At 44.2% G+C, this 112,293-nt stretch overlaps 1 protein-coding gene and 1 long non-coding RNA gene across 3 annotated transcripts; both read right to left on the reverse strand.

The window, feature by feature from the left end:
• Positions 1–2,839: 2,839 nt before the first annotated feature.
• FRAS1 (Fraser extracellular matrix complex subunit 1) lies at positions 2,840–63,893 on the reverse strand. The gene is made up of 46 exons (XM_032949775.2): positions 63,101–63,893; positions 55,261–55,420; positions 52,209–52,390; positions 51,319–51,441; positions 50,598–50,709; positions 48,956–49,093; positions 48,648–48,779; positions 45,730–45,858; positions 44,904–45,154; positions 44,647–44,798; positions 43,728–43,890; positions 42,232–42,364; positions 41,425–41,603; positions 40,406–40,559; positions 40,033–40,293; positions 35,807–36,022; positions 35,372–35,491; positions 34,837–35,016; positions 33,987–34,111; positions 31,756–31,896; positions 30,993–31,241; positions 30,131–30,244; positions 29,209–29,359; positions 28,761–28,920; positions 28,131–28,299; positions 26,990–27,236; positions 26,309–26,520; positions 25,686–25,818; positions 24,736–24,896; positions 24,195–24,342; positions 22,809–23,014; positions 22,285–22,441; positions 21,523–21,723; positions 20,661–20,848; positions 19,843–20,118; positions 19,252–19,484; positions 17,759–17,910; positions 15,480–15,694; positions 14,449–14,599; positions 14,222–14,329; positions 12,644–12,803; positions 11,619–11,735; positions 10,630–10,796; positions 7,770–7,975; positions 7,495–7,641; positions 2,840–7,113 (listed from the first exon to the last, which is right to left on the reverse strand). Exons 1-46 carry the CDS (start codon positions 63,161–63,163, stop codon positions 6,457–6,459), a joined length of 8,199 nt encoding a protein of 2,732 aa, XP_032805666.2. The 5' UTR covers positions 63,164–63,893; the 3' UTR covers positions 2,840–6,456.
• Positions 63,894–64,744: 851 nt separating this feature from the next.
• On the reverse strand, positions 64,745–83,504 carry LOC142924113 (uncharacterized). 2 transcript variants are annotated; one of them, XR_012941272.1, is made up of 4 exons: positions 82,814–83,504; positions 69,718–69,872; positions 69,556–69,616; positions 64,745–66,657 (listed from the first exon to the last, which is right to left on the reverse strand). It is a non-coding gene; the product is annotated as an uncharacterized LOC142924113 (long non-coding RNA). The 2 variants fall into 2 exon arrangements; XR_012941271.1 differs by having other exon boundaries at positions 64,745–69,616.
• Positions 83,505–112,293: the final 28,789 nt, after the last annotated feature.

A 112,293-nucleotide genomic window follows, 5' to 3' on the forward strand; every position in this document is an offset into this window, starting at 1 on the left:
TTGATTGTTCATGCTTACGGTGGCTTTCAGACCGCATCCATTATTTTCGTCTCCCCCCACCCCCCCCTCTTCTTTTCCGAACATAGATGGACTCGTCCATCTGAATAACTGCCAAATCGCTCTCCGTGGTGCTAACGTTAAAAAAACGCCACTTTCAAATTTTCTTGCTGTGGTTTTCACACCTGATGATGATTGCTTGTGGTTGCAGTCGAAACGTCGTGAGAATTGTATTGTTTTATATATTTTTTTATTTTATTGTTTCCCTTCTACGCGACTTTACCGAAAGAACCAATAATATGAATCCCTGCAGTTATGAAGGCTTTAAATCAAAATTGAAAGGTTCACTATATTTTATTGTGCACGCCCATATCTGTTGAGAGTTTGACAAATAAGACAAACGTTATTCTTCCATTATTTGCCAAACACGTGGACATGTTGTGGTAGTCGCAAAAGCCCATTTGTGGGATTTTTCAAATGTTCCTCCAATTGTGATGCCTTCCTCCTAGCAAGGCCGCCTGGATAGGCTTCATGTTCTCATCGAGCGCGATAAATCCGTGACCACCAGGTTGAGCGTGGGGGCCCAATAGGGCGAGCCCACGTTCGTTCGGGTTTTATTCTGAATCTATTTTTGACACTTGACCACAGGGCAAGTGTGAGGTCAGACCCTTGTGGTTGAAGAGACCGCGCTATTCAGAATTGACCTACACAATGGATGAGGTCCTCTATTGTTGGTAAGACCAGTGCAGGATGTCAGACCTCTAAATTTATTACTATATTTGAAACCTTTTCAATTGAACACTAAGTGCCATTTTTCAGTTTTTCTTTTCAGTCGGATAATTATTAGATCTTTATGAATTACGACCATGACCAAGTCACGTTCTACAGTGATGTTTTTCCAGCTTATGCACGTTTTAATGTTTTTAATAATACACGAAAATATATCGGTAGCTTTGAAATCTTGCTCTTGGGAGCTATCGTTTCAAAGCTTTGACACGATAGCAAGCTTTAAGTTGGCTTCACAATTGTCAATTGTTTCATGTTGATTCACTAATGTTGATTCACTGCTTTGCTACATCACCACCCGACCAGATTAATATCCTGTGGAAATATGGAGACCATTTGTTGTATGTGTCGCTGAGAACCTGGATTCAAATCCAGATAGCAGCCTAAAATTTTAATTGAGTTCTAAAGTGCAAGTTGGTGGTCTCGGGCCCCAGTCATCAACGTTTGCATAAAATAACATCACGTTTAAAATGTGGGCATTACTGAATTCCAGCACTGGGGGATAATTATTTCTTGACGATCTCTGCAGGCTGTTAAAAGTTGCCTCGAACATGGATTAATCGGCCTATTAAAGTGATTTCATATGCAATCTGATTTCATCTCCTGGTGCCCGTTCTTGGATGCAGAGTGACGGACTGCGAGCTTGACTTCATGCTTATGGAACAATGATAACATAATTGTGGAAACTTTTAAAAAGTAACACCAATCTCGATGCTGAGCTTAACTGATTTTATTGAACCAGAGGGATCGTTGACAGGAGGGATGTGTTCCAATGTTTCGATCACTCGTCGGTTTTCTGGTACAGTGTCGAAAATAAGTTAAACCGTAAATTGAAAAATCTTGGCCGAGTGGACATTATTTTGAAACATTGATGGAGTTCAAAATTAACAAATCAGGTGAAGGCGTAAAAGCAGACAACTACACGTTTAAGCATCTGTCAGTTTGCTTTTTCATGGCCTATATCGTCGAAATAATATCTAATATTGACAGGTGAGCACAAACTAATAGCGTGGCACCTGATACCTCTGGCTTAAAGCCATTAACATCAATCACCAGAGCTATTGCCTGTGTCACGTTTGAGTGGCAAAGCTTTCAAATAACATCTCGCCGATTTGCAGCTCTATGATTTACAACTTTTAGAAGTTCTGCTAAGGTGTATGCATTCCATGTACATACACCAACTCCAGTTGGTTAAGAATTCCTGGGTTTTTGCCAGAATCCACCCTCAAGGGATTCACCCTCTCTACGCATTCCATAACAGCTTCTCACTAAATGAGCAAAAGCGCATCCTACGAAACATTTTTTGTCGTAAAAGCATAGTTGATTTTTCATATTCGCAACCACGTGTATAATCATGTTATACACCGATTATAAAATGGCACGGAGGATAATGAGAAATAAATCAAAAGGGAGCCCAATTTGAAGGCCTCATGGGTGCCAAATGGATTTGTGGCTGCCTTGCTTATTCACGCTTTCCCGCACACCAGGAATTACACGAGGACAAAACGATAAAAAATGACCGCACAATTTGGTGACATGTTAATGTCTCTCCGTGTTCACGTGTGGGCTGGAGTTGCCTCAAAGCAAGACGTGGCGGCATCTCCGTTGTAAAGACTTGCGCCGTCTGTAGCTGTTACTGTGCATTGCCCATAATAGAAGCTTTGTGAGAATAGGAAAAAAAACTGAGGTGCAAATGTCACCTGTGTCAGTAAAATAAAAAAAGATTTAGAAAGCATTTTAAAGCCAACGCATTCCTGTTAACTGTAAATAATGTAGCTATATATCTAACACCATTTTTAATCCAAATTAAAACTGCAGGCACGAATTGGTTAATGTATTGTATTGAGATTCAGCAGCTGACACCGGTCTAAAATAACGTGAACAAACTCGAGCGTTGAATCGACCGTCATTCTACAATATGCAAATCTTTGCCATTGTGGCAGAAGGCATTTAAATTGTTATTAAAGCAAAACAGCAACCTTAGAAAACTATGCACCATCGTTATATGAAAGCCACAATTAAAAGTTGTTTTAAAAGCAATGCCAAACACCAGGGAGAAACCCACAACATATTCCTTTAATGTATAAATGCATCTACATGTGCCACAACAAAATAATACCACAACTGAAGTGACACAATTTGTATTGTAACACGTGTGAGTATTAGAACTTGTTGAAAAGGAGCCCAGGTCAATGATGAGCGGGGATAACTGAACGTTGAGCATGAGAATAACTTCATTTCATATGAAGAGTTCGCAGAAGCAACATTTCACACATGCCCGCACAATGTATGAACCAGTAAACCAAAATATTGCAAAACATTTTATTCAGTACAAATTAAATGATGGTTTACCCATGTTTATGGAGGTGGGTACATAATATACAAAGTTAGAAACTTAGCACCATCTTGAAATCCATTATTAGTAACACTCCTTTTTAGTGTATATGCCTGATTAGTTTGTCTCACATTTGACAAATATATAGAAGCCCTGCACTACTTTGTAATGAGCAGTAGCATACAAGGGCATATGGAATTTTCTGGATGGCATATCCATCACCAGGATATGGGGCAGTGAGAGACAATGGTGCAAGCGGTGCTAACACAATTTCCCTTGTTACCCCAGGTAATGAGGGCAAGATATTTCTGTCTTGAGATTGCTTTCAGCTGCTCTTCTAAAACTGTTCTCTCTCCATCTCGGAGCATATCCACTTTGGTACTTCCCACCCCCAATTGTATGACCAGACTTGTCTCAATGGTTGCTTAGACTTTAGAGTAATAATTCAGGCTATTAATTAGTGGTTAAAACACAATATTACATACAACATTTATGGCTGCAGTCAATATAAATTAAAAATAAACAACATGAACAAAAAAATCTGCAAGGAGTAAAATATCGAGAACATTTTAAGTGGCTTCAATTCAGGAGGGTTAGTTGTTTTGCATGGAATTCTTCCGCTAAATATCTGGCTACCTTACTATTATCGCATGGAAATGGTTGAAATTAATCTTGGTAGGATTTGCCAATGTTAATATCCAAAGTCCTCAAGATTGTACACGCAGCAGTGCACATCAAAGCTAACCAGCATGGTGTTGCTGTACCAAATGCCTCGAGCTTTTATGTTTTTGTTGGTGGTGTAATTGAAAAAAAAATCTTTGAACAAAGGTATCATGTAATTTTTGATGCGTTAGGAAATGTTATTACCATCAAAATTACATGAACCAATCTTTAGCATGGCTTATGTAATCATTCAAAGGAAAATACAGGACTGCATGTAACACATTAGTAGACACTTAGAAGTTATTTTAGCACCGAAAGTATAATGTTTTATACAAAGCCATCTGGTGAGTGACATTATAATTAAATGCACAAACATGTACTATTACACAACTGGATTATGCATAAGATGTTAAAATCAACGACAGTTCATGAGAGACGTAATTTTAATCCCGCAATAAAAGGCAACATTAGCTTGGCATTACTCGCATTAAAACCAGTTGGCAAGCACAATCAACGTGTTTAAAAAAACACACAATGTGACATTATTTCAGTACACTATAGGTGTGCATGGCCGGGCACATTGTACACACCAAACCAATGTTAAAGGGTCTGAGGTGAACCGCTAACTCGGATGCCAGGGCACCCAGTCCAGTAACATTGAGATCATTGTTTTGAATGCAGGCAGCTGCCCGCTTTAACCGGTTTTACAAGTGTAGAAAAAAATATCGTTGACATTTCTAATTTCGTTGATATTTCTGCTATTTATTTGAATTAGCAACATTCCAAAAATATATATTGTTTTCAATCGTTAGACAACTTCTTAGCAGTGTATGTGGAAGTACAACCCCGGTTGTAAAAGAAGATAAAAAGGCCACTTGAAGGAGTTTTCAGGAGACGCCATGTGAAATCTCATCCCCAGGCACTCTGACACAGAGTAATGCTGATCTGTGAAATTTCCAAATAGCTGCCTTATCTCGTGACATGATACTGATAGCACACAATTGGAATAATTTGTGCAAAGAAACACATTTTGTTTTATTAAAAGGGTCCGCAAACATCAACACTTGTCCCTCATTACATTTTGAGCTTTGTTCACGTGTAGAATTGGTAGATAGATTGAGCAACACTAACTGCAGCCTACATGGAGCAAAATTTGGTGCAGATCTGTACTTTCATAGCCCCCCAAAGACATCCTCCATTTTGAGAAAAGCTCAAAGGGACACAGCTTTCAATTCTAGAGTTATTCATGTTTTTATTACATTTGACTCACTAATTTTAGCTGAAGGAAATTCTGCGATGGCTAACCTTGATTTACCGAGTGCTTATTAGCTTGAGGCAAACTCACCAAACTGAAGTACAATACATCCTGAAGCGGCACAATAATTATCACTGAATTGAATAGATATTCTGTTGGAGTAAAGGTGATTGGGTTCTCAGTATGATGGGGCTTTACATGTGCCATACCCACTCATGAATCCCCGAGTCTACTTTTGTACCTTGCTTTATGCATCATTGGTCAAAAGGGGGTGTGGGCACAGTATAACGTCAGTGGCCCGACAGATGGGGATTTTTTCCCCCCTTGCTCTAAACCTTGAGCGGGCCTGAAAAAATAAACACAGTTTAGTGCGGTATGGGTGGTTGTGCAGGTGCAATCGTGTTGATGTTTTCAAAGGCCCGATCGGAACTGGGGTGGATCTGCATGGGTCTACCAATGGTAAACAGCCATCACCTGGCCCCATGGAACCATGAAATGTTTGTCATGCTCTTCCTTCAAAAATACTAACTTGCTCATTGATTGTACATTATTTGCGCATTCATTTGTGGAAAGACCAGGTGTGTTTTTTGTTAAACCATACCAAATAAAAATGTACAAATTTGAATGGAAAACTTTTCGTAGTTTTAAATACACAGCCATGTTTTATTTAAAAGCCTTTTTTATCCAGAAATTAGGTTGAAAAGCTATTGATAACAACAAACTTTTAAAATAATATAAACTCAAAGTAATAGTTATCAAGGCTCACGTAAACGCTACCGAGCTGGTTAACAGATTACATTTTTTGCGACTTGGCACAAATTCGCTTTTTTTGTGTCGCGCAGGAGTTTAACAATTGCCAAGATGCGTTGACTACAGCGTACCTTAACTGTTTGGTTATTGGTAATTGTCAGCATTGTCTCCATGCCACTTCGGAGCAGAAAAAGGCCATTGTGAAGCAGCAAGCTATTTACTTCTCCAAGTGCATCATTTGTATTCTTCCTCTGAAATTGTGGCATAAAACTTAACTTTTAAAAGTATTTTTCTCAAAGCTCCAGATGGACAAGTTCATCCTGGTTGAATAAGTACCATCTATTTTACACTTTATAAAGGGTCAGAGAAGCCCTTTTGTTTTAATACAACTAATACAAAGTTAACATTGATATGCAATAGGATACAATAAAGCATTTAAGGTTCATGTCCTGAAATTGGTCAAAGCACTTATTTTCAATTGTTGACATTGATACCAATCAATGCTACGTTATTCGCGACTTCAGAATTGCCCAGAATTGCCAAATTCTGAAGTCAAATCAGGGTGGAGACCGGTGTCTGTGAACAAAGACTACTGCTCGCACAAGACATTGGCCTTTTAGCACAACAACAAGCACACCTGAAAGAGGGGAAAAAAATATATATATATAATTCACACCTCTGTGCCATCATGCAAGTTGTTCTGAACTTTGACCTCTAGGTTGACCCTTTTGACCTTGACTCCCTTGACTCGAGCGAGCTCCACGTCGTCGTTCTTGTTCAGGAGGTTGACGTTCTTCACCAGGGCGCTCGTGCGTGCGGGGTTGAGCGGGCGCTCCGACTCATCCACCCGCTTGGCGTCCGCCGTCGCCGCCGCGGTGTTGAGCGGGTAGTCGACAGGCGCCTTCGCGCGCCTGCCCGCGAAGGCGCCTTCCTTGGCCCTGGCGCGCCTGCGCCTCGCCGCCACGCACGCCAGGCACGTCGCGACCGCCGCGGCGACGGCCAGGGCCGAGACGGCGGCGGCGGCGGCGGTGGCCGCGGCCGTCGCGCCGCCCGAGCCGGGCCCCAGGGAGGCGGCCGCGCCGCTCTGCTGCAGCTGCAGCGTCTTCATGTTGGTGCCGTTGCGGACGTCGGCGTCGCCGGCGCCCAGGCTCTCGTCCTCGTCGTAGATAACCGAGTCGTGGAGCGCCAGCTTGCCGTCGCGGTCCAGCAGGTCGCGGCGGCGGCGGCTGGGAAGGCCGATCGACGCCGAGCGGCGTAGGCGGGGGCCGTGCGACTCTGGCCCGATCAGGTAAATTACCTGCAGGTACCACTGGTGTCCGGCGGCGACCTGCAATGCCAGGGAGAGCACCGGAAGACCAATGGGAACCGGTTGGTAAAACCCAAATGCTTGCCAGAATGAACTTGCAGATTCACAATGATGGAGTGAAACGTGCACTCATTAGGAGAAGGTACATGACCAATCATGGCATAAGTAATCGCAGTATTCACAAAATAGCACAGTCAAAGATACGGAAAAATGAATCCAATAACTCCAGAGGCAACATTGTGCGTGCGTACATACTTACATACACGTATGTAAAAAAAAAAATTCTCAAGAATCTGCTGAAGATAATGCAAGAATGCACTAGAGACCAGCAAGCCCTATGACCCGGGTAACATCGCAGTGTGTTCGTGTGAGTGCGTGCATCCCCTCGCCGTGTTCTCACACCTTGTAGAGGGCGTCCACCTTCATGCTGAATCCATCCACTCCGGGCATGTCCCACAGCGCCTGGAACTCGGGCACGTCGGACGCGAAGCCCGCCTCAAAGGGCACGTCGTGAAAGTAACGGTCCACTGCCTCGGGGTGGTTCCGGTCCTGCGAGCGAGCATTACGAGGACGCGAGGAGGAAGAAGTTTAACGATGAGCCTATGACGGCATCGCAGTTTACGAAAGGCATTCAGAGGAGTGCCACGGCGGTGATCATTGCAATGCGCTGCAGGTACCAGCAGCAGGAAGCGGTGCTTCAGGTGCTTGTTGGGCTGAATGCAGCCATACTGCGGCCCCTCGTTGTAGATGGTTCCCGTCGGGTCAAAGAACGGGACGTATCCGTCGCGCCCCGTGCACAGGTACACCTTCTCCAGCTGCAGCTTGTAGGCCGACTTGAGGTTTTGGTCGGGGTTCCAGAGCACACGGCCATACAGCGTTTGACCTGCAGCAGGAATGTGTGAAAACAAGAGGTCATTGTCTATTTTGCAGCTTGAATGATGATCCGGTGTTTCTGGTGTGACTTGAAACATTTGTGATTGTTTTCTTTCTATTTTGGGTCGTTACTATACACTTGGATTTACAAAGAACCATAACAAGTTACGGACCATTTATTTATTACCACTACGTTCTTGACGTGAATTTTATTTGGAGACGTAGAAATGGTCACTGTTTTTGTATGCAATCCTGTTGGTTTTTTTTACTTGACAAAGGTATTCTTAAGTATAAATTGCATGGCTGTTGTACAGAATAAGAGGTATTGTTAGCTTGTATAGTGTAGTTGCAATAGAAATAACAGTTGTAACATTGTAATTTTTGCCGTATACTATAATTATATTCATATTTCGATTTAAAGCTTTCGTGACTGCAAGGATTCATCTTCTTTGGTTCTTTCGGTAAAGTCACGTAGAATGAGAATAAAATAAGATAAAACAATAAAAATTCTCACGACGTTTCGACCATAACACAAACGGTCATCATCAGGTGTGTCGGTTTGCATTTACTTATTTATTTTTAGATGGTGTATTTATTTATTTATTTAAAAAAAACTTCAGCGTCAGGCGCAGCGATTTGTCAGTTTATTTAGAAGGACGAGTCCATCTATGTGCTGAAAAGAGGAGGGGGGAGACGAAAAATTAATGTATGCTGTCTGAAAGCCACCGTAAGCGTGAACAATCAATTAAGACCTGAAATGGTTTATCAAATCCTTCCAATTATTGCTAAGCCAGAATCCATCTTCTCGGTTGAAATTGTCTCTGTGCTTGTATATGTGGATCGCCTCATGAACGAATCTCTCATGGTAGCCAGATGGCTTACAAAGAACCTCTGTCTTGGAGAAGTCAATGTCATGTGAGCCTACTGAATTATAACAATGATCTGCCACGGCCGAGGTGTTGGTCCTACCGTGTTTAAGGTCTGCTTTGTGTTCACGAATGTGGTCCGAGACATGGCGTTTGGTTTCTCCAATGTAACTACTACCACAGAGGCAACTTAGTTTGTAGACACCAGGGTACTGTATGTCCGGAATCACATCTTTTACAGACGGAACCAGATCACGGATTTTATGTAATGTGTTGAAACGGACCTGGATGTTTTTTTTCAGAGCATAGATGGACTAGTCCTTCTAAATAAACTGCCAAATCGCTGCGCGTGGCGCTAACGTTTTTTTATAAATAAATACATCGTTTAAAACTAAATAAATAAATGTAAACCGACACTTCGTTCAAATGTTTCTTGCCGTTGGTTTTTTCACACCTGATGACGACCGTTTGTGTTATGGTCGAAACGTCGTGATAATTTTTATTGTTATATATATATTTTATTATTTTATTGTTTCCCTTCAACGTGACTTTACCGAAAGAACTAAGAATATAAATTACTGCAGTCACGAAAGCTTTAAATCAAAATATAATTATATTATTTTAAATAACATACAAATTATGCTGGGATCACCTTTAGAGATGAGTACACATGACATGGTCATCTCACCCCTACTCACAGTGAAGGGCTTAAGTCCTGGGAGTTTAGCAGATCGGAGGAATTTGCAAAGGTGAAAAAAATCTGATTTGAACTGTGGTGGGATATTAGCCAGGACACTCGGGTTAACACCCATGCACTTTATCTAAGAGCATCACTGAACATTTAATGTCTGAAGCGTAGACAGTATATTGGCTTAACGTTTCATCTGAGAGATGGATTGACATTCTCTAAATGCTCGCCGGCATTCCTGATCTCTCTAACTATACCAGATGGTGTGGAGTGGAGGTGATTGTTGGGGTGTGAGGGGCCAGAATGGGTGGAATGAGAGAAGGCAGTCAGAAATACGGGTGGACTGTCCAATGATGTCATTCAAATTGCTCAGTCGTACGGTTTAAAATGCAACCCACGCAGCTGATGGAAAAAGCACAGTATTGTCACAAATATAAATAGCACTGCTCGACATATTAATAAGACCAGTGCAGTTAATTCTCAGCTCTCGCTGGCCTATCAAAATTCTATTTTTCATGCTTTTCATATCAACAAAATCTGTGTAAGGCACGTCACAAAGGGGGGTAAATTGGTAAATGTTGATCTTTGGGCGAGACAACGTCAGAGCCCATATTGTTATACGAGAACACCTGGCCATTATATAATCTCACAGCTGAAAGAAGGGATAACACAACTTGATTCAGACACATACATCATTTTAAATGGGGTTTTTTTAAGTTTAAAGGACAAATGCCATAACTCCCACCACCTGACCTTTTCAGAATAAAACAACACCTGAAAGCAGCTACTACTGCGTAGGTTTTCACGATCATGCTGCACAGCTCTGCAACGTGTTTGCGGCTTGTACCGAATGTTGTTTGGCCGCGATGTATGACAATCGGCTCCACGTGCCAAGAGGAGCTTTTTCACAAACTAAACCTCAATCCAGTTTGCGAGGAAGCTCCCTGTAACGCGAGTTGAAAACCTTCGGACGACGTGCCGAAGCAGCACGCGCTCACAACCCTGAAAACACATCGGGGGGGAGGGGGGGGAAGGCATCTGTAGCCGCAGGTCGACCTCGTCCGCTTGAGAGCCCCACCCCCCTCTTTGTTCCTCTCCGATGAGACTCACCCATGGAGAAGGCGCCCTTGTAGTCCATCTCGGGCAGGGCCACGTCTGACTTGCCGGGATCCAGCAGAAACACCTTGTCGTTGTTGCACAGGTGGAACTCGGTGTTGAGCGAGTACACAACGGGCACCGGGCGGTTTGTCTGCTGGAAGGAGATGGGCAGCAGGAACCTGCGTGCGGCACAGGCGTGGAAGAAACACCGGCGTTGACGTTACTGGTGAAACACCGTACTCGAATTGTAAATGTTGTGGGTTTACTCCCCAACACGCCGGTGTGCTGTACGAGTAACGAATTGGCATGTTTTGTTTACATGACAAACCTTACTAATTGGCTGTGTCGGGTGGTGGCGGGTTTAACGACACATTTACAGCTTTACTTCAAACATGCAAGGTGAATTCATGCACTGATGCACGTATGTATGTATGCATGTTGAGCTTCTTTCGCAGCGTACGTAGCCAACTGTGCTAATCGGAGGTGTGGGCAGCACAGCAGGTGACAATTACTGTTCGCCTTAGAACGACACGCAACCTAAGCTCAGCTGGTGGAATAGACACTCCCAAAGTTGAGGATTGCAGGTGCAAATCCAAGCCAGTGTCAATTTAGCTCGTCATCGCCATGGGACTAGAAAATAAGTTCCACCTGTTCAGCACAACTTTAATTGTCAACAGTGGTTTCCTTCCGGAGGAACTGGTCTCTGCCACCAGGCATGTGGAAATTACAGCACTGGCTCATCGCTGCCATTCTATGTGAGCATTGCCCAAAGCTCGCTTTAACAGACAATAACGTTTGTTAAATTAAGTATATTTATTACATGGCGACAGCTTGGGACAGCCTTCGTCCAGCTTTGGATTGATCGTGCCTGATGATGATGATGGTGATGATGCATCAAACGCATACCATAGGTTATCTGCATATATCCCGCGTAGGTTATTCATCTTCACATTTGTTTACATCGTCATTTGGCTGAACTCGATTTTGAGTGTCCAACTCACTTCTCTGGTGCCTGTGCCGTGCAGGACAGGGCCTTGCTGCCTGGGTCAAGCCACGGCTGTGTGGGCTGCACTGTGCATGGAATCAGATACACGGTGTACTCCCCTGAGTAGTCCTTCCTGCAGAGGATAACAAAACAATGCAATTTATTGATGACAACAAATAGGATAACAAAACCAACATTGCCGAACATAAACAGGAAAACACTTGTCTTTCTGCTCCTTATTCCTCGCACTGCTCAATTTAGAATTTCCTCTAATATTTTTGTTCCGAGTTTTTAGAAACTTTCTGAATTCAAGAAACCGATTAAAGCTTATCTCAGCTTTGGTGTTTTGGGCCTTTGGGCCTTTGCTTAGCAACTGTGATTTACAAAAAACATGTGCACTTTTGCAAATTGCTCCCTGAATATGCAGTTCACCCTTTTTAGGTTCACAGGGGTAAACGGTCATTATAATAATAAGGGTGGGAAAGCAGCCGAAATTATTGAAAACACTGCAGAAGAAAAGTAAAAGGTAATGGTGCAGTCCTACAATTACTCGCGAACGCCATTGCTGATGGAGGGCATCCGCCAGAGGGAGCTCAAGAGAAGCCCCCTATTGAGGGTATTTGACCTACTCTGCTACCATAGCCAGACGTCTTGGAAGAGGTGGGTGTACCCACACTTTACCCCACCGTGCACACAAGCTGCCGATCACGGTGCACCCGTTTACACTCCCACACCCCCGAGTTAGCACGGTTGGCCTACGTATGGTGGGAAAGAAGTTCTACATACGTAGGTATACAGACGCAGAAAATGTTAGGGTGACTTTTCATTGTTTCAACTGACGTGCCGGGAGAACACTTAGAAACCCGGCGACCTCCAGATGATTGCAAGGCCAGTGTGCTGACCATTACACCTCAGCAGCAAACGGTAGAGCCTGAAGCTAATCATCGCGTTTCTCTGCCTCTCCGCCAAAACTGCCGTGGAATGACCATGTGATGCTTGCTGCATTTCGTGCTGGCGTGAGGCACAGCCGGGCCGGGCCACCTGTTGTAGGAGCTGGTGGCACGCCACAGCTGGTAGGGCGAGTCGAAGGTCTGGGCACTCCACACCAACTCCAGCTCCAGCTCGATACCCCCCAGGTGATCGGGTGGAGCCAGGTGCGACTTCTGCGCCGGCAGAGTGTGGTGCTCCATGACGAACTGGCCTGCAAAGAGCACATACCAGGGTTGGACTGCCTGCCCCAAGCCACATCGGACTCCAAGGTATTGCATTTCAAACACCGTTATCACGTATGTGTACATTTGTATTTACTTTTATCCTCTTAAAACTGTAAAGAGATAACCTGTAATCGAAATGTAACGTCAAAAAATCAAGGTATATGCTGTTAAGGGTATTTGTGTTCCTAATTTATACCATTATTAGTAATAGATTAAACATTTCATTTGTGCATCTTATTTTAGGTTCCCTATTTAAATTTTTAATAAGTATTATTCTTCAAATTGGTTCAAATTTAGTGAAACTGGCTTCAATGATAGATAGAGAAAGGTCACTGCTAAACGAGGGGTGGCCTGGCAGGATTACGGCAAAGTGGAGACACTCGTGCTGAATGTGTTACACACAGCGCCTCCTGTTGGAGCGGTAAAGACACTAACACGCCTCCTCGCATGCCATTCAATATGCAACGCAACTCCAATTATGTATGGCCGTATTGCACGCGACTCCTATTATCTGCAGGGACCAAACAATCATTTTATCCGTGAAACAATCCTTTAATCCATGCCCCTAATTTGTCCATTATCTGTGGTTATCTGCAGTTATCTGCATTTGTATCTCTCGTATATTGTCAAATACACTTTCTATTATCCACACAATTTTCTTTAACGGGGCATGACCTAAGATGACAATCATGAGTGCATAGTTTTAATAATGAGTATAATTACAATAGTTTTTATTAATCAAAATAATTTCTGAATGTTACTTTGTATTTATTTTCTAGAGGTGCACGGTTCGGGACTGCTGGAACAGAGTAGCATGTTAAATTTTGATTTAAAGCTTTCGTGACTGCAGGGATTCATATTCTTGGTTCTTTCGGTAAAGTCACGTAGAAGGGAAACAATAAAATAATAAAAATATAAAACAATAAAATTCTCACGACGTTTCGACTGCAACACAAGCAATCATCATCAGGTGTGAAAACCACAGCAAGAAAATTTCTAGCAAGGAAATTTCTTGCTGTTGGTTTTCACACCTGATGATGATTGCTTGTGTTGCAGTCGAAACGTCGTGAGAATTGTATTGTTTTATAATTTGATTATTTTATTGTTTCCCCTCTACGTGACTTTACCGAAAGAGTAGCATGTTGCCGATGAGACCCAATCAAGATGGATCCAATGACGACTCAGATCTGATTCCAATCCGAATTGATCGTGCATCCCTCTTGTTATCATATCAAGTCCCGATTGCAAAGATACAAATGTTATCGTGTGTTACGTGGTCAATATTGATATTAACCCATCGATAGAATAGCATTTTCTTCTTGCAGTTGGTGATCAAAGGATTTCCCATCAATGTTGATTCTGCAACTGTCAATAGGCCAGAGCCCAGGGAAATTGAGAACCTGACCTCTGAACTTTGCGTGTGTCTTGAACTCAATCACGAGTCGCCCATCCTCGCGGATGTAGATGCGGATGACTTGGAGCCTTGCAGAGAGGACGCTGTCCGTCTGGATACCTGAAGCAAGCACAGCAAAGAATTTTACGCCTGCACATCTAAGCCACGGCACGGTACGTTATGCATGACATTTTTATTCAAAGTTCAATGTATGTATCTCACGAAGCCCAGATACGCACCGGTCCTCCAGAGCACAGTGTCGTAGAAGAATGAGAATTCCATCTCGGTGTGGTGCTCCAGCGAGGCCCAGCCGCGTGGAGCAGTTACGTAGATGTACGAGACGTAAAGAGGCACTGTGACCGTCAGGAAGGATTGCGCCGAGTCCCGCACCTGCAACAATAATTCAACGCATGGAAGCCTTAAATATTTTCCATCATTTTCATAGAACTCAGACCAGAGACTACAAATCAGTTACTTATACGAAGGGCTCAATAAATCAGATTGCCAAGATCAGGAGGTATAGACAAGTATGATCCGGTCAAATTTGGGAGGACGATGCCCCATTTTGGCATGTACGTCACCCCTAGAATTCCCGCACCGCTCAGCCGTGCAGCTCAAGAAAATAGTTTGTCGTCAACCGCTCAGAAACCGCGTTACACCGGGAACATCCAGAGCTGTAGCGGTGTGTTCCGCATTGCGCGAAAAGTGTTCCCTAAAAGAAGAATCCACCCGATTTTTTGCGAAAAGGCGTCGTGTGAAAATGCATTAAGCGAGGACTTGGTGTACTCCATGTACATGGGACACCTCGTGATGTGAGTTTTAAACTAAATCTCAATCGAGCATGGCCACATTCTGTAAAAGTTGTATTGCTTTGCCGTAGTATTTACCTTAAAAGTATTGTATTTCTAAAGCATTAGTTGGTGACAATTAACTGTTTATTAATCTGTTCCTTTACGTATTAACGTAAAACATCTCAATTATATATATCTATTTATATAGACGTTTCTGTATTAATCTATCATCTTATTTCTTTTCGTGCGATACACATCTATATTATGAACATCTCTACAATAATTAACGTGCGGATGTATTCATAGGACAGACTGCGTCTGAACAGCCTGTTAATCAAGGACCACAACAACACTGAGCAATGGACTCGATTCAAATCGGGGGGGGGGGGGGTTCCTCATCGTTGCCACGGCGCCACCGAAGACTCCGGGAAGTCGGCGCCGCGCTCCGGCCGTGGACTCCCCGGCGGCGAGCATCGTGCCTGAAAGTCGGCGGTGACGGAGCCCCCACACACGTCGATGAGCTCCGTCATGTGGTAGTAGGCGTCGAAGGTCCAGATGCAGCTCTTCAGATTCAGGTGACGGTAGAGCTGGATAGTGCGCGGTTCGCGCACGCTCCCGTCGAACTGGTACGGCCGGTCAAAGCCCGGCCCCAGCACCAGCGTCTCTGCCTTCTCTTCGTCCAGGAATCCAGCCTCTGTGGGGTCGGCGCACAGCATGGGGGGGGGGGGGGGGGGAGGGGTTGGCCACAAACGTGCAACGCGGTCAGCATCGCCAAGCCCATTGGCTCAACGGCCACGAAGGCAAGCCCGCTAACAGGCACTTAACGTGATGGGACGTACAAGTCCTTAGTAATACAAGTACAGCGAAGTGATGCGTACGAATAATGATAGTGTATACCACGAGTAATGTGGAAGAGTAGGCCTCCAGAACTCCCCTGTAGTGGGATGCCCTTCTACCAGCAAAGGTGTGAGCGAGCAATTGCAGGGCTGCACCTTTACCTATTGCACAATTACTGTACTGTTACTAGACATCACTAGAAAAAAAATAACATACCGTATAGCATCGTGTACAAACAGATAACCTTCCATGGACACATCATAAACAAGGATATAAAGTGAAAAGAATGACTGTCAATAATTTGTTACCATTCTAACCATTGAATAAGCTCCTGCTGTGTTTTTACAACATACGTAATACATATTCTTAGTTTTTTCGGTAAAGTCACGTTGAAGAGAAACAACAAAATAATAAAATATATATAAAACAATCAAAAATTCTCACGACGTTTCGACCATAACTCAAATGGTCATCTTCAGGTGTGTTGGTTTGCATAAATTTATTTTTAAACGGCGCATTTATTTATTTATAAAAAACGTTAGCGTCACGCGCAGCGATTTGGCAGTTTACCCAGGACTAGTCCATCTATATTTTGAAAAGAGGAGGGGGCAGACGAAATTTTTTTTTTAATAATGTATGCTGTCTGAAAGCCAATGTAAGCGTGAACAATCAATTAAGAACTAAAATGGTTTATCAAATCTTTCCAATGATTGCTAAGATAGAATCCATCTTCTCGGTTGAAATTGTCTCTGTGCTTGTATATGTGGATAGCCTCATGAACGAATCTCTCATGGAAGCCAGATGGCTTACAAAGAACCTCTGTCTTGGAAAAGTCAATGGCATGTGAGCCTACTGAATTAGAACAATGATCTGCTACGGCCGAGGTGTTGGTCCTACCGTGTTTAAGGTCTGCTTTGTGTTCACGAATGCGGTCCGAGACATGGCGTTTGATTTCTCCAATGTAACTACTACCACAGAGGCAACTTAGTTTGTAGACACCAGGGTATTGTATGTCCGGAATCACATCTTTTACAGACGGAACCAGATCACGGATTTTATGTAATGTGTTGAAACGGACCTGGATCTTGTGTTTATTCAAGATTTTGGAGATCTTTTTTGTGATCCCAGCAATGTAGGGTAAAGTGATGGTTTTAAAGGCTCCTGAAGAGGGTTCTTCTTCATGGTTTGAGTGATAGCTTTTCAAAATATAGATGGACTAGTCCTGGGTAAACTGCCAAATCGCTGCGCGTGACGCTAACGTTTTTTTATAAATAAATAAATGCGCCGTTTACAAATAAATTTATGCAAACCAACACACCTGAAGATGACCGTTTGAGTTATGGTCGAAACGTCGTGAGAATTTGTTATTGTTTTATATATATATTATTATTTTGTTGTTTCTCTTCAACGTGACTTTACCGAAAAAACTAAGAATATGAATTACTGCAGTCACGAAAGCTTTAAATCAAAATACGTAATACAGTCAATATTATTACCGTTGATAAAAAAAATAAGTGCCATAATAATATTTGGTCAGCCCTTTGGAAATCCATGACTGGATTAAGGCCCCCCCCACACTGATAAATACTGCGGGTGAAAAACCTGGAAAATATGCAGTCTGCTTCAGAGCGGATGGTAAAGATCCGGTGATGTTCATCCAAAACACGGTTGGCCGATGCGTGAGCCGGCGTTACGGTAAAACATGTACTTGTAAATGACCGAGTTGGGTGAAAGCCAACAAAGCAACAAAAACCCCCCTACTGTGAAACTACTGCGGGGCCATACTCGTCTGCCAAGCGGCGGCATCATGGTAGCCTTGTGCTATGAGAATATCACCGCTGGTTTGATTTTCAACAGGCGCGCGCCCTCCCCCTCCTGCGAGCCGCGCGGGGCTGTGCTGTGCGATGCGAATCCGTGACACCTCTGAGGTTACGCAGGGAGACGAGGTTGGAGCACACGTGCTGTTGCCGGTAGATGGACTCGGAGAGCAGCAGGTGCAGGTTGTGAATGGGCATGGTGGAGATGAGAGGCAGCATCCCGTCCTGGTGCGGGATCTGGATCGAGATGTGAATCCTGCGCGCGCGTGAAGGGCAGCATGAGCACGCTCGTCATCGCCGATGACTGATTTGCAGCACTTTTGTTGCCCGCCGCCGGATGAAGGCTTCACCCCCCGTGCCAGTCATAGGGGTTGTGTGACCATACTTCACCGCGCTGCTGTGTACTGTATATTGTCGCCGTTTATCGCTATTTGTACGACCTGTAGGATGCGGAAACAGGGATGTTTGGTTGTCAAGAACTGCGTGTGCCTCTTCTGTTAAGGAAGAACATTTCACTGCTTCCCAAAACTGCACCTCGTTGTGTTGGGGATATCGTCAGCCATGCTCTATCCACTGTTGGCTAAAGGCCTCCCCAAGTCAACACCATCGTTTCCTTGGTGTAACACAGAGCCTGCACGCCTCTATGCTTGTGCTCTAGCTGTCAAAGTGGGTGATATACAATGATAGAAACGGTCTTCTCTCGGCACATCGGTATGTCGCTTGTCATTATCGAATTCAACGATCCGAAAGCGCTTGTCTGCTCTTGATCGCTGCCTTTAAATTACCATTTTTGATCATGGCCAACCTTCAAAAGTAGCCCTCGATCTACATGTTGATGTGGCTTTTTTCCCCCCAATCGTGTCCGCACGGATGGCTGCGTACGGGTGCGAAAGAAGGTCTACATACGTACATTACGCGTATACAGCACATCACAACAATACATCTGTTTAACACGTAGGCTTTCACGACCAATATCATCCATAACAGGGTTTTTTTGGTTAGATAGCGTAAATGTAAATGTGTCGTTAAACCTGCCACCACCCGACACAGCCAATTAGTAAGGTTTGTCACGTAAACAGAACATGAGCACGACGTCTCGCCAGTAATTACAACCGGCATCATCTGGTTGTAATTGTGATGCTGGTTGTAATTACTGGCGAAACGTCATACTCAGATTGTGAATGTTATGGATTGACTCTCCAACACACCCGGTGTGCTGCACTAGTAACGAGTCGGCATTGCCTGCCTACGAGACAAACCTCACTAATTGGCTGTGTCGGGTGGTGGTGGGTTTAACGACACATTTTATATTTACACGATCTAACCCCAAAAACAGGTCCCTGCAGGGTGGGCTAGTAGGAACATTGGAATTTTGTGCAATTTTATTTTTACACCCCAACAGCACGAGATTTCACTTCGTTAAAGTATTGAAAGGGGACGGACGGACGGACACATTAATCTATTGCAGGCTGGTACACTCAGTTTACAACTTCGTTCCTACCAGTAAAAGACCCCTCTCTATTATGACCAATTAGATGTGGCGGCAGCTGCATTGACATCGTTTAAACACGAGGTGGCGGCGGCGGCGGCCCTGCACCTGTTGGGGTGCTCCTCGTGCTTGACGTCCAGGTACTCGAGGCTGGCGATGAAGGACTGCGCCTGCAGGGCGCGCGCCGAGCCGGCCGACACGGGCGTGTGGCAGATGCTGTTGTCCGTGCCGACGGTGACCGTGTTGCTGCGCAGAGGCGTGCCCGCCTGGCCCTTCCTGTCGCGCGCCTGTGCCACGCAGCGCACGTGGAAGCGGCGCCCGAAGTAGACGCTCTCCAGCACCTGCGCGGCCGCGCGGGACACGCAAGAGGACGACGACTGTAGGTTCCGTTTCACGGGGACGCCGTTCTGTGCGGGAGCTGCCGATTACATTTCAACAGGAATTTTACCGAGCAATGAAGCAGCGGTAATTGCCCATTGCCTCTGTCAACCCCCAGTGACCAGCGGTGTTTTGCATGGCCAAACAGCCCCGTGATCTCTGCACATCATGGGGAGGCCTTCATCCGGCAGTGGACTGCCAGTGCGTTGTACTGCTACTGCTAGGTGTTCAATTGTAACCAAAAGGCACGGGTTAAAAGCGTGCAGATTCACCCAGGGAGCGGCCCCTGCGTTGGGTATTCCACCCCCCCCCCTCGCCCACCTTGTGGTTGACGCTCGTGAACGGAGTGTGGTCGGTGACCGTCTCGAAGGGCGAGCGAGCTCCGTTGGCGTCCGTGGGGGACGACACCTCCCAGCTGAAGTACAGCGCCGACTGATTGATGCCCGCCTCCTCGCAGCGCTCGCGCGTGAGCGAGTACTTGGGGTAGTGCGAGTCGCACGGGGTGACGCACACCAGCGGGTAGCCCGGCGATGGGTCCTTCTTGGAGCCCTCCTTCATCACCTCCTCGACGCTGTCGTAGTCGGCGAGGGAAACCACCTAGGGTGGCGAGGGCGGGCAGGCGGGCGGGCAGGGAAGGTGTTACTCGGTGAAAGTTATATGGGGGCAGCAGCGCTTAGATCTGTAAGAGGATGTTCAATACGTAGCAATCTACGATTCGTGATAAAAACTAAAAACACAGGTATTTGTCATCGGGTGGATGCACGCCAATAACTGTGTTCTGCCTATCCAATGTGAATGTAAAGGTTTGTTCATGACAAAAACCAAACACTTTAAAATCAGTCGGATGCTCCATCATAGCATTGCAGATAGGTCACTGCATTGACAATGAAACGTAAGGGAGTGATATCTCAGTGCTCTAACCAATAATAATAATAATGGCAACTTCTACAGCGCCATAAAATGGCAAGCCGTGCGTTACAAGTGCCATTTCTGACGCGCTTGCCCGTGACTTAAAAGTCTCGTGCACGACCTAAAATGTTCAGCAAACGGGACAGAGCGCGCACCGCCTCTTAATTTCACTGCGATCCGTGACGGGTGTTGCACTAAGAGCAGGGAGGCCGCGGTCCACCATCACGTACGATCGGCGGGGCTGGCAGAATGAGGCTGCCTGTGGCCTCCTGGTCCAGGATGGTGACCGTGGCCGTGGTGACGTCTCCCAGCACGGCCTCCACGGGGTCGTCCGGCCCGAGCACCACGGAGAAGGACTCGTGCCACTCGCGGTCCTCATTGGCCAGGATCTCCACGGGGAACTCCATCTGCTCCACGCCTGCGTCACGCGGAGCGACGGCAAGCGAGGAGGATGAGGCTCTCTTCAGGATTGCAGTTTATATGGGTGGGCAGCAGCGGCGGTGTAGCGCTTTGGCCACGAACGATTCCCGCTCGTGGCCAACACCAGGTGACGATTATCTGTACCGGTCCTGGGCCTCCCCTGGGTCGACTCGGCCTCAAATGAGTACCCGGTGTGGTGTGTGAACATCGCCACTGGGAAAACGATGATGGCCATGTGTGGTATTGGCCACCCACCCCCTCAATGTGCAGGCCTTCATTAGGTGCTCGCTAACAGCACTTGCCCCAACAGTCTGTTAAGGCTATACAGGCGTCTTTGTGTTGGTGGTTTATATTTGACAGCTTCGTAAACTATAAAGGCTCATATGATACTTGTGTTGCATTTTGTGATTGTGTGTTCTTTGCTATGATTCCATTGCCGTGGATTTGACCATATCAACAAATGTTTGACATTGGAAAGAATTTGGCAGAGAAGAATCTTAAATAATTAAATACCAACCTTTGGGGAGCCTCTCACGCAACATAAACAATGAAGCCTTTGGCAAAACCACTTCGCACCCGCTACAGTCAAGCCGGCAGACGTAACTATTAAAGATCAACGAAGACCACCGACAGAGGCATCTGACACAAACTTGGCCACTCGTGAAGACCCACCGGGCAGGAACTTGAGGATGCGGCTCTTGGGGTTGTAGTCCATTCCGGACTGCGCCGATCCATCGCGGGTGCTGCAGCGCACCTTGGAGGTCTTGTTGCGGTCGCCCGAGCGGAGCACGAGGATGGTGAGGATGGCCATGCCGTCTGGGCCGGACGGCTCGCGCACCTGGTAGCTCGCCTCTTCAAACTGAATGGTGGGAGCTGCGTTGAAGAAAACAAGTTAACCGGGACTGTGGATTATTTCGAATTCGTGAACAGTCAGGAGATGCTATTGCACGTGATTATATAATGCACTTGGACCCCTTGGTGGCCTCTTTTTTTTGGAAACGTTTCTATTTTTCTTGATTTGTGAACGTTATGGATTTTTAAAGTTTCAATTTATGACACCACTGTTAGGCCAATCAAACCCGAAACGCAAACACTGCACGTGCATATGTATCTGCCAGCTGACGGCAAAAGCCAGTCATCTCTGCCATTAACTGTTTGTCAAATGCTGGTTTCATAGAAAGCGGCCAGGGTCAACTCAGTCCCATGGTCATCGTCAAGTGGTTCAGGAAAAAAAAGCACTGCTTGGTGAAAAATCAACAATGATTTTAACACTGAATAAAAAATGCACTCTGGATGCTAAACTCTCACAATTAGCAACAAATATTGAGTACCATAAAGTTACATTTTGCATGAAATTCAGACGTTTCCAAACAGGCTGAATATACAAAATCATAAGTGATAGATCCTTGGCAATCAAGCAAGTTTTCGTCTTACCATCTTCCTCGTTGGTGATGGTGATGATGGCGACGTCATTCTTGCCGATCTTGGCACCAGACGATTGTGAGCCAAGCGCCGAGCCCAGGTGCAAACGGAATTCCTCATCGCCCTCAAACTCCGTGTCGTCCACAATTCTCACAGTGCAATTTTTGGTCTTAAAAACCAACAGAAAGGTGAAAAGTGTTTTAGCTCACAGTCTCATGGGATCATCAAAGAACTCTCACGGGTATTTATAAACAGCACCTCCATAAAAAAAAGCATTTACATATAGCGACTGCAGATATCAAAGATCCAAAATGCCAGTTCTGCAGGCTGCACACGACAGTTCAACTTTGCGCACGAACCAGTCGTATTCCCACATCTATTTACTCACGAACGTTTTAATCAACCTTGCCGGTGGTGCTCTATTCACATGTTGCGTCCACATTGTACACACGTGGCAGTGCATTTGTTCGAGACTCAACAGGCCGCAGCAGCATGGCGGTTGCCTGCGGGGCGGCAGTGCCTGGCGAGTTACCCACCTTCTCGCCGGGCAGGAAGGTGATGCGGGAGGCATCCGTGTCTGGCCGCTCCGTGTAGTCGTGATCGACGCGCGCCGAGCCACGGCGTGTGAAGCAGCGCACGGACGACTGCGCGCTGAGATCGCCGCTGCGCAGCACGGGCACCGAGATGGAGCCCTCGCTCTCCTGCACCGCGTAGCCCTCCTTGCCAAACTGCACGCTGGGAACTAAATAGAATAAAATCAAATCGTTAACACATTTCGTATCGGTGCCATACTTAGGGCTCCCGCGGAGGCGCTAAGTGTCACGGAGGATGTCATAGTTCATAGTTCATAGTTTCATTTATTTTTGTATAGCCCTGTGAGCCATTCGGCTCTTGAATCGGGTGCAACCGCAACAAACAAAAAACATGAACAAGAAAACATCTTAAAGTGATTTTGTGACTGTGCAAACAGAAAATACAGGAAAAAAAATATCAAAATATTCCTGAAATAGCACCGTACACCAACCCTATGTGCAAAAATCCCAGTGGGATGCAAGTCAAACAACAACAACAACCACAAGACAACTAAGATTAAGGCCATCAGTCTAACTCCGTACTACAATAAACAAAAACATGGCCAAAACAAAAAAAACTTTTCGAAATCACCAAAATAAAAGCCATAAATGCAATGTAACAGTGATCATAGGGACTGTGACGGAATTTTTAACAATAAACTACATAAATAAATTATAACACCAAAATCTAGGGCCATAATTTAGGCCACTGAATAGCAGTGGCAGCTAGGGTTGTACAACTCCTCTAGAGCAGTTTTGAGTGAAGATCTCATAGGTAGTGATTCAAGTTGCAGTTTATTGGCAATAGCATTCCAGACCCTGGGGGCATCAATAGCAAAAGCTCTTCCTCCAGTTTTTGTACGGCAATAGGGAATGTGAAGCTGGTAAATGAGCGAAGACCTAAAGTAGTTGCACAGTAGGGGGCAATGTTGCTGCATGGTTTAATTTTTTTTTAACCAAATTAGGTCATTTGCATGCAAAACATTTTTTGGCAAAAAATTGGACCGTGACGCTGGCACATTTTTTCAAATAATGTCATGAGATCCTTAACGACCGCTGCAAAGCAAGACGGTTCGTACTTTTCGGAAAATACAGCCGCAGTATAAACCGGGGGGAGCCGCTTGGCTAGAACAGCAAACATCTCCAACAAGCGGCAAACGCCCCAGAGACACACAGGCGAAACGGAGGATGAGTGCAGGTGCTTTTGGAATGGGGTTGACACAGGCTGGATTGGGGATCTTGTGTGCATGTCCGTGTGCATGTCCGTGTGCATGTCCGTGTGCGTGCCCGTGTGCGTGCCTGTGTGCACAGAAGTGTGGTTGTGGGCCTCTCTCGAGGTAAGTTACTCACTGTCCTGATAGGTGTCATTGATCAGCACGGTAGCGTGGGACGGTTCTGTGAGCTGCACGCCCTGCGGCGAGCTCAGGAACACCACAAACGTCTCGCCGCCCTCGATCACCGGGTGCTGCGTGTCGTCCAGGATCGTGATTGTGCAGGTCTGAAGGAGCGTTAACATAATTCATTAGAGTTAAACAAAAGCAGCACACAGTCAAAGTTGAAATAACGATGGTAGTAAAACTGTTGATCATATCGTTTATTGTTTAACTATACTAAATGAATGAAACAGTTTCCATTTACGTAATAACAAAGCACATTAAAATGTCTTTTTGGAAAGGTTTCAAAAACATTTACATTGAACCGCAACTTCCGGTACAGTACAATGAAGCATTTTAAATCATTCCCACGCTAATGTTCTATCAACAAACAATGCACACACTAGATCTGCTGCGCGTCGCCAATGCGTTTCATCACTGGAAACATTCCCTTGCTGGTAACACGACCGAGACGCGTCTGGTTGCACACGACGGGGTGTGTAAATTGGGCACCTCACCCCGTCCCGCCTCCCGGGAGCGAAGAGGACCTGGCGTGAGGTGGCCACGTAGTCGATGGCCGGAGTGGCGGAGAGGGGCTCCGAGGGACGGGTGGCGCACCACACCGAGGCGGCCGCCGACAGATCCGATCCCTCCCGCACAACGGGAACGTCCACCGTGCCTGCGTGGTGGTGACACGCAGATCGCCGTCATCGTCGTCGTCGCCGCCGTCGTCGTTATTACGAGGGAGCCTCGCGTCGGCGAAACACGCGAAGTTCATCAACCGAGCGAGAAATAAAATTAACAAAAAGGGTCGGCGGGCGATGGGCGAGTGGGAGAATGGTCCAATCCTTGACGTGCAGGTTACGTCCGCAGGCACCACGAGTGAGTCACCAGTTGAGAAATACAAAACTGTTGTTATTAATTTTTAAAAAGAGCTTCGTCAAAGTTAAGTCAAGTTGAAGTGGATCCCTGCTCGTATGAGCAATGAAGTCGAACTTGTGTCCATTTGTAACCCTTCGCCACTTGCGGAATGTCCACACATCCATCTATTATGGGGACAAGTATTGCCAGAGTATTCACTGCTCATTTTCTATGAAGTGCTGCTCATTGTATTGAATGCGGACAGATGATGGGCTAAGTGGGAACCCTGCCCGATATTTAAACTCTTGTGCTTCTGTTTGGCTCTGATCACAGTGGCACCTCGTTGACAATCGAGGAAAAATGCGCATATAAAGTTCTGGGTAACTCTTCCAACAAAAAACCAACGTGTACTTCACGCAAACTGAATCGGAATCATATTAGTTGGGTACACCAACAACTCATTACGTTTTGTCACGCAACACAAATACTTATCGTCGGGGAACATTGTAAACAATTTTAAACATTTAATTTTGCCCGGTGTGAATCCCCTGAAATACGGTACTCAATTAGCAATCGGAGATGACCGGCCAACGTTGAATTGCCGCACCTGCGTCTTCGCTGACGCTGAAGGCCGAGTCTCCCAGGTGGACGAGGGAGGCGTCGTTGGGGCCGGCGATGACAACGCGAGCCGTCGTGCGCTCTCCCAGACGCGCGTTGGGAGACGGCTCCGCCAGAGCCACCTAGCAACAGAGGCAGCGGCGGTTGGCTACGTATGGTGCGGAAGAAGTTACACACGCGTACGTGCAAACAGTGAATGCACACAACAGAGGTAAAGAGAGGGGGGCCCCCCCCATGCATTTCTCATTTACACATGGACACCCCTTACACACACACGCGCGCAGCACTAGGTGGCACACACGCAATGAGAATTAACGCCTGGCTGCACAAATATATTCGACTCGTTCCAAGAACGCAATCCACTCTGTTGGACTGCACTCGTCAATGTCATAAGGTCCCGTGTTGGAGGAGATGTAACTCTCGCACACACAGACACACCGTGCTGTGTCGTGGCCCAGGAGCGGGTTCGTGAACACATGCGTGCGGACCATTCACTCCATCGCCTACCAATAGGCAAAAACGCGCGCGCCAATGTGACGTGCAGGGCCTTCCTGAATAAATGTGACCGCAGGGAGAGGCCGGAACCGGCGTGGGGGGCCACCCTCCCCGTACCTGGAAGTCCTCCTCGAGCTCGCTCTCGCTGTCGTCCACGACGGTGACGGCGCAGGAGGCGGCCGTGACGCCGGGCGCGAGCACGAGGCGCGACTCTTCGCCGAGCTGCCGCGACACGAAGTCGGAGCCGCTCGCCAGGAGCCCCGCGCCGCTGCCCCGCGCGGAGCCCGACAGAGTGTGGCACACGGCCGACACCGTGCTGCCCGCGTCTCCTGTGACAGGAGACGGAGGGCGGGGCCAGGCCGTGCGGTGCGCCACGAGGGTCAGGGTCTCGCGCAACTCGCTCCCCAAACTGCTTTGTGGTAAGTTTCTTCTTGTCCTTCCCCCCCCCCCCCCGACACCCCCCCCCCCGAACCTCCGATGAGCACAGTTGGCTACGTACGGTGCGAACGAAGCTCTACATACATACGTACTGTAGCCCGCCTTTCCTGGTTACCTTAACGTTCACGTACATGTACGTCCGTTCTGTAAATCCACTGCTGGATGAAGGCCTCCCCATACCACGTGATTCGCGAGAGGAGGTTGGGGGGGGGGTCATATAACCGAAATTCACCATGCCGGTCAGTGCGGGTTCATGAAGGTGGAAAGCGTAGACGTGGGAGCGCACAAGCGCAGCAACAACAACAACGACAACAACGACAACAACAACGACAACAACAACGACAACAACAAGGGGCGCACCCTTGCGGATGACGGTGGCCTGCAGGGTGCCGTCGCTCTCGTTGACGCGGTAGAGGCGCGTGTCGAACTGCAGCGTGGGCTCGTCCTCCGTGTCGTTGATGGCGACGGTGGCGCGTGTACGCTCGCCCAGCAGCGCGTACGCCGGCATGCTGAGCTCCACGCCGAAGCGCTCCTCCCCCTCGAACACGGCGTCGTCGTTCACGATGATGGTGCACGTCTTGGTGTCCTCGCGCTCCTCGAACTGCACCTGCGCTCGTCGAGGGGGGGGTGGGGGGGGGTGGGGGGGGGGTGGCAGGCGCACCCGTGTCAGGAATCTTCCCGTGTTCGCGTTTCAGGGATTATTCAGCTTTACGCGCCGGGCCAGGCGCCTCGTTGTGGATGCCAGCTCCGAGTCGGTGCTTTTCGTGTGGGAGCGATGCAATGATGGATCCCACAACCACTGCATGTACCAGCCTCAACGAACCCCAACTGACGCCACCTGTGACCCGCAGCCCGTGGTGATCCACCACGTACTGCTGGACCCGAGCGTAAACATGTGCAGTAAGCCTCGTGCGGCCAGCCGCAGTTTCAGGCACTCTGGCCCAAAGACCTGGAAATGGTCACTGGCAGATGTTTGGAATCCATCCTTAAGTCTGAGTAAGTTTTATCAATCGCCTTAAAGCAGTGTTATTCCAAAGAGCATACTATGTGTGATCGGCATGCATTCGTGATAAACTGGACCCCTAAGGTTGCATGATTAACCAGCGTTCAGACTTTGTGCGTGCGGGACCGGGAGGGGGGCTCATGTTGCCGTGTGCCGTGCTGCGGGGTCCTCGCCACGGTGGCGAGATGTAAACTACCTCGCCTAGTATACAGGAGGTCGTGGGTTCGATCCTGACCCTGACGCCTGCTGCTGTATATTTGGAGTTTGCATGTTCTCCCCATCATCACGTGGATTTTCCCCAGTCCTCCGGTTTCATCCCTCCACATTTAGAAACATGCATTCAGAGTATTTGGCTGCTATACATTTCTACGTGACAAGCCACGTCGTTGAGCTGTCATTTGTGGCCAGGTCACTTCTGCAAAAGAGCTGTACAGCTCAGTTGGCTTCACCTGGTAAAATAAATAAAAATTGGTAAAAAATGTTGTTTTGTTTCCTCACCTGCGCCGCGTACTCAACGTAGTCGTGAGCGCCGCGCCGTGAGCCGGCGCCGGAGGAGGACGTGGCCGTGCCGGGCTCGGTGCGGCACAGCACGATGGCGTACTGGTTGAGGTTCCCTCGCCGTTTCACCGTCACGCTGACCGTGCCCGCTGTCTCGCTCGCGTTGTACCTGGACGAGACGAAGACGGAGTCAGCGAGCAGCGATTAACATCTAACGTGGGAGACATCCAATTGACTTTAATGTCTCATTTAGAAGACGTTTTTTTCTTCTTCAAAGATCATGTAAATAATATTTAATTTTTTAAAAAAAATTTGCAGCACTTCTTTCGCTGGATGAAAGCCCTCTGACGTCATCATTCATGGGAGCTGTTTAACCATACTTTATATATATCACTATAGTCTATTTAAATACGGTATTCCAGTCGCATCAATTAAAATGTAGGCTTTGACCACCAATATTACAATTGGTAATTGATTTAGAGTTAACCCACATAATGACATGGCTACATTTCTGTAGAAAGAGCGCCTCCCACTGCCTTCACGGGTGCCCGTTAACAGCACTTGCCCCGACAGTCTGCTGAGGCTATGTAGGTGGGGGGAGGGGGCGATCTTTGTCTTTGTTTGTCAAACCTGCGGTGCTGGAAGCTGATGATGGACCACTGGATGTGGAACACGTTATCGCTGACCACGTTGGGCTTGCTGTCGCGCACCGAGAAACGGAACGAGTCCACGGTCTCCTCAACTTTGCCTTCCTCCAGCACGTAGCGCAGCACGCCCAGGTTCACCTCCTCTGTGTGGCCGAAAAAAACAGCTGGGGTTCAGGCAGGTGGCACCTCCAACTCGAGGGATGCATGCATTCGCTCGCCAAGTTCGCATGTACGTAGTGTAGTGTCCATATCAATTATAGCATATCAATTATAGCAGCATTGTACAACACGGGCTCACGCAAAGCGGCAGATACATTAACCCACATAGCGTAGGTATCCATCTATAAGAAAGTACATTTTGGGCTGTTTTTCTTTCAAGGATGCTCTCTGCACACTAAGCTTGTGTTGATGTTCAAGAGTAAGCATGACACCTTGGGTGAAGGCTTTCACGGGAACGCCGGGCTTCAGCTTGTTCTCTAGGTGTCCATGCTTGGGGTTAGAGGTCACTTCATACACCAGCTGGGTATCATCCGTGTCAGGGTCAAGGGTCAACAGCTCCTTTTTGGTGATGTGATTGGCTGCCTGTCAATGGGAAAAATATACACAGTATTTTAATAACGCCTCCATTAACTCCTGTCCACACTCCACACCCGCAAATGAGCTGGTAATGGAGATAATTTACAAGAGCACACAGTTTTGTTTTGACCCAAAAAGCTATAATTTTAAAATCACCTGCAATTACTAATTTATGCAATGTTGATAACGACCAAAATGCCTCTGTGTTACATTGAGATGCCTCCATGTTGAGCTGGCAGCATTACCCCTCCGTGAACTCAAAACAAGGAAAGCACTTGCATGTAAATTATGGGGTAATTGGTGCCTTCTGCTACATTTCCACAACTATTTTCCAGAGCCCACTTAGTGAATGGCCCACGTAGTGTTCCAAGATCAAAAGTGAAAAAGATAATTTAATGTCCCCTTCGCTCCACCAGTCTCTCCTCCGCTGGCTCGGGTGAGGTTTTGCTATCTCTCGCGAACATCTATAACTTTTGTAATTTTCCAGCGTGTGCTTTATTAATACAAAAACACAACCCTAAAGTTGATCTTAGCGAGGGATGCTACCGACTGTGCATCTCAGTTTTACATTGACCCTTTGGCATCACAACTGGTTCTGAGGGTGGCCCAGATAAAAGCCTGCTAATCCGTTTATCAGAGAGTCAGCCAGGTGAGGGCTACAGAGAAAATTTCTGATTAAGGCAGCCTGTGAACCTAGCCAGCACCCTTCATAGTGGTGGTCGACATGTGGCTTAAGAGCAGCCTCCACAAAAAGGTGGAAACCTTCAAGACCCTCACCTTGCCCTCGATGTACTCAAGCCACTGCAGGCCCAGGTTCGTCACGATACGGGGTGTGCCATCATCCACCGGGAGGATTTCAATCTGGAACTTCTGAGGCAAAGCCGTCACCACCTGGAACGACGGCGCACATGTTAACAACGAGCAGTCCCACTCAATCCTCTCCTCGCCAATAATTATCCAACGCACTAACGTCGGTACACCGAGTTATCGCTGGTCAATTGCATTGGTCTCTCCTCATCATATTTACCAGTGGCTGTGGGAGTTCAAAGCAGGACGGTGAGTTCACAAAACAAGGATTTGTAAATAATGTGCAAACAAAGAGATCATTACAATTGCTGCGAGTTTTTTTGTTGCATGTGTTTAAGTATTAAAAATTTTACTGTACAGAAAGCTACTAAAACTAAGGCCCAGGCCTTGTATATATATAATATATATAATACCTGCCTCCTGGGCCTCGCACTATGTCAGTTGGATTGCCACGCAACAAACACCCTAGCCAGGGCGTGCAGGAGGGTGCACCACCTAGTGAGGCCGACCCTTCCAAACAGGCTCGATGTCTTGGAAAAGGTCAGAGTAGCTACCCTTTACTTCACTGCACGAGACCTAGCGATCGACTGCGGTGTACCCATTTACGGTGCTGGGTGAACAGAGGCGGAAGGATTTAAGAAACTTTCCCAACTGTTTCAAGTGCTGCACCAGAAGATTGAACCGGCCACCTCTCGAGCGCAAGTCCAGTGTGCAAACCATTACACCAGGGCAGTATCCTGCGCCTCAACGGAACCCCTCAATAAACGGTCACGCTCAGTGGAAACGTAACGACGCGGCGAAGAGCGGCCCCCCGCCTGACCAATCCGCCCACCTCAGCACTGCCCTCCCTGAGCACGAACAAGGGGTTGGTGCCGTCGCCGACGGTGAACGCGAAGTTGTCGCGCAGCGTGTTGGAGCCGTCGTGGCTGTAGCTCACGCGGCCCTGGTACACGTCCTCCATGGTGAAGGTGGAGGCCGCCTGCCAGCCAGCGCCGGCCAGGCCCCCTGCCCCTCCTCCGGTCCCGCGCTCGATGGCGCCGTGTCGCGGTGGCTGCACCACCGTGAACGTGATGGAGTCCGGCTGTCGGATGGTTGATGCAACGCGGGTGTCCGTTAATAATGAACACAAAAAATCGTCACGTTTTAAATGTAGCATACAGATGTGGAAAATTTCACGCGGGTTACACCCGACTTCGAGCGTGTGCTGTGTTAGTTAAGTCACCGAAACGTGCAACCATCGTGTTAAAAAACCCTCTCGTGCGTAAATACAATAATAATTATTAGCAGTAGCGTAGCGTGGTTGGCATTGGCCCTGGTGCAAGTCATGAAAGGGGGGCCCACCTGTCAAAATACACCCCCCTCATCATAACCTGGTAACCTGGACCCCTCCGCCTCGTGAGCCCAAGCGCAATTGCACCTCCTGCACCCTTGATAGCTACGCCACTGCTTATTACCACTGGATAGCTCCGATTAGCATGGTTGGCAACGTACGGTGCAAAAGAAGTTCAACATACATACACACGGCAACAGCTCGTACTTTTCAATTCCACCACATTACCACAATTCGTAACTACTTGGAGGGCAGCGGGGCCAACCTGCGTGTCGGCGTCTGTGGCCTTGAGCTCGAACTCGGTGATGGGCTTGCGCACGCCCTCCTGCACGCGCATGCCGAGGCTCTGCACCACGGGCAGCGAATCGTCCACGGGCGCGATGCGGATCCGCATCGTCTGTCTCACCTGGCGCACGCACGCACACACAGTCAAAGATCTCCCCCCACATGAAAGCGTTTGCAGGCTTGATAGGGCAAACACTGTTAGCGAGAACCTATTAAAGCCAGCAATAGCACCGCACCATACCACATTGATATCAGGTAATAATTTTATGTCTGGGTCAGCCTGGAGGAGAACCCAGGACCGGTTCCGGTATTGTCAAACTCGGGTTTTGGAGCGCACTGCTCGTGTTGTTTTGGCGCTCGCCGTGTCTCTTGCCACTTTTGCAAGACACGTTTGGTTACGTTTCACTGTTGTTGTTGAATTTATTTGTTGACGCAGATAAGAAACATTCAGCCGTCGGCTCTTTAACAAGAATGACCCGCGGAGGACCTTGGTGAGAAAAAAAGTAATTCAGCACATAAATCATAACACTGCAGACACGGAGTCGCAAACGCATTTGAGGAAAACAACATTCCAGTAATGCGCCAATCAAGTAGCACACTGGCGGGTAATGCGCGTCAATACTGAAGCACAAAGTCGCAAAGAGTACGCCAATCACACGTGCAGCGATGTTTAGTGCATATCAGAAGTATAACACCACATTGCTGCGGGTGTTCGCTAACCACGCGTGCAAAGAGAAGGGATATCGTGAATTCACTGACTCCACTAGATGACATGATCACCTAGCAGCATGCATTCCATGACCACTTTCCAAACGGGGGCCCTGTGTAATTGCATTTGCGTGGCCCCACTCCACCAATAAGCGCAATTTGAAGCGCCTGAACGAATGTGTGAAAAACAAATCAGAAACCCCCCCACCACCCCAAGATACTATGACAGCTGCTTTCCTTTTAAAACAGTTAAGGATCGTGTGATAAAAATTCATTTAGAAATGTGGCCACCGATACGTTTGGCACATGCAGTTGGACATTAGCATCCTTACATGGGATTAAAGTCACAAGCAACATCACCCAGTGTGACTCCCAGTGCAATGCTGAAAATAGCCAAACCGGTGGGAAGACGGGAGTGATGTAAACAGACGTCGACGGAATAAACTCAAGGAAATGAAACTAAAAACTCAAGTGTTTAAGTAAGAGATGCAGGCCAAATTCCAAGTACTAAATAGCAAAAAAATTGCAACATTAGCCATTCAAAGCAAACGTGGTACACTATAAACGTGATATATATATCCTTTGATCCAGCATAAACAATTAGTTTAGTAAACGAAATTTGTGAGATTACTTGCATACCACCTGAAAGGACTGGATTGGTTTTAAGACACTGAGGTCATGGATCTGCTTGGGTTACCCATCCAGCTATTTCAGGCGGAGGTTTATTGGGAAAGGGTCTTGTGAAAAGGCAGCCCTAGCATCTCAAAAATCCTGGCCGCTGTACATTTTCCCACGTAGTGTAAATCAAAGGCTTTGCGCTGCAGGATATAAATACTACGGTGATGACTGTGGTGCACTTCGCTCACGTCATGTGTCACTCCTCAATGACCCTCTGGATAGTGCCAGCTGGTTATAAATGGAACAGCTTGGCAACACGCGCAAAAACAATTTACTTGAGCTGTATATTCATTTCATTTTGATTTTATCTGATGTCTACGTGCTACACCGATTTATGTAATGCAGTTTGTATTCATGGGACAACAAATATAAATGATATAATTATTATGATGTTAATATGTGCTTATATCTTAATATATTACATATGTTTACAATTGGTTTATACTTGTGAATAATAATAATACTCTGTAAATGATCAATTACACCGGTCCTGGGGTTATTTTAAACAGGGAGAGAAGGGTCAATTCGGTGCTGAAAGTCTCCTCGATGTTTTTGCTTTTTGCTACATCCGAGAGAAAAAAATCGCCCATCGTCCGAGCTTACACACTACTTGCGAGCGAACGTGTACAGAGTGGGTGGCGGTTTCGTGCCCAACGGCCCGCTCCCCGCTGTAGGCCACGGTGGGCCACGGTGGGCGGCGGTGGGCCACGGTGGGCCACGGTGGGCCACGGTGGGCGGCGGTGGGCCACGGTGGGCCACGGTGGGCCACGGTGGGCCATGGTGGGCCACGGTGGGGCGTGTTGTTTGCCGCGGCGGGCCGCTCGCCTCGTTGCTGCCGTCGGACACGGTGAAGGTGAAGTCGTCGTCGTGCTTCTCCTGCGAGCTCGTGTGCACGTACTGCACGCGCCGCGCAGCCAGGTCCGCCTGCGAGAACGCCGTGACCGCCCGGCCTGCGGACAGAGCCCGCACATGCACACAGTTAATTCACGTGTGCACACACACACTAAAAACACACAAGGATTGTCCCCCAACCCCCTCGCCCCCCTTACAGCCCAAACAAGCTGTTGGGGAAAGTGCTGTTAGCGACCACCCATGAAGTTCCGTAGAACGGGCACACGAGGGGGTGGGTGACCAACACCTCGCCCGGCCATCTTCATCTCCCCAGTGCTGATGTTTACACACCGCACCGGGCACTCGTTTTTTATGGCTGAGTCGACCTAGCGGAGGCCCAGCACCGGTTCAGATATTCATCACCGATATTTGCTGCGAGCGAGATTCAACCTCGTGTCGCCGGGTTGGTAGCGCAGTGCGCTATCCACCTCACGACTGCTCCACACAATGTGCACACTCACAGGTGCACAAACAAAGCCACACACGTGACCCCCCACAACCCTCCCATTTTGTCTTTCCTGAACACCCCCTCCAGTTGTAAACTGTTCTTCAGTGTTTCGCCAGGCTAGAATGTATTGCCACAACGTTTTGTCACCCGAGCAAGCGACTCTGTGTCTGTTGCTGAATGTATGTTTTAATTTAAGGTGTCAATTGCTAGTTGCTTTGTTTTATTGTGAGCGCGGCCACGTGAATCAACTGTCCATGTTAATTAACTGCTCATGCCTCTGTTGTTGTGCACAGCACAAGGCACCCCCCCACCCCCCCCGCCCGAGTGTCTCCATACCCGGATTGGCGAGCATCTCAAGGCGGCCGAGCGAAGGCCCCCGAGCGACGCGGTAGAGCAGCTGTCCCGGCTCCGTGTCCGCGTCAGTCACAGACAGCAACTCCGTGCCCAGCTTGGCCACGGAGTTCTCCTCCACCACCAGCTCCTTGTTCACCTCCACCACGGGCGGAAGCCGGTCCTCTGTGAGAACAGATCATTTAGTCGATTCGTATACGTTGTCCGCGATCGGTTCACGTGGACCCCCGGCAGCCGCCGGAGCTTTTACATTCACCCCAACCACAAAATAATAAAATTACAAGTCAAGACACCAAGAGGTGAACACCATCGTCAAATAAAATGGGGAGTGAATCGTTACGTAACTGAACTATACGTCTTTGAAAAATATGCAAAAAGTGGCTCATAAAAAAAGTACATTTACATAAAGAAAATGCAATTGCCGATACCATAGCTGTTCGTTGAAACATGGCGTGAATAGGCTGTAGTGCTGATTTGCAAGACCAAATAATCAGGGATTATGTGTATAAACATCTAAGACCTAGGATGGTGATGTGGAAGGACTGATCGATGAGCTTGTTTCCCTCTTGATCCACGATGTCAAACTTGAAGGCAAAGCTTCCACCATCCTCCCCCTTGTTGTGTCTGTACTCAAGCAGCCCTGCCAGAGAGGAGAAGCACAATTACCAGCAATGGCAATAACTGAGCAACGTGTCGCATAAACTGAGAGTAAATCGATTATACTGAAAAACGAATGTATACATAATCTGGCCAGAAGGTTCTCTAAATATGACCATTGCAATGGTGTTGCTGATGGTGATGATAGCAATGATAGAAACAACACAACTGCAAAACAAAAACAAGTCCACGACCGCAATTACAATGAATCAATAAGCGAACGACTCCACAGTTGTAATTGGGATAGATTGTGCATTTCAAAGAAATCACTGAGTCGCAAATGCCTTTCCGCCGGTACCTTTGTTGACATCGGCCTGCGTGAAGCTCTTGACGGGGCCCTTGACGGACACCTGCTGCTGCGTTTGCTGGCCCTTCGAGCCACCTTTGGGCCCGGCTTGGGCGAGCAGCAGACGGCCCACGGGCGCGTCGCGGACCACGAAGAACTTGAGCTGCAGAGTGTCCGAGTCGACGTCCATGGCTTGCAGCTGCTGGGCCGTGACTGTAGCGGCCGAGCCTGGGGAATGCAAGCAGCGGCAGCACTTACAGACGAGCACCAACATCAATCACGCCGCGTGGCACACGGGGGAGGGCGCAGGAGCTTTACTGGAGGTGTTCATTCTGGGAATGCTTTCGAGTTGACAAACGCAAGCTACTGCGAGGGCTCCAGTGAGGTAGTGGAGTAGCACCAGTCCCTATGAAGTATAATGATACACATTGCATAGTCCATTATCCGTGGTCCCAATCGATCTGTTAAAAAAAAATATACAAATGTCTGTCAAGGCTTCTTCCTATTATTCACATCTTCTGCGGAACAAAGAAAAGACCTGGAATTGATGGGAATTAATTATATTATTGGTTTCTAACCATGAATAACAGCTGCCCAGAAGAAGTGTGTCAGAAGTGATCAAATAAACCTATTATATAAGGTGTTTTGCAGATAAGACCCAGAAAATGCAGCAGATTAATCTTACTTTTCATGTTTATTTTTGGACACCTTTGTGGATATCAGGAGTTACTTTTATGGATATGATGCATCGCCAGCACCCCTCTATAGATGCAAATAAGCAGAGTATATTACAATTAATATTACACTTCGATTAAATACATAAACTAGGAAATAAGACCCATATGTCTTCTTGGTTATTTCAGTAAAGTCACGTAGAATGAGAATAAAACAATGAAACAAAATAAGACAATAAAATTCTCACGACACAAGGCTACTTGTGTTGTGGCCGAAACGTCGTGGGAATTTTATTGTCTTATTTTGTTTTATTATTTTATTCTCCTTCTACGTGACTTTACCGAAAGAACCAAGAGGATGAATCCTTGCAGTCACGAAAGCTTTAAATCGAAAAGACCCATATGAGTAATGTAATAGTCAATGCCAAGCAGACATCTGTTGCTTTAACATTAAAGTAGATTGAAGCAGTCATGCATTGGTATTAAATACGAATTCTCCATGAAACCAAATTCATATATACAAGGAAGACAGCACTTTTAAGCATAACAAACTGCAATGACAATATACATTTTTAGATTAAACATTCTGAATCTACGTCTACAAGTTTAGCTAACACAAAGATCCCGTATATAACCTACAGTGAGGGAAAAAAGTATTTGATCCCCTGCTGATTTTGTACGTTTGCCCACTGACAAAGAAATGATTAGTCTATAATTTTGATGGTATGTTTATTTGAACAGTGAGAGACAGAATAACAACAAAAATCCAGAAAAAGCATGTCAAAAATATTATAAATTGATTTGCATTTTAATGAGGGAAATAAGTATTTGACCACTCCTCAAAACATGACTTAGTACTTGGTGGCAAAACCCTTGTTGGCAATCACAGAGGTCAGACGTTTCTTGTAGTTGGCCACCAGGTTTGCACACATCTCAGGAGGGATTTTGTCCCACTCCGCTTTGCAGATCTTCTCCAAGTCATTAAGGTTTCGAGGCTGACGTTTGGCAACTCGAACCTTCAGCTCCCTCCACATATTTTCTATGGGATTAAGGTCTGGAGACTGGCTAGGCCACTCCAGGACCTTAATGTGCTTCTTCTTGAGCCACTCCTTTGTTGCCTTGGCCGTGTGTTTTGGGTCATTGTCATGCTGGAATACCCATCCACGACCCATTTTCAATGCCCTGGCTGAGGGAAGGAGGTTCTCACCCAAGATTTGACGGTACATGGCCCCGTCCATCGTCCCTTTGATGCGGTGAAGTTGTCCTGTCCCCTTAGCAGAAAAACACCCCCAAAGCATAATAATGTTTCCCCCTCCATGTTTGATGGTGGGGATGGTGTTCTTGGGGTCATAGGCAGCATTCCTCCTCCTCCAAACACGGCGAGTTGAGTTGATGCCAAAGAGCTCCATTTTGGTCTCATCTGACCACAACACTTTCACCCAGTTGTCCTCTGAATCATTCAGATGTTCATTGGCAAACTTCAGACAAGCATGTATATGTGCTTTCTTAAGCAGGGGGACCTTGCGGGCGCTGCAGGATTTCAGTCCTTCACGGCGTAGTGTGTTACCAATTGTTTTCTTGGCGACTATGGTCCCAGCTGCCTTGAGATCATTGACAAGATGCTCCCGTGTAGTTCTGGGCTGATTCCTCACCATTCTCATGATCATTGCAACCCCACGAGGTGAGATCTTGCATGGAGCCCCAGGCCGAGGGAGATTGACAGTTCTTTTGTGTTTCTTCCATTTGCGAATAATCGCACCAACTGTTGTCACCTTCTTCTTTGGTTCTTTCGGTAAAGTCTCGTAGAATGAGAATAAAATAATAAAATTAAATAACACAATAAAATTCTCACGACGTTTCGGCCACAACACAAGCAGCCTTCTTCAGGTGAAATAACAGAACTGTCGGGACGACAGAGCTTCAATTAACGCTGCTAAGATTCGCAGCGTCTTTTAAAGCTCGGTGAGAGGCGCGGCGAGCCTTGACAAAGGAGTTTACATATCAGAGCAGGAGAATTTAAAATTGAAATAGTCGAGGGATTAGCTTGTGACAGAAAAAGCTGTGTTAAAGTCAAAATTTACATATCCACAGAAGCATTTAGTATATGGACGCTAAAGGCCTCCAATTACCAACTATTATAAAGTAAACCATAGCGTCTTTTAAGTTGTCACCTTCTCACCAAGCTGCTTGGCAATGGTCTTGTAGCCCATTCCAGCCTTGTGTAAGTCTACAATCTTGTCTCTGACATCCTTGGAGATCTCTTTGGTCTTGGCCATGGTGGAGAGTTTGAAATCTGATTGATTGATTGCTTCTGTGGACAGGTGCCTTTTATACAAGTAACAAGCTGAAATTAGGAGCACTCCCTTTAAGAGTGTGCTCCTAATCTCAGCTCGTTACCTGTATAAAAGACACCTGGGAGCCAGAAATCTTTCTGATTGAGAGGGGGTCAAATACTTATTTCCCTCATTAAAATGCAAATCAATTTATAACATTTTTGAAATGTGTTCTTCTGGATTTTTTTTGTTGTTATTCTGTCTCTCACTGTTCAAATACACCTACCATTAAAATTATAGACTGATCATTTCTTTGTCAGTGGACAAACGTACATAATCAGCAGGGGATCAAATACTTTTTTTCCCTCACTGTACATATTTTTACACAGGGCAAGTATTGTCAGGGCAATTATTGTAATATCTTGATTTGAAGCTTTTGTGACTGCAGGAATCCATACTCTTTGGTTCTTTCGGTAAAGTCATGTAGGTAGAAAATAAAATAAATCACGACGTTTCGGGCGCAACACAAGCGTCCGTCATCAAGTGTTGCGCCCGAAACGTCGTGATTTATTTTATTTTATAACTACGTGACTTTACCGAAAGAACCAAAGAGTACGTATTGTTATAGTGAGCACCTATGAAGGTCGGCACAGCGCACAAAAGGGTGGTGTGACCAGTGGCACACATTGCTGCCTTTTTCTATCCAGTGCTGATGTTTGCACATCAAAACAGTTACTCATTCAAGACTGAGTTGACCTGCACAAGGCCCGAAGACCCGTTTAAATATCGCTCATCACTGACGTTATCCACAGCTGGGAATCAAACTCAGGTCACCAGATCTAGGGTTCAGTACGTCAACTACTGTGCCCCTGCCTCACCCAAACATTTCAACACGCAGCTTTCTGTCTCCATCAATATCGACGATCCGTGCCGGTACAGTGGCTGCCGTTTTTGCTGCTGGGGATTCTCTGAAGTCCACCTAGGCCAGGGGTCGCCAAACCAAAATAAGAAGAAGAGCTTTTTTTTTTAATTCGGTAAACCAAAAACGAAAAACCTCAACATTTCAAAGCCACAATGCATGTGAACAGCGTGACGAAGCAGCCCTTAAAAAGCCGCACGTGGCTCCGGAGCCGCAGGCTGCTGACCCCTGACCTCGGCCAAAGCGGGAAAGGCAGGGTCTCCCATGCACCATGTAAACGGAATGTAACATACACACAAACACAAGCACACACACTGCCAGACGCAGGTCGCAGGAAGCCCACGCGCGAGGCCCACCAGCACCGTATCTCACCGGCCTGGATCTGCAGCCCACGGTTGATGGCCATGCGCGGGATCTCGGAGCGCGAGTGCTCCACGGACACTGCGACGCGGCCGTTCTGCGAGTGCGCTCCGTCCGACACGGACAGCCGGAACTCGTCCACCGCGCCGTCCGTGCCGTCGTGCGTGTAGGACAGCAGCCCGTCCACCACGTCCTGGAACGTGAAGGTGGAGCCCTGAGCCAGCTCCCCATCGCCGGCTCTCTCCGACCGCCGGGCCTTGCGGCTCAGCTTGCCTGTGCAGCAGCAGCAGCAGCAGCAACAACAACAACGCGTTTGTGTCACCTTGGGCTATGGCCGGGAGGACAGGGTGTGGTATGAAAGAAGCAGGTGCACTGGCGAGCGTACCGTGCTGGGGTTTGTGGGTGATGGTGAGCACCAGCTCGGGGCCCGGTGTGTCCATGTCCTTGACGGAGATCGCGTCTTCCCGCAACACGATGGCCTCGCCGGGGCGGCAGGCGACCGTCCCCGTCACCAGCTTGGGAGGCTCATCATTACTGCGCTGCAAGTAGAAAGACGAAGATCCCCCGTATAGGCTTGAACAGACCAAAGGCCGGCACTGGCACACAAAGGGGTGGGTAGCCAACGCTACACCTGGCTGCCTTTTTTTCCCCGAGTGGCGATATTCGCACACCGTACCAGGAATTGTACTAATCTGAGGCTCAGTCGACTTTGCGGAAGCCCAGGACCGGTGCAGACAATCGTCACTGGAGTTTGCTGTGAATGGAGTTCATGGCGCAGTGCGCTAACTGCCACACTATTGAGTCACCACAGACACCATCTTCATGCGGCATTGACTAGGTTTTCACGATACCCTATGCAGTATAGTGTTAAAAGTCACCGTGTTAAATTTGATTTGAATGCATTCGGTTTGATACAAAAACACACGTGGTGGATACAGTTGCAATTGGACCCCTCCGGTATATATGGTCAAAATAGTTGACAAAATACATAATCATAAAATAAGACCTGCATATTATCAAGATAACAGATCCATATTTAAATTCTATCGGATCTTTAGGCAATCTTCTGAGCTAATGAATATGATACCATTCAGTACTGAGGTCTTCTTCCCCATACCTCTCTGATATTATAACCTATCACCTCTCCTCTTCTAAATGCTCTCAAACATTTAGAAGAGGAGAGCATCTTGAGATACTTTACAAACCCAAAAAGTATTGTATTTTTGAATTCCTGAGCCTAAATTGGTTTATCATGACAAAGTTACACATTTAAAAAAAAAAAAAGCAAAAAAAAGGTAACTGTAGTTTATATATTTCGTGGGATCGGCCATGTGCTTCGTCACAGTTTTTTCCACCCCTGCCAAACGTCGCGACGTGGCTCTCCTCTCCGCGGCCGCCGCTCGCCTGTATAGAGATGTTGAAGAGGTACGAGGGAGAGGCGCTGTGGCCGTCTGTCACGTGGAGCCGGAACGCGTCGTACACGGGCTCCGTCTCACGGTGCACGCTCTGCACGTAGAAGACCGCGGCGTCCAGCACGTCCTGCACGGAGAAAGAGCTCTCCGAGCGGCGGGCACTCGCCGGCCCTGGGAGCATGAACGAACGCACGCACGCACACAAGGCACGTACGTACGTATGTTGAACTTCTTTCGCGCCGTACGTACCCGACCGCGCTAATTTGCACCATTGCAGCGAAAGGGCCGTGACCATTGAAGAAAGCGGTTTGTGGAAGTCTCTGCTGATAAAAGAGTAATAATGTACCCTGGCAGCAAACACCTACAAAATAGTTTTTCCTTTTTTTTTAACAGGGCTGTTGAGCACCAGCCTCAAATGCGCCAAAACACCAGCCAGCAATACACAGCACTAGCGAAGTAATTTAAGACGCAACCTAAAAAAAAATGCTGTCATCTTGTTGACATACTACTGGACTGTGTGTGGCTTAGAAGCTTTGTTAATGAGAAAAAAAAGAGGGATCGAGTAATTGCACTGTGGCATCACCTGAGTACATTCTAAGGCGATGTCACTGGAGTGACGTCACTCGAGCACTCCCGAAACATGGTTATCGTACTCCCAACATTAATGAAGCGTCACACTTGGGATGGACAAACCTGGACACACTGCCGATAAAAAAAACACTCTTTTATGAATACTTAAAGCCACACACATCAGTTTATACCCTTCAGAACACTGCTTGTGTGGGAGGGGGGGGCGTACCAGATTTGGTGTTTAAGATATAGCCAAGTTTCGGAGCATCCGTGATCTTCACCACCAGTTCCTGCTTGGGAGTGTCTGCATCCGTTGCCATGATGTCATTGGAAGAAATCATGACTTTGCCTCCTTCATCTACCTGCAGTCACACATTCAAGAACAACAGCCGTCCCGAGGTGGCAATGCTGATGAAGAGACCAGAGAGCACCGAGACAACACCGCACGAAACCCCCCAGTCCAAGTTTGTCACGATCCTAATCGTACGACCGGAATAACTTTGGGAATAAAAAGATACAAAGGCAATCCTCCAGAGCAGCCAGAAAGAAGGAAACTTGTCAACGTAGCGTGCTGTTGATTTGATAAAAGCCACACACAGTGGATTAACTATGAAAAGTGTGTAAATGTGACTGGAAAAAGAGATACACCCGTAATATACGAGGTAATGAGTGTAATAAATGAATGCAAAATGCACCTCATAAAAATGTACACATGTGAATGGAAATATTTATATACGAACTTTAACTTGATACTATAGGGCACCATGTTGTAGTAAGTGTAATATTTTAGCTAAAATGTTCAATTAAAGTTATATCTTGAGAATAGGTGCGTAGTGACATAGAATTAGCTACGTAGCAGCATAGCGCTGGCTGCTGGCGGGGAAGGGGATCTGCAGCTTACAGCAGCCCTGACAGCAGCCCTGACAGCAGCCCTGACAGCAGCAGGCCAGGTGTTACACCAGAGGGGGATCTAGGGGAAAGGTCACGGAAGGGACACACCAGGAACCCACGGATAGGTTCTAGAAAGGGGGCGTGGCCAGGGGTGGAGCCAGGCCACGCTGACGGTATAAGAGGGGCCCCGAGAGGGGACCTCGGGGCTGTCGTGTGGAGTGGGGGGATCCCCGTCGTGCTGCTGCTGGAGTCTTCGCCGTTCTTCTCTCGTCGTCTCTGTCTTCACCACCTCGGCATCGCCACTCAGGCAGTCCACCAACTGTCCTGACTGGGAACTGTTGTCGGCTATAGACGGATTATTGGAAGTGTTAACTCGTAAGGCCATGTTAATAAACAGAGTGCCTCCAACTCTTAATGTCTCCGAGTCAGTCACTACAGGTGTATAAAACATCATCAAGTGACATTGGACCTTACTTTGTCATTTAAAGCACTGCAGCACACTGCACTGTTCCCAGCCGTGGGTAACTCCAGTGGTGTGACATCTGAACCAGTCACCAACTCGCACTGACCAACACGACGTGGGGTGGCCTTGACCCAGCAGTGGATTGACAAGCGGTGTAAATTATTACGATAATGGAAGAAGAAAAAATCACCGAACGTATTTTACGCAAGTCTTCCAGGTTAATATGAATGCTATCATTTAAATGGCGCTTGCTTGCTTAATTCCTAACGTAAAAGTAATCCCCTGTGGAACATGGGCAAACCTGTAAACAAGACGAGAACAGTGCTGATGATGGAACAGCCGAGGCAGGGCGGGGATATGGTTTCATGTACCTTGAGCGAGGGTGTGAGTGTCAAGCTGGGCGGCTGGTTTCCTCCAGGGGTGATGGTGAGTGTGAAGATCTGATTCTCAAGCCGATTCCCCTGCCCGTCTGTCACTGAGAAGTAAAACAGGTCTGTGATGGGATCCCCTCCCAGGTCAAAGTCGGTCTTGTACCTGGAATTAATGAAAAACACGAAGACACGTAAGAACAATGTAGAACCAAGCATGTGAGTGTCAATGTAAGCGTATTTATTTGTTCAAATACTGCATGAGTAGTGGCTTCAAATGTTGCTCTTTCTATACGACAGAATAAGTACGTCAATTATAGATTTAGAATTCCAGAGTTATTTTATGTCATCTACTTTTCTACTGTTGTTATACCAAGCTGGAGAAACAACCCACAGGCATATATTTGCTGTGTGATGGTGATGGTAGTTGCATATTTGCAAATCGTATTGCGAGAACTATATATTACAAATATGTATATATGGTGCATATTATGGATGAGTGTCAAATTACAAATACTACAATTTTCGATTCTTTAGGAAAATGTTGGATTTTTATTTAGATTTTCAAATGAATTTACATTATATAGTTCAATTAACATTACTAGATAACAAAAAAACGGGCTTAGACGAAACTTTTGTGAAAACAGAAGCTACTCGTGACACCAATATTGGCAGGAAACACACAGACGTGACGCCAGAAAAGCGACGTCACTTCCTTCCACGTGATATTGTCAGATAAATTCAAAACAAATATTCTTTGGAGAGTCAGAAAAAATTCAGTTTTCTAAGCCGCTTCTGTAGATTTGTACCAGATATATCCCGAAAATCGGGAACACCTTTCGTGCGCCTATATTTCCTTATAAACGGCACAGCCACATAATGGCGTATGACTTATTTTCCAAACTGGCTGTTGGCAACTTGCTTGATTCTGTTGCCGTTGATGTCTTCCATGGAGAAGATGGAGAAGTCCGAGAGCTCGTGCTCCACACCGGGGGCCGCGCTGATCACCAGCAGCCCGTACATGGGTACCGACGTGAGCATGAAGCGCACCTGGCCTGCTGGAGAGTCGCCCGCCTGCGTTTAAAAATTGAACATTGCGTCAGGTAACGTTGGGAATCCGCGTTCAAGCGCGCGCCTCTCGAGCTTCCAAAGAGTACGACATTTAAAGCCGCGACGTACGGAGTAAGCCAGCTCCGACGCCGTGATGGTCGCGGTGCCTTTTTCGGGCAGCGTGATGGACAGCTGCGTTCCGGGGGCCTGCCGGGGTCCTTGGCCGTCGGTTGGCGCGATGATCACAGCCACCGCGACGGTCGCCGTGGCGACGCCGTCGGACACGCCGAACGAGGCGGCGTCGTCGCCGCTCGCGCCGGTCCCGTCGTGCACGTAGTGCAGGGCGCTCTTCGCGAGGTCGTCGTGGGTAAATACGTCGCCTGGAGAAACAAAACAAACAAAACGATAGTTACTTTCGAATATTTACCCAGCTACACCATATATATATACAAAACGGGTTGCTGTATAGCCTGCGTCGTGAAGCTTGTGTGGTTGGCAGGGTGGTGAAGTTCAGCAAAAAATCCATTTACTGTGCTATACTCCCACATCCGCGCTTCCGGCCTTCATCAACCCGCACTGGCCAGAGTGGTGAAGTATGGTCAATTCATCTCATCACGGCTTTGGGTCGCCCTCATCCAGCAGTAGATGGACAAAAAGGCAGTACATGTGCTAACTATTTATATAATACGAACATACACAGATAGAACTGCGTTCTGCTCTTGATTTTCACAATTTGTTGTTTTTTTTGCGAAGAAAGTGTTTTCCATATTGTGATTTACCTCAGACCTCCCTCATAAAGGAAACTACATCTATGGGCTCTTACGTAGTTCAAATATAGGCAAATTTATCAACAGAACTACAACGCGGCTCCATAAATACAGGGGTCCCTTTTCAAGCCGCTATGTCGAATAACTGTGGGGCACGAGGCCATGTATGGACTGCCCCGAGCGCTTGCCTGAAGCCAGGGTTAGATGCCTGCCAGCTGTGTATTTAGTCAGAAGTCCGTGGCTCGGCGCCTCGAGAACGGCGAAGAGAAGCTCCTCCGGACTTGAGTCAGCATCCTCTGCAGACAGCTGCTCCAGGCCTAGCATAAACATAAAAACAAAGATGCCATGTATATGTCAGATTAGCCGAGGGAATGTTCCGTAAGAGGGGAACTGGTTATTGGCAGCACAGCACAAGAAGAACATATAGGCACCAATGTAATGTGCGATTGTCACTTTCACACTGGAGTTGTTGCTTTAACACTGCAACACAGCAGTCACTCACTGTAGTCGTTCAGGCTGGTGGTGCAGCGGTGAGCGCATTTTCTACGGCCGTCTGAAAAGCTACTTCTTCCTTTATTAGGAAGCCAATGAAGCTATGCATTTTTAAATCTAGATTGAAAACTCATTCCTTTAGAAATGCTATTTGTGTTTAGTTTGTTATTCATCCCCCGCACCACCGATTAGCACGGTTGGATGGCCTGAGTTCAATTCGCAGCCATGGAAAGCATCTGTGGGGAGTGATATCTGAACCAGTCCTGCATACCTCATCCTTTAATAGCCCACATTGACCAGTGTGAGGAGGTATGGTCAAGCATCCAGCAGTGGATTGACAAGGGGATTCTGAATCGTTTTTAAGTGTCACAACTTTAAATCCTTGTTCTCGCGTGAAATCGCTCAACACACGGAAATATGAACACAACCTCTTGAGATATCTCTAAGCCAAACCCAGCCACCTAATTTTTGTTTTATTGAATTTCAATCAAATGTGCTCTCTGCTGTGAAATAGGCGTTAGATTCATGGTCACTATTATTATCAACAGTATATTCCCTGTACCCCTTTTATCAGAGCTTACATTGAAATCCATTTACATCACACATATATAGTGAGGGAAAAAAGTATTTGATCCCCTGCTGATTTTGTACGTTTGCCCACTGACAAAGAAATGATCAGTCTATAATTTTAATGGTAGCTTTATTTGAACAGTGAGAGATAGAATAACAACAAACAAAATCCGGAAAAACGCATGACAAAAATATTATAAATTGATTTGCATGACTTAGTACTTGGTGGCAAAACCCTTGTTGGCAATCACAGAGGTCAGACGTTTCTTGTAGTTGGCCACCAGGTTTGCACACATCTCAGGAGGGATTTTGGCCCACTCCTTTTTGCAGATCTTCTCCAAGTCATTAAGGTTTCGAGGCTGACGTTTGGCAACTCGAACCTCCAGCTCCCTCCACAGATTTTCTATGAGATTAAGGTCTGGAGACTGGCTAGGCCACTCCAGGACCTTAATGTGCTTCTTCTTGAGCCACTCCTTTGTTGCCTTGGCCGTGTGTTTTGGGTCATTGTCATGCTGGAATACCCATCCACGACCCATTTTCAATGCCCTGGCTGAGGGAAGGAGGTTCTCACCCAAGATTTGACGGCACATGGCCCCGTCCATCGTCCCTTTGATGCGGTGAAGTTATCCTGTCCCCTTAGCAGAAAAAACACCCCCAAAGCATAATGTTTCCACCTCCATGTTTGACGGTGGGGATGGTGTTCTTGGGGTCATAGGCATCATTCCTCCTCCTCCAAACACGGCGAGTTGAGTTGATGCCAAAGAGCTCCATTTTGGTCTCATCTGACCACAACACTTTCACCCAGTTGTCCTCTGAATCATTCAGATGTTCATTGGCAAATTTCAGACAAGCATGTATATGTGTTTTCTTGAGCAGGGGGACCTTGCGGGCGCTTCAGGATTTCAGTCCTTCACGGCATAGTGTGTTACCAATTGTTTTCTTGGTGACTATGGTCCCAGCTGCCTTGAGATCATTGACAAGATCCTCCCGTGTAGTTCTGGGCTGATTTCTCACAGTTCTCATGATCATTGCAACTCCACGAAGTGAGATCTTGCATGGAGCCCCAGGCCGAGGGAGATTGACAGTTCTTTTGTGTTTCTTCCATTTGCGAATAATCGCACCAACTGTTGCCACCTTCTCACCAAGCTGCTTGGCAATGGTCTTGTAGCCCATTCCAGCCTTGTGTAGGTCTGCAATCTCATCCCTGACATCCTTGGAGAGCTCTTTGGTCTTGGCCATGGTGGAGAGTTTGGTACCTGATTGACTGATTGCTTCTGTGGACAAGTGTCTTATACAGGTAACAAGCTGAGATTAGGAGCACTCCCTTTAAGAGTGTGCTCCTAATCTCAGCTCGTTACCTGTATAAAAGACACCTGGGAGCCAGAAATCTTTCTGATTGAGAGGGGGTCAAATACTTATTCCCCTCATTAAAATGCAAATCAAGTTATAACACTTTTGACATGCGTTTTTCTGGATTTTCTTGTTGTTATTCTGTCTCTCACTGTTAAAATAAACCTACCATTAAAATTATAGACTGATCATTTCTTTGTCAGTGGGCAAACGTACAAAATCAGCAGGGGATCAAATACTTTTTTTCCCTCACTGTATCATCGTATCATCCAGTTGTACACCAATGTCAGATCTCCGAAATGCAGCAGGTATGAGCTCAGTTAGGACCTGGATGGGTGACCACCAGGGCTTTACCAGCTGTTGTAGAAGTGGGAGTGCAAGGAGGCCAAGATAAGGCAAGATGACTAAGTATGACCCTCATAATATGCATGGGTTTTCTCTGGGTACTCCGGTTCCCTCCCACATACCAAACACGTCTTAATAGTTTTGGCCAAGCTTTCCAATTTAGGACCCCCTCTGAAATAGCATCTTGGAGATTCAGTGAGGCTTTCCTGGGTAAAATAATTTGCATTATCACATTATTGTCATCGAGTGCAAAACATTAGTTCATGGAGCCCCATTCGTCAACGCGATACGGACCAAGTGCTCATACAAATCCTCACCAATAGGCGACATTTAGACTTACGGCGCTTACCAATAGGTGCTGTGCCGCCCTGTGTGAGGTGGATGGCGGGGCTGGCCTGCTGGAACACTGGCGGTAGCTTGCTGGGAGTGTAGAGCTGTAAGGTGAACTCAGTTTCCGGGGAGGTGTTTGCACCGTCAGACACTGTTGCACAGAAAATAGGGCACAGCACAGACACAACCAAACACGCAGAGTATCATGACACTATAATAATTCTACATTTGTTGCAACCCAAGCAATGTATTAAATGCAACACTGCCACTTGATAACTGTTGAAGCAAAATGCTGATGGCATCTCAGAAAGGCCCTGCTTGGCTCACCGGTGAAGCGGAAGGCTGTGGCGGGCCCTGGGACGGTCCGTGCATTCCCAGGACGGTACACAATCTTTCCCATGTCGACGTCGGCTTGCGTGAAGAGGGTGACGGAGTGGCCCGGCCTGTCTGCATGTTCCAGCGCCCCTGTGTGCCCACACAGCCAGGATTAACTCGCAGCATTTCACACCGCCCGCTCGCTTTGCTTCGCAGATATGCCCTTATGGCAATAACATCTAAAAATGCATTATTATTATAAGGGCAAAAGGAAGGTACCGCAGTGTAATGTTAGACACACTAGACTTGGAATGCAGACATTACCAGTGAGATCTCCCGGCGTTGGAGTGGAAACAATGGTAATATTTATTAAATATTTCCCAGTCTCTGTGTAAATGGGTACACCATAATTAGTCAATTGGCAAGTCTTGTGTAGTGGGGTCAACTGTGGGTACACCTTCCTCTTCCAAGATATGAGGCCGGCGTGTAAGGTTAGGCCAAAATACGGTCCAGAGGGACTGTCTAGAACTCTCTCTAGTGGAGGCCCTTCTGCCAGCAGTTGCTTGAGAAAGGAATTTTCATGGCTGTACTTTTAAAGGATAAAATGTCTCATTAAAAACTTAGCTGGTGATGTGAATAATGTAAGTTTGCGTGTGTCTCTATGCAGTGCTTTTACTAGAATACAACATTCACAGGGCGTGACACTGCTATGAAATAAATAGAAAAATGTAAAATGTGGCATGTCTGACAAGAAAGTATAACAAACAAAAAATACCCTTCTCCTTATCATAATTACATCTCTTCAGAGAGTTCTCATTTTGTTCTTTACGAATTCTTGAGGGTGACCTTGCGAACCGAAGAAATATTCAGTAAATCCTAAGATAGCTGCAAGCCTAAGGCAAAATAGTGTAGTCTCCTTCTAAACCATCATTATGCTACCATCGTAGGTATCACAGTAGCATTTTGAGCATGAATGTAAATTCAAATGCATTTAAGAAGACTGTTGTGTATTTGTGAAATCGTTTCTCTAACATTTAGTACCCATCTTTATATATGCATATATATCAGCATGTAATTCAAGGTTATATTATCCCTTAATGTAGATGATTCATTGGACGAAATCACCAAGTTATGCCGATATCATCAGATCTCTGATCTCATTAGATCACCATGCACACCAGGTTATCACAGGTGGCTGTGGGCATGTGCTGCGTGGTGGTCAATAGAAAGTAGTGAAGATAAATTCATTGTTGTGCTGTACTTGTACGCCCCCACGTATATGCTCCACACTTCACGTAGGCAGATTGAAAACTAATTTCTTTAGATCTGATTTGTGTGTTTAGTTTGTTGTCCGTCCCCGCACCTCCGATTAGCACGGTTGGCTACGTACGGTGCAAAAGAAGTTGAACATACATACCTCATTAACCCACACTGACCAGCATAGTGATGTATAGTCAAATAACCACCTCGACCCACGTGACGTGGGGAGGCCCTCACCAAGCAGTCTATTGACAAAAGGGCTGCAGATGTACGTGCAAAAGTCGTGCTTTTCAAAAACCAAGGTATGCTGTTTACATCGTGATGACACACCTGGCACATCAGCAGCTTCAAGGTAAATACTGCCAGCTTAGTGTCCCCTGCACTTGAGGCTTACCATACTCAGGTGGGATGAGCTGGGTTACGTTGTACAGCAGGTATTCACTGCCAGAGTTATCCACAAAGGAGAGGTAGTTCGACTGAATGACAGTGATTTGGTCTTTTGCTGCCTAAGGGAGGAAGCAAACAAACCATTTTAACGAGCGAATATTTACAGGGTGTTACAACAGCAGTTTTAATGTATAAAATAATACGTATAAAAACCTTAAATGGCATGTCTCCAATGAAGATATTTTTACATTAAATGACTAAAGTTGGTCGCCGCACGAGAGATGAGAGACACAATTAACTACAAAATGTAGACTGAGAGAAGGCAAAACAAGCAGAGGAAGTCAGGGTAAGAGATTGTGAGATGATGAGAGATGAAATGAGAGATGGCATCAGAGAGTTCAGAGGTCACCACTGGACAAGAACAACTAAGGAAAGGAAAGGGGCCTTTGGCCTGCAGTGGGAAGTTACACGCCAGCAACGACGACAATATCATAACCACAATTATCATTTGAGGCAAAATAAAATCGCATGCACACAGAGATAACAAACGAACGAAAACGCTTCAGGAGATATAAAACACACGCGGAGAAGCGCTTGCATATCACCGGCGGAGTGAAACGTGGATGTCAACAGCTGAGTAAAAATGTCACAGCAATTGGGGAGGAACAACAGGAAAGAGTGTGGCGCGACGGGTCCAATGTGGTCTCCCGCTGGCTTCCCCGCCTCACCAGCATGCGTAGAGGGGAGGGCACGCCAGGAGAGAGCTGCGGGGGCGAGTCGTGCTGAGGGATGATGCCAACGTGGAAAACTTGGCCCGCCAGCTCGTGGGGAGGCTTGGCTCCGTCCGTCACCTGCCAGGGTATAACCATCTCGCTGTCGGTGTCGGGTTTCCGTAAATGTTTTGATACCACCCGAACGCCACAATATTTGCCATGTGCCCTAATGATGATTTTGGTCTCCCGGTACACAGGACATGCGTTATTACAAGTGCAAATCAAAAAGCTGACCACATTCGGCATTAGCGCTGCCTTATGACAGATGAATATATCTAACATGCAGACTTTCCTGGCATTGGCACTTCAGCTGCTTTGGAGAAAGAGCAATACCCATATTGTCAGCAGTGTTAATGATAAATGTGGCAAGTCATTTGCTCTGTGCACCATTGTCTATGTAATTCATTGTTTTTTTATGTTATACAACATTTATTATAATGTATACATTAACATACACTGTACAGTAGTTGTATCTTCAAGTATAAAAGTATATTTTGGGCCTGATGCGTGTCCAATGTTTTACCTCCTGTCCTGGGTTTCCCAGGATCATTGTCCTTTTTTTATGTAGCTGTGCTGGGAAATCTGTAAGACTTCCTTGAACACTAAACATTAACAGTCCTAGCTTTTGACAAATACCCATAGTTCTCCCTTCTTATTCCCGCAATATGTCCCAGGTTTCCGTACCTCGGACATGGTCTTCCAAAAACCTTCCGGCGGAACCCGATTAGATGAAGTGCGCCAAAGAGCGTCACTCAGATGCAGAGGGCTACTGGCGACCAGGCCCTCAGACAATACGCCGGTCTTTAACGGCACGGGTGCGATGGGAGGGCGAGCGAGGGACCAACCGTGAAAGTGAAGGCGTCCCGTGGGGAGAGCGTTCCGGCCGCGCTGCGGTACCAAACGATGCCCTCGTTGATGTCCTGCTGCGTGAAGGACGTAGTGGGGGTGGCCGCGCGTCCATCGGGAAGCAGCTCCCAACCGTCCGACGGGCCGTCCGCCGGCATCGGCACCAGCAGCACCACGTCGCCTGCGCCCATCAAAGAGAGGGGTTGCAGGGGACGGGGCCACGGTTGCCAACGTGCGCGCAGCCGAGCACGTCGCTCTTGCTTCCAAGTGGCATTCGGAAACGCGATTCAGTGTTCAATATTCTGCTGAACACTGGCCCCCTCAAGAGTTTATTTGTGTGAGCATTGTGATCGCACAGAAACTGATTCACTGCAAAATGTTATGTCCTTCCACTTATAACCAACACTCACCCTAGCGATAGCCCTAACGATAACACTAACACTAGCCATAACACTAAGCCGAGCCCTAACGCGAACACTTAACCGAACGTTGAAGTGCAACACACCGAAAGCCAGGGGAACAAATGCAGGTGTGATTTTTTTTAGAGGGCATGACCCTTCCGGGACAGCAGATCAAAATGTTTAATGATGTGATTGGTTGATTTTAGCTGCTCACTGGAGACAACTATTGATTGATGGCTTCTTCACCGTACATGATTATAACATTGCTCATGGTGTACTGAAAAATGTTTGTTCCTCCATCATTTTGCTTTATCTCCATAACCGCAAGCACGAAACGGATTAACCCCCGTGTATACGTCTCCTTCCGGGGCACCTGGACAAGGTGGCAAGATGGTGCCAAAGACCCCTCCCAAAGACAATAAAATAAAATAAACATACTTCACCTTTTTTTAAATAAAATCCTCCATTGGCTCCCACTCAGCATATTAAGTTTAGAATGTTATTATTGATGATGGTTAAACTCCATACCATCTCCAAGTTGACATTTCTATATGCTCCTGCATGAAACTTCCATCCCGCATAGGTCTATGTTTGCTTTTGAAAGACACACCGCTGCACTTTAGCACTCGATTCCTTCCCTGGTTTTTTTAGTTCACACGAAGAATCCTCTCGTGAGGCTTTTTTTAAACATAAAATTTTCGTTCATTTTACTTGTTAAAAGTTTGTCATTTAGCTCATGATCAGCACTTTTCCTCCCCTTTGTTGAGAACGGGCCAGAATTTAAATCGCAGAGCACTGCATGCATAAGAGGCTTGTTTGTTGGAATGGCACGAACCACTGCTTCGTACACCCGGGCATCGCCTACAAATGTGGTTTCAATTAAAGCCCTTTAAAAATCCAATTGAATGTAATTTGGTAAGTGTACGTGCATGATTTTCAACCTCTTAAAACTGTGCCAAAAATCCTATCTAATTTCCCGCGTAGGCGTGTTTTGAAATCCTTTCACAAATGAAAATTTCCGAAAAATGTGTTATGAATTACAGGGGAGTTCATAACCCCCTGTTGTGCCTAAAATCTTAAATGCTAGGTATGTATTATATATTTATATAGTATATATTTATTTATATAACGAAACATATTTGCAGCCCTTTTGTCAATCCACTGCTGAATGAGGGCCTCCCTGTGCCATGAGGGTCATGTGGGTGATTTGACCATACTTCACCACACCGGTCATCACAGGTTGGTGGAGGTGGGGAGCACACAAATGTTGCAGCATGGTAGAGGACAAAAGTAGCTTTTGCTTCCCTGCTCTGTGCTGAAAACATAACCACAGCAAGATGTTTCCATAAAAAATACAAAAGGGATTCTTCCTGCACCTCTGATTAACACGGTGGGCTATGTATGGTGCGAAAGAAGTTCAACATACATACATGGGCACACAGCTTAATAATAAAGGGTAATACACCTCAGCGAACATGTACAAATAAAATAGAATAAATTTGACAAAGCAGTTTGTAAGTGACGCCTGGGTGTGGGAATGTAAACACCACGAAACCTAACAAGGTTAGCCAACGGCTCAGAGGACCGTGCATTCTTATTCATGCTATGACAGGAGAAACCTGTCCATCGTGCAAACCGTTTTACATTTACCTAGGAAAACAGTTACTAGAATGGTATATTTAAATTACGCAATTTAAAACATTGTTATTTTGTTATTGACTTGATATGTAACAATAGCTAACCCAGTTGACAAAGGAGGGTTTTTCACAATAGAAGTGCAGTACAGTGTAGTACATTTTACAACGAGGAATGCGTGCCTGATTTGTTGAATGAATGCCCAGCTGTGCTGGCATGATGTGCCTCAACACTGCAGCAGTTGAAATTCATAGCAGCTCTCTTCAAAATGTTTTTGTCGCTGTACTGTGCGTTGTGCGCCATGATGTCCAGCATTTTGCTCCATGTCCAGGAAGCTTCTTAGGAACTCGAGTAAATAGTGGTACCGAGGGAGAAAGGACCTGCTCAATTCAGTTCCTGTACAAGCTCCCTGGATGCGAGCCGAAACATCGGACATTCTGCCAGACAACATGTAGTACCGTACGACCCATGAAACACACCGCAGCCTTACACAGCACAACCGCGAAGACCTACGTAAAAGTAGCAGTAACATCTCCCAACGGTGGCGAGATGTCAACTACTTATCCTGGTACGCAGGAGGTCGTGGGTTCAATCCCGACCCTGACCGCCTGTATATTTGGAGTTTGCATGTTCTCCTCGCGTCGCGTGCATTTTTCTACAGGTCCTCTGGTTTATCCCTCCACATTTAGAAACATGCTATTTGCTGCTATAAATGTCCACACGGTAAGCGACTTCGTTGTATGTATGTTGAACTTCTTTAGCACCGTACATAGCCAACCGTGCTAATGGAAGGTGCGGGATTGGTTTGTCATCTGTTCATTGCGCTATCATTTGTGGCCAGGTCGCTCATGAAAAAGAGCCTTACAGCTCAGTGAGCCTTACTTAATAAAATATAAAGCAGCTTCGTTTTTAGTTTAGCAATAACGTCGGCTCTCTTTAATCATGCTCTGGGTGTACTGGTTGGTCGTGCGCAGCGGTTAAACTAGCAGTCCGCGCTCTGTGAAGAAGCTGCTACCGAAGGGAGGGTTGCCATGCTCCGGGGTGAGCATGAAGAGGATTTCCGAGTCGCTGGCGTCACCCGAGGCGGCCCGCAGCTGCATGTTGGTGATCTGAAACATGCCGCCTTCCGGCACGTGGACGAGAGCGTTGGTGAGCAGCACCGGGCCATCGCCAGCCTACGAGAGGGGGGAGAGACGTGGTCACGGTGGTCACGGTGGGTGGGTGGCAGGTGTGGAGGGAAACTGCGGGAAAGCAGAGCCCCGGTGGAGGGGAGTTGTTGGGTGGTCAACCAAGTCGGGTGGAGCGAAGTGGGGAGGGGAGGGAAGTGGGCAAACAAGTTACACAGGTGGATTGATCCCAGATGAATACACGAACCCCATTCTGGGGCCTCCTTTCCCACTGTGCCTAATAGTACTAAACAATGTGCTAGGACACGATCCGTCACAACAAACTATCACTCACACGTGGGTTTTTTTCCACTCTAATAGCCATGTATTAACAATTCTGGGAAGTGTCTATTGACTGACCACTGAGGAATGTGATTAATATCATGGACACACAAAAAAATCTAACACCACAGACCTTCCCATCAATTAAGGATTGTCAAAAGTACTGATACGGAAAAAAACCTAAAAAAATATATGTACCATATTTTCAGCAACTGGCTTTATCACACAGTATGTATGTTGAACGTCTTTCGCACTGTACATAGCTGACCGTGTTAAGCGGAGGTGCGGGGAAGGACAACATATATTCAATGGGTGCTGTTTAACTGTCATTCATGACCCAGTAAACATGTATTCCACAAATAGTGCGTTTACATTGCTCACATCGTCCACAGTCCGAGTGGACGCTGGATTCAGAATATTCCAAACTGCACGCTGAGTCTTAGCACCCAAATACCTAGGTGACCCCCCCACCTTGTACCCCGAGATATTGAATGGCTGCATGGACGCCACTGAATAATACAGATGCCAGTACAGACATGCACTGCTCAGGTGCAGAGTGTGGGTTTGGAACTCTCACTGCAGGTTAGAGGAATTCCCACAGAGTGCGGCACTGTACGGTAAGCTGCCATGCAGTATTGTTAGTGCATGACCTCCATGGTGTGGAAGTTGGTTGATAGATACAATAATAAGGGTTAAACATATAGTACAATGAAAAGGCATTCGTCCTTGAATATATAGATGGTAGATAGACCTGCTTGTGAGCCATAAGAACACATGGTTAGGAGGATCTCAGTAAACCTTAAATTAGAATTACAATATCAAGTAAGCTTACCATTTGCAAATACAAAGCTGTTCGTTCGAGAGACACTCAAGGTATATTTTTAGCAGCAAAATGGATTTCTGATTCAATATGATTATAGCCGTGATCAATACACCGCTGCCAGATGCCCTGGAAATTCGTCTCAAATCCCATGTCTAGATGTATGCTTTATCAAGCGTGTCGAAATTACTCTTTGGTTCTATTCGGTAAAGTCACGTAGGTAAAAAATAAAACAACAAAAATCACGACGTTTCGGCCACAACACAAGTGGCCTTCTTCAGGTGAAGGAACAGAACCGTCGGGACGACGAAATTGTTGGTCGGTCCAAGTTCTCAACAAAAGCCTTGTGCCGCATGTAGCATATAAAGAATGTCCACTTTTCACTTTCTTTTCGAGCGTGTCATTTACAGGAAAACACTCACTTAAAAAAGACGTTGGCAGCTATGTTCACATCACAAGGGGAACTTTCACCCGTCGATCAGTTGTCTGCATTCTCAATGATCAGTCGTCGTGTAGGCGTATATCGAATGGCAATTAATAACAGGGAGGGGGGACAAGCCGGCTTAATTGTTGTCACGGCTCTTTAATGTAAAGCACACGCTTTCCAGCTGAGACGACGGCTGTTGTATATCTGCTGTACGGCAAGAGCTCCCCCTCCCCCAGATGGCTTGCGAGCCACCCCTGGAATGCAGGCACCATTCAGAGCAATATAGCGTAGCGTGTGAGCCACCGGCATTTTTGTGTCCTACTCTTTGGAAAGTACCTGGGGACAGCTCTCGCAACTGCACTGTACAACATAAAAGCACTATTTGCGTGTTGTTAGGCTTTAGATGATTCCTCCTTCTTATTTGGTTACCCTCGACTTACGTAAATATATCTGTGACCTATTGAGTTTCGGTTATGCGTTTGCGCGATTTATTGCGTCCATGTGTTTAAAAAAAAAAAAATCTCGCACGTATAACATTTGGACATGAACAAAGTCCGGGCAAGATTGGTTGCGAATCGTGTCACACTCCACGTGGGATTAATAATAACAGATCCTGTTATTATTTAAATGTCGAGGTTTGCTCACTGCACGACGAACGCCGCAAACTGAATGATGAATCGTGGCCACATCGAACATTCGTGGCGAGTGAGATCTGCTACTTGGTCTGGGGCCCCCTTCACAAACCTCCACTGACCAACATGGTGATGGATGGTCAAGCAACTCCCAACTTCAACTCCTTGAACGATCAAGATCCATACGCTCTATAAAAATATGGTTATATTTAACAAATTATGTATCTTGAACTTGGTTTGCACCATACGTATTCAACAGTGTAATGTAAATGCATAGCTCGGTTATGATTTGTAATTAATACGACGCTAATTGTTTTCCCCAAGTCAAATGATGACAAATGTAAATGACTCCACTTAAACTTTTCACACTCCTCATCAGAATGAATAAGCCAGATGCAGTGTGACGCAATTGCCAGGATTCTTAACTGAGAAATCGGCAAATCTGATGACATTTGACCCCTGCATTCAGACATCAACCGAAGTATTAATGACTGAGCTCTATTCACCCAACATTGGGTCACTATGTACATCAGGTCATATAAAGTTCACATTTCTAGAATAGTCACCACTGTGTACAGCCTCTTTGTTACTCCACTGCCGAATGAGGTCTTCCCCAAGCAGTGCAATTCGTTGGGGCTTATTTGACCGTACTTCACCATGCTGGCCAATGTAGAGTGATCAAAGACAGGAGCGCAGATACAGGAGAGTATAAGTGCAGCATGACATTGTATTTGCCGCAATGCCCTATTGCTGCCAGCCACACAGCCCCACAGCCTTTACCAACTTGTTGATGGTCACCGATCCAAGCACTATACATGTTCAAAACTGCTCAGCTTCTGAAATCTGACGCAATACCAGGTTATTTAGTCACAGTTGCAAATAATAAATGGGCCAGAATTTGCCATCCAGTATGGTATTTACCATGCTTATCAGATTTATTTTGGCCTGCTAGTTTCCAATACGAAACACAGCACCTCAAGCTGGGGTACAGGACTGACTGCCTGCAACAACTAAGCTCAGTGGAGTGTGATTAACAGTCAAAAAATATAAGGGTTGTTCTCGGTTTCTTCTCATAATATTTGCACCATAATTTGAACATTGAGTGCCCTCAGGTCTCACTGAAGAGACATAACTCATGCAGGCAGACACTGAATGAAACCGAATGCTAAACATTCTGCAGGCTTTTCACTTTAACCTTCGTGATTGTTTTTATTCATTTTTTTGTTTGAGAGATTTTATTACGTTTTACTAAGCACATATGTATAAAAGATAAAGGTGCAACCCTGCATTTTCTTGCTCACACCAATGCTGGTGGAAGGGTCTCTACTCGATAGCTGCAACATACCCTCTGGCTCCTCTTGAGGACATTGTTACCCACTCTTCCACGCCAGAGGCCACGGAAGAGGTGGGAGTACCCACACTTAATCCCACCAATCTGCCGATGGACACACACTGTGATGTAGCCATTATATCTCTGGGTGGACAGAGGCAGGTTTGTTTCAAATGTCGTGCCAAGGGATCAAACCGGTGGCCTCTGGATCGCAAGTTCAGTGTGTTAATTATTATACCATGGCAGCATCCAGCCAAGCACTCACATCTCAAAGGACATTTATATAGCACTGTAATGAGAGCATCCCAGAAAGAATGGATATTTGAGACTTAGCCTAGAAGCACTTAAAACAAGATTCCGATGGTGTTACCTAATGGCTAGAGATCTGCGCCCTCATCGAAAGCCCGGGGTGAAATGAAAATCAGAGCTTGAGATGTCTGGCAAGAGTAATATGATCTTGGTCTCATGAGCAGTGAGGATATTGCATGGGCTACAGGTGTTGTGAGATAACGTATGTTTAGATATATTCAGGTTATTCGGAGCATTTGCAATGCATATTCAGGAGGGATACAAACAGAATGAATTAATGGCAAAGGCCCCCTAACCTTGGCCTGGGTGTCCTATCTTTAACGCTGTCTCCTGTTGCAGAATGCCATTGTTTTGAAACTTCATCTCGAGTCCAGGACCCTCCCGATGAATTACAGACATGGCACAATTAAATCAATGCACCTTGCCCAGTAGGGGGCATATCACATGATCGTTTGTGATCATGAGACCTCAACAACAATTGCTGTAGAGTAGGCAATCGTGTCGAGTCCCATTGCTGTATTGAATTACGTTTTGTCTCAACAAAACCTGATTTGTATTGAATTGCCTAATAGTTGTACACAGTTCAGTGAAGCTGTCTTTCAAATATTTCATAACCACACTTCTTCTCAGGTCACATCAAGCTTACGTAGTATTTTGTGTAAATACAGAGTGTGTTAACTCGCATCACATTATCGGATTAAGTTAACATATAACAAATATATGTTGCCGAGGCATGTAACAGAAAGATAAACTCAGTGACTTTTTTGTTTGACAACTTAGTACGTTTGCCATTCTGGGGGGGACAATGTGACATAGTGCACGGAACACTCAAATGATGCTCTTTGGGTCTTTAGGTAAAGTCACGTAGATACCGAAAGACCCAAAGAGTATGAATTCCTGCAGTCACGAAAGCTTTAAGTCAACTCTAATGATGATTGCGCAAAGCATGGCTGCGCAGGTGATGATAGCACGGGTCAGCGGTGTCCGATTTGACTTGACACCTGCAGGCTTCCCAGTGAACATTCCTGCAGTGAAAACAACAAGCTTCTCCATCTATCATTGCACTATTCACGCAACACTTCTCACCAAATAGATTGTCGCACATTACGTTCTCTGCTTCTGAGCAGTGCGGGCGACTATACAGAGTGGTAAAAAATAAATTGAGCAATTTATCTACTTCATATATATCTGTCCCTCCACGTAAACAAATTATGGGAGTGCGTAATTTCAGAATTATCTTGAATTGAACCAATGCTGCTGAAATAGTGCCCTCCCAGAAGGCCTTGTGGTTGACTGGAAGTGTATAATATACATTTATATTTTACGTGGATGAATACATACATATGATGAAGATATATATGATGAAGATATTGCCTGCTTACTTATTTTGCTACTGTGGCTTATCTAAATAAAATGAAAGGTTTTAATTAATACTGTACCTGTACGCATAACATCAGAATTGTATGCGTAGAAAATGTGCATTAAAAAAAATCATTTCGTATTTTTAGCGCAATGAAAATACCTGCAGGTTATTTGGCTTGTGTGCACAATAAACTGTATATAAGAATAGGTTTTTCCCCTTTTTTCTGGCAACACAACTTAAACCGCTTTACAAGGAATCATGTCACAGCATTAACCGCAATGCTTGTGGTCAGAATGCAAACAAGAAACATACTCTGATAAATTTTGATTTAAAGCTTTCGTGACTGCAGTGATTCATATTCTTGGTTCTTTCGGTAAAGTCACGTTGAAGGGGTAACAATAAAATAATAAAATATATATAAAACAATAAAATTCTCACGACGTTTCGACTGTAACACAAACAGTCATCATCAACCAACGGCAAGAAACAAATTTTTCTTGCCGTTGGTTTTCACACCTGATGATGACTGTTTGTGTTACAGTCGAAACGTCGTGAGAATTTTATTGTTTTATATATATTTTATTAGTTTATTGTTTCCCTTCAACGTGACTTTACCGAAAGAACCAAGAATATAATATACTCTGATAATATATGCATTGTCCTTGAAACTGATTGGTCCAGACCAGAGACAGCTTTCTTTTGAGCCTGGTCTCAAACGGTGTCAGACCAGAGGGCGCCAAAAGACAATGCACTATCAGAGTAATGAGAGCTCGGGGTGAGCATCTACATTATGGGAACTCCTTTGCCAGTACCAACATATAAGAATAAGTTTTTCCCCTTTCTGGCACCAAAACTGAAAGCTATTACCAGAGTATGTTTTTTGTTTGCATTCATTGTGGTTAATGCAGACATGATTCCTTGTAAAAAGATTTCAGTTTTGTTGCCAGAAAAAAGGGGAAAACCCTATTGTTATATTTTAGTACTGGCAAAGGAGGTCCCATGATAAACGTTAATGTTAGGGCTTCCTCCCTAGCCAATATATCTAATGCTGTATCTTTTTCTACTTGGCAAGGCACCTATGGTTTAGTTATGCACATCTACTTGGCAATGTAACTATAGTTTAGTGTTACAATATCATCAGACATTAACAGCGCTCATGGCAAAAGACAATCTTGTTGTAATAATTTACTGACACCGTGATGAACATTTCCAAATAACAATATCACCATTTCCACTAAACTCACCAACGATGATGCTCATCATCATTGCTGCTCGCTCTGTTCCTTGTGGCCGATAGTTTCGGTACGTGACCAATAAACCAGAGCTACTGGCAGCAACAAAAGTGGTGTCATTACTTTCTCTCTCTGCAGTCCCAGATTAAGTTATCTGTCAAATGTGCTGCTCCCTTCAGATCAACAGCTCAATGATGCGGCAATCACAACCTTGATTGTTTGACAACGGGAAATTGCAGAGCCTTAAGCAAACATACTGAGCTTTTTCGGAAGCTATTAAAATTAAATAAATTAAATATATTTTCATACGTACATTCATCAATAACATTTCTGTAAATCACTCGATTTGTCTAGTTAATGGATGAGGGAAACAGATTATAATCTTCGATGACAACGTACATTTTGAACTTTTACAACTCTTTGTACTTATTACTAAAAGTAATTTAAATCGAATTATTCAAACAATCTCAAATTCAATTTGCAATTATACGACTTAATTATTCACCCTTCTTGAAAGAAGACTTTTGCTTATTTGTAAAAAGAAAATTGCTGGATGCAACCGGAGAGGAGTTAATCTTAGCAACTTAGAGGCAAAATACTGACGCCCCTGTGATATTTTGTCACTTCTGTGCTTAATATAATACCTCGACACACGTGGGCCACAACTACAATATTACAAATATCACTTTCACATATCACAAAGCAAAAAAAATCTTAAAACACAGCTTTTAAATCGGCTCACAGACTAAAATGGAATATAAAAAATTTGTCAGTTCAACATGTGCCCCTTGTCATTAACCATTTAACATGAGAACGAAGCTTCAAAACAATACCATACATCTGCGAAGATATTGAGAGTGTGCTTAAATTACATTTAAAAAAATCTACACAGTATATATGTTAATCAGCCAACGTTTGCGAGGCAGTGATTGAAATCACAAATACAAATGGCAGCTTAAAGTTGGCAAAATAAAAAATATAAGTTTACTTCTTGCTGGTTTTTTGAAGCTACCGTTATCCTAAATCATCTTACAAGATTTTATGAAGTCACGACATTTTTTGCCCTGAACCTGACAGATTTATATCCGCTTTAAAAGGCATGCAGCTTCAAGTCCTGCAGTTTTTTCTACAATTTTTTCTCCCCTAGACCATTTATTTACGTTGTATTTTTCCACAGTGCTTTGTTTAGAAAAAAAGTGTACAACAATGCGAAGTTAAACAATGGCTTTCCACTAAAGCAACTGGAAACCAAAAAAAGTTATACAGAAATCATACAAGTCGTATTGTTCAATACCTTTTTTGGTTGAGCTCCAGTGATCACAGCAAGTGTCCACAGCAAAACGAGTGTCATCTGCATGGCTCTGTAATTCCCAGTGCAAAATTCGGAGAAGTGAACAATGTGACAAGAGGCAGAGACGACTGGCTTATCGGGGGGGAGCTGCTCGTCTCTAGGCAGGTGCTAACATCCGCAGGGACGAAAATCCGGCACATCTGTCAGCTCTCCGTGGCCACTCGAGTTTCATAGCCCCGGGGCTGCCAGAAACAGGTTTCCCCTTGTCTTCATTCAAGTTATCGCCTAGCGTTTCGTGGCTAGAAGTGGACACGTAGAAATCCTTTGCCCAACAAGGAGTAAGTTCAGACGGCGTTTTTCTTCTCCGCCTATTGAAAGTCGGTCAAATCTGTCCGCATGTTCATCCCACCCCAGCTGGCTTAGGAGTAGCAACGGCAGCTATCAGCAATGTCACACGAGATGAATCCGCAGCCTCTTGAGTAAAGTCTCGTCCAGCCCCCTTTGTTCGCCGCCTTCCCTCCAGGTACCGGCATAATTCCAGGCGCGGACATTAACCACCCATCGCTTACCCCGGGGGGACTCCCTCGCTTAGCCGCCCCAAAAAAAAACAACACGGGGCTTTGTCTTTACGAAACGTATAGCGACCCTCTCGGTCAACGCGATGCAAGTGGCACCCACCCCCCTCACTTCTCTCTCTCGTCAGTGGTGGCAGGCGGGCAGGCGGGCACGCGCGCACTGCGCTCTGGCGGCGTTAGCGAAGGGGTGGGCAGGGCCCGTGGTGCACTGGCCCGGCCCCTCCATCCCTCCCTCCTCCTACTCTTGAGCCGCGCCGAATTCCTGCCAAGTTCAGCCAAAGTATTCGTTTCAGCACCCCCCCACTCTCCAATGAAGCCTCGGGGACACGCCCCCCCCCACCCCGCACGAGCACACTTTCCAAACCCCGCCCCCACTCCCACCGCTGCGCCAATCATTGGAGCCCGCTTGCTAAACCCCACCCCCTTATCCCCTCCCTCCCCCCGCGCAAAGTCGGCGTCAGCCAATCGTGAAAGGGCAGAGGCGCGGTAACTCGACACCGAGAGGCACTAAGCGAGGCGGACCCCCCTGGGTGGTTCTGCCACTGCCCTGGGAGCTGTCCCACCACCCCCCATCACATCCCAACCCCTTCAGGATTCCACACCAACCCCACCCTTGCTTTCATGCACGCGGCAGCTCTGTCCAGCCAGCACTTGGGCTGTTTCTATAAAAGAAAATATCCTGGTAGTGCAAAACGGTTATGATTTATGGAGACTGAATAATGTACATCTTTTATTTGCATCACGTGCGATCCACATGTGCCTATTAAATGTGGAATGTGTGTACGAGTTACCATTTGTGGCTGTCGCTGTAAAAAAAAACATGTAATGTTCTAAACTTAACAGCACTAATGTCCAGTGGGAACCAATTTATGTAGTTGAAGGATGTGTTATCACCATATTAATGTCACAATGAAACCAAGTGTGGATGTATACGTTTTCACGTAAATACATCGCTCAGCAATATAAACCATTTATTTTTCTTGTGATTTTCATTTTTTTATATAAAAATGGGTGCAACGTACAGACACAATAAGGAAAAAAACAAAATACGGGCAAAAAAACACTGAAACAGTTGGACGCTCAACGAATAAATATATTTTCGACACATTCCAACACAAGCCCATGTGTCTTCAAACTGCAATCTTAGCCAAACAAAATACACACAAGGAGAAACAAATATAATGCAAACCGCATATCTTGGGACAGTCCCAGAACAACTGCAAGTTCTTGTTTTTGTAAAAAATATATATATCGATGGGTTTCTTGTTACCTCATATCAGCAAATGCCACAAACTCTGTCGAACCAAGTTGGTTTGTCTTCATATTGCACGCTTTGGCAACACCTACCAGGCCCCATCTGTGACTGTCGGTATGTGAGCAATGTTGAAAGTTCAACACGGTAGTTCGATCCATAATTTTACACTAGCCAGTCGTGTATCCAAGCTGAATAAATGTAACCATTTTTGGTAACTCGATAAGAAATGGGACTGTTTATATCATACGCGCCGCTGTGCTAATGTGCGAGTGAGTGTTCCTGGACACTAAACAATGGTCTCCTTCCAAAGCTGTGGTTTGGCCAGAAGTTGTTTTTCTTCAAACATGCTTATTTCAGACCTTGTTTGGAAAATTAACATCTGAAGTCGTCACGTGTTCAACAGGCAAACGTTTCCCGAGCACCGCAGTGACAAAAAAAAGGTTGATGACCTCCGATCTGTGGGAAGTTTTAGAAGTTATTCAGTTGCGTGCGAAACTCTAGTTTCCTCCCGTACACAAAATACTCAATGATTGGCCAAACGTTTAAAATATCTATGTAAAATTAAGAATGACGATATTACCATGAATAAAAAGCGCACCTTTCAAACTATTTCACCATATTGAGTGCTACAATTAAAACCTGCATAATATAGTTTTTTTGTATTAGATCGCGTAAATATAAATGTGTCGTTAAACCTGCCACCACCCGACACAACAAATTAGTAAGGTTTGTCACGTATACACAACATGCCAATTCGTTATTAGTACAGCACATCGGATATGTTTTAGAGCAAATCCGGTGTGCTGCACTAGTAACGAATTGACATGCTTTGTTTACGTGACAAACCTTACTAATTGGCTGTGTCGGGTGGTGGCCGGTTAAACGACACATTTACATTTACGCGATCTAAAGCAAACAAACTATATTATGGATAATGGTCGCGAAAGCCTACGTGCTAAATCAAAACCTGCTTATTGTGTTGTGAATAAAGTTTGGGTTTTTAAAGTTATCATGTCAGACAGCTGTCAGTCATAATTGTACAGATAATAACGGCTTCTTAAAAATAATCATCTTTTTCACAATATCTTTTTCAGGACGTTTTGGGTAAGATAACAGACGCACTATGTACAACTTTAAAATGGTACATTAGTCGACATAGTTTATCAACAAGTGCAAATAAATAGTCAATTAACACATGTCAAACAACACAAAACAGGGCATGCATCGCTCAAAGGTACAATCAAACACACAGATAACGTTAATACAACGTAAAAATGCAAAACATTCCAAAATAAAATCTGAAACATTATAAAAGGGTAAACAATATTAACAACACAATGTAGGCGAGGTGCACTTTTTCTCTCACTCTTTCTCTCGAGTTTGCACGAGGACAAACATTCCTGTGGCTGAGTACGGTAATCTTGGTTTGTCCCATTGAGGCGGTAATAGGCAGGTTGTTCAGCTGCCAATGGAAACTGAGACACACTGCGGTGTTGTGCAGACCAGACGTGAGGCCTGCGAATGTGTTTATACAGTCCTGTTGGTGCTCACATTATTTGCATGCAAAAGCTTATACGCGAGACATGTTTGCCCATTTATCAGATGATTCTCGGCATGAAAACGTCACAATAAGCGCTGTCTAAATAGCGCACCAGACATTTAGCTTGACGGCGCTATAGGAACTAAACATGGGTATTGCTTCACATCACAGAAGAAAACTTGATAGAATTCTGAAAACGATAAAATCAATGGTTAACACATAGGAAATTTTAATTTTTAAGAGTTATGAATGCATTAATAACTCAGATGTTGTAAAATGCAACGTACCATTTGGAGAAATAACCAGTTGTTAATAAGAGGCTATCCGTAGCTATGTTATCATTGCTGAATAGGGCTTTAATATTATTTGGAAAATAAACCGGCGAGTCAGCCATCTACCATTATCTATCCACTACTGGATGAAAGCCTTCCCAAGCGAAAATCTTTGATGGTGGAACATGCTGACCCGTCCATATTGAACATCTGTGAAAAAGCGCTTCATAGCGCATCGGATTCCTCCAGTCTAAATAAAGATTTTTGATTTTGATCATCCTTCCGTCATATTTTTGTGACGCAACAATTAATCGATAGCTCCTGCACAGAAGCTGATTTCATTGCTCCATCTCTGCAACAGGCATCCTCTCGGCTGTGTCCTCTCCTTTGTCTGCCACTTTGTCGTTCGTCTCGACCACTGTGCCATCATAGCCCTCCTTGATCTCTTGAGTGTTCGCCTGGTCTAACAAAATGAACTTAAAATTGCAAAATATCGGCCCCTAGCCCACTTTACCTTCGTGCCAGTCAATAATGTGCGTGTTTAACTTGCATATGTTTTCGAATGCACGTGTTCCTCTTTCTGTCTCTCGTGCGATTCCAAGTGTTCACTTCTCAACGGTCTATTGAAAAAAAGCTTATAAGCCTTTGTTCCATTTCCTTTGTCAATGGTCCATGTTTCTGATCCATGGCATAGCAATGATCAGCAAAGCTAGTATCTGCCTTTCCCTCTGCCCACTCAAGTCAAAGCCAAGGTACATTACAAGACTTGGCACTCTTCCCCAAGGTCCCAAAAGCCATTCCTGCGGTCTGAACACTCGTCATAGATGCTAGCTTGTGGAATAAGCGTGCTTTAATATCTCAATGCAATTGTATGGCATGCCCTGTCATTAAAGACGTACCACAGAGAACTGGCGCTGGTTGGCGCAATGACAAGTGTCACTGATCCTACCCTTATGCCAATGAAATCCTTCCAACGGCCTGGTGCCATGGTTACTGCAGATTTCAAACAGCTCCGTTAATTCTGCTCCTATACGGAGGCGTGAAACAATTACAATGGGAATTAATCACGCGGTTAAAATTAATGCAGAGGGGGGGACATGGAAATGACTGACCCAGCGACACAACATTCACAAGGATGTTTACATAACCGTTCATGATAAATCAATAGCTTGTACATGATTTAAATAATGGCTCTCATTTAAGTTATAATCACCAAGCAAATACAATGAAAAAGCAAAATATAGTGTTTGCAGGTTTACAAACGGCGGACCTGATTTTTGTAGCCTGACTGAGATTATTGTTTGTAAGAAAAAAAGGCTAAAGATGCAGCCCTGCCATTTTCTTGCTCACACCAACTGCTGGCACGAGGGCCTGCACTAGAGGGGGCTGTAGAGAGCCCTTCTGGAGGCTACAATGGCCTACTCTTCCAGACTGGCCTGGCATCTTGAAGGAAGTGGGAATACCCACACTGCACCGCCACCATACGAATCCTGTCAATGGACTGTTATTGTCTGTACCGTACAATGAAACAAATATCCAAAGCTTAAGGGACACCACATCCCATAAACAACCACACACACCCACCATTCGTTATGTCCATTCACTGTTAAACACTACCACCATAAATTACGAACCACGTGTTGATGCCATTTTGAGAAGCTTCTGAAAGTGGCTAAACATGAACACACCATGAGTGTAGTTTTCACAGACACAGCACCACCACACATTATAATAACCAACGCAAGCACCCAATAAATCCTAATGTGTAATTTTGTACCCTGGATAATTGCAGGCTTACTCACAACTTACGAAATAAACACATGCAAGCATACATCTTAACAGCTTCACGTCAGTGGTCGAGTTATAAATGGAGTTATCTGCAAGTGATCTCCTAAACATTGACATCGAGTGTATTCGTTAATTCTCAAGTTGGCCACGTGCAGCGCGCGGCGCTGCATTGCTGGCACTCAGCGCTGACCTGATACCGCGTGACGAGCGGCGTGCCTGCCAGAGCCAATCCTGCACAAAACGCGTATCCCTCCTCTCCCCTCATTCTACCGGTAGGGACACAATGTCATGATGGCACGAACAGCTGATCAGATGGCGGCAGACTTGGAGGTGGTCCAACACACACAAGTGACTGCCCGCACCTCTAGCCAGCTCGTTAGAGGTGACCCCAATGATTCCCACAATGAAATAATTAAGCGGAGCTAATGTTACATTTAGTGGAGCTCCTGTGTGGTTTTTTCTCAATGAAGACATCGATTGTTTTCCCCACGACTGAAATGCAATACAGTATGCTTTGTGTATATATTTGTAAAGCGAGTCTTTCACAATCATCTGAATGTTAATCAATGGCATGCATATAGAACAGTGTGAGATTTCAATTGTGTAATAGCATTTGCACAAGTTTGCGTGTTGTTACATCGTCAAGAGCTATTTACTCCCAACACTGGATACACGCCAGCACGACCTGTCAGTTATCAGCACAGTGATACAGCGTCAGTGTAATTACAAGTGTCAGCTATAAATAAATAAATATCACAGCATACCAGGTTACACCCCTGGCAGACAAAACACGATCTTAAAGTTAAATTGTTAATGGAAAGTAAAACAAAAAAAATCACTGGCTCAACAATAACTGAGTAATCTTCTGAATTAGGCGGTTGAGCAATGACTTAAAGTTGACACCAGTCGTTGTAGATAAAGACAACCCCATGACATCTGGAGCTATTGAGTCCATGAGCACAGAGAAAAAAAAGTTTTTTTTTAAAAATCCACCTCTTGCTTAGAAGTTAGGAGGTTGAAAAACATACCTGTTAGGCTTCAGGCACTTGACTTGAAGGTCGATTATTTCAGATGCATGTGGTAGGTCCACTGCGGAAAAGAATGGCAAGTATGTAACTCCTTATTTACACATCATGCGGAGAGTTCACACACTGTGTGTGTCTTTGGTCGACTCAGCCTCAAATTAGTACCTTGTCTGGGGAGACAAAGGCGGCCAGGCGCATGTGTTGGCCACCACCCCCCTCGTGTGCTGTTCCAGTCTTTATAGGTGCTCACCAACAGCACTTGCTCCAACATCCTTTTGAGGATATGAGGAGGATCTTTGCCTTTGTTTTTGTTTGAGTGCCTGTTTGTATATACAACCACATCCAGGCACACACAAACAAACAATAGTTTTTTCAATGCATGAGTACCAATTCGTACAATTCACTTTCGTGGTTAATACAAACTCAAATTACTTGAAATACATATATAAACATTGGATGGAAATGATGCAAGAAACTATGGGAAAATAAACTGTTCCACTGGATATGTGAAGCACGTGGTTATTACGAGCTAAAACTCTCGAAACTACTAAATACGGGTTTGATGTGACATTACATGGCACTTAAATTTCATTTCCAGCAATAAGACGTTTAAATGAGGATGTAAAATGTACAAATGAATACGATTCAATTGAATTTCACAAAGCACAATGTTTCCCGTTAGCAATTTATAAGTGCTCTCAAAAGGACTACTTATGTTGAACCATGGATCCAAGCTAAATTTTACTTAACACGAGATTACAAAACATCTAAAAAAATCGGTCTCTTCCACATGATTAACCTCTTGTGCAGATTTTAAAATGTTCTCTCAGCCATATGGCCAATAGCCAATTGCTCTACTCAAAGCTACTTCCAGATATACTTTTAATTTACACTTTACAAGTCCAATTGGAATACACAGACAGGAATGTGCCGTTTAAGATTAATATTTATATTCGGTGTTGATAGCATTGGCATAGTAGTTAGTGCACTACATTGCGAACCCAACTCTCTGAATTATATTCCCAGCCACGGCTAACATCAGTGGCGAGTGTCATCTATATAGTCCTGGTCCACCCACTTCACCATCCTCATATATATGTTATCTCACATGTATAGTATACAACATAAAGTTAATGGACTTTCAATGAAATGCTGCCATTTAAAAATGTTTGCGAACTATAAGATAAATAATATTTCAAATGAAACATCAAATACAAGTTATGACTGACAGTGCTTATAAATATCACTCTCTTCAATTAATTTAACCAGATTGATTTACAATGTGAGAATGGTACAAGAAAACTCACAAAACTGTGATATTTTTTTTCTCTTTGGGTAAACTTTATAACACCTGACAAAAAAACTGTCTTGAAGTGCACCTTGCTTTTAAAGTGGAGGCAGGGAGTATGATGCATGTGACCACATATATTAACAAAAAAGCATCAATTTAGCGGAAAAAAATCAGAAAGGTTACCGCCGCAGACTTTAAAAGTCTATAAATTATTTGTCTGACTTACAAATTACACCGTCTGGGTCGCAACATCCACCAGGAAGCTTGCGTGCAGCAAATAGCTACTCTGTTGTCCTTTCCACTTTCCCATCGTTAAATTGTACAAAATGTGGTAAAAGCGTACAAACCTTTTTATTATCGTCATTCTTACAGCACTTCTTGCAAAGCATTTTACTCACCCCTAAATATGTGCCTGAGGGGCCATATCTACCACAGTCTGCACTGTCCTGTAACAGCTACCACGAGGGGAAAAGCACTTCAGCACAAATATTTTACTATTTTTTACAACTTTTATTTTACCAGGTAAGGCCCAACGAGCTATAAATATATCTTTTTCAGAAACAACCTGGCCACAAATGATAGCTCAGCGAAGTGGCTTACCACGTGGAAATCTATAGAGGACAAATACTCTAAGCGCATGTTTATAAATGTGGAGGGAAAAACGGAGAATCCGGAGGAAAAGCCACGTGACCACGGTGAGAACATGCAAACTCCAAATATACAGCAGACGTCAGGGTCTGGATCAAACCCACGTCCTTCTGTATACCAGGCGAGGCAAATAACATCTTGCCACCGCAATAGGTTCCTGCCCAATATATTATCTTATGCCTTTAATCAATCTGCGAATTTTACTATTATACAAAAACAATCATAGATAAGAGCCACCGCATGGAAAATGCATCCTATTACAGTCATTCATGCCGGAAGAGGTGCATGAGGAAATGGTATCTGTGAGTGCCAAGTTCTTGCCATCATCCACACATTTTTCACGAACGACAGGAATAACAGCCTTCACCAATGCACCTCCCACACTGCAGATTAGGAGAGTTTTAAAAAATATCTAAAAACGACAATCAATGCAATTATTTTCTGGTATACTTAAGTTTTTTAGTGTGCGTTGTTGTACAATAGCTCTTATTTCCTTAACTATACATTTATATATTTTTCCCGCAGCATCCCTGACTAAATGTTCGTGTCATTTTTTTTATATATAGAAAACGACAACGTACATTTAGATGTACAAGTGTTGCTATTCAAAGAAATCCATACACGAGAAAAGAAAACTGATGTTTTGTAAACATATCAGATGTGTGTAAACACACAATATATACATTTAAAAAACTAAGATAAATCGTATCTTGGTAGAGCAGTGCACTGGTGGTGCATAGCCTCTGGAAAGTGCATAGGACTGGTAAGTGCACAGTGTTAACGAAGCCACTTGGGAAAAATCCAGCGTGTCTCGAGAGCCCAGGGTTAAAACAGCTGCCGAACATTTAACCTTTAGGCAGGTTTTTCTGCAGCTTCAGGAGCACACAAAACATGAGGGTCATTCCTTCAGCTCCAGTGAAAAAAAAAAACATGACCTCTGGGTTAATTGTGCCCATCATCCTGGAATAAACATCTTGCGTTTGTGGCCGAATCCGTCGTGAGAATTGTATTGTGTTATTTTATTATTGTATTCTCATTCTACGTGACCTTACCGAAAGAACCAAAGAAGATGAATCCTTGCAGTCGCGAAAGCTTTAAATCGAAAAACAAAACATCTGAGCATTATGCATTCTGCCGAAGCTGCAGCATCTTACGTCCACGCATGCTTCCTTCTGCTTTGGCAGAATTTGTGGAGTAAAACTTGCGTGCAAGTGTTTAAGTTTGTTTAGTTTGTTGCACGCATGGGCCCCTACAGACAATTGCCCGGCTCTTTTACAAGGCGCAGGTTCGGTGCGTGAGCACAGCAACAACAAAACAAAGACAGAAACAAAAACAACCACCAACATTGCAGACGAGGACAGAGTCCTCGACGATCATTGTGCGTGCGTGCGTGTATGCAAAATGTCCGCAGGAGAACATATGTACTCAATTCGTTTTCATGAATATCGCATATATATTACACATTTTACAGTACCATAGTGGTGAGTATCACAGGAGTTGTTCTGCAGTATATGTCATACAATGGAATGAGCAATCACGTAATGATCCAGACTGTATTATGCAATTTCAGTACAGGGGCATAACGGTGTCCTATTCACTACATAAAACAGTTAAACAACAGACATACATACTGCAATGCAGTTACACAAGTACAGGTACCAGTAACTTCATTACAAGCTTTTTTTGTCATATAAGGGGCTGAACACGGTCAACGGAACGTCTTCGCGGTATGGCTTCCCCTTTAAAGTTACCGGTGTTATTTTTGTTATAACGGCACAGGAACAGCAAACACAGAGAAGCGCCTGGCCTTCAGCAAACACACAGACCGTGTGTTAAATTAACAGATGCATAGTTACACTTTCATCTTGAAGGTCCGTATGTACACGGGAATGAGCGTTGGCAAATCGGCTCCGCAAAGGGGGCCAAAGCATGCCATTCAAGTTAAACTCACTCCTCTTGGGGACACACAAGAGCTTGAAGTCTATCTTCAAGCGGGAAGACGGAAGGGATGCACTCATCTTCAAGCCTAGATTGGGGGAGCTCAAATCATGAGAGTTTGAAATGCAGACTTAAGGAGGCTTACATTTGTTTTCGCCCACAGCCACATCCAGCTGCACCATTGACAAAGGTGTAGCGAGCTTGACAATGCACAACACTATGCACACACATACTCTTTGGTTCTTTCGGTAAAGTCACGCAGTTCAGCGGTTCTACGGCTGTATCTTTCCACCTGATGACGATTGCTTTCGTTGCGATCGAAACGTCGTGATTTATTATTTATTTTTCTACCCACGTGACTTTACCGAGAGAACCAAAGAGTATGGATTCCTGCAGTCACGAAAACTTAAAATCACTATGCACACACCTTTGCAATACCATTGCTTAATGACGATACAGCATTTCTCGTTATCGTGTGCGGCCTTCACACTTTTGATGATGGCAACAACAAAATTATGTAGTCAGCGGAATAATTATTCAATTGGTGATCATTTTGACAACGCATGCCCAGTCAGTAAAACAAACGAATAACAGACATGGTTTCCGCACAGAAAACGCCACGTACTCGTGAGAAATATTCCCTCAACAAGAGCGGAAATGAAGACACTGAATCTACAAAACCAATCAGCCTTGAGGATTATGAACTCTTTGTTGTGGAAAGAAAGGCAAAAAAAACACACGGGTGCAGTTGCGTCACAAGGAAACCCAATCCTCCTTACCTCCATCTACAATTAGTCATTTGTATCTGACTGCTTTAAGAGCTTGCAATGCAACTTCATGGGAAAGTTTTTATTATCTTCAGTGATCATTATTAAATAGAGCGTCATGTTGAGCAAGCTATGGGGAGCTGTGGCGCAGTTGTTCGGTACACTGCCTTATGAGTTTGATATTCGTGGCGAGTGATATGTGGACCAGTTCTGGGCCCCTGCACCAACCTGCACTGGTCCAGCATGGTGAAGTAAGCTTGAAAGGGAACCACGACCATCGTGTCGTGGGGAGACCATTATCCCGCAGTGGATTAACAAAGTGACGTGCATTGTTGCTCTTAGGTAGTCAAAGAGGGCTGCTGTTACAAAGGACTACACAGCGCATTGTAACTGAACATAATTTGGTTTATTATATTGAGAGTAGCCACTTTCCTGCAAATATGAAAATCTATACTTTCATGAAATGTTTTAATATACTGTACACAGATATTATTGCACATTTGATATATTTATCGAGTTCTGACATGTATTGTGACCTTGGTGCTGTCCGACAAAAGCAAAGTCCTATAACAACAAGCCTTTTATACGTTTTACTGTCACAACTGCTTACTTGTGGAAATGGTAACCAAATGCCTCATTGCAAGCAGAAGTAAGTACAAAGGCCTTAAACAACATAAATGCATGCCAGCATATACAGACAATGTGTTCCCAGTACTTATCATGTTGCTGAACAAATGGCTAAATATACACACACACGTGGAAGCGCGGGTACATATCGTTTTAAATGGGTTTCTTTCTTCATGTTTTTTATGTTGCGTGGCCTTGTACAACTGTCCAGTTGATTGTCGCATATCTAATCAAATGTAGCGATGGTTTTGTGGGAGAAAACGGCTACACTGCACCACCTGTAATCATCCCACCTGTCTGCTGTACATCTTCGCACACCACACACTAAGCAATCGTCCATAGCTGGCTTCCAAACCACGTGGCTCCAACTCGCGTGGATCACCACGCTACAGTGTGAACATCTGCAAGTTTATGTGCCAGAAGTGAATGCTTGCGCTTCTTCAGCAGACGGCTCTTTCAGTTCACATCCAAAATTCAAGTGCATTACCAAAGCAATGAGGTCGGTGGGGGAAGTGATGGTACAGATATTAGCGCACTGCCCCATGAACCGAACCAACCCCGAGTTAAATTCCTGGCCACGACTCGCAGCAGTGGCGAGAGATATCTGAACCGGACTTGGTCTACCCCCTTGCCTTCACCTACGCACGCTGACCAGCATGGTGAAACATGGTCCAACAACCCCCAAGACCAACATGGTTTGGATTCACAGCAGTGGATTGACAAATGTCTTTAAATTATTAAGACCCTAGCATGGAAAGTACTTCGTTTTGTCGCATCGCTTTTATTCTTTCATACATGCTGTATGCAACATATGACTTTCAGTGAAATGCTGCCAATTAATACATGTTTGTTACCTCTTATATTAATCGGTATTTGAATTCAACATTATTTTGGTGTCAAATTAACTCAACTTTGAGTACAGATAATGAAGTAAACGCTAAACAGACATTGCAGTAGAATGTGAATACATTGCCATTACTTTTGAAAAACAAAGGGTTTTGGGAGAAATATGGTTAAACATGTGAGTAGAGGTCATGGGTTAGGGATTAGGGGTTGAAGGCTAGAGGATAGAGGTGGATATACACATGATTACAAGGGACTCCATTTTGTCCAACAATAAATCGCTTTTATTTATACGATCGATCAACTTTTACTTCGTAGATTGTAGTAAGACCATTTGGCCAAAGGAACCAACGTATGGGTTAATATCTGCCGTGGACGATGGTGAATTTTAATTTCCTCTTAAATCATTTGGAGTGGGGGAATGCACATCAAGTGCACCCTTTGAGTTGTCGCAAGGGCTATGGAGCAAGCGTGCAAAGCTCTTGCTAAGCTCAGCCATGGTTAATTTTTTTGCATTCCATTCAGTGGGTGGTGCGAAACTATCCCATCAATCCTGTTCTCCTCGAATGTGGGAAGGAAGAAAAACAACAATGGTTTTCTGTCAACAAATCGTAACTCTGCCAGCTGTCCAAATACTCCGTATAAAAGACATGTTATCATTTCATAGAGGTAACAACTGTCGTGAGCTAGACAAATAATACTATAGTAGCATGTGTGTGTGTGTTTGTTTGTGTCTCCGCTCATCCAGAAAGCTATCGTACAGTATGGAAGATTTGTCCTGTTCCCTGCATCGTTTTCAAATGAATGAGTACATTATTTAATGATAGAAAGTGTATTTTTGTATGTTAGTTTAATGTAAATATATTTAAGCACATGGAATTAATTCTGCTAAGAACTGAGAAGTGATTATTTTTTTACAGCTTAATTAGCAAAATATAAAGTTATACTGTATTTGTGTGAAATTACATACAGCTTGTCTTCCTTAGAGATATATGTCACACTACCTGAATACATTATAAATTAAAAGCCAAAGTTTGTACTCAAGTTTAAGAGCTACAACATCTTTAAAAACCCTATAAAGTCACTCAGACTATACTTCTGGAGGTTTTCTCCAAATTGGAATGTGTACAATAAACCATGATTCACTACTGCCCTCGCCGCACTGAGTACATAATCACAGCAACAGGAAGACTTGTAAAACTCCCACAATGCTTTCGGTGCTATGCGCCATGTGCCGAGCATTCACAATACAATACTGATTTAATTATTTCCAAACAACTACTTATTCTTCCATTACAGGTCCAACAATGCAGATACTTTCAGCTAAATGCCTAATAACAAAGAATGCTTTTTTGTTTGCATGTTCACCACAAGTATATGTGGTGAATGCAGACTTAATTTCTTGAAAAAGGTTCCAGTTTGGTGTGTTAACATCTTAACACCGGTTTCATTGCCAGAATGGGTAAAACTTATTCTTATATTTTAAAGACCTTTAACTGGCTTTACCGAAAGAACCAAGAATATGAATCCCTGCAGTCACGAAAGCTTTAAATCAAAATTTGGCTTCAGCAAATTTACCGAACAAAACTTGAATTTTTAAAATGCTACTTCAAAGCCCTGTTTGGCAAACTAAACCTGCCCCATTACATTACAATCTTCGCCATAAATAGTGGTGCACTATTCAGTGAGTCTGGCCCCAATTATAGGTTTAAAGCAGGCACTGTGCTAAACATAGATGGGTGAGCTGCAGCTGACACCGCCATCTCTCTGGCTAATTTGATCTAACAGGACTCAAGGGGCACTGCCAATGAAAACGAACACACTCTGGCCTCTGCATTCAACCGGTTCTCAATTAAAACCAAAATCCCCAGCACCTGCCAGGTTCCTCCTTCAAGGGTGGCATTTTACCTCCCGAGGGATTTTCTTCCCTCCCAAGGCGGTTTAAAGGTCAGCACAAACAATGGACATTATTCCAATGATGCTGACAAATCAAAGCTGTCACAGTCGTTGTGATTAGACCTAAAAGAAATGTTTACTCAAGGTCTTATTTCTGACAGGTCAGACTTAAAAAACCTTAAAACTCAACCTAAGTCCTGAAAAATAGCTGACCGACCAAACAGGTACTGCTACTAATTTGGAAGGTACTGCGATTGAATTGTGCGTGACAGTACAATACCTACACAACAGTTTTTAACATATAGAGAAATGCACCATTATTATTTTACAATAAACACGAGTGACACTAGTGCTCATTGTCTACTATGAAATATACCTGTGGCACTAATGTGGTATTTTTTTATGTTTTAATGACAGAGGGCTTGGATAATCAGAAGAAATACAAAATCAAGAGATACCACTGTCCACAAAATCTAAAGCATCACATTCTGTCACTAACAATGCTGACCGTAACATTTTCATAAATGTAGCACTGTAATGATTTGCAATTTACAATTCTCATCAATCCAGCGCTAGATGAAGGCCCCCGACACTGTGTCATTCATGGCAGTTGTTAAACCATACTTCACCATACTGGTTCAGTGTGCATTGGTGAACGTGGGGGGAGGGGGGGCAGCATCAGGTCAACCACCGATGTTAACCATGACCGGGAATCAAACGCAGATGTTTGTCTTCACAGTTCAGTGTGATAACCACTGCGCCACCACTACACCCATGCCATTATTATAACAGCAAAAATAATGCAAACTAACCTTGTTTATTTACGAATATTGTTTAGAATATTACTTGAGTTGAGTGTGTACACTCATGTCCCCAAGGAAACTTTCTCACCTAGTAAAATGCATGCTTTCATTTTCAGCTCTTGTAGTACATTCCCACTATTGACCCACCTCCTAAGCCTTTTGGTCCATTTCCATAGAAAGGTAAGCCACTCAGGCAGACAGAACAATAGGCCTATTGTGCCACTTTACCGTGATTGGGTGCCAAGTTTCAGTTTCTCACGTAAAAGTTTTGTGCGGTTTAATAAGAGAGTGTCAACAAACTGAATAAAGCTGCAGCTAAAATAATTCCATATACCGTGTGTATTAACGATTATACACGAGATGAATGTTCATCCCCCCACATTGTGCAAGAGTGCAGAAGCGTGGTCAACACATCTACGCCTCTATGTAAGGAACGAAAGAGTAAGACTTCTCCACAAATTTGGCTGTCGCCTGATGAAGCTAGTTGTAATTACTGGCGAAACGTCGTACTCAGATTGTTATTGTTGTGGCTTGGCTCTCCAACACACCGGTGTAGTGCTGTACTAGTGACGAATTGGCCACGTTCTGTTTACGTGACAACCCTTACTAGTTGGCTGTGTCGGGTGGTGGTGGGTTTTAACGACGCATTTATATATTTACACGATCTAACCCAAAAACCTATATTATGGAGATAAACGTTGTCTAAATTATACCCTTCTGTTGTAAGAGGGGGGGATTTATAAAAATCCATCACGTTTGAGAAATCAAGGAATACATTGTCACCAGCTATGAATGGGAATTCAGTTTAATTAAATTAAACTTGCTGCCTGGAAAGTTAGAAAAAGGTTAGGTGTTTTTTGTCTTCCTTTTACAGCTGCGAATTGACTACTAGATGTAGGTTTTCCCATGGTGTGTCAGTTACGGGAGTGAGGGGGTGGCAACAGGGGAGGCAGACAGTCGAAAGTAAGAGGATAGGTTCAGATATTACTCACCACAAATGTCAGCCGTAGCCAGGAATCAAACTCAGCATGGAGGATTAGGATAGTGTGATAATTGAGTCATAGGTTATTCTCATATAGCGCTCCATACTTGAACAAAATCTCAGGGAACAGTATTCAATAGCAGAAAATGAGCACGCTATTATAAATACTCGGGGTCACGCACATCTTAAAAGCAAAAAGGTCCCACTCCTGTGTTCGTGAATCGCTTTCTAATGCCCAAATTACCCTTATTATCATACATGACTACGGCATAAATGAATCATTTGAAACAAAAGTTTAAGCATGCGCCATCAAGATATGTGGAAGTGCCCTCTTCTCGCATTCTGTGCTGCAAGCCGTGGTGGGCGTTTGCCAACGCACTTGCGCGCTGCCAGGGACGCACGGGACACGACAATGCCACGCCTGTGCATAGCCGTCTTTGTGCTGAAACGCGAGCCAGATCAGAGCCTGTCCTGCCCATGTTCCCTTGCATGTTTAAAGCATACCAATTTCTGCAAAAATAGACGTGGCGTTATATTCAGCCGATCGCATGTCAGTACTGAATGGATGGACGTCCGCAAAAAAAGGTGCAAGATGCATTCGCTGATGCAATGCTTTTTGTAATGCAAAATTAAAGGCAGAGCATTCAATGAATGAAAAAAAAAGACCAATGCGAGGCTGCTGTCAGTGGTGTTCGCAAATGTAAGTATAAATGATGGCTCTAGACAAGGACATGGATAATACAAAACCTGTAAAAAGAAGAAACAACTGCAGCAGTTCTAGATTTGAAGCTTTCGTGACTGCAAGGATCCATACTCCTTGGTTCAATTCGGTAAAGTCACGTCGGTAAAAAATAAAACAACAAAAATCACGACGTTTCGGCCACAACACAAGTGGCCTTCATCAGGTGAAGGGACCAGACTGTCTCGAGGACACTCCAGCGCTGTCTTCGAGACAGTCTGGTCCCTTCACCTGATGAAGGCCACTTGTGTTGTGGCCGAAACGTCGTGATTTTTGTTGTTTTATTTTTTACCTACGTGACTTTACCGAATAGAACCTAGGAGTATAAACTGCAGCAGTATTGGACCAATTTATCCACAACTATGCTTATTTGTCTACTAAACGTTCCAGGAAATAAAAATTCTAAACATTACAATTGGCATGCTATTAATTCTGAATATATTGGTGGCACACACTATTATTTTGGTATGGAAGCTAAACGTAGTATTAGTGATGTCGAATAATGAGGCAGTGTTTATAAAAGTGCAAAACACAGAATGTTAACATTTTCAACATATGTATTCCATAACTTGTAATCACATATTTCTGGACGCATTGTTATGAATAATGACGGTATGTATTACATTTTGGAAAAAAACATGGTCAAATAAATGTGTACATTTCTTCAATGTGCAGGGATATAATGTAGGCTAGGTATTACTGTCAATTGTGTCGGTGACCCGTAAAATTCCATTTAACTATAGTTCCTGGAATTCAAAACAAACTGCATACATTCAGAGCTCAGGTCATGGCTATCATCAACCGGGCAGAGTGGATTGCATTTAGAGAGCTGGAAAAGTGGACCATTTTGCACATATTTCAACGAGCATTTGAAGATGTGGGTCATGGAAAGCTCGCACGCTGATAAGAGGGAGCCAATAATCTTCTTATCGGTGCTCGACACAGGTGTGCACTTTGTGTGGAGTCTGCAAGCTGAACTCGCATGCAATTTTAGTCACGTGACACATGTCAGGGGTCTTGCAGAAAATGTGAGCACGAGGTGCATAGAGAGTGGGGGGGGGGACTGCCAATACCGCAGATACATAGAAAAACAGATGACCTTATGAAGGTAAAAGAGGTATTTTGTTAGCACTCTGTCAGTCTACAAGTAATGAAATGTATAATTTTGACTGTGTGCCACATGGCAATAAATTACACCCCTTGCCCATTTAAGTGTTATGCGCAGAGGGGAAAAACAATAGTACTGTGCAAAAATAATATTTTGGCAGCTGTTCACCTGACAGGAATCACATCTCCTCCTCAAGAAAGAATCCGAGGCATTGGCATAAACCATTCAGCACTGTCCATCAACCTAAAACTGGCTATCCCATTATCTCACAGTGCACGGATAGGCCTCATGTATGAAGGAATTTCTCTGTTCACAAATATGCAGCAGTTCGATGAAAGGCGCCTTTGAGGATGCGGTCAAATGTTTGTTTTAGACGAACGAAATGTCGGGGCGCTAAAAGAAGCCTGTGGTATAGTTTTGTGAACAATCGTTCAACACACGGCGCTGAATGAATACAACGCACTGCTGATGCACACGTTTGCAGGCCCGCACAAGGTACACAATTACGTCTGAAAATATCGCGGTCCTAACAAATATTCCATCCGTGCTCGTTTAAGATCCACGAAGTGGGTGGGTGGGTGGGGGGGATATGACGGGCTGCTATTGTGTGTTGGTTGGCACACTGGAATTGCCATCCGCAGGTCATCGGTTCAACTCGATCTGCTGGCACAGCAGTGGAAGCAAGGGGCATGTTTCTTTTCTTGGCCATGAATTTTTACATGGGGCGAGGAAAGTGGAGCACCTGGAGAAAACCCACACGCGCGCGCTAGGAGAAACCACCCAATGCCATGCAAACGGACCAGGTGGAGGCCAGATTTTTGCTTCACTGGATTCTACTGGCGAGCCCAGGGTACGGTGACCTCATCGATGCACGCGAGAAGGGGGTTTTCACAACATGTGTGTGTGTGATTTACCAACCCTGGCCTCCACACTGCCGGATTGCAGGTATGTGCCACCACATGTTTGGATGTACAGGACTTCATTGCTGTGTAAAATAGCCGCCTATAAGCATCGTTATAAATGATAGCAACCACCTGTTTTGCATTCTGGAGCAAATATACTTTGGACGACTGGCTGCAGTGACTTATACTTTAAAGCCATGCGTTTTATGCTCCTGGGACATTTGGTTTCATTTAATTTTGTTGGCAGAGGTATTTTTCAATGTGTCTTCAACAAGGCACAAATAATCCAAAGTTTATATTTTTTCACGTGAAATTAGGCACACAGGTTATAGGATGGATTTTTGCCCCCCTCACAATGCACTAAGACAGCAAGCTTGTTTAGCCTGTGGCTATTTACCGCATTCTTAAACAAAAGTCCTTAGACCAACAGTGGCTGTGTTTACATAACCACAGCATCTTAACGCTACCAGCCACACTCATGTAACAGTGAGGTCCAAAGTTAGCAGGGAACAATGCTGCTATGGGAATGCCGCCTCTAAATGTATACCGTCAAAGTAATGTCACGCTCATGGACGCTCCCTCAGATACACTGCTCAGTGACAGACAGGCCATCACGCTCTTCTACATTAAAGGGACACCCGACCCTCGACCCTTCAGGGTACAGCGTGCCTCTGCTCGCGAGCTGCCGTTAGGGGAAGCTAAATATCAACCAGTGACCTGCATCGTTCTGCTGGCCTGAGCGGAAGTTCCGACGACAGACTGCTGCCACGCCAACTTGGTTCAGCTGCAGCGGCTAACTCCGGCTAGGGCGGCCTGTCACTCCTTCCCGCTGTCACTCCTTCCCACTGACATCTGAGACACCCAGCGTCTTGGCAGGTGTTGTCCAGGTAACTGTTAAAAACAAAGCAATAGACAAGCATGATGATGCGACGTTCCCCTGGGTCACTTCTTAAAGCAGTTTCTTAAAGAGTGAAAGCAAATAATAAGAACACGTTTCACGGAATAACAGAGCCCTTATCCATTGGTTGTTTTCACTTGCAGACAAAACATGCATTTGTTTGGGCTTACCAGCAGGTAGAATATCAGTTCACTGCGAACAAAACAATGTTTACATGTAGAATGTTAGCCCTATTTATCAGCCAGCCAGACATGTGGATAAAATCATGCAGATAACAGATAGCACTTTAGAAAGATACGATCCCATGCATTTGTATGGCTGTGAAAGCTATTACACAATGCAGTGCACATATATTTTGGCTACGAGTACATTTTTGAAGACACCACTGTAATGTGATCCCTTTAGGGGGGGGGGGGGGGGACACCACCGTTAAGTCCATCAGGCACACACAGGAGAGTTTGTTTTGTGCATCCAACCACAATGCAAAAATGTATTGTAGCACTGTAATAACTACTTCCTCCATCCGGAAAACATTACGCCCGTCTGATCGTCCACCCATCGTGTCTGAAGACGCTTCACATGTTCTCATGAAAGTTACAAAACCCCTAAATCAATTGCACCCACCGGCATGCTTTTTTTGGGACAATGTTATGCTGCGTACCAGCTTGAGCCGCGTTAGGAACACAAAACGCGTGCTAGTGTGAGTCTACAAGCCGAGTGCGCCCGTCTATTCGTTTTATGTGCGCTCGAGTGTTCCCGTACGAACATTTTTGTTTTTAGCAATTCCCAAAACCAAATGGATGCTCCCTTAATGGACTGGCTTGCAAGCTTGTGATGGATTGCATTCCCCCAGATGAGTGTCTGCAGAGAAATGCCGATCAAAACGGGTGATGACATTTCCCTGCGCCCAGGAGCACCCCTAGTGTTTTAAACCTTTAATTGCATAGACAGGACTTACAATTCTCGATTACTGTATAAACTAAGCTATAATCTATTTTTATTTTAGCAGGTAAGGCCCACTGAGCTATATAGCTCTTTTTCAGAAGCGACCTGGCCACATATGATAGCCAAATTAAGTGGCTTATCGCATAGGACATTTAAAACAGCCAAATACATTCTAAATGTAGAGGGGAAAACCGGTGGACCTCGAGAAAAATCCACACAACTCCACGCGTCAGGGTCAGGATCGAACCCACGACCTTCTGCATACCAGGCGAAGTAGTTAACATCTCGACACCGTGGTGCCCTTATTCCACAAACTACGGCCAAGTGACCCGAAATGTCCCCAATTTTGTTCGTCAATCTGCTTTATATATATTCCCGTTATAAGGCAGTGTTGATATAGAGCAATGTGGTGAGGTTCTTGCGTTAGTGCATATGCTGTATAACAGAGCTCTGCTTTTTTGAGACCAAGAGCCGCATTCCTTCATCAGTTTTTTTTTACAATGAGACGTTTAAATAGTTTCCAACACTCGATCCAATGAAGTCAAAGCAACGTAACTATTTAATCGCAATGGTGCTTCCAGATTGTTACATGAAATAAAAAGTAATGAGCATTAGCACGTGTTTTCAATATACTTATTCTCAAAGCTCTTTGCCTTCACTTTGCAGTTTCAGACTGAGACTCAACCTGCAGTTTTTGGCCTCTGTATTAACAACCAAGATTCTACCTACGTCATGTAAACGGCGTTTAGCCGTACAGATGGTAAAGATCCCACGACACTCAATTCAAGGGCGTAGGGTCATGTTCTGGTTTACGAACACATTAGTGCTATTTAACAATATATCAGTCATGATATGAAAGTACTATTTTCATTTCAGTCATCTGCTTAGACACTTAGTGTTACATTTCATTGCATGTGCATGAATGTCATAAAAATATACACGTGAAAAACAAATGTCTAAAGATTGTATAAATAGCCTCTGAACCCGCCTTCCAACTTTTTCAGCGATCTGAAACTTTACACTTTCAACTAACATTTCTCTTGTTTGATAAAGACTACCAATATATGACATTGTAATCGACATTGCAATGCAGTCCGACTGCGTTCATCCAGAGTGCAATACACGAGCACCACAAGCACAGCATGCAGCATAAAGTGTGTGGCACAACGCACGTAGCCATAAGGAGGTCAAAGGGTAGCCCATTTGTCTTACTTGAACGAATCAATATCATCTTGCGCAAACTGGCATAGCGGGATAAACAGCTGCACCACCCTTGGGTTGTACAAACTCGGAGCTGCTCACAGTCCAAAAAAAATAATCGACCTGACGACAATAAATCCGCATTCGGTATCTGTATCATGCACAATCTCGCCGCATGCAAATGCGGCACACGCGCATCGGAGCCTGCGTTCGTGCGCGCACACAACGCAGCATTTAGCCCAAATATGCAGTGGACTGCACTTGACATCCATCACGAAGTTCTCTAGCGACTAAAGAGCCGGCGGAGAGGGGGTGGTAATCCTCTACAGCGGATGGCACGCTAAATTAATGCTCCTCTAATAACACACTGTACTGTCAGGGTGGGGGAGGCTTTAATGGGTTTTTATTTTTATGGAGGTCATCTAAAACTGAAGGCCATATAAATATAGCGGGGCACAGTTTTTGCCAAAATATTCCAATGAGCCAGGCCCTGCTGGGTGCTGGCTCTCTTTGCTGTCACCGGCGTGCTCAGTGTGCCTGCTCGCGAGCTTGTTTCAAGAGTTGCAGCTGTACATGGCCGGGTGGCCACTTAATTCGGCCACGTAAAACAAAAAATATGTAAAAAATAAACTCCCCCAAAACGTTTTTTTTTTTAAACAACGGTTTTATTTTAAAGTGCTATACAAAATATGTATTGCTTTAAATAGAGCGATTTCATTGCTTATTTGATTGCGTTGTTGATACAAAATGCATTGCCTCCGGATCTAAGTATGTGGGCAAAATTTGGGATTGATACTGAGACACGTGGCGCCTGCTTCTTGGGCGAGGCGATTCCAGAGTTTAGGGACCGCGGCGTTTTTGACCACCACAAATATCTATAATTAATAAGTTGTCCGTACAAAAAGTTAATTGCTTTCAAGGAGCCAATTAATTGATTATTTGATGCCGATTTTGATACAGGCATGCATTTTCACCGGATCTGAGTACGTGTGCAAGATCAAACTTGGCAGTTTGGCTTCTTTTTAAAAGTCATTTTCAATAATATTTCATAAACCATGTGGATATTGCACTCAGGCTGATACCTAATTATAATTCCGAAGACGAATGTAGTTTAAGAATATTTTTTGTTCAAATTGCTGATGAACAATGTTAAAAAACCCAATGTGGAGCTTATATGTAAAATGCTACAAGATGCTAATTTTTATTTAAAGCTTTCGTGACTGCAGTAATTCATATTCTTAGCTACCGAAAGAGCTAAGAATAAGATGCTACTTCTTTCCGAATTAATACATTTAAAGTCACCCGTTGGCCGATACGAGAAGTTACACAAAAGCTAAAGTTAATACGTGCGACAGTCACATGATTTTAGTGCACCGCCACTGGGGAGCTAGGCAAAGTTACAGCTGTTGGAAGGACACACTCGTTCCATGGAGGGGACACATTCATTCCGTGGAGAGTGCACACGCGTTACCGCTTGCATTCGAACAGCCTGACATCGGGTGACGCAACCTGTCATTAGGCAACAGACACTTGGAAATTGCTGCTTCACTTTGTGTCCATAGCAATTTAAATCCACTGCTCCATGAGTTACACAAAAAAAACCCCACACATTCCAACGCCTTTCGCAGAGACATTTATCTGGAAACGTCCATTTTGCACAGATGTCTCTCCGTGTATATTGTTTCAGTCCATCTCCCTAGGTTTGTGCTCGCACTTAAAAATGTCAAATGTAAGCCAAGCTGCATGCTGTAATGCAACTGGCTAAAACCCTGGTGCAAGCCTCGATGTACATACTTGCAAGAGGGGAATTGCACGAATACTGTAAATAATTATTCACGCAACAGCAGCGTCCCAACAATTTCCACCTTCCCTTTGTCCGTATTTTTGGAAACCTTGTCGCTGAGAATAGCAAGAAAAAGTGTTAAGAAAGTGTTTTCTTGACTCAAACATGCTCATCAATGGACCTCCTTTGCCAGTACCAAAATATAATAATATGGGTTTTCCCCTTTTTTCTGGCAACAAAACTGAAACCTTTTTTTTTACAATGATCAATGTCTGCATTAACCACAATACTTGCAGCACCATTTGAGACTAGGCTCTAAAGAAAGCTGTCTCTGGTGTGGACCAAACAGTTTCAAGGACAATGCATATATTATCAGAGTGTGTTTTTTTGTTTGCATTTTGACTGCAAGTACTGTGGTCAATGCAGACATGAATCCTTGTAAAAAAAGGTTTCAGTTTTGTTGCCAGAAAAAAAGGGAAACCCCCTATTATTATTATCATACACGCTCATTATTAAAATAAACCAAACCAAATGCCTCAAATTAATGAATACATCTATAAAATACATTCCATACCTTTCAAAGCAAAAAAAAATGTCCACTCTCATTACTCGTCAATGAAGTACATTTTTCAGTGTGGAGGCAAGGTTTACGAAAATCAGCGATGACTGCCTTCTCGCGTAATTTTTTTTTACTTTTCCCTCGGGCAAATAATGCATAAAAATTTGATTTGGATGCCAACCCAAGATACTGTACTTGTGAAATGTATTTATATCCAAGGTGCAGTCAGAATGTTTTTGGAACCACTGATGGGTAATATATAAAGGAGCGGCCCTGCAATGTCTTGCATCACCACTGCTGGCAGAAGTGTCTCCACTGGAGGACGCTTTCGAGAGCCCGTCTAGAAGGGTACTTGGCCTGCTCGTCCAAGCTGGCCAGACGTCTTGGAACAGACGCCAGCACCCATGATTTACCCCACCACACTGGACTTGCCGATCAACTAATTTAAATGTATAGTATATGATTTGTGGTTCTATACTTGTTTCAGATTATTAATCTCATGCTTACAAGCAGAAAAGCCAGGGATGACAAATATGTCAACTATACAGCATGGTGTGCATTCAAACTAAATGAATAGCATAGTCGTGGAAAGCGGGCAAAGTTAATACTCTCCATAAAAGAGAGTATTTTAGCAGGCTCCAGGATATAATCGAACACCATTAACTTAATTTTCTTTATCGTCGTCATCGTCATCATAATCATCCACTTTCAGCACTGTTTGCATAATCATCTTCATCACCCCGCATCTGTTATCTGAAGTCTTCTCATGTTGGACCCCACTACCTGGGTTCATCTCTGATGCAGTGGCCAACCTCTCTGGGTGCCAACTCCAATTCTCTAACCCAGTGTGAGACGTCTGAACAGTCGTGGCTGTGATGTGAACGGACATTATCAGCTTCCTCATCAGCTGCCATTGATGGGGGCGGCGGTGGCAGCGACGATGGCAGTGGAGGGTGACAAAGGTTATTAATCTTCATGATCATTTTTGTCATCATGGTTTTCCATCATCACTTGCTCGACTATCCATGGACAATAATAATGTCCATTTCCCCGTAACATGACAAGCCGTTATCAGGGCACTCAGAGTAGAATAACGGGATCCACCGAGTACTCGTTCACATTTCCTTCCAGGCTCTTGAGCTTGTTTTTAAAATAGCAGGCAGTAGGAACACCGATATGCCTCTATCAGAATAAATCATATATCGACCAGACACTACAGATATTCGGCATCACAGATAATCGGGCCGCAGAAAAGATGAGTTTTAATGTCTACTTGATTTTCTAAAACTAGACACAAATTTGATATGTGAAATACAAAAACTACTGTATGTGGTATATTTACTGTATGTGTACACATCTACGTGTAAAGTGGTAATTGTCTACACCGTATGTGCACGAGCACTTGGCTGGCCACGGGTTCATGTGATGCATAATTAATATGCACGAGTATGGTATTCCTACTTTATTAATGTGACACCACGTAACAATCTGGTTAATTAATTATGTAAATGTGGCTTCATTGATACAAAGAAAAGATAGAGACTTGGGGTTTCAGGCAGGCAAAGGAGGTGAGGTCGTGGTGTTTTAGGGAGTCGCACAGAAAATGTCATGCTTAAAAGTTAGTGACTATATAGTTACAATTGTAAAAAAAATGCGTACTGCATTTAACCAGAGTTCATGGAAAATACTTGTTAATGTAATACACTACTAGCCACACAAGTGCTTTAAAATGCAACTTTGTAAAGTGATGTTGCTTGAGCTTCAAATAGCGGCAGAGATACCCAATGGACCATGGTTTGACTTACACAGGGCTAGGAAGGATCAAGCAGCTAAATATACAGTACTGGCCAAAAGCAGCATCATTAGACTTGCCTTTATTTTGGGCTTCAGAGGTCATACACAAACAATCTTTCAAAATCTTTAACACGGTTGAATTCTCAAGCAAAACATTACTACAAGTTCAGCAAAATTAGTTCATAACTTTTAAAGGAAATTGGTGGTCTTAGTCCACGATTCATCATTTCACAGTTTCAGCATTAATCTAACATCAACGAATTAAAATGCAAAGTTAACAACCAATTTACGTTCAAGTGTTGTTGTTTTTTTATGGCTCGAACAATTGCGACGTGAACCAACAGTAAAACTAGTGCGCGAGAAACCAAGCGTACACGAGTACTGTGATGTAAAGTGGCACATGGGGCTCTCAGAATTCAAGAGCATGTGACGGTCCTGTCCTCAGCAAAGGCATTCCAGCGATGTCCACCAGCCTAATCCTGTGCTCAATCAGCATAGGGGTATCCCTTCACGCAAATCTGAGTGGCACGTGGTACAATCCAAGTCAGTCGGGAGCACAGCCCTGCCAAGCAAGCCATGCCACGCCACACAACGTCACGCCATGCTAAGCTCAGCACATGTCAGTCACGCGCTCGGGGACGAGGGAAGGACTGTGGAAGGTCAACGACATCCATCAACGTTGTTGCTGAGGACGTTTCTTGAAGAAAGACAAGTCCTACAATTGGCAACGAATCCCTGCCCCCAGTGAGTCCAGAGGATTGGAGAGACGAGTCTCTTGACTCCGGTGACTGAAGCATCTTTCACTGCAGCCAAGTCTGATTTGTTTATTTAATATATTTTACTGGCATCTTCCAACGCCAAGTAGCTTACAATTCATCCATTACATTCACAGAAGGATCAGGCAATTTGCTGTGACCTGCTGTCATAGTTTCTAAATTTGTGGAAAATTTCGCCAGAATATTTTATTTGAGTGTAAGCCCACAGACTGCATGTAATACCTCATCAATCAACATTAAGATTAAGATGTCCATTTTTGGGACAAGCAGCAATATGTGACACATTTAAAGCGGTTCATAACGCATTTGCCTTGTACAAAAAGCACACACACAATTAATATTTTCCACTGGAAGTGGTGCATACCAATATGCGTGCTGGGTTGCCCTGGAAGCCGTCCCACTTGCTCAGTTTCCTTCAAAAAAATGTTAAGTGTGCAGCTGGCTGCTCATAACATTCCATGTCTGAGTCTACCATGGAGGAATAAATAATCAAACTTAAATAAAATGACAGTATTCTAATTGCTGGATTTGACATTGAATGTTTCAAGGATCTTAAAAATATACTTGTTATTATTGGATATGGTCCAAGTTTTGTTTTCCTAAAAAATATCCTTTAATTGATAGAAGTATTGTTAATTATATACTTTTCATATTACCATATTGCCCATATGTTTATCAATAAAGGCATCACTACGCAAATGCTTTCACAAATTTACACCTGGATATTCTCAAAACATCAATGCAATAGTGTACTAGGCCTGCTTAGGAAACATTAAATATATTATATACTAATACATATGGACATGAGATAATCTTCTTTAGGGTAATTACATTATTAAATGCGAGTTCGCACATATTTTTAGTATCCAGTCCAAAACAACTTTTTATAGCATTTAATATACTATCCTATACATCATATATTACATAATAATAATCATGATCCCGGGGCTTACACGGGGTTCCCTCATCCTCAGCAGAGGCCAATTAGTTCTAAAACACTGATAAAAAGGGCAAAGAAAAGGGACAACTGAATATATGTGGGGCATGTTGAGTCACAACAATCACCAAGCTCCTATTCGCATGGTTGGCTACGTACGGTGCGAAATTAGTTTAACATACATATACATACAGGGAGTAGATCCCTGAAAACGCACATTGAAGAAGGTAAATTTGGATTTAAATCTGGGACCAATAAAGCAATCGTGCAAACGTTTCAGTGACTATAATTAACACATTTTAAGGAACAAAACAATAACATGAAAATTAGGACAGCTCATAGTAGCAAAGACTTACAAGTGTTGTGAACACATTGAGATAATTTTTTTTATCTGTCACGGATGAATCATAGTGTGAGCTGCAAACGTATCCTCTTGTTGCATGCATAGCTCTATAATTACACGTAGCCCTTACCAGCAAAAGTACTGCATGCAAACAGATCCCTGCATTAAATTCGCCAGACATTTCTTTCAGAGAATTGGCTGCCCGTTTGATTTTGGACTCCCTTTGTTTTCTTTTGAAACCATACATTAATTCTGTCTTGATTACGTTCAGATGAGCAGAAAACAAATGGGTCGAGAGTCACAAGCCGATGAAAAAAACCTGAAACGTGGTTTACATGATCGAGAAGACACTGACACAATTTCATCAAAAGATCGGATGAAAAATTTACCTTGACCTAATTGGGCAAGAGATCACTGATTTATTGTATGAAATTCATTTTCAGATTTATGTTCATGGCAGGTGTTTTTTCTGAAAGTAAATAATTGGGCATTGAACCACACATTATAAACCGTGAATAAAAATGTCATGTTTACAAATGTGTATTGAAAAATATCCTATTTTCATTTAAATCACTCAAATATTGCTAAACATTTTGGTATGCTATGACATGACTGATTTTTGTCTAGTCTTTGACATTTATGTATGCGTTATAAGTTTAAATATAATCTAATCTGCTTTAAAATTGTTACTTGTTGCTGTGAAACAAGATTTACTCAGAGCGATGACTAATAGAGAGATTATTTCAAATGTTTACAGAGCTAAATCAACAAAATACTCTTGAAAATTAGACTATCCTGGTCTCTTTGAGTTTTCACCTGGTTAAACAAAATAAACTTAAACTTGAAACGTGAGAAGAGGGCAAGGAGATATTCGCTCTCGCAAAGATTATTCACATCAACATTAGAATATGTTACGAAACGTGTTTGAGGAAATAAAGCTATACAACTTAAAGAGAGAAAAAATTACCACCTCAGAATTACTGATGACATTATCATTATAACAACCAATGGCAATTAAATAAAGGAAACGATTAAGGCATTTACAAAACAAGGCTGAAAATGTAAGCTCAAGATACATTTGCACAAAATAAAAGTCTCGTACTTAAAGTTCGATGACCAAATTATTGTTGGAGGAACAATTGGAAAACACAAAAGAGTGCGTAGGGCTATTATTGAAGGAAGACTGGCGTCTGAATTATGAAACAAAGAGCTGAGTGTCAGCAGGTTTGAGCGCTTTCGGAACATTGAAAATGTGTAATGAGAAATAACGTAACAATATGCCTACAAGGGAACTTTTCATCCAGTGCATATTACCTCCTGTGACATATGGATCAGAAACATAGAAACAGACAAATACAATGTAATAAAACCTAAAATATACCAAAAGGAATAATAGAGAGGGAGAGAGAAAAAGACGACCACATGGATCACAGAAAAAAAACCGTTCAAAATGTAGACATCTTGTTGACTGTTAAGAAAAGTAAGTGATCTTGGGCAGGTTACGTTGCTGGAAGGAATGATGAGAAGATCGACAAGACTTGGTGATGGAACGGCAGCCGAAGGAGACAGCATCACCAAAAGGACGGCCACCGAGGCGTTGGAGGTATGAGGTTATCTCAAGTGCAGGAGCGGCGTGGATTCTGGCACTGCAAGATCACGAGGGATGTCAATGACATGGATAAGAGATGCTGGCTGTTGACGATGACGAAGATAATGGCAGACAGAAAAACATGACACCATTCCGTGGTCCTAAGGCTCGGTTGGAATGCACTAAACTCGAATCTGATAACGGGCATGTCAACCTCTTTCTGAAGACTGCGGTCCAGCTAGTTAAGCCTTAACAGGGTAATCCATGCGTGGTTTAGATATTTATGTCATCAGAAAGGGCCCAATGAGCCGTTATACTATATTTTATGGGTATTCTGCCCCACGGTACAGATGTTAAACAATACAGCATTATAAAATAAGTTGGAATTACGTCAGACATTAACAATGCAAATTGTATTAATTTACAGCAATGTATTAATCCACTGCTAGATTATGCCACTTGCCACTGATGTTGGCTATAGTTGGGAAGCAAATTCAGGTCACTCGTGTGCCATCCACAGTATCAACATTCCATGTATCAGGAATTATGGAAATTAAAAGTATTAAGCGTTGTGTTGATTTCACCAACCTACACTAACCAGTGTGATTAAGCATGGTAATAATTATTTGTTGTTTTTGATATAAGTATTTGTGTTTTTTTTATATAAAGGAGCCCGATACACCGGGTGTCTCGTTGCATTTGAAAAGGGCACCCGTAGTGACAGATGTCCCCGTGGACACAAAGTGATGTTAAATCTTAGTCAACCTTATTGTTTAAATTGTATGTATGCATGTATGCATGAACATCGTTCGCACTGTACAGAGCCAACCGTGCAAATCGGTGGTGCGATTTTAAGCAACAAGGCAACATCTGTTACTTTCTTCTGAATTCATTTTGTGAAGAAAAGAACAGCATTCCCACTGTGCGGCCACGAGACAAGGGAGTGTTATTTGTGTGGAAGGTAAAAGGGCAGACAGGTGAATCTTTGCAAGATATTTGTGGAGATCCGGCCTCATGAAGAACATTGCCACTCTCAACAGATGCTTAACAACCACTCCTTTGTATGGGGCCCTTGCAAATGAACGCCTATCACGCCCCAGAAGGTCCCACAGGCTGCTGTACAATACCTAGCCGACTGGACCGGCTAAGAAACACTACGCACATTGTTCCACTGCAACATTTCACAGATGTTTCAAATTTCTAGCACTTTGCTGGGTGCTATATATGTGGTAGACACACACGTTGACAATGGACTTTTTTTTTAGCAATTTTAGGTCAGGTGTGGAATGTAAGGAATTGAAGTTGATGGCGCTTGATAAGTCGTTACCAATAGGTAAACATAAACTGATTGTGCTTGTGTTTGTGTAGTGACTAGCCGCCATATGGCATGTTTATGTAGTGACTAGCCACCATATGGCATGTTTATGTGCAAGGCAAGATATACCTTACAAGACCTAACACAGCCAATCATCCTGTATAGCTTTACACAATATGTACACGTAACATGTGCTTGTAATGTGCCATATACTTGAAAATAAGTGGCACTCTTACATATCTATTGTGCACATGAACACAGATAAGCCAACGGTAAAAAACTTAGACCAATTTCTTGCTCACACCACTGCTGGTACAAAGGCCTCTACTATAGATTATAAAAAAAAAAGTTCTTGAACAAGGCTTGTGGCCTTAAAATTGAATAATATATGATAGGTAACGTTTTGGGCATTGGCTCTTCTTCATACCGCATGAAGGGCCACTGCCAATGCAGTATTACCAAATAATTCGCGACAGATTAAGAGCTCAACGCTGGCCAGATATTTTGGAACACGTGGGAGTACGTACACTTTTCCGCACCACATGTAATCTTCCGATAAACTAACTCTGCCATGCCCAGTTACATTGCTGAGTGGACAGAAGTGGGGCAATTAAGAAACTTGCCCATCATTTCAATTGTCTCACTGGGATATGTTTAATATTGAACACATTATATTACATACGTATTGCTATCTGATTTGTCTAAATAGCTAACCGATGAATCACTTCCGAGACGGCCATTTATATGTTCAGCAGCCCAAAATTCCACCGAAATGGAGGGTTTAGTGATGCCAGTTTGTTTTGTCCTGTAGTCAAGGAGCTCGGATTGTATCCAGCCTGGAAACCTAACCCAAGCCTATTCTCCAAAGGGAAAACATGGGGGAAACAGGCTTAGAGAAGCATAATCCCTTTCATCAACAAAGGGGTTTTGTATACGCTACCTTTTCCCGACACATCAAACGTGAATGTATGCGGGCGAGCCAAACGCTGTCAGACCTCGCCTTCACACTGCACGTACAGGTGCTAACAAGACGTTGTTGTGATCCAAGACTTCACGGAGATACTATAATATTTAGTGGTATGCATCCGGAGCTTGTCTGCTTCGTTGTTTTACATGACTGCGTGACATTTTACACACGAAGTCAAGGGATGGTGTCTGGTAAAAGATTCTCATCGTGATTCTCACTAAGCGGCGTATGCGGGACACGCGTGAATCCATGGCTCTAGGATCCAACTTGATCTTTAGGCAAACACAAATACCTTGCTGGGAGACTATTCGGTGATACGCTAACTCACCATTAAATATTTAATTTAGTAGTTCTCACTTGTGACATGGGAATTTAAGTATAAAGAGGGTTGAAAGTGTGGCATGATGATAATAATAATAAGTGGTTGCATGGACTGAACGGTTTCGTAGCAGTTTGTTCCCTGCAGTGCGGACCCGGCTACCTGAGTTCGATTCCCGCTCAAGGCCACCAGTGACAGATATTTGAACCAGTCCCGGTCCTGGGCCTCCCCTAGGTCGACTCAGCCTCAAATTAGCACCTAATTCGGTGTGTAAAACATCGCCACTGGGGAGACAAAGGCGGTCGGGTGTGGTGCTGGCCACCCACCCCCTCGTGTACCGTGCAGCCTCCATAGGTGCTTGCTAACAGCACTTGCCCCAACAGTTTGCTTAGGCTACAGCAGGGATCTTTGTTTGTTTGCTGCATATCTCTCACATGTTTTTAGGTTGTACCACGTGTTGTTTGGCACGAGGTCTGACTTTTCGCTCCACGTGCTGAAGAAGCTCTCAGCAACTATAAACTATTGTTATTTTTCCAGTTCAGCCCCACTGAGCTATAGATAGTATTTTTTTCAGAATTGACCTGGCCACAAATGATAGCTCAACGAAGTGGCTTATCATGTGGAAATTTATAGCAGCCAAATAATCTTAACTCATGAGTCTAAATGTGGAGAGAAAACCCGGTGGACTCGGATAAAAATCCACGCGACCACGAGGATAACATGCAAGCTCTAAATATAAAGGCGTCAGGGTCGGGATCGAACCCACAATCTCCTATACCAGGCGAGGTAGTTAACATCTCACCACAATTTTGATTTTAAGCTTTCGTGACTGCAGTGATTCATATTCTTGGTTCTTTCGGTAAAGTCACGTGACTTTACCGAAAGAACCAAGAATATATATCACCACAACACAAGGTACATCCGTAAAACACATTGGAGAGCTAAAGTTCATTACAGATTATTAAAAAAAACGTTACCAATAACCCTTGAACAAAGTCCTCACAGTAATACGATGGGACAGATATAAATGTGGAAAAAGAGTGTGGTAGTGTAATTGCTTTTTTTAGCTTGGTAAGAGTTTTTTTTTCTTACACATACATTTCAGTCATAATGGGCAATTTGTGAAAATGCACTCTTTTTTAAGAAACCGGGGCACATCTTGATAACCTGAATCAAATATAATGTATGCTTCTATAGAGCAATACTATGCAATACCACATCGCAAACAATGCCAACACCATTCCCATCATCGCAATAACTAAAATGGCCACGAAAACGAATCTTATCCACGATAGTTACCTTTATCCACTAAATCTAAGACAATGCATTTTAAAAGTCATTCCATGGTCATTCTGTGTTTATCTCTAGTACTTGAAAGCATACTTTCAACTTGACATTCGCAATTAATTTCCAAAGAAACGTGACCCACTATATGGGGCAATATACTAACAGAGACTTATTGTTCTCACTGTATCAGACGCCCTTCGAGCTTGAGCTATAAAGTATCACGATGGAGTATTTCATAAGAGCGGATCGGTGCATAATATCCCATAAACGTGTTTGATTGCATTGGATTTTCAAGATGAATTAACACAGATATTGACATAAAAACAAGATTATAGTATATTTGTTTATGGTACAGAAAAGGTGATTATTGGTGTATCGACTCCGTAGTGTCATACATTTTTTGAATGCACAAGCAAGCGTAACATACAATCTCACGGTACTTTTTCTGCAAATGTACAGCCAGTTTGTTAAAGATTGTTGGATGAAGGCTTCCCTGTGCCATGAGGGTTATTTTACCATACCTCACCATGCCGGTCAGTGAAAACAGGGAAGCATAGACGTACAGTACAATATATATTTCTGCACTGCCCCATTTCGTGAGCACATCACACCCGTTCTCTTGTCCTTGCATTGGGGACCAATCAATATTGAATTTCTTATAAGGTCCTGGTATTGATGTACAAGGCTGTCAATTGGTTAGCACCACATTACTTACAGGAACTGATCCACTCATATACACCACCAACGAGGTCCTTCATATCTTCTCATCTCCTTCTTCTTAGTATTCTGAGTTCACGGCTCTGTTCCTGGGGTGATCGGGGCTTTTGCCAGTGCAGCTCCAAGACTATGCAACGCGTTGCCTCCGAGAATAAGACAAATCAAAATCTTTAGTGCTATTTAAATCTCCCCTGAAATCTTACCTCTTTAAAATAGCCTTTCCCCCATAGCTTTGGTTGTTCACGCTGCTGACTCTGTCTTGTTCCCTGCTTTCCATTCTATTCATCACATAGGACCCAAAGTCTTACGACAAGATCTCCAGGCCCAACCATGCTTAGCTTCCGAGATTTCATAGATGGGGCACATTTCTGTTTATTCAGTGATAGAGTGTGCAACGTTCAACTTACAATACGTCATGTACGTAACACGTACATGTAAATGCACCTCAAGATGCGGTACATAACTTAATGTGGTTTTTAGCTTTTATTTTTCATTGTAGTTTATTTTTTTCTTTTAATTCTATTTTTTTAAATTTCCATTTTCTATCTACGTGACTTTACCGAAAGAATTAAGAATACATAACTTAGTCTTTTAAGACATGCAAAAAAATCCCTCTGTAGACATCTCCTGATGGAAAACGGGTGAAAAACACCGAACACCTGAAAAGTTACAAAACATGAGTCTGGTGGGTAAAATTATATACAATGTAACCCTTAATCCTCATGGAATGTAACAACAAGCTTTAAAAGACCGGTAATGAACTGTAAGCTTTTGGGGTCAGTTTTAAGCTGTGGAAATAAAGTAATTACCATTACATTTTTTCTGACTTTTTAAGTTTGTAACGATGCCAAATGTACATAATGAATGGTGTGCACATGCAAGCAAGTTACTTTTATACATAAGCTCTTACAAGTAAGTTTTAACAGTCCCTAAAAGTCAGCTTCTAGTTACCGTATTTACTACAATGAGCAGTAGGAGTGCATTATTCTATTAAGACAATCCATTAAGACGTAACGCGAGCATGAAGGCCATCATGGCACAGAAGAGGGTGGGTGGACAGCAGATATTTGCCACTGGTGTTGGTCGTGAGCGGAAACCGAACTCGGGCCGCTAGGTCCACAGCGCAATGCGCTAACCGCTACACTACCGCTCTCCACCGTAGTGATATCCCCCCCCCAATTCACCAACACACACCGACCAACCCGATGAAGTATGGGCAAACAACACCCATGACCGATACAGTGCCAGGGGAGGCCTTCATCCAGCAGTGGATTGACAAAAGGCTGTAAATCATTGTTAAACTTATTACGCATTTCTATTTTCCACATTTTACACGTTTATAAAAATGCGAAAAATATGTATATTTGTAGATGCGTGGATACAGCATCTCAAAAGAGTTGTTCTTACGAGTGCTATGGCAAGGGTTGCAGTGATTGCGATTGCGTGCTTACACAAAGATCACCCTCACGTTCAGCCAAAGGACAAATTAAGGTTTGACCGGTGAAGTTTTTCCACCTTCTTAAAACAAACGTAAGGTTATGAAATCTGCTTATGTACTCTACGCCAAGAATATGCTAAAGTCGTTCAGTAAAGATGAAGATAAATTATTACCGCGAGAACCATATTAAAAACACATCGATTGAATGCACACTTCTTGCAACCTTACAGTCAACCTATAAGTCAACTAATGGCACATTTGATGTTACATTCCATACGTTACAAAAGCACATATACAGCTTTCTTGGTGTATACACGGATAAAAATGTCAACATGCCATGAAAAATTGTTTTCAGAACACACGTTGACTCAAAGACAGCGACACGATTTGGCACGAAGAACCATCTTCCCTTGCCTTCTCCAGAAAATGATCAGCCATGGGGGCAAGTGTTGCACTTGTTTTGACATTCTGCCTTGAGAAACTGCTTGAAACTATGGAGCGAATGTTTGTTACAATTTCAGTGCTGCTCATAACAAATGTTGAAGCCTCATGCTCACACATGGTGTGATCTCACCTGGACTGCAATGTTGACATAATTCATCTGATCGAGTCACATACACAAAAGCTGCAGGTCCACACGGAGCACATTGGGAGGACACACGTGTGAATGCGGGAATGCAGGGCACAAAAGATAAGCAAATATTTGAAACGCTTCCTAACTAAATACATTTGAAGGCTCATGGAAATAAAAAACATAGATCAGCATTTTAATATCATTCCGGTAATGAGTTTTTGTGGAGGAGTTTCCTACCATGTCATTGAATAGGATTTTAGTGGTTGCACTGTTGATGTAGTGCCAAATATTTTAAAAGTGGTGGGGTGCGCCTGATAGTGTGGAGAATGGAGGCCCTCCTCGATTTATGCGGCAAATGTGCAGCCTCAAACATTGAGCGGCATGGCCTATTTGACGCAGTGCCATCTCTACATGCGGACACGAACTGTCGTAAATTTCATTTATATTCGCTTTGCAAAGACACATACATTCACTCACGTGACCATAATGACCAAAGCAAATGAGGCAAATACAGGATCTTATAGTGCAAAGAATGAAGGTAAATATGTAGCCTTAAATGAGATGCTCTCAAATTACAAGTTGGTAGAAGAGCTTCAAGGATAGGGAGCTGAAACACTCCCCCTTCTTGGGAGTATTACATCTACCCTTCCAATTTTTTTAAATCAGAATCAGACTCTTTATTTATGCATAATATAGGTTGTTTATTGAGTTAGATCATGTAAATATAAATTTGTCGTTAAATCTGCCACCACCAGACAAAGCCAATTAGTAAGGTTTGTCACGTACTAGTACAGCACACCGGTGTGTTGGAGAGCAAACCCACAACATTTATCCTGGAGAAATCCGATGAGCTATGAAGCTCTTTTTCACAGATATCCAATAGAGGTCGCCAGATGTTTTAGAAGAGGTGGGAGTTACCCACACTTTACCCCACCACATGTGTCCTGTCAATTCAGAATCAGCATATGTACTTATACTGGAGGAATCCGATAAGATATAAAGCTCTTTTTCACAGATGTCCAGTAGGGGCGGGTAAGAACGTTTCAACAACATACAGTACAAAAAATTATAGTCGTGCAAAGTACAAGAAATGTAAAAAAAATAACCCAAACAAACTAACTTCACCCAAACTGGCACAGGACCTTGCCAAAAATGAGATCTCACATCCAGATTTTTAACCCTGGCTGAAGTTTGAAGCCAAACACCACTTGGTTCATAATAATTAACGATGGACATATTCCTGTTAGAAAAGGTTTGAGAGAATATGATAGGGAAAACTCACAATTTAAATTATTATTATTATTATTTCACAGGCTTAATAATTTATACGAACAACCTGCAGATTTCGGATCTGCACAGTAACCAAAGTTGTTGGACTGACTCCAAACTTCACGTGCCAACGTTTCACAAATTAATAAAGGGGATTTGCTTGAAAACTTAGATAAGCAGCACCGTTTCTGCAGTCTGCTCGACCAACAATAATTAATCCTCACTTGGCAATGTATGAAAGAGCAGAGTTTACATCGAAAACAAAGCCAGAATGCATGGCTGTCGGTAGGAGATCCTTCCATCATCACCTTTGTAATAAATGTTCTATAACTTATTGGGTCACATGAGATTAATTAAATTTTCGGACATAAAAAAATATAATTACAAACAAACCGTGCATACGTATTACTGCTATAATAGCCCAGAAATGTTGTGTAACGCGCGTGACGTCACTCCACATGCCGTAACCCCCCCCCCCCCCCGTCATTAATAATAAAATAATCATGCGCGGGTGGAAGAAGGTTCTTTATTGAAAGTTAATCAAATAAATTGCTATACGCAGCAACAAAGCGTATTTCGTGTCTTTATTTATTTCTTCAGCACTTGAAACAAAAGGTAAGTCAAATTTTTGCTTCTCAATTATGATCAAATATATATTTCTCCGTGATTTTCCCAGACATTGTATCCAATTCAAATTGATTACAACCCCAGCGAGCGAAAGCGGATGCAAATAAAGAATCAGAGCAGTGATTTTGAACCAATTGAAGGTGAGTTAAATGCATTGCTACAGTGACAATGAAGTGAGGTGTTCTATGACATATTTTTGTGCAAGATTCACTGCCATTAAATTTACACAAGATATACTCTGCTCAAGTTTTTCGTAAATATTACAGCTTCCGTCCTAGGACGGGCCAAAGGCTAGTTTTATTATATTATTGCAATATGTTCAAGAGTTAAATGCCAATTTCAAGGTCTGTTGACCAGAGTTTGTTAAGTTGTGTTATTCCTCAATTGAAGGCGTGCAGACTGCAGTGATTTATTGTGGTCCATAGTTTGGGTTGAATGGCCACAAGCGCACTGTATTGTGTTTTTAATGTTTCATTTATAAAGGACATGTGCACATTGGCCTGTTGTGGTTCTGATACCGTTGGCGGTTACAAGGTCTTCAAGGGATGTCAAATCCAGGAGGTATGCGATGTTTGGGTCTTGATTGACGTGTTTATTCTAGACAATCGTGTTGTTGCATTCTGTTCTCCAGCGACATTTACACGAACAGTGAAATGTTTTTATTTTACTTTGTGTTTTAATCTGAATGAAAACGTTCTTTCAATTGATTTTTCTCCTTCACCGTAACAATAACATTGCACTGTAGTTTTGTATTTATTGACACGCTCCAAGTGGCTTCATAAAAATTCCACACATGAGCATCTGCAGACGCAGCAGCAGTGATTTGTCTGCTTAGCCCCACCTGTCCGTCTTGCCTGAAGCCAGAGATACCATTTACAGCTTTACACGCTGCTGCTGAACGCCAACAAAGACTCTATTCACAGTGGTGCATTTACACTTAAATGAATGTTGCAGCACTGATCAAAAAAGATCACTCCAAATTTCAGTCTTTATTGCCAACTTGGTCAGTTTGAAACGTATGGACAGGTTGTATTAATCAATGTATACAACTCGGCACAACTTCACAACTACTATACCGTACCCCTTATATATTACTAAAATGGTGTAAATGTGAGCATAATTCTAACAGAAAGCTTCCTTTAAAAGATTATTGAAAAATTGTCCACAGTGCTGTAATATAAACATCGGATTATGTGAATCGAAATCAGATTGTGTTTATTGACAGGCATCAACAAGTACACAGTGGAGAACCTTTTTTAACCTGTGCATGTGTATTCCTTAACCAAGGAACCTCTACTGAATCATGATTTTAATCTTCAATCTCTTGTCAAAAAATACAAATCAAGAGCAGCAGGTAGGTACATCTCATTAGTTTGGACGTACGGGCTGAATGTGTAGGAAAGCCCTAATACAATGAGACCAAGGTAAGCAAGCTAAATGATAAGGCCACTGGGTCGGTCAACTGGAAAGCTCCTCAATGTTCAAGCCTAAGCATTGGCAAACATAATGCCATTCCTGAGAACAGGAAAAAGCAGTTATGAGAGCACTTAACGGTGTCGTTAGCGAACTTGCAGAGGAAAATGCGCGAGGCTTTACTGAAGTTGCACGCCGTTGCCAAATGCAAATGTTTTCCAGGAATTCGACACGTGTACACTTACGTGAGCAGGCGATAATCAATCACAAATCCTCCCACAACGATAAAACACTAATACTATATTTGTATATCGGTTATTTAAATTCAAAGCATGTTGCGAACTGGAATTCCAGCAAACAAAAACAAATGAAGGATTTTGGTCAGATTTCCCAGTGCACAAAGCAGATATGATCAGAAGGATACTTCAATTATCGTTCCAAATTAACATGACCATACCTTTGTGTCCGGCTGAGTCGTATGTCACATTGTGCATCCAGATAAACCGAGAGTGAGTCTCGTTTCCCCTCCCACCCACCAACCCCGCAAGGAGACCAGCCGGCAGTCGTGTTGACGAAATCACCCGCAGACAGTGACCCGGAATGTGCTCGATTTGCTTCGTTAGCAAGGGCAGTCATTCCGCATTAGTGGGCCGTGTTCCCGCATTGCACAGCAAAGTAACAGTCTGGTCGACACAGCGAGCGTGAAGCACCCACTCGACTTAAAGGGCGGGCGTGAAGACTGAACAACGTTAATGTGATCATGCGTCAACGGACGGACGCTGAGCTAAGGAAGTTAAGAGATTGCAACAGATCTGAACCGAATGTATACATGATGGGCGCAGCTGTGCGACCACTTGCTCAGGAACTCCACCAGAGGGAGCTCTAGAGAACCGCTTTTGAAGGTATTTGACTTAACTATTCCTCACTGACTTAGACTTCTTGGAAGAGGTGGGAGTATTCACTCTGTAAATCACCACTTGCACGCTGCCGATCTCATGCAAAAAAAACATACTCTACACGTGCTCTGGTAAAAATCTCGATTTCCAGATATTTGCATTGTCTTGTCTTTCTTTATGCATGACCTTGTTGCAATCAGTGCACCCATATTTACACTGTGGTTGGAAAAACAACGGGCTGGAAATCCTCTGTGATGTCAGAGCCTACGTTGGTTTTGATAGGAGCACTCAATACATGCTCCATTGCCCTTTGCTGTAATCACAGGACAAACCGAACAAAGTCTGGGACTTTGAGAGGGCCAGCACAGAAATGCTGCTTAAGTCCAACTGATTCCAATAGGAAGAGACTCCTACTTCCAAAATAACAAAGATTAGAAGAGGATCGCGAATGGGAAACTTGTGTTTGAAAGCACCAAAGAAAACTCTGTTACTAGAAAGGGTATTGAACTCTGACATTCACTGTGAAAACTACAAAATGTATTATTATAGCCTTGGATGCCTTGAATATGTGCAACTTTCAACTACGTAATATAAAAAAGTTAGTTTACACAAATCATCTCGCTGTATGCATGTTATTTTTTTTTCAAATGTACTGTCACTGCGTTTACAATATTATTATGTAGGGATATGGCATGTATGTCAAAATAGAATGTTGGTGGCATCAATGACATTGAATATGCCGACCTGATGACCATGTGCTATATATTTCTGTAATTTACAGCCCACTGTTGATCCCCTACCGGACGGAGGACTACTCATGCTTTGTCAGTCATCAGGTTTGTGTGACCATACTTCACCACAACGGTCAATGCAGATTTGTAAAGGGAAGTCCAGGTTCAGTTCAGATATAATTCATCACATGTTGGCCGTGGCCATGAATCGAACACAACTGTGGCCAAATTTTGCATTCGTAGAGCAGTGCACTAACCAATGTTTCATCATCCCATCCAATACACTGGACAATACGGTTTACTTTTTAGTTTCTTCTCCTGGGAGATAATATTAATATATTCCATCAGATCACAACTCTGTATCTCAATCTTCTTCCACTACACATTATCTGTAGACAAAAGCTCCTGACCTCTGCTCCTGACCTCTGGTTGTGACGTGCAGACATCCAAATTGTTACACAATAGATCAATGGCTAAAGTAATGATAACATGCTGGTTATGGAGTTAAAGTGGTAATAGTCATAAAAAAAATCAGCACCGGACTCATCTGGTGCCACGTCTGGAAAGAAAATTTAAAACCGACGCGTCAATCAGAAAGCCAGCACAGGTCGTTTACACGAAGACATGAGCACATGAATAATCAAACTTCTGCTACGAAAATAATAATTAGTTTAAGAAAAAAAAACTTTCACAGTGTATTTAAGAACTGTGGGTTGTTGCAAGTTTACAAAGACACGCGAGATCATGTTTAGGATCTTGCAATGCAGTGTCAATGCTATTATGCTTCAACAGCCAAACTCAAGGAACTTGTCAAAGATCCGAAGAGTAGTGGGAGAAACGCCCAATGCCATTCTGTTCGTTTTGTTAATCGGCTAGGCGGCCTAACAACAAAACGTTGCATCATAAAATAAGTTAGCCATCTGTTTGTGTGTGGGCCCTTAACATCCTATACCATTGCCTGCTGGTCTCACTACCAGTCAAGTAAAATTACTGGTATAAGCAACGACATTTGTCCCGTGTGAATGCTTAGGCGAGCCCTATATTCCTGTGCTGAGCCAGTGTGCTGATCCCTTTTTGTAAAATCCAGAAGGAAATGCTTGGCACTTTTTTGCCGACGACATTAAATGCGGCACAGGTGAATGTTTTAAGTGTATATATTTTGAAGGCGAGTGCTTGGCTATTCAACTGGAGAACAAACCGCCTCTTCAGTCTGCGATGATGAACAACAGTACACGGGAGAGACACTGCGAGGCTGCTCCTAATCCTGCAGTGCACTTCTAGTGAACAAGGGCAAGGCCTGTAAAGGAGACCACCACCATAACCAATGCTACCTCAACATCTGCATGTGCACGAGCAGTTTTTTTGCGAGGCAACGCATATGTTAGCAATGTGCCACACTGCATTCCACTGCAGGTTTCTGACATTAATTGTATACGAGCGTCTCTGTATACCTTTGCCAAGTCATAAATGAGGAACACTTGCCGACCGCTTTTGTGGGGGGAGGATGTGGAGGGGGCACAATTTCGGAAAAAATTAGGCTCAGAAAACCACGAGCACAAGCGGCAATGCAGCTACAGCCCTCAAACAGTAGCTCAGGAACATTTTACTGGCTTAATGTATTGCAACGTTATTGTGGACCATGAATTACAATGAAATTTGGGAGTAAAAAAAAAACGATCAAAACATCATCATTGTTCATAACTAAACACTGTTTTTGGTGATGCTGCATTGGAAGTGGTGTACGCGCACAATTAACAAGTCCTCTTTCATCGCACAACAGCAAGTGCTATTAAGAAGGGCCATTGCCCAAAACGTCGCCGATTTGTTTTTATTTTAAGGCAGTGTCGTTTACGAGTGCGTGGAGTTTGTTTGCTCAGTGTTCATAACATGCATGGCCCCTTACAACCACTCCAGCAGTAGAGCAGAAGGACCACCCTGGCCGTACGTGTACTGCATTGTCTTTTTTTCCACCATGAAACTCAGGAAGAGGCATTCGGATCAACGGACGTTTGGTATTGTTAAGTTGTCGTGATCAAGGGTGGTGCGCACGTGCGGTTGTGTTGCGCTTGAGGCAGCACAAAAGCTGCACCAGATGGGAGAACGCCTTTTCCATGCACGCTTGAGAAATGACAACAGCTGGTGGCCTTTAAGAGTAAAATTGGCGGGGGGGCCTCGACCCCCATCCAAAGATGCATAAAATAAAATGTGTGGCTCGCATAACACAGGGTCCTTATACCGAGCACTGCAGACACCAACAGCTTGGCTTGGCGAGCATCCAACGCGGATTGAATCGTCATTAGTAAACCAGGTTGCTCATACTCTCAGCTTTATATATAATTCACAGCGTCTGTTAACCCGGTATTTATCCTGTCAATATGATTCCGTGCTCTCTGTTTTGCTCTGTATTTCTGCTAATTTGTTGTTGGTCGAAAAGTGAGAATATCTCAAGCATATTCGAAATTAAATACCATGATTATGTCCCTCTGTTATTTTTTGAACTAAACAAATCTTAAGTTGGAAAGAAATGCGATTTTTAAAGCAGGTGCTAAACAAACTGACGTCGTCCCCACCTGATGAGAATCTCCATCAACTGGGGGGGGGGGGGGGGAAATGTGTGTATACCGAGACAAAATGTGAAACACACGTCAACGTGATGGGTATTTAGTGTGCAAGCTATCTTTGGAACACGTGTAAGCCCCACCAGAACATATAGACGTGTTATGTGCACAATTATCTGACCTATAAACCGTAAAATGCAGATGTGTATTTTTTTTCCATACCATCGCTTTAAAGGCTACACAACGTAAAGTACACATAATCACTATCGTGTATGTAACAATTTTAAGAACATGCAAAATATAATTAACAATTTTATTGCATTCCTCACCCAGTGCATAAAAAAGATATAGAGGGGCATTTGCCAAATTAAGCACAGTAATACCCTGGTTTTTCGTCGCGGATGCATTCCTGAAAGGTGCGACGAATATCGAAACGACGTAAATTGACAGGGTAGGTGGAGGCAAAAGACGGAGGTGGTGGATTACGAGAAAGTAGCGGATGATGCTGTCAGCGACGTGTGGATTGAGGCAATACAAATGAATAAAGTGACGATTAAAGTGGTAGGGTTTGCTTAAATCAGGATATTACCGTACTTATATTTCTCTGTTAATAGAATGCTTATATTGGTAACGAGGGATTGTTAGACAGTTGTCTTCGTCACTTCTGCTTGCATTTATTATTAATAATAGAGAGTTGTGACCTTGTAGCGAGGTTCAACCTTCACTAAGATGTAGTGGGAACACGTTTTCAACTCGCCAATTCTTTCACGAAGTGGATGAACCATCCCAGCCCTTGAGCCCGGCATTCAAAAGCGGAGGTCACGCACAGCATTGGGCGAATTTGGCATCGACAACTTCAGCGCGCTCTAATGCACTTTGCGTCGCTGTGCAACTGACGGGGTGGAGTGAAAACTGATGTAACTAACTCGTGCTGGCTAAATTCGCCTCGAACTCACGTGGGACCAATTTGCTTTCAAGGGTTCTCTTTTCTTTTTGGGCAGTGCCGATATCGGAGATGAATGACAGTGACTTCTGTTTCCTAATTTTGCTGGTCCCCAGCGGCTCTCTTCAGGCTAAGTGACCTAGTCCTTGAAAAGGACCCCACAGTACGCAGTTTGCAAAAAAAGTGTAAGTGGGTTTTAAATATATCTACACTATATAACTGTGCACACACATTCACCATACATGCTGACGATATATATTTTTAATCACATCAACTGTCAAGACAAGCATACTTCTAAAAATCTAAATGGATACTTCTACAGCATCACAGAGCAAGCCCAACTATAATAGTATGATTGTTATTTTCAAGGGCGAAATATTAATGAAGAGCCGTATAAACTGTTGGGGTAAATGCTGTCACGAAGCACTTGTCAGGGTCAGCACAGCACATGAGAGTATGTGTGGCTAGCACCACCACAGGCCATATTAACATCTCTAAAGAGTAATATTTATTGTTGATGGTGATCACAGGACCACACCGGGTGCTTTAAACTGATCTGATGTAAAAAAGGCGCAGGTCTAGCCTAGATACCAAAATATAATTTGTCAAAACCGGGAATGCAAGCAACATCTAGTGCAGAGATGGTTAAACTTCCTGACCATAGGAGCTGCATGTCAAGATTTTCATATAGCAGACCCACAAGACGCTGAGTGACTCAGTTGCATAAAAACAAAACCTGAATCACAGTACAATACATGAATAAATATTGATAAACCACCGAACATATTCATAATAAAGGTTTTTGGGTTAGATCGCGTTTATTTATAAATGTGTCGTAACCCTCCACCACCCGACACGGCCAATTAGCAAAAAAAGTGTCACGTTGACAAAAGACAAATAATTCACTACTTCAGCCCACCGGTGTGTTGAAGAGTTAATCCACATTTACAGTTTGAGTACGACGTTTCGCTGGTAAATACATCCAGCATCATCGGGCAATTCGCCAGAATGGTAAAGCCCTCGCTTGCTCTAGTGAATTATTTGTCTTTTGTCAACGTGACACTTTTTTTGCTGATTGGCCGTGTCGGGTGGTGGAGGGTTACGACACATTTATAAATAAACGCGATCTAACCCAAAAACCTTTATTATGAGTAATATTGGTCGCGAAAGCCTACGTGTTAAACCCACCGAACATAGTTAACGCTTATATTGTTTACACAACGAAGGTCTCTATTGCAAAGTATTGTAAATGTATTGCATTTTAATTTACGTTAGATAACAGTACGACCAAGGTAAACTTTGTGAAGAAATTGGAAAATGTGTTTTAATAGAATAGATCTCATATCCGTGGCGATGTGTATTGCAAAGAAAATACACATACATTCAAAGTTCACAGAGTCCACTCAGTTATGCAACTATCGGTGGTGTGGGAGCAAATACCCAAACAGCTCAGTCAGTATTGGCTCCATTCCATGATTAATATCTCACACATGCACAACTCCGCACAGATCACTTTGGTATGCACAGGTGTGAAACTGCCATTGTGCAGCAGTGATGTATCAAGTTCACTTGTTCATCCGAGCTCATCCTTAGTGAAGCCAATGCGCACGCAACCACGTTAAAATAATCATCAGGTGCGGAATTCAAGTGTTCATATAATTGTAGTGTATTAGCGCCCGCTGGTGGACAGCAGCGGGTGTGTTGGCAGAGCGGAGGAACTGGGGCAAGGGTCACGGAGGACCCCATCTGGAGGCCCCTGGAACCTGCTAGCGGGTTCGAGAAGGGAGGCGTGGTCAGGGCGGAGCCAGGCCGCGCTGGTAGGATAAAAGGAGCCGAGAGCGGAGAGCTCGAGGCTGCCGGTTCTGGGAGTGGACTCGTCTCGTCGTTGCTGGCGTCTCGTCGCCGTCGTCGCTGCCGTCTTCGCTGCGAGAAGTTGTTGGATATCTCAGTCGGCGCCTTCAGTGTTAGGCGGCTAGTGTTGTGTACAGGCTATGCTAAGCGACTGTGGAGAGTGTGTGGACGAGACCGTGAAAGTTGATCAATAAAAGGTGCCTCCTACAAACCTTGTCTCTGAATCACTGACACTGCACAATTATGGAAAATTATACATCTCTTTACCTGACGGGGTTTTTTTTATCATTTTTATTGCATTTACATATTTGTACGTAACATTTGCAGATAATTATAATCTGTTGTAGAAGTTATAGACGTCATTTGCCCCAAGGTATCATTCTAGAATCCAATCTAGATCTCCCCTGCCAAGCTAGGGATACGTAAAGGCCGCCACTCATTACAAAAGGCACTCCAATACATTTGGCAAGGCATCTATGAAGTGCAATACGTAGGCACAGGCCAATCGCGTAAATATGATTCAATCAGCTGTATTGTGGCAAAATGGGAGAATCTTAAAGATGGCACACATGCGAGTTTGAGTTTATTTTACGGCAAACAAATGATCCCTCGTTTAGAATGAGTACATGGTCCTCGAGGAATACTGCACAACATGCATTCATTGTCAGTCTCCTGCCATTATTGTATTTCCATGAATGAGAAAAATGCTCCGTGTATCAGCCACACACGGAGTATTCAGAAAGCGGGCTAGATTACATCGCATTTCGTATCACGAAGTATGCCGAGATAATTTGAAAGTTAGCAGAGCTTCAGACAGTTCTGCAAAATCGTAAGCGGCGCGTGCTCATCACGAGCGATTGAAACGTATAACGCGATCGCCACCTGTTGACAGGCTTATGAACGCACACGCTAAGAGCAAATTCTGCACGCAGATAATAAACACCCACTGAACTGTAGTTAAAGTAAAAATTCAAAATATTTAATCACGGTAGAATGAGTAAGTAAAATTGTATTGTAGAAAAAAACGCATGTTCATTGATTTTTTTTATGATCTTCAGCCGTATCTTAAGAATTCCTCGTGAAATAATTTTATATCTGAGAATGATTTTAGTGTGCACTACCGGTGGCAGTTGATTACCCGTGGCTCTTCCCATAATCCGCGGAACAAACCTACAAAGTATTACACGGGTTTAGACTTTATTAAATAATTCCACACCATAGTGATGTGAATTAAGATGCGGCTATACAATCAACACTGTAGAGTATTGTCCTTTATACAATACAGAACTGTGTTTAACTTCCAAGTTGACGTTTTGTTCCAATGGATAAAATGTCAACTGCACTTTGGACAATGTTATCAGTCGGCCTTTGTCAACAGCACTGAGTTTATAATAAGGGTTTAACACATTCAAATTAGTCAGGTGGTCTAGAGGGCACAACGTTCACAGAGTGAACCCACAAACCCTGTGTGAGATGGCACTAAACGCTAATAAAATTACTTTATAATTTGTGGATTTAGCTTGAAAAACAAGTGTAAAAATGCCAGTGTGTTTTTAGTATCTCAATGAAACATTTTCGCCCGTGACATTAATTCGAATTGCAAGACTACTTTCATTAAGTACTGCATTGTAAGGAAATTGTGATGTGGTGCACGGCCTCGAAGTCACTCTGCAAGCGCCGCGACTCCCCCTGGCCCCCACACTGAGTACACACACGCAGCGCGCACATGTCGTGTCCTGGCGTGGGATTGCTTGGCACAACGGGTTTTAATCCGAAGGGTCCCTATGAGGAAAGTCCCACGGTTTCCCGGTGCCAGGGGATCGGCCGACCCTCGCAGGACAATTCACATCGCGGTGCCCCTGAATTGGCCTAATAGTGTATGGGTGCAAAAAGGCTTACCGGGCCAGCCGCTATTCATGACATCGGGAGAAGCTGGGGTGGAATAAGCGAGAAAGGCAGACCATGAGGTCAGGGAAGAGCAGCGCCATGACCCCCCTCTGACCCCCATACCGAATACACACTCGCAGGGTGTGTGTGTTCGCCAGTCAGGCGTTATTCCGGATTCACGAGGGTGAGTAATACATTCCCGAGTTCGAAAAAGTGGACAATGGATCGCAGAAGCACCGGCCGTGGTGATCCATGTGTCCGCCATCTCAGCGTATGCACCACGAAGTGTAGTTTTCTTCCCAGCGGGTATGGCTCGGAAAAAAGCGAGGGCGTCGTCGTCTAAAACTGTCGGCAAAGCTCTCAGCGCCTCCTCCTCCTCGGTCCAATTTACTGACCGGTAGGCCGCTTCAAAGCACCAGGTGAAGGCGCTCCAATCACCACCTGCCGCGACGAATTCCCTGACAGGAGGCAATCGGCGGGTTCGTTCAGTTCCTCTTTCCCCGCTTGCAGCAGCGGGCATCGCTTCCGGCGAATCACGCCCGAGTCGTAAAATGGTGGCCTCGGGCCGCACTTCTCCCGCAC

This window comes from Petromyzon marinus, chromosome 8 (assembly GCF_048934315.1).
Source record: "Petromyzon marinus isolate PM22_M1 ecotype Great Lakes invasive population chromosome 8, UKy_Petmar_22M1.pri1.0, whole genome shotgun sequence".
In the NCBI taxonomy this organism is placed as follows: Eukaryota; Metazoa; Chordata; class Hyperoartia; order Petromyzontiformes; family Petromyzontidae; genus Petromyzon; species Petromyzon marinus.

Excerpts from the sequence above, each read along its gene's own strand:
- FRAS1 (XM_032949775.2), bottom strand. The coding sequence starts at position 63,163 with ATGCAGATGACACTCGTTTTGCTGTGGACACTTGCTGTGATCACTGGA. Across the intron at positions 45,859-48,647 it reads GGGCGGCACAGCACCTATTG|GCCTGGAGCAGCTGTCTGCA; the intron begins GTAAGCGCCGTA and ends TGTTTATGCTAG. Across the intron at positions 41,604-42,231 it reads TATCTTAAACACCAAATCTG|GGCCGGCGAGTGCCCGCCGC; the intron begins GTACGCCCCCCC and ends TCATGCTCCCAG.